Genomic DNA, 131392 nt, shown 5'->3' with positions numbered 1-131392 from the left:
CTTTCCAATGGGGCTGTTGAGCTCATTCATGTAGACACCTTTGAAGACTCATTGGGACATAGGATTGCGGATCTTGCGGTATCTGCAGGGTACAAAGGATCTTGGACTCTTCTATGACACTAGAGGGGGAACAACGGACCGAGTCAGACTCCAAGGTTGGAGTGACTTAGATTGGGGAGGAGATCCAGACATGAGGAGATCTACATCAGGCTATGGATTTACCCTTGGCTCAAGAGCTATTTTTTGGAGCAACAAAAGGCAACTGCCTTGTATTCTATAGTGGCAAAGTATTGGGCTACTTGTGGTGCTACTTGTGGGGTTGTGTGGTTGTAGAGGTTACTTGGCGAGATTGGGTTTCCACAGGAGGAACCCACGGTCATCAAGAGTCACTTTGTTCGTGAGAAGATATTGACTGGTGACATCTTGCTTGTTTATTGTCACGATAGAGGACAATGCAATGGATCTCTTCACAAAGTCTCTACCTCAGGCGATGCTCCAACAGCAGTCTAGCCCACTAGGGTTGGTTCCACATCTAGGAGCTGAGAGGGGGTGTTTTTAGTCATCTCCCGTCTATACCATGGTCCATATTACTCAGTGAGGGCCTCTGTTATTATGGGTTTGCCTCTGTTGTGGGTGTGCCTGCCCCAAGAGTTCTCTCCATTTTTTTCACGTTTTTTCCTTGTTTTTTGTCATGGGGGTTGTCTGGTTCTGGCCGACTGTTTCTATCCTAAGCCGACTGAGATTTTTGTTCTAGCTGACTGTGTATATGCTGGCCGACTGGCTTTTTCCCAATTGTGGATATGATTTGCTACTGTCGGCTGTTTTTGGGCTGGCCGACCAGCAACCTATGGTGGTATAAATACCACCCTTGCCCCCACACTCCTTTTTGTGTTAGATCTTTGTTCCTCTACAAATGGGTGCTTGTATTCTTTGATGATATCTTGATATATAGCAAAGGAGAGAAAGAGCACTTGATGCATGTAAGGGCTGTTTTGGATGCTTTAAGAGCCAACAACTTATATGCAAAGGAGAGCAAATGTACATTTATGGCATAAAAGGTTGAGTATCTTGAACACGTAGTGAGCAAAGAAGGCACATTATGGTGGACCCTAAGAAGGTTGAGTGTGTTAAGAATTAGCCCACCCCAACAAATATCACTCAATTAAGAGGATTCTTGGGCTTGTTATCATTTAATAGGAGATTCATGAAGAGGTATGCTCATATTGTTGCACCTCTCACCGCCGACAAGCTTAAGAAAGAGGCTTTCTTTTGGGATGCTTATAGTAGCTGATAAGAGCTTTCGAAAGCTCAAGGAGATGCTCACATCAGCCCCTATACTTGTATGCCTGGACTTCTCGAAGCTATTTGTGGTTCAAGCCGATGTATGTGGAAGAGACATTGGGGTTGTTTTGTTCCAAGAACATGGAGTGATCACTTTTGAGAGTCGAAAGCTTGATGAGAAGGAAATGGTTATGCATGTCTATGATCAAGAGATGTTGGCAATACTTCATGCAATAAAGAAGTGGCATCATTACTTGTATGGGAGTCATTTCTTTGTAAAGAGTGATCATAGAGTGCTTCGATACTTCTTGTCCCAACCTACGCTCTCTCCCAAGCAAAGAAAGTGGGTGGCTATATTGAAAAATTATCACTTTGAGATCTCTTACAAGGGAAAAGAGAATGTTGTGGTGGATGCATTGTTGCGCATATGGGCATGTAGATGCATGGGAATTTCGAAGGTACATAAAGATTGGATTTTGGATATCCAAGAAGAGTACCTATTAGATGAGGAAGTGGCACCATTGTCGCAGAAATTACAGCAAGGATCCCATGATGATTTGCCACAGTTTGAACTTCGTAATAATAGACTCATCTACTACAAAGGCAAAGTCTACCTTGTGCCTACATCAAGCTACAAGAAGAGGGTGTTAGAAGAGATGTATTCTTCTCCATTGTCGGGGCACATGGGACTATTTAAGACCTTTGAGAAGGTGCGGAAGAGTTTTTATTGGAAAAGAATGTGGAAAGATGTGTATACTTTTGTGACAAGTTGTTTGCCTTCTCAACAAAACAAGGATCCTACACATAAGCCCGGTGGTTTGCTTCAGCCTTTACTAGGACGCTCTTGAAAGAGTTTCCCAGCGATCACTTTGTCATAATCCAGCATCTATAAACGAAGGTCCACTCTGAACATCAGCAAGTCTCTTGTGAACCTCACGCTGATGGGAGATGGATGCAAAAGAAGCATCATTATTGCCAATGCAGATGTTGCAAGCAGATACTAAATCACCTACAGGTCTGCAACAGTCGATATAAGAAGCAAAACTCTTAAATGCTTCGTAAATCCAAGAGTCGTATGCTAAGTATATTAAATGTATGAAGCTGCCCTGCGTGTTGATCATAGGCATAGTTGCAGATGGTTTCATGGCGAGGAACATGACGTTCATGAACAAGGTAGGGCCAAACGGGTATCAAGCAGTTGTAGTGAGAGCTAGTGTAGACAACTTTGTGTTCGACAAGTGCTGCTTAGAGGGGTATTACGAAACGTTGTACGTGCTCTCAAGCAAGCAGTTCTACAGAGATTGTCGGGTTCTAGGCATAGTGGATTTCATCTTTAGGATTGCTCTGTGGCAGTGTTCCAAGTTGGTGGCTTGTGGGCCAAGCCGCCAAGGGCAACAAGTTACATACAAGGCACAAGGCAAGGAGGATGGCATCTTGCTCACAGGCTTAGCCTTCCAACATTGCAACTGTTGGAATGCACAACGGAAAATAAGACAACTGCTGTGGAGAAACAAAATGCAAAAGTGTAGAGAGAGAGAGAGAGAGAGAGAGAGAGAGAGAGAGAGAGAGAGAGAGAGAGAGAGAGAGACAGAAGCTGTATAAACTCTACTATATTGTTCCAAGCACCTTGTTTATTAAATCTTGAAATGTTGTCGGCGTAGTGCACAATCCAAAAGGCATAACCAAATAGTGGTAAAGACCTCTCTCGGTCCCAAATGCGATTTTGTACTCATCACCTTCTTTGATTCTCAATTCGTGATAGCCCGATCTCAAATCGATCTCTTAGAAGAAACATACACCTTTTAACTCATCAGGCAAGTCATCAATTCGTGGAATGGGGAATCTATTCTTGATTGTAGATTTGTTCAAGTCCCTATATTCCATGCACATATACGAAAAGTGCCATCCTTCTTCTTGACCAAGAGTACGGGTGATGAAAAAGGTGATTGGCTAGGAGTAACCCATCCCATGTCCATAAGCTCTTGCACTTGCTTTGCCACTTCATCCTTCTCCAATTTTGACAATCTATAAAGTGGCTTATTGTTGACAGGCTTGGTATGTGGCTCAAGCTCGGCGGCAAGCACTTTGGCATTTAGGACATCCTCATACTCCTTCAACAATTTCTTCATATCTTTATGATAATTTCACCCTTTTGTTCATTGCCTTCCTCTTTGGAAAACTGTAAAACATAAAGGCATCCCATCTTCTTTAGCTCTCTCTTGAGGTGTGTGGCATTGATCATCTTGATACTAGGCACACTAGTTCTGGTCAATGTAACCACATGGTTTCCATGCATAAAACTCATATATCCTTGTTGTGAATTCATGTGAAACAACCCAAGAGTTGCCAACCAATCGCACCCCAAAACAATGTCAATGGGGCCCATATCCAATACAAGCAAATCAGCTTTGCAAGTATAATCATATGTGAGAATCAACCTCACATCCTTTCATACCATTGTACAATCCATCTTTGCCCCATTAGCCGCTTGAACCTCATGCCACAAAGATAAAGCTATGGGCTGTAATTTGAGACTGCACATGGATTTGGTGTTGATAAAGCTATGTGTGCTTCCACTATCAATCAAAACATGTGCCACCCTTCCATTAATGCATGCCTTCAACCTTAATGTATTGGCTTCTTTGCAACCAGCATAGGCATCACTTGAGATATTACATAGAGTAGCCATATTATGTTTGTCATGTGATGAGTACATATAGGCATTGGTTGCCCATCATCATAGTCAACATCTCCCTCCTTTAATCTACCCGGATCAAAGGAAAATTCACCATTCTTCTCTATATCCTCAATTTCATTGTTGGCATCTTCACATTACTCCTCATACTCATCCACATCCTCTCTAATGTCTTCATGGCAAGGTTCGGTGAGAATCATGCTTAGGATCATCTTCTTGGCCTTACAAACCTTCCAATGATCCTTGTTCCATTTGTCACCGCACTTGAAGCATAAACCCTTTTCCTTCAAGTCATTAACACGATCTCTTCCCAAAACCTTTCTCTTGTTGGATGCTTTTGCATAAACTTGCTTCCCATCACCATTTGGAGGTCGAGAAAAAGTGTTACCAAATCTGAAATTTCCTCTTCCACCTCTTCCATAGATGGTTGGGAATCTAGGAGGAACCCATGTGATAAGCAACTCCGCTTGAAGATTTGCCCAAAGTTGAAGTGCCAATATCAACCCTAATTCCATGCCTTGATCCACTAGCATATGTATACTTTGCCTCATAGATCTCTGCAGAAACATGGCCACCTTGATTGTGTCGGGCCTTTGAGCATCCACATCAACCTTGATGTTGTTTTGCAGCCCTTTGACAAATTTCCTCAATTTTTACTCTCACTCAAGCCTTCCACATGAAGTGAAAACTTTATAAACTTGTGCACATAGTCCTTGACATTACCTGTTTTTGAGTGAGATCATCTCATTTCTCCACCATCCTTGATCTATTGAGGGCTGAAACAAAGGTTCTCCTCATTTCAAGCTTGAAGTCATCCCAAGTAGTGATCAAATAGTCATGAGCATTCAAGTGCCACCACCATGCATAGGCATAACCTTCTAGATGCAAAGTAGCAAACAAAACCTTGGCCCTATCACTACGAGAGGGCTAAGTTCAAAGTAAAGCTCCATCTTGTCAATCCATTCTTCAAATTCATCATTCGATGAACCCTCTCCTTTGAACTTAGTACGCCTTGTATTCAAGACATACTCCCCCCGGCTTCTCCTCCAAATCCTGAGGTACCCTCACACATCACTTGCTTACTAGAAATTGAAATGCGAATACAAGTGTATGTGAGTATCATAGTCCTTTGTTGCTCAAGGTACATCTTCTCCATCCATTACATCATCCCTAGATTCTCGCCACCCATATTGGATATCCTACCATAAATCCTGAGGATATCCTTGACCTACACATGTCATGGTCAAGAAGAATCCTTGTCTTCATCTTCAATTTCCACTTACCTCGTAAATTCTAATGTTGCTAAAATAAACTCCTTAATCTCTATCCTAATGCCCCACCTACTAACACATCTCAGGCAGACTGCATATTCTCTACTTTCACTCCTCAGCACAGCAGATAGATTTTCCCACAAACACTCTCTCCCCCGAGGAGATACTGGCACCTCACCCGTCTGCCCAACGGTAACCTCAGGAGATACACTATCCTATTCCCTAGGATAATATTGAAGCTTTCACTGATGACACAATTTTGGAATCATTGTCTGGTGTAGAATATGAGGGCTTCATTCGCGTTGGCAATCCTCTGTTAAAGCCCAAGTTGATGTTCAAAGTGCTAATGCAAGTAACGCCCTTTGAACCAACTCGAAGGATTCTACCAGAAGCCTACTCCGAGGTCACACCAACAAAACAGCTTTATGTGCCATACTCTTTAAGAGCACCTCGCCCAGATTTAGAAGAATTACTTCCCTTGGTGCTAAAGAGGGCACATTATGGGCTAATGTGGGATGGCACACAAAATTGGCCAATCCCCAATTGGCCGACCTGCTGGAAATCAGGATTGTCACTTTCATGATTAGCTATTGCTTTCGCAGGTGGAGAAAGGCTCACCCCATACACACAAGAGGCGACTATACCACAATTGTCACAGATGAGGCACATCCCAAACTAGAGGATTTTGGAATATAGCTAGACTGGCGGAAATAATACTTAACGATTCCAGAGTATAGCCCCATAAACACATTAAATAAATGACATTTCCTATTTAAGATAAACTTTCCCATAGCCATAATTTAGTTTCATATTCTACTTGGCATATTATGCCGAAGCCCCGAGGGAGAAGTAAATTGATCCCATTTGTCCAGTCCTCCATCACTGCACATGGGAGAGTTTTACAAAGAAGCAAAGGCTACATCCCACTTGGCTCAATTATCCACAGCTATCCACACCTTCCAATTATGTAGAAGCTACACAGAAATATATGATAGATGCATGTACAACCACAATTAGTCAATTTAAAGGAGTTCCAAATTTAGCATGTCTCATGCTCTCAAAGATATGTAAACTAATTATCGCCACAATAGAAACATTCCCCCAATCTATAGAAACCCAGGCATCATGGACCACATTTTTGGAAGGGCGTAGGGGACTATGCTAGAACCTTTAGCTACTCCCTCCCCTAAACCTTTCATGGGTTTCTACGCCAAAGTCCAATTTTTGCCAAGTCATTTTTGACAAAGCCAAAAGAGAATTCTTATTCCAAAAATAACCAGTAATACAAAAAATCAAGTGAGCTATCCCACTTATGATATTCCATTGCCTTAACTACTTCAAAAACAAGGGGTTCCTTCAGATGTTTAAGCTCCCTATATTTGTCTGGTAGGGGAGGTAAAGATATCCTTTACAAAGGAGTACAAAGTTTGCTATTAAGTCACTTTCATGGAGCTATGCAATATGTGGGAATTATCTTAGTTATTTCTATATACACCCATTAATTCTGGGTCATCTCAATTCCATTAATGGTGACTATGGAGTCCAATCTTATAGTTTGTATAAAAACATATATGTTCACAAGCTTCAGCTGCTCGTACCAACGAATCCTCCTTAGGTCCAAAAGAATATGTTCAACTCTTCCAGCACGGATACTCCAATCTTGAGGTCCCATGCACTCCAGCCACATCTTATCCTTCTTAAGTATGGATCAATCATCTTCTCTATAATATATATAATCTTTAGTCGAAAGGTATGATCTCAAGATTTGCATGCGGTCTGGTATATGGTCAAAAACAAAAGGAACTTTTGGTATTTGGCTTGCAATAGAAATAGAGGTCATACTCTCATGAATACAAATACATGTATAATTATAAATCAATCAATTTAATAGAAGCAATCAATTAACCTCGCTTTGATACCACATTTGGTGCCCCTAGTTAAAAATTTTGAGGTCCTTCAGTAGTCATCTAGGTAAGGCAATCCAGTATGCCTTGGTCCAGCTCGCCCTGGAAAGGTCTAAACCTTAGTGAACTGGAAACCCAAGTGGATCTACCTTGCATGTCAAAAGCTAAGACCAGTCTAAAGACCGTTGTTGCTTTTATTGTTAGAGAGTGGAAAAATCCTTTTCCATGACTGGATAAATATCACCAATTTACTAAAGGTCTCGCTAATGACCATCTCACACTCAATCAACCTCATCGGCTTGCACTGGGAAATCAAAGTAAGATTTTCTAAGCTCACCCTTGATTCATAGACATTGATGCTTTTTTTTTAGTCTTTCATGGGCACAATCACAAATGTGTTCCCCTAAGGTGGTGTCATAAATTCTCATAAGGAGACTATCGTTGAACTACTTTGTAAATCCTTTTATTTGAAAAGCTACCCGATTGATCGAGTCCACCCATCCATGAAAATAGCATCATAGGATGAATATTCCTCTCCCACTTTCCACCCACTCATGCCACTAGTTTCTTTTTGTTATCTAATTACTACCACATTGCTGACATATGAAAGCATGTTTCTTAATTATTCTTGGCACAACGTTTGTTAAATCAACCCTTCAAACAGTTGAAGACAAGCCTAATGAAAGTACCCTAATTATTAACAACAACTTGAAATTAAACAATATTTTGTATCACATTATCATAACTTAGCCATGCCATCCAAGCCTATCAAACCCCAAGTGGATTACAACCATAATCTTTTTCTCATATAATCTACCTTAGATAGGGACTTCCATGGCTCAACAAAACAATCCATTAGAAGATCTAGAATCCAACCTTACATTGCTAGCCCATGGTGTGTACAACTAAAAAGCCCGCTACACCTCCCTCCGATCAAGCAAGGAGTTTAACGCTCATAGCCCTTCTAAGCTTCCTTGCCCCTAAGGAGTTATGGCTATTTTAATGGGCGTCCAAAAACAAAATTGCCACTATCTCCATTGCCCAAGAAAAATCAGTAGCTCATCCAACTAAATACAAGGTAAATAACCAAGAAGTAGGGATTTGACTTGGTTCATTAGCTCAAGTGCCACAAGACTTCAAGAAGAGTGGTTGTGACTATACTGCCACATTTAAATCTCCCATAGACATGGGTCCAAAATTGCCTCTTACAGGGTCTTCAAAAACTAGCTCAAGCGGTTCAAGACTTCAAGCATGAGCGGCTATGGCTTAGTTGCCGCGTTCATCTAGTCATAGACTGTAGTTTTAATCAATACAATGTTTAAATTTCCTTTTTGCCAAACAAACTTGACTGTATACAGCATTCAAAAACATTCTTTTGAACTAAAAGTGAAAATATATGTACGATGTCTCCAGTCAGGGAGTTCCCAACACTTTTAGTCACTTTAATATAGGATACTAGGCTTTGTATCTATAGTCATGTATGCAATGCATGCAATTCTACTTCTAATTTTAACTTGAACTACTAGTACTTGGTTACTAGGTTGTCGTACGTGCATAGCGTTGGTGGTCGTAAGCATTGTCGAAGTGGGGATGGGTGCTACCATAGGTGCAGTCATCGTGAGGTTAGTTGTGGGTTGGAAGAGAGAAGCAAGGATTATGGGTGGTTCCTAAACCATTGACATGGTTTGCAATGGCGTAGGGATTTTTGTTGCTTTGTCTTCGTTCTCATTATTGCTTCGGCTCGCTCTTGTTGAAGTTGCTCCTTTTCAATTGTTATGAGGTGCCATCCTTATCTTAGTGTCCCAAAAGATAGAAAAATATAATATAATTATAATCTCAACTTATTATGGCTATGTTAGTCTTTGATTTGGGGGTAGTTTTGCTGTTTTTAGGGCAAAAAAGTACTATTTTTGTGCTTTTTTTCACATTCAAACGGGGTCAAAACCTTATAAAACTTTACAAATAAGTCAATTATGGTGTAAATATCTGATTTACAAGATATTGTAATTTTTTAAACTTATTAGCTAGTTCTTTCTAATTTTTGGGGCCAAAAAAGTACCTATTTTTACACTATTTTTATATTTTTAGGAGATAAATGATATTAGACTGTGACCAAATTTTTTTGTCATGTTTTCATAGCCTTGATAATCAATTCTACAACTTTAAAATATAATATGATTTGGTTTGCTATTTTTTCCTCTTAATTTGGGTCTACAAAACACTCAAAATCGATTGCTTTTTGCCAATTGGGGATCCAAATGATCTGGAAATTAAACCAAAAATCTTTTTCAAGTTTATCTTATTCTTAATTTTATTTATACAAAAGAAATTTGAAAAACAACAATGTTTGCTCAAATCTCTATTGTTAGGGGTTGCTTTTTTTGTTTGCTTTTTTCCTAATTATAGCGTCTCTTGGCTATGTGAGGGGGTTTTGCTCATCTAGGGTCTAAAATAGATAATTAACATCTTTTCATCTGAGTTACACACAAATTTGTTAAACTATGTGATAAAATTACTCCTACCACATCTAGGTTAAATTATATTACTAATTTCTTTTAATTCTCAAATTTTAGGGCTGAAGATGGTGATGTAATTTAGAGATTTCTTAGTAAACATGCAAGATTTGGATTAGCACATCGCATACAATTGGTCAAAAAATATGCATTTTTGCCAAAACTATATATGTAGATGATAACTAGATGAAGAAGGTAATAGTAGGAGATAAGGAGAGGCTTACCCATAGATGAAGAAGGTAACAGTAGGAGACAAGGAGAGGCTTACCCATAGATGCAGGCTTTTAGTGAGGGAGAGGTCAAGAAGTGAGGCTATAATTGCCAAAATTTGCTAAGAATCGCTTCGCAAGTGTGTGTTGCCAGGGGGTACCTGTCTATTTATACTGCTTGAGGGGGTGCTCTTTAGCCAAAAATAGCAAGAGGGGAGAGAGAAGGTGCTAAAATAAAGCACTTTTGGCTGTATTTTTGACTTGCTTAGCTTTTTTTAAGCCTTGGGGGCCATGTTTGGCCCAATTTGGCCCCCATTCACACCTTCTCTAACAAAATAGCTTATATGGTTCATACTACTCCAATTTCAATCCGTATTCCCCATCTGTAAATGAATCTAACCTTAATTTTGCAAAAAAATTATAAAATTTTAGCCGTAAAACTTGATTTCTTTGCACAACTCTCTATACTAAACAAATTTTTATGCCGTAAATTGTGCTAGAGATCTATTTTCACCTAGAATAACATTACTTTACAAGGGATTCTATGAAAACATAATGGGATTCACTCACAAAAAAATACCATAGCTTTTCATTGAAATGCTCTCTTAAATCAGTACAATTTGATGAGTAAGAGTCTCCAACATCTAAAAATAATTCGTCTAAGTCTAGTAATGTGGTACATTACATATATATATATATCCAAACTAACTTTTTCTAGAATTCTGTCAAAAACTCACCCATAGGTTTTGTAGAGACCCAAATGACCTAATAGTCGACGAATGCATCTCTTGCAACACCCTTTCCTTATATGAAGAGTTAGGAACCAAATACACTTTCCCACGATACCATAGAAGGCCATTGTGCACCTTATAATGAGGGAACTCGTCACTAACACTATGCTATAATTTCAATTGATCAAGTAGGTACTCCTCTTGTATTACCATAATCCAATCTTTGAAGACCTCCCAATAAAGAGAGCATCGACCACCACATTATATTTTCCAATCATGTAGGCTACCTCAAAGTCATAACTTTGAACAGTGGTCAACCACCTCCTTTTCTTAGGAGAGAGAGATTGGGTTGAGACATCAAATATTTAAGTACCCTATGATCACTTCTCTCCTTTTCTTAGGAGAGAGGTTGGTTGAGACATGAAATATTTGAGTACCCTAATATCACTTCTCACCTTCAAGTAACTCCCATAAATGTGATGATGCCACTTCTTGATTATATGTATGATTGCCAACATTTCTTGCTCAATGCATGCAAAGACATCTCTTTGTTGGCGAGCTTTCTACTCTTATATGCAGTCACACCATGCTCTTGGTACAAAACAACCATCTAGATTAGAAAGAAGTTTAAATGGATATTTAAAAAACCTTTAAAATCTCATTTAAAAAAGAACCAAAAACATTATGTTATTTTCTTGAGTGGAAACCTACGTTCCCTTGCTTCATTAAAAAAGTTTAAGAGAATATTATTCAAAAAACCATAAGATATTGTTTTCATAATTATACTGTCTTCACACATTTTACCCAAACTTGGAAGCACATGTGAATTTGCTTAAAGTTCAAAACCAAATAGTCAACAACTCATGCATGCACTATAGTTTTCAAAGGATTTATAACCATGTGGACATTGACACATTTGAAATAATGTGAGTAGACTTTTGTTTAGATAGAGGCAAAATAAAAATGGACAAAGATCATAAAGAAAATTAGAACCAAAGTTCAAGCAATGACTTGTGAAACTATTGAAGAAGTGTACTTTTAGATGCACTTTGTGCCCTCATCACAAAAATGGAAAACAATATGATAACCATGGCTTAGCATCTCTTAGCAAATTCAAATAAAATAACTTCTCATTCCTATTAGGAGAAAATGGAAATCCACCATTTATGTTGGGGATTTTCACTTTTCTTAAGACTGAGTAATTGGGATTTTAATAAATTAAGTGTTGAGAATCGTAGAGCACTATCACATCTTAAGTGGACACACTAGCATGGGGACACTTCACTAAATTGATGTGTCATTTTGTTGACACGTTATACACCTATGTGACAATCATGTCTTGCTTAACAAGTGATTTTCATGTGTACTTTTCTTTATAATGACATAAGTGATTAAAATGATTGTGTGTGATACGCACGTGTTTCTATTCTACTTGCTCTATATTTGTATATAGATGCATTGAACCTCATGGCCATCTTAGGCTATGGTCATTTTATTGTTGGTTAGTTGAGTGTGGTATACACGATTCATGTGTAACTAGATCTATTAACCTTGATTTATAATTAATGAGAATATATTTTGTTTATCTTAATTATGAGTTAAGTGTGATAGATAGCATAATTTTCCACCTCAATTTACTCTTCTAGAAATTATACAAATAGAGGAAGGACACAATTGGCTCACAAGCCTTTTACAATTGCAACAACTAGTAGTTACACATATAAAGTGCATTTTGGTGACTTGGTCTTCGTGACATCTTTAATCTTATTTTCTCATGTTAACTCTTTTTTTGTTTACCTTGGTTTAGCTCTACTTTTTCTACTTAGCTCTACTCTTTCTACTTCACAACTCCAACATTATTAATTATGGTTTGTCGTAGGATCTTATATTTGCAAATTAGCCCGTTTGGCTGCTGCCCAGATTACCGCCTAGACTGACCATTGTGCAACAAACCAAGCCTTCTTGTTTTGTAACAAACTTGTAACAATTTCTTAAAGAATGGGTAGTACTCGTGTGGTTGTAAAGGGGCAAAGGGGGATTAGTAGAGTGTATGGATTAGAGGATAGAGAAGACTTGGTCTACCCAGCTGAGATTATAAGGAAAAGAGTGTGTTTTTTCCTGGATAGTTTGAGAATCATGCACGTCTACTTGGGCCCGAAGGAGAGGAATAGTACTGAATAGGAAGATAGGAGATTTGAGTGAGTAGTTCATGAGCATAGATCTTGCTAAGGCATTATACTATATTACTCAAACTATTACTCAAGAATGACACATGGTTGGTCTTTGTCTTATTTGACTCATGTCTGGATTCAGGACTGACCCATGAACTAACCTGCTTGTAGTCATGATCAACTCCCCGAGCTTAGGCAGACAAGTAGCTCGACGTCCTAGCGTTGGCTTATTGCATTGGGAACAGTTGCATTAGTTGCGCTCTTTTGGAGTCGACTAGGTGGTATGGAACCACGTAAAAGCCAAGTCTTGACCAAACACCGAAACTTAATGCATTCATGGTTTGCATGATTCTCATATGTGTAGTACATGCTACTCTCCATAGAGTGTTGCTCTTCGTTGTGGTTTCAAAGAGAGTGCTTCTAGTTTGGCTTGATGAATTTCCACATGAATTAGGAATACAATCAAATAATCTATAGCTCAGTCAGTGAAGCTCAAAGATAATCTATATCTTAGATAATCTATATCTTAGTTGGCAAAGCTCAAAAATAAATCCAAAGTGTTGCTCAACTCTAGAACATAACTTGCATGACCAAAAAATCCTTTTAAATATGTAAGGATGTTTGAACCACACTCAAAGTTTTGGAATACATGGGCTATCCTCTAAACTCTCTAGCTCAAAGTGAAAAGCTTGCTAGCACACCCATGTTGCTCCATCAAGAGAGCTAAAGAGTTTCCCTTTGTCTACCTAATCATAACTTAGACTTGAAAGTTCACAATATCTATGCCACTTACATTTGTAATTCCATCCAATGGAATGGATCTAATAATCGAGCTATTGACTTTACAAGTAGTGTAACACTAATTCATAAGCTTGCATCACAATTGAGAAGAATATGCATTACAACAAAAATTGATTTACAAGTAGTATAACATTAATTCATAAAGCTTGTATCAAAATTGAGAAGAACATGCATTACAACATAGATTGATTATAATGCAAATTACAACGGCTTCGGCTTTGGCTTGTTGGGCTTGCTTAAATATCCCTCAAATAGAATGTGATAGGTCTTGACCCTTGGGATATTCACACAAAATACTCACACCTCTTCTTCATATCTCTGAATCATATCCCTCTCACACTCTTCATATCCATTTCTTCATACCCTTGAATCATATCCCTTTCACACCTCTTCATATTCCTTATTTCATTTAATAATCCTTATAATTAAACATGAGTCTATAATCATTTAATGTTCTAACACCTTAAGTAATATCCTAGGTGCTAATAAGTGAACAATACACCTTACCAGTAATTGAAAATGTCCTAGGTGCTAATAAATGAACATTATTCTATTAACCATTTAATGTTCTAACACCTTATTCTATTAACACCTTACTAGTAATTGAGAATGTCCTAGGTGCTAATAAGTGAACAATATACCTTACCAATAATTGAGAATGTCATAGTGCTAATAAGTGATGTCCTAGGTGCTAATAAGAGAACAATATACCTTACCAGTAATTGAGAATGTCATAGTGCTAATAAATGAATATTATTCTTAGATTCTTTCCCTTAATGATCAATTCATTTTCCTTCAGACCCCTCTAAAGTACCTAAACTTGAGTTTTTAAGCACTTTTATGAGAATATATGCTTGGAGTAATAACAAGTTCCATTTCTTTTCCTTAAAGCTGTTCATGAATAAAATGATAGACGTTAATGTGTTTTGCCCTTGCACGAACAACTAGGTTCTTTCCAATTTGAATACAACATTGGTTGTCCTAACAAAAATTGAGTTGGATGTTCTCGATCCTTCACAATTTGACTTAGTAATCTCCTTACCACAACACATTTTGCACACTACATTCTTAGCTATATTATACTCCACTTTAGTGGAGGATAAAGCCACATTTTCTTGCTCCCCCCCCCTAAAATAGATCCTAAGCCAAGAGAAAATACGTATGGAAACATGTTTTTTAAATTAAAATAGATCCAAAGGAAACTTTCCCAATCCGCATCATATAATCATGAAAGAATAAAATCATAAGATGATGTATACTCAATATAATAACTAAATGTTCCTTTTAAATACTTTATCAAACGCTTTGCTTCTCTCCAATGTTATAGATAAACCATATGATAACTTATGGCCTCCCCACAAGTTGTGTACACAGTACTATTAACACAAGATTCAAGTATAAAGGGCAAAAAGGTTTAGATTTAATTCCAAAACGGATTCTATATATCTATCATGTTGAAAATTTCTAATATCTCCTTAATGTACTTTAATTGAGTAAGAAACATACTTGATTCTTGTTTAATTTTAAGACTGTAATGAAGTAGATCCTTCAACATGTGATGTATAGAAGATAACACTCACGAGAAGTAAAATCTCTCACATCACATAACTTTAAAACTCATATTGCACAATAATAGAGATGATAGATGAGAATATTATATGAAGTGAGATATAATAGTGGCAAAGCCCCACACTCATGTGATCTTGCAAGAGAGCTTTGATGGCTAATTCAAGAACTTCTAAGGTAGAGTTTGTATGCTAGTAGAAGCTAGGGAGTAAACTCAAAGAAGTGATGATTAATGAACTATGTGGAGAAGGGGCTTGCCATTTATCTATACATTAGAGAATAGACTATACAGAGAAGGGGCTAGCCATGCATCTACACATGGGCCATGACTATGACTGCATAGGCTCACGATAGAGGTAGGGAGTAAACTCGAGTGATGATGACTGATGAACTGTGTGGAGAAGGGGATGCCTGTGTGGAGAAGGGGCTGGCTATGTATCTATATATGGGCCATGACTACGTGGAGAAGGGGCTGGCCATGCATCTACACATGGGCCATGACTATGACTTCAAAGGTCCACGACTGGCAATCATAGTTGGTGCCACCATCCATTCTATGTAGACTTGGCCATAAAGATATACTAGAGACTACTATGTTTCCATACCTCCCACATGGCCATGTGGGCTTATCTTGGGCCTCGTAATGTCAGGACTAGGTGTCCAAGAGTAAAGTCTACCTACTCCATGTGTGGATTGTTATGAGATAATGATCTAGTGTAGCATGTAGCCTAATTAGTAGTGTGCCAAATCTAATCTAAGTTATCTTTGTGCCATCTCACTTCATAGGCCACCATACGAGGATGTCGATCTCGTGAGCTACTTAACCATGGCAAACTCCTCATAATGGGGGGCATACTAACATGAGCTAGTCAGTTCCTAGATAATACAATTTAAGGGTGGAGCATTGATATCCAACACGCCCAATTATTTCATATCAAATTCCTTTAAAAATGACTTTGCTTTACTTTTCCAATAAGAACATTATAACTAACACTGATGATTAGATCATCCACATGTACAAGTCATGTAACCACCTTTGTTTAATAACACTTATTCATGATGATGCATCCATTAAGAGCATATTCTTTTATAGATCATCCAAATTACGAGCTAGGTACCCTACATAATCAAAGTCCAAACCTCAAACATTGTTTCAAATCTTTATCCTTCTTTTGTGCAGGAAGATATAGGTTCCCAAAGATAGGTGGTTATCACCACACGAATGCCATGTCTACAATAGCATGTTAGGGTATCTCCTCTAACTCTTTTTCTTTTAAATATTATAAACCTTGACTTGATGGACTTATAAACTATTCCAAAAACCAATCTTTAAGTTTTCAAAGTAGCATTGCCTTCTAGATATCTAAAAGATATGGTTTTGAAAGAGGGAAGACCTGCTCAGGCTGGAGTAATCAAATCAGGATATCTAGATGTAATTTTCAGTCTTCTACTTTCGAAAAAAACTCAAAATATAAAAATTTAATTTTCAGTTTTCATGGGATTAGACACTGCCCTTGCATTTCAGCAAGTGGTAAGACCTTCCCTTCATCTATCTGTCTCTCATGTACGGGATTAGACACTACCAAATATGGTAAGACCTTCCCATCTCTCTCATATTTGTCTATGCTTTCATGCTATCTACCACCATTGATCACCAACAATGATGTAGGCAGGAGGATTGCCCTTGAGGAGGGATTATCTATCAAGGTCCATCTCTCTGTCTATCTACAATCAGTTAGTCTCTCTGTCTATGTGTCTATCTTGTGTGATCTTACAGTCACATGTCTCTGACACTCTGTCTATCAGTCTATATGCCTCTCTTTTGTGGATTAGCTACCCACATTCTCTTGGCATTTTTTGTCTATGTCCCCATTTATCTTCAATCTGTCAGACTCTCTCATGTCTATCTGATAGTCTCTCTCTCTCTCTCTCTGTGGGACCACTCTACTGGCTGATTGCCTCTCTCTCTGTCTGTCTATGATCCACTCTTGTCCCTACCCTTGTGGACCCATATGAGGATATCACTTGAGGAGGGGTGTCTCAGGATTTTGTCTATCTTATCTTCTGGCTTGTCTCTCAGTCCTTGTCTAGTCTATCTGTATTAGTCTTATCTTTTGTCATGTCATAGTCTTGTCTTTCTATCTTCCTTCTAGTGTCCACTTAAGGAGGGTGTTGGAGATAAGTGCACACTAGGTGTTCTCCTAGTCTAGTCTAGTCTAGTGCCATGTGGCACCTCTATAATTGTCCCATAAGTCAGTGAGTCTACTCTATCTTGTACTTCTCACCTATATATTATGGGTGTCACATCAATGAAAGAATCAATCTTGTGTCTTGTCTACACTCATCTTAAGGTATCTCTATGCTTTGTCTTGCTCTCATTTCAGTTTCAGTTTCAGTTTCAGCTTTGTCTCTCCCCCATTTCTCCTACATTAGCAACCTTCTCAAAGGAAAATGAAGAGACTAAATGGGAAGAAAATAAACTAACGTCAACATTGAAGTCACTTTTAAGCCATAATGATGAGACTAAATGGAATGAAAGTAATCTAAAGTTAGCATTAAAGACACTTTTAAGTCTCAAGTAGCATCTAATATTTTCAACATTCAAGGCACTTTTAAGTCTCAAGTAGCATATGATATTTTCAACATTCAAGGCACTTTTAAGTCACAAGTAGCATTTCTGATATTTTCATGCAATCACTTGAGAAATATCATTTCTGTGCAGTAACTAATCATAATAAATGACTAACATCACAATTGAGGGGCAATGTGACTAATAGTTCAAAGTGTTGTATGCCATTGAGGAGCAAGGAGATTAATATATTTTAAAGGACTATATTACTTTATGTTTTGATAAAAGAGAACTGTTGATTATTCAAGATAACTATAACTTGAATACTATCTTGTCACACAACTAGATACTTCATGCTAAACTTGAGAACACTTAATAGGACATGCTTCCTGGAACAACTTTAAAGTTTATGTCCAACTAAAACACAATTATTTATCCACCCCATCTTTAAATTCACATATGTATTTCTTTTCTATCTCCTCGTGCCTGTGAAATCCTTCCTTTTAAAAATCCATAAATATTTATAAGAAGAAATTACCTCTTTATAAGATGCAACTTTTGTTCGAGTTTGTAAATGTGGCTCTGTATAATGAACTCCTCATTTCTTCCAATTCTTTCAGCTTAACTTTTTTGAGCCAAATTATATTTATTGAAGTTATTGCTCTTTCCCTTCGCTTTTTTCGCCCTTGACTACCTTCACCATGCTTATCCAAGAATTTATATAGCTATTTATGTAACTCAGTGATTTTTTTCTTTGTAGCCCCCCTTGCCCTTTTCATCTATTCAAAAAGCCTTCTTGTGTATTTATTTGACCTTTAACTCACCTACATTACTTCTTTCATGTTAACTCACCTACATTACTTCTTTCATGTTAGTTATTCTTTACATGTTCAAAGGCATCCTTTTCGTATTAGATTCATATGTACTTCTTCTCTCTTTTCTACAATGTTTGTTGAACTACCTCACCATATTACTCCATAATCTTTAAGTTACAATTTCTTGATTTGTTGTTGTTTCCTCCATGGTTAAATCTATCATCTTTAACCTTTTTAGCACACCAACCCCATTCATGAGAGAGAGAGAGAGAGAGAGAGAGAGAGAGAGAGAGAGAGAGAGAGAGAGAGAGAGAGAGAGAGAGGTGACGCTCATGGTTCCAACCTTGTTCAAATTGTGAATAAATACTCTTTCTAATGACACACTTCTCAACAAAGTGTGTCACTGGAATGGTGTTGTAATATGCAACACTCTAAAATATTAGTATCATTGCCCCTTAATAATGGTGATGTTAGTTATTTATTAGATAGTGATGTTGAAAAGTGTGTCATTAGAAAGAGTATTTATTCACAATATCTAGGAACTTGGGGAGGAGGTAGCACCAACAGGGTTGGAACCACTAGCATTACCCCCCCCCCCTCTCTCTCTCTCTCTCTCTCTCTCTCTCTCTCTCTCTCTCTCTCTCTCTCTCTCTCTCTCTCTCTCTCTCTCTCTCTCGGTGCCCAAAAGGTTGAGAATGATAGATTTAACCATGCCATAAAGGAATGAAGGAATGTCAAGTAATATTGAGAAGTGGAAATAGAAGAGGGAACAACAACAAAGTTAAGAAACTGGAATGGATTGAAAGAGAGAAACTTAAAGACTATGGACTAGTGTGGTGAGGTACTTCAACAAACACTATAGAAAAGAGAGAAAAAGTACATATGAATCTAATAGGCAAAGGATGCCTTTATATGCAAATGTAGGTGAGTTAATGCTCAAATAAAGAAAAAAGAAGCCTTTTTTAAAAGGTGAAAAGGGCAAGGGGGTTTGCTACAAATAAAAAAACCGTTGAGCTACACTATCTAGTTGCATACTATCTTGTAAAAACAAGATACTCCATGCTAAAGTTAAGAACACTTAAGAGGATATGATTTGTAAAACATTTGTAAAGTTTGGGCATAAGTAAAAGACAACCATCTATCCACCCCATCTTTAATTTCACATATGCATTCTTTTTCTATTTCCTCGTGCTTTTACTTGAAAAAGTCCATGAAGATTTATAAGAAGACGTTATGGACCTCTTGATAAGTTAGACCTTTTGTTGGATTTTGTAAACATGGCTTGTAGATTAATCATGTTGCCACTCTTTTTTTCCTTGAATGTTTGCTCAACTCCTCCTTTTTTCCACCTATCACTTATTCTTTCAGCTTACCTTTTTCTTGTGCCAGATTATACTTCTTGAAGTTATTTCTCTTTTTCATTCCTTAATTGCCTTCACCATCCTTAGAATTATATAGCTATCTATGTAACTCGGTTGTTTTTTCTTTGTAGCCCCCCCCTCCCCCCCCCTTGGTGATACCCTTTTCATCTATTAAAAAAGGCTTCTTTTTCCTTTCTTTAAGCATTAACTCATCTACATTACTTCTTTCACCAATGCATTAAGTGTACAAAGGCATCCCTTGTGTAATAGATTCATACGTACTTTTTCTCTCTTTTCTTTAGTGTTTGTTTGAACTACCTCACTTCCCCACCCTACTACGTAGTGTTCAAGTTTCTCTCTTTCAAGCCACTTCAAAATTTTGATTTTGTTATTGTTCCCTCTTTTATTTTCATTTCTCTATATTACATTCCTCTATGGCGTATCTAAACCTATCACCTTCAATCTTTTTAGCATCCCCCCACTACTACTACATAGTGTTTAAGTTTGTTTCTTTCAAATCACTTCAAAATTTTGACTTTATTATTATTCCCTCTTTTATTTCCATTTCTCTATATTATTTTACAATCCTCTATGGCATATATAAATCTATCATCTTCAACCTTTTTAGCATCCCCCCCTTGAGAGAGAGAGAGAGAGAGAGAGAGAGAGAGAGAGAGAGAGAGAGAGAGAGATTTCTTAGAAGTAAGGTCCGTGGTTCCAACCTTGGTGCTATCTCCCTTCCCCCGTTCATATAGAAATTGTGAATAAATACTCTTTCTAATGACACAATTTTCAACATGTGACCTTAGAAAAATCGCATGCTCTTTCATGAGTTTTTGGCAATAATTGTAATGAGCATTATCAATTATCACAAACATTAGCATGGCTTAAAATAATCTCACATGTTTAAAATCATGACTTTATGGGAAGAAATGAGTGCAATCACTTTTATGCATAGAAATATGTGGTTGAAACCACGGTTACATTTCTTACACATGTTTTTCCTTATGCGATTGACATCTAAAAATAACTCTAAAAGAAGAGCTAAAGTCAAGGAACTAGATAATAAAATGGGACAAAATTAATGCTATGATGAAATATTATGCGCGCGCGTGTGTGTGTGTGTGTGTGTGTGTGTGTGTTGTGTGTGAGAGAGAGAGAGAGAGAGACAGAGAGAGAGAGAGAGATTTCTTAGAAGTAAGGTCTGTGGTTCCAACCTTGTTGGTGCTATCTCCCTTCCCCCATTCATATAGAAATTGTGAATAAATACTCTTTCTAATGACACAATTTTCAACATGTGACCTTAGAAAAATTGCATGCTCTTTCATGAGTTTTTGGCAATAATTGTAATGAGCATTATCAATTATCACAAACATTAACATGGCTTAAAATAATCTCACATGTTTAAAATCATGACTTTATAGGAAGAAATGAGTGCAATCTCACTTTTATGCATAGAAATATGTGGTTGAAACCACAGTTACATTTCTTACACATGTTTTTTTATATGCGATTGACATCTAAAAATAACTCTAAAAGAAGAGCTAAAGTCAAGGAATTAGATAATAAAATGGGACAAAATTAATGCTATGATGAAATATTATGCGTGTGTGTGTGTGTGTGTGTGTGTGTGTGTGAGAGAGAGAGAGAGAGAGAGAGAGAGAGAGAGAGAGAGAGAGAGAGATGCAAGAGTTGTTTTCCCACTGTGTGGTGTGGGGTTTTTTATATGATATAACAAGATGGGTGGGCGCGAGAGAGGGGGGAGATGCATGCATGCTAAATAAAGCACTAAAAGCGGTGTGCACATTGATACCTCTAAATATTTTACTAAAAGACATGGATATTTTTGATGCTCCAATTAAGATTAACCACAAAAAATATTTCCATAGACTTACTTTTCAATATTAAATGAAGGCAAAGGAATTAAGTTTTTATGCATACTAAATTTAATTATGGGTTCTCGTTTATTACAATATAATACGTGAAAGAATGCATCAATACTACCTAAGACACATTTATGATCTATATGCAAAGATTAAGGTGAAAAAATACTATAGAATACTAAAACTCATTTATGTGCGAAGATTAAGGTGATAACAAAACAAAAATGCAAATTAAAATCCAATTTGAATTGAGGCTATCCAAGGACTTATGTGATTAGAAAGGGGGAAAAAGATAAGAAAGTGGAGAAAAGCATACTTTGTTGTGTGTTGCATAAGTTGCCATTCTAGCCCATATATTTTGGATGCATCAAATCACATTGAGAGGAACATTTAAGTTTTTTTGAAGTGTTTGATTATGCAAGAAGGTAAAAACTTGAAAGTTTATGCAAACATGGAATAAGACAAAAAGATAAAGAGAACAAAGGGTGAAGCAATACTAAGAGGACGTCTTTCATACAAAACCATAACCTCTTCTGCTTTACTTTCCTTTTATAATTCACTTGCTTCTTTTCACCATCCTCTCCTTTATTGGTAATAAATAAATAAATTTATAGTTTGGTTATCATTTCCAATGCGTCTATTTAATCCTACTTAGAGGCCCCAATTTTTGGTGCTTTATTATGTGTGCTTCTTAAGTTCTATAGAAAAGCAAAGGCATGGAAGGCAATCACATCTTTTGTGCTCAATTATATTCTCTTTATTCTCCAATTCTGTAGATATGGACAATAAATGTAATAGTATGCTTTGACTCTACCTTCCTTTTAGAATACGTTTTCATGATATATGGTATTGCTCAAGAAAACCTTCTCCCAGAAGGATAGGTAAGAGGTTGAGTAAGGAGGTCCCCAATATTATTGTGCAAAAGTGTAGATGTTAGTAGGTAGTAAGAGTGTAGATGGTACCTAGTTAGAGATTAGACTTCAATGGGGTTAGCTATGGTGCAAGCGGTCTCGTAAGAGTGTAGATGATAGTTAGTTATGGTGAAAGCGGTCTAGTAAGAGTGTAGATGATAGTTAGTTATGGTGCAAGCGGTCTAGTAAGACTATAGATGATAGCTAGTTAGAGATTAGACTTTAATGAGGTTAGCTATGGTGCAAGCGCTCTAGTAAGAGTGTAGATGATAGTTAGTTAGAGATTAGACTTTAATGGGGTTCGCTATGATGCAAGCGGTCTAGTAAGAGTGTAGATGATAGTTAGTTCTGGTGCAAGTGGTCTAGTAAGAGTGTAGATGATAGTTAGTTAGATATTAGACTTTAATGAGGTTCTTAGGGTCTTAGGAAAATCACCATCAAATATTTGGGCTACCTCTCCATAGCCACTAATCTTCTTCCTTCCCAACCTCTCTTCCTCTCTCTACCTCTCCATAGCCACTAATCTTCCTCCATGTAGGGGTGTCTCAACGGAGCAATACATAAATGACCTTCTTGTGAGCATTTATATACTCAAGTATGGCTTGTCAGTCCCTAGCTAGTCATGGGTAACTAGGCACTTCTAGTCATGGTGTGGTACATGCCGGTGAATTGGCCATCTAAGATTGTAATATGGGATTTGATCACTCTCTTAGATCATAAATGATTGTGGGAAGCACAAAACGCCGAAAATGTTGTGAAGCACATAGTGGGAAGCTCGTGATGGCTCACTTTGCTACCTAAACTACTGGCTACCCAAGGGAAGCTCTGATTTGAATCAGACTAGTTCGATTGGGAAGAGGAAAATGGAGATGGTTTTAAATAAGGTAGAGGGGAGAGGACTTAGGAGGATGAGAGAGAGAGAGAGATCCTGTAACTCAGTGATTTTTTTCTTTGTATCCCCCCTTGCCCTTTTCATCTTTTCAAAAAGCCTTCTTGTGTATTTATTTGACCTTTAACTCACCTACATTACTTGTTTCATGTTAGTTATTCTTGTGTATTTATTTGACCCTTTAACTCACCTACATTATGTTAGTTATTCTTTACATGTTCAAAGGCATCCTTTTCGTATTAGATTCATATGTACTTCTTCTCTCTTTTCTACAATGTTTGTTGAACTACCTCACCATATTACTCCATAATCTTTAAGTTACAATTTCTTGATTTGTTATTGTTTCCTCCATGGTTAAATCTATCATCTTTAACCTTTTTAGCACACCAACCCCATTCATGAGAGAGAGAGAGAGAGAGAGAGAGAGAGAGAGAGAGAGAGAGAGAGAGAGGTGACACTCATGGTTCCAACCTTGTTCAAATTATGAATAAGTACTCTTTCTAATGACACACTTTTCAACTACGAGAGGGACGGACAGGAAACCTACTTATCCATCTCTCGATCTGAATCAAGCAAAAACTTTGTGTGACCAATTTCAGTTCCTAAATACAAAGAATAGACTACCGTTGAACTAAACTAGTTTTCATTTGATTGAAATCACCAAGAATCTAGTTGAAGAGTTAGACAAATGATGGGTAGATTACACTGATGAGAGATCAAAGATTCTCATTATGAAATTGGAAATTAATGAAAAAAGGAGTTTTGTGGAACCAATCTCAAACCGGGAATTTTACTTACATAGAACCTTTGTTTTTCATCTAAAGGATTGTTTTTCATCTAAAGGATTGTTTTACGCCGGAATGATGGAGGAAGCATTTTGCATGTGTTTTACTAAGAGGAGTTTCATTGCAACAGCTGTGGTGGGGAGTCATCGAGGGACGTCGCTCGCGCGGGCAAAGCCCGCCGAGGTCTTGACTAGCCTCGGAAATGAGACTAATTGTTATATATTATAACACCATTAAGACTATGTTGCAACACCATTTCCTCAATGGTGATGTACACTCTAAACTATTAGAGTGTTGTATATTACAACACCATTAAGGTTATATTACAACACCATCGAGGCAATGGTGTTGCAACATAGTCTTAATGGTGTTGTAAAATATAACAATTAGTCTCATTTACCCTTAATGGTGATGCTAGTTATTTATTAGATAGTGATGTTGAAAAGTGTGTCACTGGAATGGTGTTGTAATATGCAACACTCTAAAATATTAGTATCATTGTCCCTTAATAATGGTGATGTTAGTTATTTATTAGATAGTGATGTTGAAAAGTGTGTCATTAGAAAGAGTATTTATTCACAATATCTAGGAACTTGGGGAGGAGGTAGCACCAACAAGGTTGGAACCACGAGCCTTACCCCCCCCCCCTCTCTCTCTCTCTCTCTCTCTCTCTCTCTCTCTCTCTCTCTCTCTCTCGCGGGGGGGGGGGGGGGGGGGGGGGGGGGCGGAGGGGGTGCTCAAAAGGTTGAAAATGATAGATTTAACCATGCCATAAAGGAATGAAGGAATGTCAAGTAATATTGAGAAGTGGAAATAGAAGAGGGAACAACAACAAAGTTAAGAAACTGGAATGGATTGAAAGAGGGAAACTTAAAGACTATGGACTAGTGTGGTGAGGTACTTCAGCAAACACTATAGAAAAGAGAGAAAAAGTACATATGAATCTAATAGGCAAAGGATGCCTTTATATGCAAATGTAGGTGAGTTAATGCTCAAATAAATAAAAAAGAAGCCTTTTTGAAAAGGCAAAAAGGGCAGGGGGGTTTGCTACAAATAAAAAAACCGTTGAGCTACACTATCTAGTTGCATACTATCTTGTAAAAACAAGATACTCCATGCTAAAGTTAAGAACACTTAAGAGGATATGGTTTGTAGAACATTTGTAAAGTTTGGGCATAAATAAAAGACAACCATCTACCCACCCCATCTTCAATTTCACATATGCATTCTTTTTCTATTTCCTTGTGCTTTTACTTGAAAAAGTCCATGAAGATTTATAAGAAGAAGTTATGGACCTCTTGATAAGTTAGACCTTTTGTTGGAGTTTGTAAACATGGCTTGTAGATTAATCATGTTGCCACTCTTTTTTTCCTTGAATGTTTGCTCAACTCCTCCTTTTTTCCACCTATCACTTATTCTTTCAGCTTACCTTTTTCTTGTGCCAGATTATACTTCTTGAAGTTATTTCTCTTTTTCATTCCTTAATTGCCTTCACCATCCTGAGAACTTATATAGCTATCTATGTAACTCGGTTGTTTTTTCTTTGTAGCCCCCCTCCCTCCCTCCCTCCCCCCCCCCGCCTTGGTGATACCCTTTTATCTATTAAAAAAGGCTCCTTTTTCCTTTCTTTAAGCATTAACTCATTACATTACTTCTTTCACCAATGCATTAAGTGTACAAAGGCATCCCTTGTGTATAGATTCATATGTACTTTTTCTCTCTTTTCTTTAGTGTTTGTTGAACTACCTCACTTCCCCACCCTACTATGTAGTGTTCAAGTTTCTCTCTTTCAAGCCACTTCAAAATTTTGATTTTGTTATTGTTCCCTCTTTTATTTTCGTTTCTCTATATTACATTCCCCTATGGCGTATCTAAACCTATCACCTTCAATCTTTTTAGCATCCCCCCACTACTACTACATAGTGTTTGTTTCTTTCAAATCACTTCAAAATTTTGACTTTATTATTATTCCCTCTTTTATTTCCATTTCTCTATATTATTTTACAATCCTCTATGGCATATATAAATCTATCATCTTCAACCTTTTTAGCGTCCCCCCTGAGAGAGAGAGAGAGAGAGAGAGAGAGAGAGAGAGAGAGAGAGAGAGAGAGAGAGAGAGAGAGAGAGAGAGAGAGAGAGAGAGAGATTTCTTAGAAGTAAGGTCCGTGGTTCCAACCTTGTTGGTGCTATCTCCCTTCCCCCGTTCATATAGAAATTGTGAATAAATACTTTTTCTAATGACACAATTTTCAACATGTGACCTTAGAAAAATGGCATGCTCTTTCATGAGTTTTTGGCAATAATTGTAATGAGCATTATCAATTATCACAAACATTAACATGGCTTAAAATAAACTCACATGTTTAAAATCATGACTTTATGGGAAGAAATGAGTGCAATCTCACTTTTATGCATAGAAATATGTGGTTGAAACCACGGTTACATTTCTTACACATGTTTTTCCTTATGCGATTGACATCTAAAAATAACTCTAAAAGAAGAGCTAAAGTCAAGGAACTAGATAATAAAATGGGACAAAATTAATGCTATGATGAAATATTATGCGTGCGTGTGTGTGTGTGTGTGAGAGAGAGAGAGAGAGAGAGAGAGAGAGAGAGAGATGCAAGAGTTGTTTTTCCATTGTGTGGTGTGGGGGTTTTTATATGATATAACAAGATGGGTGGGCGCGCGAGAGGGGGGAGATGCATGCATGCCTAATTAAGCACGAAAAGCGGTGTGCACATTGATACCTCTAAATATTTTACTAAAAGACATGGATATTCTCGATGCTCCAATTAAGATTAGTTATGGTGCAAGCGGTCTAGTAAGAGTGTAGATGATAGTTAGTTATGGTGCAAGCGGTCTAGTAAGACTATAGATGATAGCTAGTTAGAGATTAGACTTTAATGAGGTTAGCTATGGTGCAAGCGCTCTAGTAAGAGTGTAGATGATAGTTAGTTAGAGATTAGACTTTAATGGGGTTCGCTATGATGCAAGCGGTCTAGTAAGAGTGTAGATGATAGTTAGTTCTGGTGCAAGTGGTCTAGTAAGAGTGTAGATGATAGTTAGTTAGATATTAGACTTTAATGAGGTTCTTAGGGTCTTAGGAAAATCACCATCAAATATTTGGGCTACCTCTCCATAGCCACTAATCTTCTTCCTTCCCAACCTCTCTTCCTCTCTCTACCTCTCCATAGCCACTAATCTTCTTCCTCCATGTAGGGGTGTCTCAACGGAGCAATACATAAATGACCTTCTTGTGAGCATTTATATACTCAAGTATGGCTTGTCAGTCCCTAGCTAGTCATGGGTAACTAGGCACTTCTAGTCATGGTGTGGTACATGCTGGTGAATTGGCCATCTAAGATTGTAATATGGGATTTGATCACTCTCTTAGATCATAAATGATTGTGGGAAGCACAAAACGCCGAAAATGTTGTGAAGCACATAGTGGGAAGCTCGTGATGGCTCACTTTGCTACCTAAACTACTGGCTACCCAAGGGAAGCTCTGATTTGAATCAGACTAGTTCTATTGGGAAGAGGAAAATGGAGATGGTTTTAAATAAGGTAGAGGGGAGAGGACTTAGGAGGATGAGAGAGAGAGAGAGATCCTGTATATTTGTTGGATATTTTTTTGGGAAAGATTATCCTATTTGTTTGACCTTAGGCTCCTCCAAGTCCCAGGAATCTTCCCTCTTCTTTAAGCTTTTGACCCTTTGTTATCAATTTTTTTTGGTGCATCATTTTTAAAGGCCTTTTCTTTGCGTTTACTTTGATAGCCACGAGGTCCATCTTCATCTTCATCGTCGCCGCCTGCCGCCGGGTATGGCAGCCCTTGCTCTCTTCCTGCTTCTTCTCCTCCCCCTTCCCCGCCTACACGCAGAAGCTCCAGCGGATCCGCAGCTCAGCGATGGCCTGTCCTCGCCGCCGCCATGCCAGGACGACCCCGCCTTCCTCCAGGAGCTGCATCGCACCAGAAGCCAGCTTCACGATCTCGGCACGTTTCTTAATCCGTGAACTTTTTCACATGGAAGTCTTCTGCGCAGGAAGGAAATGAGCTTGCGTGCCTGGATTTTCTGTGTGCAGAGAGAAGCTTGTCGGAAAAGGATCTTGCATTGCAGGACAAAGGCAAGGCCATCTCTTCACTCCAAGCGGAGCTTGAAAGACTCAAGGTTCGACTGGGTATTCTTTTGGGTTCTAAACTTAGGGCACAAGCAGTCTATATGTAAGCAATATAATGCTTGCAATTTGAGTTTTGTTGCTTGCATTCTATGCCTCAATTTTATTTGAAATCCGGAGTCTGTTTCACCAGAAAAAGGAGAGCTTGGATCTGGACGCTGTGCTCAAGGAGTTACGGTCCAAGGTAGAGTTGCTCTTTTGAACCTTCTCATCAGTGGATATGTCCAAAGCTCGTTCCCTTGTCTTTTGTGACACATCGTGGGTACGTCCCAAGCTCCTCCCCTTGACTTTTGTCACACATTGTGGGACGAACATCGATCGACAACTTATTTTAGGTGACACACACTGGCCTTACAACCTCACACTTAGAATTTTTTCTAAGTGTTAGAGCTCAGTGTGTCAGAAATGTACATGTAGGCAAGCACTCAAGTGTAAGGATGTGTATACGATTGGGTGCATCTACCATGATCTGAACCCATGTCCTTGGGTTCAACACATGCTCGATGCTCAGCTGCTTCTAGAGGGTATTGAAGAAGTAAATTTGTTGTCATCTACCAGCAGCCACAAAAAGCGCCCCCCCCCCCCCCCCCCCCCCCGCGGCGGGGTGGATGGACACCTTCACTTCCGCTAGCGACAAATGGGGGCCTTGTGATGTATCCACAGCCAATTATTTGCATGACTACTTTGTGTTAGCAGTTTTTTCTCTCAAAGATTGAACTCATAGGAATTTGAGTTTTTGTTTCACTCTTCAAGCATGTAGATGGTTTTGATTCTGGAAGTTTCAGGTTACTCGGCTCGAAGATCACCTGAGAAAAGCAGAGCTAGAGCTGCAGGAATCAAAGGACAGAGTAAACACTCTAGAGGCTGCAGAAGCTCTACATTCTACTAAAGTCAAACAGGTGATTTGCATTTACTCTTCTTTAATTCCCACCTGTTAGTGTCAGAAGCATCAGCAACAATCAAAATTTTGCTTCTGATCATTATTGTGTATAGAAGCCATTGTGTCATGTCTCATCACTGCAACCAACCTTCTATGGTATGTACTTGATTGTTTGACCTTTGTGAGTGTGATTAAGTTTGCACTAATTTTGGCTCAGTTGACTTAGATCTGATTCATATGATTTTTTCAATATCCTGTCATACCATTTGAGTGTAATTTTTAAGTCAGCTGTGGTCTGTAACTACCATTCTGAGGTTACTGCATTGATCATGAGTGATTGTGTCAGTGCATGGGTGCATGTTACATTTCCTCTTGCTTAGCTTGGCAGCAGTTGCATGGCTTCCAAGTAGTCCGCCAATAGCTGTGGGTACTCTTGGAAGAACTCCTCATTGAGCCAAATCGCCTAATGAGTGCCTCGATCTTTGAATTTGGCGTAGAAGTGTCTGAGCAGTCGACCTAACCATGCTTCCAGTTGTGGAGAAGAATCTGCTCGGGCTCGATAACTTCTGCTTCGTCGGCCACCTTAGGCTGCTGCTCATTCAGAACCTCTTGCAAAGATGATCCAACATAAGGCTTAAACTGTGAGGTGTGGAAGACATCATGCATAGTCCAACTGTGTGGTAACTTCAACTTTATGGAAACATCATTGAGCTTCACAATGGGAAATGGGCCAAAGCTTCTTGAAGAGAGCTTCGGACGACACTTGTTCACTTGCTTTAGCCGTCGCTTCCTTATGCGGAGAAATATCGAATCTCCCTCCTTGTAGTTGACACCTCGTCTAGACTTGTTGGCTTGCTTGGTATGGGCTTCCTGTGCTTTGGCAGGGTGCTCCTTCACGGGCTCAATAATCTTTGGAAATGTTTGTGTGGTATTGTTGGTCTCCAATGATGGCGGCACCATCCTCATAAGAAGAGACGAGACATGGTGACCAAATGTTGCCCCATATGGAGTTTGCCAATACCGGTTAAATGAGTGTCGTTCAGGATAGCTTGCACCAAAGGAAGATATTGTTCCATTTTGATTGCTTTGTCATGGCAATATGATGGAGAACATCAAAGGCCAGTTGATTATAAATTTCTATGCTATGGTCGTCTGCTTGCAAGAAAGAGCATGCAAAACTTATTGAATCGGTTAACAATGGGCATACTCTGTGTATTCTTGGTTCACATAGCTGTTGGAGGAGGCCCTACAAAGTCCATCATGATATCTTGAAAAGATCCCTCGGGAATAGGCAAAGGCTGAAGTGACCCCTCGTGCTTCCTGGCATGTGCATGCACATGGACATGCTCATCCCACTGCTAATCCTTGAAGGCAGCAGATAAACAGAGAAATTAGGGCTTGAGCAGGGCACTGGAGAACACTAGATAAACATAAGGACTTGTCCCAAGTGCCTTTTAAAGGGCTCAGCCAAGCACTTGTTCATTCATTCAGCTCTTTAGGGATTGAGTCTTAGACTAGGGCTCTTGGAGTCCAAGATTACTTTTTCAAGGCAAGCCTATGGTTGCTAGATTGATATACCCTTTTTGTGCAATATGAACATATTGAAAACAGAGCTCTCTCTCTTTTCTCCATGTCTTCTTTGAGCTCTGCATCAAGATCTTCCTATGAAAGGTGCTTAGGGAAGAAAGAAGACAGTGTGACATTGGTATCAGAGCTTCAGGTTCAACAATGCTAAACACTAATGGTGTCCCAGATGAAGGTGCATCGTCCAAGGAGAGTAACACAAGACTTGGTTGATGGTGTTTCACAAGACCCAAGGGTAATAGTAGCTCTGTGAATCGGATGCCACTTGGGGCATACCAGGAAAGGCTTTCAAGAAAACGGTTCCAAGGGATGATGATCATCCAAGGGGTGGAGTGAGAATGCTAGACTCAATAAAAAAAGACCAAAGAAAGTGTTTAGGTATAGGGCAAGAAGGCAAGGAGACAAAGTGGAACAGCTGCACTGTGCACAGATGTGCATCAGATTTAGAATGGAATTAGAGACAGGCAAGGTTTTCAATGAAAAGGTTGCCAGGAAGGAAGGGATGACAGGTTTGGGAGTCCATGAGGATACAAAGGGATGATAAACAGTCATCCAGGGTTAGAAGTTGGAATCCTGTCATCAAGTTTAGCAGAAGAGGATGTCATGTGCATGCACATGGCCATGCTCATCCCACAACTAATCCATGAAGGGCAGTAGATAAACAGAGGAAATAGGGCTTGGTTGGTGTTCCATTGGGTCTGGTACCTCGTGTACTTGCCTGGAGCACGTCTATTTTGGTATAGTCTCATGAACGGGGATTGTCCATACTAATGCTGCATTGCATAGCATCTTTATGTGCTTGCTTGCAATTGAAATTGCATGCTGTTTTCATGCTTGCTTGACCAATGTGTAGTTCCGGGTAAGGGGACGCCTACTTGCGAACCGTGCGTGTGAAACTGTCTGCTGATATGGTTATGTGGCATGTGACAAGTGGTAAGTATTGGTCATAAACTTGGCCTTAGGAGTTAGCACTAATTTATAAGAGTGTGCATACACTTCATTAAGTTTTGGGCGACCAAAACTCACTTATAAATTATGACCAGCCCGGTGTTCACACACACTGATGTCCCAAGGTGGACATAACCCAATGTCCACCGCCCAGACCTTATCCCCTTTGTACAAAGGGAGTAACCAGCCATGTGTCCACTCTAGCTTGCTCCACAAAGCACCTGCCTACCACCTACACTGGACAACTCACCTCCTCACTCTTCCTTCTCTCTCTAGAGATGGGCGCCTCTTTCATGAGGGCTGTTGGGCTGCATTTTCTGCACTTTCTTCTTCCCAACTCCATTTCCAAGCTTGCTAAGGTGTTTTTCAAGCTTCCAAGAGTGTTTCCGGATGCTAATCACTCTCCTACACACTCCCAATGACTGAAATTCAGCAAAACAGCTCTCTATATTGCTGTAATTTTTAGGCTTTTTGCTGAAAACCCTAATTTCAGCCCTCCTTTATCAAGTTGAACCATAGGGGAAGCTTTCCGAAGGTTCCCTTCATCCTCTTGAAGACCTTTGTCGTGAAGAAATGCGACAAATCGTAGATCTCAACACTCCAAGGACTTCCATCGCGAAGACTTGCGCTGTCATCTACTCTACTTGCTATTGGTAAGCTTTTATGCTTAAATATGGGAGCAAGTAGCAGGAGGGAGGAACCGGATTACAAGATCACATACCCTGTGTAGTGTTCTCTTGTCCTATCTGCTCTCTTGCAGATTGTTGCTACCTTGTGTTGGTGGAACAATAGAGAGCAGATGGTAGGGAACACGGGCACTTGAGAGGGTAGTGTGGATTGCAAGTCTACATTGACAACCACTTGTTTGCAATACTGTATTCATATGCATTGGTATGGAAATTTGGTCAGAAATGCCCATGACACTATGTACTTGATTCTCCCAAGATCAATATACTTTATTTGAGAGAGGGGTCAGCCGTTCTGGCTCATTGTGTGTCTCTTGTCAATTCAGCAATTTACTTCTTGTAGTTGAGCAAGTGTCCATCAAATCTTAGTGTATTTAAGTGTATGGATTAGCATTGTGTTCAACCAAGTTACATTGGTATCAGAGCATACGGTTCTCTTTCACTTCTATCGTAAGAGACGATTACCGTGAACACTAGCTATCTCTACACTTAGAACATTATGGACAACCATACAATGAATGTTAGAGATGCTAACACAAGAGGCAGGGACACAATGAAATGCATGCTTCCAATGCTTTACAGGATGAGCAAACTCATGTGGTGCACAATAGGGAACATGAATATGTGGGACAGCCGTCCCGTGGCAAAGAGAAGATGCAGGAAGAAGAGTCAGTCTTGAGGGCTGAACTTACTCGTATGTAGGCTCTTCTCTATGCACAACAAGAAGAATTGAATCTCTACCGCCGCGAGGATCCATTGGTACATGACCGTTTGAAGGCCAAGAAAGTTGAATCTTATATGGATCATGCAATGGCAATGATTGCTCAAGAGTTGCACATGCAACCGAGGGATGCAACACGTGCATACTTGGCTCGTATAGAGGATGCCTATGCAGAAAAGGCAACCATCCCACATGTCTTGGAATCCCCAGAGGTGTCTGAACAAGAACTTATGTCTAAGAGGATGAATCTCCATGCTATGAGAGAGGAACAATCAGTGACTTCATGCCATGTAGGAATACCTTATGTAGCCCGTGAAGGATACAATGTTCATGGCAGTGGTCAAAATGTATGTCAAATGCCTGTCAGAATATGCAGCGGAGATGATGACCAAATCTGGGAACACGAGCAAAAAACGCAGGCAGAAAAACAGCACAAGAGAGAGACAGATGTAGGCGTGTAACTCTGCTCTATATACACAAGAAGATCCCGAGATATGATACAAATGAGGTATGGGGGCTGAGGACATATATATACCTCCCATAGAGGGCAGTCGGCCAGCAACAGAAAAGCCCACGATTGCTGAATATGTCCCACGACTGCATAAATGCAGTCGGCCAGCATAATGAAGCCCACGACTGATAAAGAGCAGTCGGCCAGCAGCCCTGAAGCCCACGACTGATCAAGATCCAGTCGGCCAGCACTGGGGTGCTCCCGGCATCATCTGGCAGCCCTCCCAAGCCTCAGAAAAATGGGAAAAAATAGGGGAAAAATGCGGAGAGTGGGGAAAAATGGGAAAACACCTCATAAGGGCGGGCACACCCACAACAAAGGCCCTGGTGTATAAAACTAAACAGGAGATGACTTCTAACACCCCCTCTCAGCTCCTGGCTGTGTAACCAACCACTGGGAGCTGGGGTGCCGCCTGAGCAAATCCTGAGAGCGACTTCGTGAAGAGGTCCACCGTACTGTCCTCCGTCGAACAGAACTCCAGCAAGATGTCATCAGCAACAATCTGTTCACGAACAAAGTGCCTCTGGATGACCAAGGGTTCCTCCAGTGGAAGCCCAAACCTGCAATGCAACCTCCTCCTGCTCCGTAAAACTGCTCCTGGGCCATAAGTAGATCTCCTCATGTCCGGATCTCCTCCCCAAACCGAGTCACTCCATCCGTGGAGTCGGACTCCATCCAACAATCCCCCTCCTGTGTACAAGAGTCCATGATCCTTCGCATGCCGCAGAAACCACAGGAAACGCGATCCTGCCTCACAAAGAGACATCTGCAACCAAGAGCTCAACTGCCTCACCAAGAAGCTCCCGTCCAATCCGGTGTCCATCAACCAGATCCATGAACCATACAGCTTCTGAATCACTGAGACATCACACTGCTCACAAGGATCAACACCTGTTACGGTGCACAAGCAAGTCCTGGAAACCTGATGAAACCTGTCAACAACCCCCTCTGAATCCGGAACCACAAAGCCTGGAGAAACCACCTCCTTCTGCAAGTAAGCACCTGTCACCTGCCTGGCTTTCCGAAAGGTCCCCGTGGAAAGAACATCCTCAACAACTGGAGGTTCTATGTCCCGAACACGACGAGACATCAGAGCATAAGTGACCTGTTCAGCTTCCTCTGACTCACGAACACAAGAACTACCAACCTCAGTACTGGAAAGTTCCTGCCAACTGCTGCCATCTACTGGTAAGCTATCCACCATCTGGTCCCGGAAAGCCCGCACCTGCAGCGTATCCACACCTGAGTAGCTATTACCACACTGCCACTCATCACAATCTTGAGGACCTGGGAGAGAGAGTGCTGAAAGCTTGTAGACTCCATTCTCCACTCCACCTTCCCAAACCACTTGGCCTGTTGCTTTGTCCCGGAGAGCAACAAAATGCTCATCAAACTCCACCCGTACGCCAGTCTTGCAAACCTGATGCACTGACAACAGATGAAAAACAAGTGCCGGAACATACAACACCTGGGAGGAATGCTTCCCCCCTCTGCCATCGGGAACTATCTCCATCCTGCCCTCACTGTGAACTGGGATAGTGGACGTATCCCCAGTAAGAATATGACCAGAACACGTGCAAAGATCCTGTAAACCGGAACGGGAAGGAGTCATGTGCCTGGAAGCACCACTATCGAGAATCCACTCCCGAGTATCCGTTGCGGAGAGTCCTCCAATCTCCTCCCTGCCTGAAGAAAATGAAGCATCGGTGTCCATCACCTCCAGGTGCACAAAAGCCGGAGTCTTCATGATTGCTGAGGAGTCTTCACCCTTCTCGGTCTTCCGCTTGGGACACTGCCTCCAGTAGTGGCCTTTCTCGCCACAATCATTACAGGTCCTCTCTGCCTTTAGTTTCTCGCGGTCAGCGTCGGACATCTTCTCAGAAGACTTCTCCGATGAAGCCTTCCCCTTGCCCGAGTTACGGCCTTTCGACCGTTGGCCAGTAAAGGCCTCCGAACCTCCACCCTGAGGAGGGTTCGTAAATCGTTCCTCCTGGTCCAGGACCATGGGCACAAGCTCCTCCCACGTGATGGTGCTGAGCTTGCCACTGGTAATCAACGACGAGTAGAATGCTGAGTACGAAGAGGGCAAATGTGACAGCAATGTGATGGCCATGTCCTCTGACGATATCTCCTTCCCAGCCTGGAGAACTTCCTGCTGAAGAGCCTGCAGCTTGTTAATATGCTCCCGCATCGTCGACGACTTTGCAGGGCTCATAACCCGCATCTGTACTTTCAAAGAAATCCTCTTCATGGGTGATACCCTGTTGTACAGAGAAGCCAAATGCTGCCATATACCTCTAGCCAGCGTCATGTGCTTTACATGATTGATTACCTGTGGTGTGCAGTTGAGGAAAATAAACGAACGGACCCTGGCGTTGACGCGATCCCACATCTGCGTCTGGGCCTCCCGGTCCTTTCGGGTTGACGGTAACTCCCCTTCCTCTACTTCCGGCCGTGGAACACCAACAACGACGAAATCGGCGAGATCGTAGGACTCCAAAACGGATTCCATCATCACCTTCCATATGCCGTAGTTGCTCCCGTCCAACTGACGGTCCACCGGGAACGTGGGGAGTGTCGGGATCTTCACATGTCTCTCGGCCATCTCAAACAGATCTGCCATAGCGGGGATGTACTCTGAAAAGGGTGGGTGGGTGGGAACAAAGAAGAACTGATACCTGCAAGTGGCTGTCCAGCAAATCAGCCCGCCTTCCTCTTGCTTCTCCTCTTCCCGAACAGTCCAGAACAGTCCACCAATCAGCCACAAAACAGCCCCCTCTTGCTCACACAAATCCCAAGACCTATCTAGAGCCTAGGCTCTGATACCAAGTCAGAATATGCAGCGGAGATGATGACCAAATCTGAGAACACAAGAGCAAAAAACGCAGGCAGAAAAACAGCACAAGAGAGAGACAGATGTAGGCGTGTAACTCTGCTCTATATACACAAGAAGATCCCGAGATATGATACAAATGAGGTATGGGGGCTGAGGACATATATATACCTCCCATAGAGGGCAGTCGGCCAGCAACAGAAAAGCCCACGACTGCTGAATATGTCCCACGACTGCATAAATGCAGTCGGCCAGCATAATGAAGCCCACGACTGATAAAGAGCAGTCGGCCAGCAGCCCTGAAGCCCACGACTGATCAAGATCCAGTCGGCCAGCACTGGGGTGCTCCCGGCATCATCTGGCAGCCCTCCCAAGCCTCAGAAAAATGGGAAAAAATAGGGGAAAAATGCGGAGAGTGGGGAAAAATGGGAAAACACCTCATAAGGGCGGGCACACCCACAACAAAGGCCCTGGTGTATAAAACTAGACAGGAGATGACTTCTAACAATGCCATCGCCGGCTGAAAATGTGCATGCACAACACATGCAACATGGGCTGTAATTTTTTGTTGATGCAGGTATTCCACATATCTCTCATGCCACTCATGCCTTCGAGTGTGCTCGTGAGGGAGAAGCTATGGCTGAAAATGTACCAATGCATGTTGAGGGGCCAGCCATGCCTCATGCTTATAGGGCACATGTATCTATGCCTTATGCATCACCTTTTGGTCGTAAAATGATGCCAGTCATCACTCACAGGGGCTGTCCCAACGGACAAACATGGGGGAAAACATGTTGAGATGCAGGCACATGCATCAAAGTCTCGTGACTTCAAAGCCGGAGACAAATATGTGAAGTTTGACACATATCATGGGGAATATGATGCATCAAAGGTACTCTTCATGAAAGGTTCATGCTTGATGATTGTGCATCTGAAAATTTCATATCCACACAGATGGCAGCTGCTTTGGGTATTGAAGTGGAGGACATGGGTCCTGAAATTGAAGCAGGGGTTGCATTTGTTGGTAGAGAAGTGCAGGTCATGCCTGTTTTTGGCAAGTTGCGCATACGCATTCAAGGCTATGTGGATCATGAGGATTTTCTTGTGGCGCCTTTGAATGGTTGTGATGTATTGCTTGGAAAGCCTTGGCATACACGTATTGATCCGTGCAAGGCTCACAAAACCAACATAATTACCTTCATGCATAAAGGCCGAGAGCATGTAATTGATGCTGGTGAAGAGGGTGATACCATTCCCCTTGTATCTCATGTACAAATTAAGAAAGTAATGAAAAAGAGTGTTTTTTGCGTACTTGATTTTTGTACGAGATCATGTTGAGGAAAATAATGTACATGTAAACACTCTTAGTAATGATAGGCTGAAATTTTTGCAAGAGCACAATGATTGTTTTGCTTATGAGTTACCAAATGAGTTGCCACCCGTACGATGAGAAGATCATCGCATTGATCTCGTGTCGGGAATCTCACCACCTAATAGGCCAGCCTATCGTGAAGTGCATCCCAAAAAGAGGAGATCATGAAGCAGGTGAATGAGCTTCTCGAGAAGGGTTTGGTTCAGCCAAGCTCTTCCCCATATTGTTCACCCGTCCTCTTGGTTCAAAAGAAGGATGGATCCTTTTGTATGTGTGTGGATTATAGAGCTTTGAATAAGCTTACCATCAAGAATCGGTTTTCGATTCCACGCATACACGACATCCTTGACAAGTTGGATGGATCGGCATGCTTTAGCCGAATTGATCTCAAGAGTGGGTATCATCAAGTGCGTGTAGTGCCTGAGGAAGTACACAAAACTGCTTTAAGGACAGCATTTGGGCTTTATGAGTATCTTTTTATGCCTTTTGGTCTTACAAATGCTCCGGTTACATTCAATAGAACGATGGATTGCATATTCCGTGGGTACAGGAAATTTACAGGTGTCTTCTTTGATGACATCCTAGTCTTCTCGAAGACCGAAGAAGAGCATAGAGCTCATTTGGCCATTGTTTTTGAGAAACTCCGTAAGCATAAACTCTTCATAAATGCAAAGAAGAGTGAGTTCTTCTTGTGAGAGATACATTATCTTGGGCATATTGTGTCCAAAGATGGAGTGCGGATGGATTCTGCAAAGATTGATGCAATTCGGAATTGGCCCGAATTGAGTTCGATGCATGAGATCCATAGTTTTCTTGGATTATGCTCTTATTACCGCAGGTTCATTCGGCACTTTGCATGGATTGCTTCTCCTTTGCATGATTTGACAAAGAAAAAGGCCGTGTTCAAATGGACTAATGTAGAGAGGGATGCATTCCTCAAATTGAAAGATACAACTACTCATGGTCCAGTGTTGATCATTCCGGATTTGCAAAAGCCTTTTAGTGTGGAATGTGATGCATTTGGAAATTGCATAGGAGTTGTCCTTAATCAAGAGGGACATGTCGTGGCTTATGAGAGCCGTAGATTGCATGATGGAGAGCTATCTCTTGGCATTTATGAGAAAGAGCTCTTGGCTATAATTCATGCACTTACTATATGGAAACATTACCTTCTTGGGGCTGATTTCACTGTGAAGACAGATCACCAGAGTTTGAGGTATTTTCTTACCCAAACTAAATTGTTAGAGAAGCATATGAGGATGGCCAATTTCTTCTCTATGTTTCATTTTCAGATCTTGCACACCCTGGGAAAGAAGAATGTAGTGGCCGATGCATTGTCACGAATGCCGTATGTAGCAGCTATCTGGGTTGCCTCTCTTGGGGACTTGTCTACCATGCGTGATTTGTATCATATGGATGTTGATTTTGCCACTATTTGGACTGATTTGATGGCTGGTCATGCACATGCCTCATATGTAATCAAAGAGGGTTATCTCATGAAAGATAATTGCCTATGTGTGGTGTCTGACATGAGACAAAAGGTTTTGGATGAGTGCCATGCTCCTCCATATGCTGGTCATAGAGGCATAATGCCTACTACGCACATGATTGAGCGGTATTTCTTGATGGGGAGAAACCTGAATTAGGGTTAGGTTAGAGTTCATTCATGGGAGACATACACAGAGAAGCAAGGAAGAGAGAGAGAGAGAGAGTTGTGGGGATAAGTCAACTCATGAAAAGCATGAGTGTGTGACTCCCCTATCACACACGTATATTGCACTAGTACACATAGTGCACTTAGTACATTAAAAGTACTAAGTGTACTATGTACTATAACTTATGGGCTTGTACACACTATAAGGGTGGGCATAACGCCTTTACCCCAACAACCTCCCACTTAAAGGCAAAGTGCCCTTAAGTAAAGGAAAAGAAAAATCAGCATGTACATGATAATATACAAGGCCATATCAAGGCTGAAACTGGCCTCATCCAATGCCCATCAAGTGTCTGCAATGAGCAAACCGCTCCGGAGGCAAACTCTTTGTCAACAGATCAGCCGGGTTGTCATCCGTGTGAATCTTAACAAGCTGAATTTGCTTGTTCTCTATCACCTCTCTGATGAAGTGATACTTCACATCCACATGTTTCGTCTTTGCATGAAAGACAGGGTTCTTTGCCAACTGGATGGCACTCTGACTGTCACAATGCAACAATGGAATATCCCCTGTATAACCCAAATCAACCACTAACCGAGATAGCCATAATGCCTCCTTGCAAGCCTCTGTGGCTGCAATATACTCGGCCTCTGTAGTAGATAAGGCAATGCACTTCTGCATCCTGGATATCCATGACACAGCACCTCCTGTGAATGTAAACACATAACCGGTAGTAGACTTCCGGTTATCTGGATGACCGGCATAATCCGAATCCGTGTAACCATGCACTAATGCATCCTGTTTGCCAAAGCAAATGCACAAATCCTGTGTGCCCTTCAGGTATCTCATGACACCTTTCACTGCTTCCCAATGCTTCTTGCCAGGGTTGGCCATGTATCTAGAAACCACTCCCACTGCAAATGCAATGTCCGGCCTAGTAGCAACCATGGCATACATGAGACTGCCACAAGCTGAAGCATACGGAATCTTGGCCATATCAGCCCTGTCTCTATCTGAGGCTGCTGCATATATATCTCCTCATGGAGATCACCGTGAAGAAAAGCAGTCTTCACATCCATTTGAATCAAGTCCAGATCATCATGCGCAACCAAAGCCAATACAGCTCTAAGTGTGGTCATTTTGACCACTGGAGAGAAGATCTCATCAAAGTCCACACCATATTCCTGCTTGAAGCCCTTAGCCACTAACCTGGCTTTGTATCTTGGCTTTGCATCTGGTGCAACTTTGAGCCTGTATACCCACTTGCATGGCAAAACCTTCTTGCCTGCAGGCAAAGGCACCAATTTCCATGTTCCATTTTTATGCAGAGAATCCATCTCTGACTTCATGGCACGCTCCCATAGAGCTTTGTCTGCCCTCTGTAAAGCCTCTTTATAACATGAGGGCTCCCCACAGTCAGTTAGCATCAAGTAGTCAACCCCTGGAACAAACCTGTCAGGGGCTCTGGAGGGTCTAGTGGACCTCCGTACCCAATGACCATCATTTGCAGGTTGCTGTCCAGCCTGCATATCACCCATTGGTGGCTCCTGTTCCATGCCATAAGGCTGAAAAATCATCCCCGGTATATCCTCCAACTGTGGTATATCCATAGGGATATCTTCTGCCATCTCTGGCTGTCCATTTGGACCATTTTCAGCACCATTTAAGGGCTGGTTTTCCTGCTGTAATGGCTGATTTACAGCCCTTTGTTGTTGTCCATGATGTCCATCATCATCAAAGATGACTCTGCCAGGCTCCTGTTGCCTTGCAGGCTCCTTATACATGCATGTTTCATCAAAAATGACATCATTGCTGCGTATGATCTTTCTATTCATGGGATCCCAAAGTCTATACCCCATTTCACCTCTGTCACCATATCCTAGGAATATGCATTTATGAGACTTAGGATCAAGTTTGGTGCGCATTTCCCTGCGTATGTGCACGTACGCAACGCAACCAAACACTCTCAAGTGCTTGTATGACGGAGGCTTCCCTGTCCATACTTCTTCTGGCACTTTTCCACCAAGCCTCGTGTTAGGTGACCTGTTTATAAGGTGAACGGCTGTCATAACAGCTTCAGCCCAAAAACCATGAGGTAATGCAGCATGTAACAACATAGAACGGACCTTCTCCTGTATGGTCCTGTTCATCCTCTCTGCTGTCCCGTTTTGTGGAGGATCATAAGGAGTAGAGAGCTCCCTCTTGATGCCTTTAGCATCACAAAAGTCCTGAAACTGTTTGGACGTATACTCTCCACCATTGTCGGAACGCAAAGCCTTCAGTGTTTTGCCAGTTTGATTCTCAACATGAGCAACAAACTTCTGAAACACTGAGAATGTATCGCTCTTCAAACGAAGAGGATAAGCCCACACCTTGCGTGTGGCATCATCTATAAAAGACACAAAGTATTTTGCCCCTCCCAAAGAAAGCTGAGGCATCTCACATACATCTGTATGCACAAGCTCTAACTGAGCATCTTTTTGTCCAAGAGCTTTCTTGTGGGGGCACTGTAGTTGCCTACCATATATACAATGCTCACAAAACTGAAAACTTGAAAACTTTAGAGAAGGCAAGTAACCCAAACGAGACAATTGCTCCATTCCTTTGACACTCATGTGTCCCAACCGGCTATGCCACATAGAAATTTCCGGCAGCTCGGTTGCATTTACATTAGCATGGTGACAAACACCTGCATGCATGAAATAAAGAGTGTCCACCTTAGAGCCTCTGGCAACAACCAGTGAGCCCTTACTAATCTTCCACTTTCCACTACCAAATGTGGTAACATAATCAGCATCATCAAGCTGTCCAGTAGAAAGCAGATTCTTCTTGATCTCAGGCACATGCCTGACATCATGGAGCATAAGCTGTGAGCCATCTGAAAATACAAGCCTTACATCACCTCTGCCAAGAATCTTGCATGCATGGTTATCACCCAAATAAACCACTCCTTCATTGCCAGCAGTGTACCTGACAAACAAGTCTCTGCAACCTGTGACATGAAAGGAGGCACCTGAATCAATGATCCATGAGTGCATACCATGACCACCTGTAAGAAGTGAATGGGCATCAAGTGAAGACGTAAAGAGGACCTCATCCTCACTGCCACCTGCATGTGACACATTGATTTCTTCGATCTTGACTCCACTTTTGCCCTTTGGCTTTACATCTTTGGCTTCATCCTTCTCTTTGTCTTTGCCTTTTCCCTTTTCTTTCTGATCATTTTTCCATTTGTAGCATTGTTTTTTGATGTGTCCCTTCTTGCCACAATAATGGCATTCCAAATCCTTTTTGGAGCGAGACTTGCTCCTTCCCCTTTCTTGGCTTTTCCCCCTTTGCTGGGATCTCCCACGTGCATTCATTGCATTGGACTTTCCAACAGAGTTGTTCTTCCTGTTCATCTCTTCTTGAAGAAGAGCACCCTCAACATCTGCATATGACAGCATAGCATGCGAATTGCTAGTGGCTGTCCTGAATGTGTCCCAACTCTCTGGCAAAGTGCATAACAAAAAAGTGGCTTTGAACTCATCGTCCATTGCCAACTTTTGATTTATAACCTGGCTGACAATACCATTAAACTCATTGAGATGGGCTGTCATAGAAGCCCCTTCCTTCATCTGAAGAACTATGAGTTGAGGCACTTTGTTGGGCATACAAGTCCTGCAATCTCTGCCACATTCCCCAAGCTGTCTTCTCTTCACGAATGCTGAAAAGTAATGAGTCTGACACAGACAACATGATAGTAGATCTTGCCAGCTCATCCATATCTTCCCACTCTTCAGCCGTAAGAGAAGCGGGCATCACACCCCTTTCTTTGATAGGCTTATGTTGCTTTTTCTGAAGCAACACATTGTAGCACTGGGTTTGCCAAATATCATAATTATGCGAGCCTTCAAGCTTCTTGATGTGAAGCAATGAAGAGCTCTCACCTGTGGTTGCCATAGCAAAATGCAACCTGTAATGCCTGACTCCCTGCAAATGTGCAAACACTGCACCCAAGATGTGCAAACACTGCACCCAGAGCACACAAAGTGCTCACAAATGTTCTCCCAAGCTTTATCTCCCACTGCGGAAGCAAGAATGCAACTTTTCTCCCACTTTTTGTGATGAAAACACCAAAATCTGGTTGCTGCAGATTTTGGACAGCACCTTGAATGTGCTCTTTTGCCTCTCCAAAGTACTGTACAGCAGTACCAAGTGCTCACCAATGATGTACCAAACCTGTATCGGCAATTTCAGCAGCTGAAATTGAACCTTTTGGTCACTCAAAACAGTGTACAGCCATGCCAAAACATGCACAAAGCTGTGCCAAATCTGTACCAGCAGGTACAGTAGCAATAAATGCTATCCTGGCTGTCCAAATGAGTAAAAAATCAGACTTTTACAGTCACGAACACTGCATACAACAGTCCCGAACAGAAATTGGGCAAAAGCCCCTTGACTGCAAGCTGATTTTTGAGGATTCAAGGCATAAATGGCTTGCCTGCTGCTTTGCCAAGCTCAACAAGCATACGAACTTGAAAAGCCCCTTGATTTGAGATCAATTTCTGATCATGCATGGTACATTGGCGCACATGAAGGCATCCAGAGTGTTCACGATGCTTCCCCCTGGCCACATATACATCAAATACATGAAAGCCCCTTGATTTACAGGCACATTGAGTGCTTGTAAGGCATCAACACATTATCCACAGCATCAAATGCGATTGCCTGCATGCAAATCAACCAAATCGGCACAAAAGCCCCTTGATTTGCACTGCAATTTGCTGCAATTTTGCCCAAATGTGCGATTTTTCACATCATACAGCATGTATGAGTGCTTAATTGCACAATTACATCAAAAGCCCCAAATTTCGACATCCAATTTCCTGCAAATTGATCCTGATTTGACCAATTTCCTACAAATTTATCCTGATTGTGACCAATGTCACCCAATTTTGCCAATTTTGCTCAAAAATTGAGCAATTGGGCACCTGTACCTGCTCAATTGCTGATTGTACTTGCTCAATTGCAAATCCCAAAAAAAAATTGAGGAAAATACCTTATAATTTTTTTGATTTTAATCCAATTTGCAGGCTGAATTTTTGTTGCAGGAATCTGCTTCGGCTCTGTGCAGGTGAGGGGAGGGGGCACTTCTTGCTGATGTTGATGCTGATGCTCCTGCTGAAAAGGACACGAGGCTGTTGAGACACCTCTTTGCTGGCTATATGCTCTGAGCGTGGCCTTACAGGAGGCGCCTGGCTGCAGCAGCCATTACGATGTTGCTCGAAGGGCCCCGTTGGCGTCTGCTGCTCAGCGCTGAAGGGCCAGCGCTGCCTTCGCTTAGCACCAGCCGACGCCCAGCGCTTGTAGTCGACAGCTCTGGTGGCGCCTGACACGCCTAATTGTATTGACGGGTAGTAGCGATGACCACTAGTCGCCTGTGTTTCCGCCTGATAGCAACACGTCGCCAGTCCACGCTCACACGCTGCTTTCGCCTAGCGTATCGCTTTGCTGCCTTATAGTAGGTTCTCGCCTTCGCTGAGTAGCAGCGCTACAGCATCACGTGCCTGCGATTTTCTGCCTTGCGTGTGATTCAGCGCCCAGCCTACGACTATGCCCAGCAGCCTTCGCTTCTACTCCAGTTGGCCAGGCGTCTAGCGTTCAACGCTCAGCCAGACAGCACACGCCTACTCCTTGTGTGTACTTCTACTCCAGGCTATCAGCTTTCAGCCATGCTTGCTTGGACACACACCTGCAAGCTACTTGCCTGCGCCAGACGAGGCTCTGATACCAGTTGATGGGGAGAAACCTGAATTAGGGTTAGGTTAGAGTTCATTCATGGGAGACATACACAGAGAAGCAAGGAAGAGAGAGAGAGAGAGAGAGTTGTGGGGATAAGTCAACTCATGAAAAGCATGAGTGTGTGACTCCCCTATCACACATGTATATTGCACTAGTACACATAGTGCACTTAGTACATTAAAAGTACTAAGTGTACTATGTACTATAACTTATGGGCTTGTACACACTATAAGGGTGGGCATAACGCCTTTACCCCAACATTTCTTTTGGCCAGGTATGCGGAAGGACATAGAGGCACATGTACGTGCATGTATCACCTTTCAAAAGGTGAAATTTGATAGGCAAAAGGTACCAAGTTTGTTGCAGACATTGCCTATTTCCACGTAGCCATGGGAAAGTATTACAATGGATTTCATTATGGACTTGCCACGGACCCACCAGGGTAATGATGCAATTTGGACAATTGTGGATAGGTTTAGCAAGCAAGCTCATTTCTTTCTTGTCAAAAAGACCATCAAAGGTGAGCATATGGTTAAAATATATCTTGCACAAGTGTTCAAACATCATGGCATGCCGAAGTCCATTGTGGGGGATAGAGATCCCAGGACCACAAGTCTCTTTTGGCGGGCCTTATTTGATAATATGGGCACCAAATTGGACTTCTCATCAGCTTATCACCCTCAAACGGATGGGCAAAGTGAGGCTGCAAATTCAGCCGTGTTATGTGGCGGATCAGAAGTCTTCTTGGGAGAAGTACTTATCGCTTGTGGAATTTGCATACAACAACACGGTGCATGCATCTACGGGAAAGACCCCGTTTGAGATTGTTTATGGTAAGGTGGTTTTGCCACCCATCCTTCGCACAAAGAATGAGATATTTGCAGTTGATGAGTATGTAAGAGACTTGGATATTGCTTTTGCTTAGGTGCGGACAGCCATTGCAAGGTCACAAGACAAGCATAAAAAGGCTGCCGACAAGCATAGAAGGCAATTGGATGTTAAAGAGAATGATTGGGTATTGCTGAAATTTGAGAAAGCAAGACTTGCAACGAGGCTTGGCAAAGAGGGTGCATATCCTAAGCTTGCAACCAGGTACTAAGGGCCTTTTCGAGTGATCGAGAAGATCAATGAAGTGGCTTTCAGATTGGCATTACCTAGTCATTGACACATACACAATGCTTTTCATGTGAGTCTCCTTTGCAAGTATGTAGGGCCGGAGCCCAGGGCCGGAGCCCAGTGAGACGGTCATTGAGGATCCACCAGAAGTGGATGAGCTTGAGAAGATCTTGTAGCCAGAGCAGATTGTGTATCACAAGGAACACAAGCTTGCCACAGGCAAAGTTGTCAGGCGTTACCTTGTGAAGTTTAAGAACTATCTTCCCATTGATGCTAAATGGGTAGATGAAGAGTTCTTCAGAGATTGCCCGCATGTGCTTCAGACATATTTGGATGCTTTTCAGTTGTGGACAACTGTTTAGAAGCCGGGGGGATGCCACCATTTGGCCACCCAATTGGTTCACCCGTGCTTTCTTATCATGTATGTACATTGGACTGGTGTCCATGGCAGTTGTATATGGCGGGGATTGATGCCACTCATGTGATACTGTGGACTTGGCTTTCCGTTGGGACTTGTGCCCCCGTGTACATGCCCAAAAATGCTTGGTGGATTGGTGTTCCATTGGGTCTGGTACCTCGTGTACTTGCCCGGAGCACGTCTATTTTGGTATAGTCTCATGAACGGGGATTGTCCATACTAATGCTGCATTGCATAGCATCTTTATGTGCTTGCTTGCAATTGAAATTGCATGCTGTTTTCATGCTTGCTTGACCAATGTGTAGTTCCGGGTAAGGGGACGTCTACCCGTGAACCGTGCGTGTGAAACTGTCTGCTGATATGGTTATGTGGCATGTGACAAGTGGTAAGTATTGGTCATAAACTTGGCCTTAGGAGTTAGCACTAATTTATAAGAGTGTGCATACACTTCATTAAGTTTTGGGCGACCAAAACTCACTTATAAATTATGACCAGCCCGGTGTTCACACACACTGATGTCCCGAGGTGGACATAACCCAATGTCCACCGCCCAGACCTTATCCCCTTTGTACAAAGGGAGTAACCAGCCATGTGTCCACTCTAGCTTGCTCCACAAAGCACCTGCCTACCACCTACACTGGACAACTCACCTCCTCACTCTTCCTTCTCTCTCTAGAGATGGGCGCCTCTTTCATGAGGGCTGTTGGGCTGCATTTTCTGCACTTTCTTCTTCCCAACTCCATTTCCAAGCTTGCTAAGGTGTTTTTCAAGCTTCCAAGAGTGTTTCCGGATGCTAATCACTCTCCTACACACTCCCAATGACTGAAATTCAGCAAAACAGCTCTCTTTATTGCTGTAATTTTTGGTCTTTTTGCTGAAAACCCTAATTTCAGCCCTCCTTTCTCAAGTTGAACCATAGGGAAAGCTTTCCCAAGGTTCCCTTCATCCTCTTGAAGACCTTTGTCACGAAGAAATGCGACAAATCGAAGATCTGAACACTCCAAGGACTTCCATCGCGAAGACTTTCGCTGTCATCGACTCTACTTGCTATTGGTAAGCTTTTATGCTTAAGTATAGGAGCAAGTAGCAGGAGGGAGGAACCCTGTGTAGTGTTCTCTTGTCCTATGTGTGTGTTGGTGGAACAATAGAGAGCAGATGGTAGGGAACATGGGCACTTGAGAGGGTAGTGTGGATTGCAAGTCTACATCGACAACCACTTGTTTGCAATACTGTATTCATATGCATTGGTATGGAAATTTGGTCAGAAATTGTGACATGTGGGAGGTTATGACCGTCGTAAACACAACCTTAGTCTGACTAAACTGCACTTAAAGATGTTTAAGAGATAGACAGATATGTGTCAATGCAATGCAGCTATATTAGATGAATGAATGATGTTACAATGAGATCCAAATGGATCTGTACTGCTGAATATGCTGCCTATATGCTGAATATGCGGGATGAACTGCTGTCCACTCTTTCCCTTGTCTCCTGGGAAGGAAACGATGAAGGGAGGCTTTGGAACAGAGGCTGAATGCTGACCTGATGATGAAACCCAGATCTGTTGGGCTGAACTGACTGCGTTTGCTGATGATGATGTTGAAGATGATGCGTTTGCTGGTTATGTTGCTGATGATGATGCGTTAACTGTAGATGATGCTGAGAGTGATGCGTTAACTGCAACTACTGCTGATGATGATATGCTGAAACGCCAGATGATCCAAAGGAGGATGCGCTTCACTGATGAGCTTGCTGATGACTGAATGGATGAGGCGCCTGAATATATATGGAGTGAGGGCTGCTGGTCGGCCAGATGGACTGCAGTCGGCCAGTACTTAAAGTGCTCATAAATACCATAAAATACCATAAATGGTAGTCGGCTGCCTCATAAATGATGTCATGCTGATTTTGGTGATAAAACACCCTCATGTATGCCTGAATAACTCATGACTAAATGCTTGATAAAATCCTGATGATGCTAATGATGCCATGTCACTGTACACCTGACTGGTGTGCACGTGACAGAAATGCCCATGACACTATGTACCTGATTCTCCCAAGATCAATATACTTTATTTGAGGGAGGGGTCGGCCGTTCCGGCTCATTGCGCGTCTCTTGTCAATTCAGCAATTTACTTCTTGTAGTTGAGCAAGTGTCCATTAAATCTTAGTGTATTTAAGTGTATGGATTAGCATTGTGTTCAACCAAGTTACACTTGGAGTCCAAGATTACCTTTTCAATGTAGACCTATGGCTACGAGATTGATATATACCATTTTTGTACAGTATGAAATTGAAAATACAGCTATCTCTCTCTCTCTCTTCTCTCCATCTCTTCTTTGCGTTTTGCATCAAGATGTTTCTATGAAAGGTGCTAGGATTGAAAGAAGGTACAGAGTGTAACTCGCGGTGGGTGCCCGGGGGACTAGGGCCTTTGACACACTTGTTGATATCATCAATGCATATTAAAACATTTAAACATGGCCACAGCCTTAACACATATCCATCATCACTTTGCATAAAACATAAAGCTGGACAAAACATCCACAAATGCTGAAAATGGAGCTTGCACATGTGACTCCACATAGAGGCCGGAATGGGCCGACCCCCTCCTTGGAGTATTTTATTACCCAAGGAGAATAATATCATGTACAAGCTTTGAGGGCCTTACTCTCCCCACGGGAGATGCCGGATTATCCATATACAATTGCCATAACACAGCCCAACACGAGGCAACCAAGCCGAAACATAGGCCGTAGAAATGCCAAGCTAACAACATAATCCATATACCTCCGTGTGGGTACTGATTCTTTCCCAAAAACCACGGGTCTTCATGCAATAGAGCTGGTACAGCAAGTACAACTCTCCATTCAGTCAGTACAGTAGGTACAATGGTTGGTACAGTTGGTTCAGTGGTTGGTACAGTTGGTACGGTGGTTGGTATAGCAAGTACAGCAAGTATAAATGCTGGTACAGCATGTACAATGACTAGTACAGCAAGTGCAGTGGTTGGTACATCAAGTACAAAAGTTGGTACAGCCGATACAATGGGTGGTACAGCAAGTACAAGGATTGGTACAGCCAGTACAATGATTGGTACAGCAGGTATAAAGGCTGGTACAACAAGTACAATGGCTAGAAATCATAATAAATGATTAAATACCCTTGTGTTCAGTATTTCTTCGCGATGGAAGCCTCCAAAACAGTCCCCAACAGCCGGTATTCTTCATGGGCAGCCTTGAAGAGAGAGAGCAAGAGAGTAGCCATCATTAGGGCAGCCTGTAACGGTGGTAGAGGCTAGTGTGCAGCAAGAGAGCCTCTATTAATGAAGAGAGAGGGCTCCAATTTATAGATTTGGGCCTTCCATGAGCTAAAATGGCAAGAGAAGGCTACAATGACAAGTGGAGAGCCACACAATAGCTGAAGTGACAAGTGTGAGGCCACTTGTCTCACTTTGATCCACTTTCTAACAAGTGTTAGGCCACTTGTCTCACTTTGGTTCACTTTCTTGCCACATGTCCCAATCTAAGAGATGGGTCCTTCCATAAACTTTATCTCTAAAAATATCCCAACTGGTAGACATTCTGTCATAGGCACTCTGCTAACTCTTGGTATCTGCTCAATTCCAGATGTAATGACGCGAACAGAATTTCCATCGGAGTCGGGCCAAAAATAGCAACTCTCCTAAATTTTAGGAGTGTAGTCCTTTGTATTCTAGGATAATCTCCCGTTCCCAAAGCTTGTACTTTCCAAATATTTAGACATCCTGGAGTCCACCAAACCCCTTTCATATTTGAAAATGTCTAGGCTGGTGACACAGAGCTTCCGCGCATGTAACACTTCGAGTGTGGAACCTTCACTTTCTAGTAAATTCGGCATGCTGGTAGACGTCCCTTCTCATTTTTGGCCAATAGAATAATTGCCCTAACTTCTCTAGGGTATTGTTGATACCATGATGATTCCCAACAAGAGAATCATGGGCATCATGAAGAAGTTTGTCTTTTCTCTCTTAGTACACATAGCCAAGAACAACCAGCCATCTTGAACTGAATAGTGGCCCAGTTCTGAAATGAGGGCCAAATTATACGGAGTCCTGAATTGCATGGAATACGTCTATTGTGCCTTCATACTATCCAAATCTTTGTCTTGAATCTCTAGCATAGTGGACTACTGCAATGTCTGAATAGTGGCATCTCGACTAGAGCATCAACTAGGGGGTTATTTTTGCGAGAGACATACTACTCAATCATGCTTGCAAACTATTGGAAAAGTTCACTCCACCTAGATTGCCTATCATTGCATTGGACACTAGGCATAGTTTGCAACCATTTAAGTGCCTGGTGATCAGTTGTCAATGTGAATTTTTTTGCATAAAGGAAATGTTTCCAATGTTTGAGTGCTGTGATCACTCCTAATAGCTCCTTGCCATACACCAAATAGTTCTTCCTGATGACGTTCAACTTTCGGTTGTAATAAGTCTTTGGTCAGCCATCTTGTTGTAAAACAGCGCCAATGGCAAGATTACTAGTGTCGATAATATCAAATGGGTCATCCCATGATGCTTGCTTAAGAAATGTTGTGTCTGAGGTCACTCTCTTTAATGCATGGAAGGCCTCAAGAGCCTTGCTTGTAACACACTTTTTGGTGACATGTCTTCACTTCCTTGAGCATACATGTGAGAGGTGTTGTAAGATCGGAAAACTTGTCTATATGGGTATTGTAGGCCTGGCAAAAAGACACAAATGATTTGATTTCGTGAGTTGTCTTGGGAATATTCCAGTCCAGTGTAGGGTGCGACTATTTAGGGTCTAGGCAAATATCGGAAGCATTGATAATGTATCCTAGATAATGAACTTCTAAGAGTCCAAATGCGCTCTTCTTCTCCATAGTTGTCAGGTACGAAAAGTTCGATTTGGTACGGTACGTTCAAATACGGTCTCGGAACGCACCGTTAAATTTTAAAAATAAAATTATGGTGGAGGTACGATCTATTAAAAAATACTTAAAAATATAAATATAGATGCAAAACTTAGAGAAGTTACAAGTTACAATTTATAACTTACCCAAAACATAAAAATTTAGAATGTTGCAACTTGCAAGTTGCATAGAAAATGAAAGTAGATAAATGTACATGTGACATGTCAAAGAGTCATGAATATATATAAAGCCGCAAAAGTCGGCATGTCGCATGGGCAAGTACAAAAATGTGAGTATAAAAATGCTAAAAGTCCATAGAGGACTATAGAGGCTAAAAGCCTATGTCATCATCTATGTTAGGAGTCAGGACTCAAAGCTATCGCTAGGCTCTTCAATATCCTCACTAGAGGAGGACACCTTAGAGCTCCCACCAAAATCCCTATCGCTAAGAACGTTGCCCTCATCATCATATTCGGGCTCCCTAATATCACCATGAACTGTCGAAGAAGACTCCGCAATGGAAGCATCATCAACTCTAATCGCTGCGGAGGTAGAGCTCCGAGAGCCATGTCTTACATAGGTAGCAACTGGGCGATTAGAGCCTCGAGAGCCAAAGGTAAGAATAGGCCGAACCTGTACTCCACCTCTAGCTCGACGGCCACGACGAGTGCGAGAGACTCATCTATCAATCTCCTCTAGCTCTTTGTAGAGCTCTGCATATATGGCCTTCTCCTCTTCATTACGCTCCTTGTGGACACTTTTAAGAGTGTCCACCGTCAACTTGAATTCGTCGACGTTTACCTACAAGTTTTATAATTGATTAGGGACTAAATAATAAAACGCTGAAAGTTATGTAAGTCTAACATGTTATAGAACAATATACCTGTCTAGCTTGACTCATATCGTGCATTGCACGCACCTATTGCGGCAATAGACCAGTCGCTCTAACTGTCTCGTGCTCAGTCGATTGCGTAACTTTGTGTGTATAAGTGAGTAGAAACTCCAGTTCCTCTCACATGCATCTGAAGAGCAATCCTAATCCACAATAAAAATAAACAATGTTCAGGATTCTAGTATCTACACATAATTTAGTAACTTGGTACCAAAGTGGTTAGTGGTTACCTGCGCTAGAATCCTCAAAGCCACTCTTTGTAGGTGAGGTTATTGGTAAGCAAATGACTTCCACTAAAAGAGAGGCTTCACCATAGAATCCCTCCTCCAACATACCGCATTGGTGAATGCGGGGCCCCTCTGATCATTGTAGTTGATGAGCTCCTGTAAGAACTGAAATTGCCCATTCTCATCATTGGGTAATTCTTTCGGTAAGAAAGCATCCCTAACTGAAAGCAACTCTTGATCAGTGAAAAGTGGGAGTGCTTTGTAGACAGGATGCAACAAAGGAGCAAGGCCATGGATAGGTCTCTTCATCCACTTCCATCTCTTCTCCACGCGAGTGCCAAGATAGCATTGCGTCGAGGAGTAGCCTCAAGGGGATCACTGTGAATTTTAAAATAAAGAGGAGAATATCTTATATGAGAAAAACGAAAGAACAAGCATTTAGATTCAACATTCTATTTTAGTTTATTTCTTATTCTTGAAAAGTTGAATCTTATTTACCTTGTTAGCATATACTTTGGATCAAGCTCATCGAGGACTGTGGTGCGGGTAATCTCGGCAATGGCCTCTCTCATAAAGTGAGTGAGAAGCCCCATAGTAGCCCCCTCCATGTCTGTCATGCGTAAAACCCTATACAAGGGAGTAACCGCAATGACAAGGGCGCGGACCTGGCACCATAACTCCTCTCTCAAGCATAGCCATTGAATGGCTATTGCCTAATTGACACGCGAAGGTATCTCACCTTGTATCCATTTCTGCCACTCCGGTGAAACCACTGTTACTTGGAGCTTAGGCATGACATCATAAAGGCGCTCTAGCAGAAGCCACATTTAGGCAAAGCGCGTCGAGGATGACTTCTTCATCTCCAAGTCGCTGTGATGGAGGAAGATAGCAAGGACCTTGACTTTTTGACTGAAAAAAGTGACAATTTGAGTGGCTTGTGTCACCACACTCTTCATCTACTCTAACTTGCCTATGTCCTCCATAAGTAAGTCAAAAGTGACAATTTGAGTGGCTTGTGTCACCACACTCTTCATCTACTCTAACTTGCCTATGTCCTCCATAAGTAAGTCAAGGCAGTGAGAGGCACAAGGAGTCCATACAATGGACTTAAACTCCTCAAGCAAGCGGCCCATCTTGCGGCAATTGGACGCATTGTCTGTAACCACTTGAACCACATTTTCGGGACCAATCTACAAGGATGATGGATGCATGAAAAAGGGAAAAAAATAAGACTTGAAAGTTGAGTAAAAGGCAAAGGCTAAACTTTCAAGCTTCAAACTCAAAAATTAAAATTGTATCTCACCTCGATTATGGATCGTCGAATGTGGCGATAGATGACCTCGCCCGAGGTTTTCTTCCTTGCCTTTCCGGCATCCACAGCCCACAAGAAGTACGTGCCAAGAGGGCAAGATACTAGAATGTTGAGGATGCTCCTCTTCTTTCTATCGGTCCATCCGTCGGAGAGGATGGAACATCCATACTTCACCCATCCTGCTCGGACGGGCTCGAGGGTCTTGTTGATTCTCTCCTTTTCTTCATCAAGTGCCTTCGTGCGCATGTCGTTGTAGGTGATACCATGCCAAGGCCCATGGCATGGTCCTACTTCGGCAATGGCCCTCACCATCCTTTGCCATTGAGGTGTTTTGAGGACACGAAATGCGAGATTGCACTCAATGACCGTGCGTGCAATCTCCACATTTGCGTCTTGTTGTTTTGCTCGGACCCAAGAGGGAGAGGCCACATTTGCTCCAATGGAGCCTCCAAGAGTGGCTTGCCTCGTGTGGAACCTCAAACTCACTTGGTCTCTTTGATGAGGTTGGAGTTGGTGAAGGGGGAGAAGGATGCGGAGAATGATGAAGAGGATGTATCCCTTGCTCGGCGAGATGACTTCGTCTTGAGCGGCGGCAACGGCGGGGGAGACTCTTCCACTATCACTTGCTTTGCCAAGCAAGGAGTACTTCTTCACAATGCCATCAGAAATGTCTTGAGGGATCATCTTGCAAGGTGCAATTTGCCCCCCCATCTTGGAGAGAGGTGCAAGAAGCCTAGTGGCACTACTAGTGTAGGCCTTGCCCCAATACTTGCAAGTCCACTTCCATGCTCCCAACTTCCCCTGGTTCTTCTCATGGGTAATGGCATGCAAAGTAAATGCTTCATGCTTTTCTCTCATGGTGGTGAAAGAGGAGAGAAGGGTCCCGGGAGAAGGAAAGGTAGAGGTAGGGAGAGGCTTGACAAAGAGGGAGAGAGAGGGAGAGGGAGGGAGGGGCTTGAGGAAGAGGGGGAGGCTTGAGGAAGACTCGTCGAGGGAGAGCCTAGAGGCTTGAAAGTTTTGGAAGAGGGAGAGGCTTGAGCCTTGAAGGGGAGGCTTGAGCCTGGCCCTTGAGGAAGAGGAAGAGAGCCTAGAGGGGACTCAAGGGAGAGGATAACTTGAGCACTAATGAGGGAGCGTTGAGCAATGAGAACTTGTGAGGATGGGGTTGGGGGAGGGTCTATTATATAGATAATAGGGAGAGCCTAGAGGCTCAAGGCTCAATAGTCAAGCCAGGGTTGTTTCTGTACGGCGTACGACGCCATATCGTACGGTACGGTATCGCACATACTCGTACGAATTCGTACAGATTTTTTTCAGATTTTTTTTTTGATTTTTTTTAAAAATATAATTAAAATTTTTAATAGGTAATGGTCTTTCTCTTGCTTATCTATGGCTATTTGAGCTTCCTCTGTACTATGATGCTTCCCTTCTTTCGAAAATATTCCATATCTTGACTTGGAAATACCTAAGTTTATAAGTATTTTTTTAAAACACCATATTTTATCGTACAATAAGAAATTTTTTTAATATTGTACCGTATTTTCTCGTACAGTTGTACGAACCGTACGGTATCGTACTTGACAACTATGAGTCAAGCCTCGAGCAAAGGCAAGTTGGCAACCAAAGGGCCAACTTGCCAAGCCTCAAGGCAAGCAAGCAAGGGCTCCCAAAAATGCCCATCAAACGGCTCTCATAAATGGCCACAAAAACGGCGCACAAAATGGCAAAAAAAAAACGGTTAGTTCAGGTCTGAATCGCACTGCACCGTATTGTACCGAACTGCCTTGAACCATACTGCATCGAACCGAAGGTGCGCGAACCGGGTGCAGCTATGTTCTTCTCATTGGTGTAGAGCTCATTGTCCCACAAAAGTTGTAAGACCTTCTCCACATCTTGCTCATGTTGCTCGGCAATTGTAGAAAAGATAAGTTTGTGATCCAAAAAGATGAACACACTTTCCAATGAGCTTTATGAACACTTGAGACATCATCTTATTGAATGTCGTCGGTGCATTGGTTAGTCCAAACAGCATCACCACAAACTCATAATGGCCACGCTTGGTTTGGAAAGCCGTCTTTGGGATGTTGGCCTCAAAGTTCTAAACGTGATGATAGACTATTTTGGTAAAATACTTAGAACCATTGAGAAGCTCGAGAATGTGCTCAATCTTGGGCATTAGAAACTTATTTTGATGGTGAGCTTTTGGAGTGCCCCTGAAGTCCGCACATAAACGTGCAATCTTGTCTTTCTTTTGCACAAATAAGATGGGTGCAGCAAATGCAAGAATGATGGGTAGATAAATCCAGCCCAGAGTAATTGGGACATCTGCTGTTCTAGCACGCCCTCCAATGCCTTGAACATGTGATAGAGGAACTTATGGGTGGATCTATCGCAGGGACCAACTCAATTCGATGATTCTCAGGATGAATGGGTGGGAATGTGCGCAGGAGGTCGTCCCTCAACATGATGTCTTGGAATTGTGGAAGGAGGCCTGCCAACGGTTTCTCTATAGGTGTTGTTGATTGAACAACGGACTATTGCATGCGGACATAGATCAACACACACTCGGCTCTTGTTTTGATTACTCATTGGGCTTGGACAATGCGAAATGAGTGGGATTCGAGGAATACTGCTATCCCCGACGAACTCAAGTAAACCATCAACAATGGTGAAGGTGTCCTACCGCCAATCAGGGATGGGTGCAAATTCTTGAAACCACTAGATGATGCCGAGAATCATGTCACACACCAAAAGTGGTGAAACAATGACATATCATTGAAATGCGGCCTTTTAAATATGGAACTCAAATTGTTGAGCTTTTGTGAGTATTGTGCGTACAAAGACACAGCGTAAACCCATCCGTGGACCACAACTGATGGTGTGATACCAAGGTATAGCCCATCTTAGTAGCCAACTACGGAGAGATGGCGTCCTCAGAGTTGCCCATGTCAAAAAGGACAATGAACTGTTGTGCCTTCGGTGTTCCATAGGCACGGATAGCTTTGGTTTGCTTTGTAGTCTCGCCCTCCTGCTTTAGCACACATCAGCGCTTTGCTTCAGCAGTCATCTGCGTTTTGTTGCAACATACATTAGCGCTATACATCAGCCCACATCTGTGCTTACATCAGGGCTCATATCAGCGTTTATCTCAGCCTAACACCAGCGCATACATTAGAGCTCACATCCGTGCTTACCTTTAGCATATCTTGTGCGTTTTGTCACAGCCCTTGGGACAGCAGCCCTCTTTGCTACACATCGGGACGGCAGCCCTCTCTGCTACACATGGGGACAGCAGCCCTCTCTGCTACACTCGGGACGGCAGCCCTCTCTGCTACACTAAGGACGGCAGCCCTCTCTGCTACGCATCGGGACAGCAGTCCTCTCTGCTACATCGGGACGGCAGCCCTCTCTGCTTCAGGTATGTAGCACTTGTGTCAACAGAGCTTGCACCACTCGGGATGGCAGCCCTCTTTGCTCTTCAGGTACGCAACACCCGTGACATCAGAGACTGCACCACCATCATCGTCACCGACGTTACCTTTTTCCACTGCCACTATCACCTCGGAGTGCTTTGCCTCACATCGACGCGAGCCTTCGTCATCGACCGTGCTTCAGCTCCGACATCTTCTCTGCTTCAGCACTGGTCTTCTTTCTGTTCAGAGTCACCTCTCATATGAGGGCTCTTGTACATATCTGCACTCACCCTTTTATATATATTCACTTACATATTTCATGCTGTGTGGTTTTGCTCTGATCTCTTGTATATCTGGTCCTTGCGTCCTTTTGCCCTCACATGGTATCAGAGCAATCGTCAGCAAAGGGATTGAAGACCTCGAGAGCACATATCTACCCGCACTCTTGGAGGACCGATTCTTCTCACTAGAAGATGCTTCTCCAAACTTTGATCTAGATCACATAGGGAATAGGATTTCTTACTGAGTGGAGAATCTTGTTCAAGATCATACTTTGGGAGACGATCAACCCATGCACATCACCTCATCCACACCACCTTTGCCATCACGATCGCCCTCTCTGACTTTATCAGATTTTGATTCCAGAGGGGATAATTTCCTTCTGCCATTGTGTTTGTGTGGGACCCTGGCATACTTCCTCTTCCTTCATCTTCTCTCATGGTCCCCTTTTTGGCCTGAGAGGGGGTGTGAAGAAATAGCACTTTTCCAAGCCCTAAAAAGGGACTTTTTGGATATTTTATATTTTATTTTTGGGGTTTTTTTTGTCTTGGCTGCGGGCCTACACCTTTATGGTGACCGACCAGCACCCCCCCCCCCTTCACTATATATAGCATTGCCTATACCTCATCATAGATGTACCACTTCATCGCCATATCAGGTACCATCTGGCCACCTATAGCAGGGGCTCACATCAGCGTTTTCCTCTGCTGGTCCAGGCTGCCTTTTGCAGGGCTTACTTCAGCCTTACATCAGGCTGTTCTTGGCACTTACATCAGGCTTTCTTCTGCACCATATCTGCGTTTTACTTCTGTATATGTCAGCGCCTACATCAGAGCATACATCAGCGTTTATACATCAGCTTACATCTGCGTTTTGGTTCAGTAGACATCAGCGCTTTGCTTCAGCAGTCATCTGCGTTTTGCTGCAGCATACATCAGCGCTATACATCAGCCCACATCCGCGCTTACATCAGGGCTTATATCAGCGTTTATCTCAGCCTTACATCAGCGCATACATCAAGGCTCACGTCCGTGCTTACCTTTAGCATATCTTGTGCGTTTTGCCACAGCCCTTGGGACAGCAGCCCTCTATGCTACATTGGGACGGCAGCCCTCTCTGCTACACTCGGGACGGCAGCCCCCTTTGCTACTTCGGGACAGCAGCCCTCTTTGCTACACATCGGGACAGCAGCCCTCTCTGCTACATCGGGATGAAGAGGTGACTCTGAGCAGAAAGAAGACCAGTGCTGAAGCAGAGAGGACGTTGGAGCTGAAGCACTGTCGATGACAAAGGCTCGCGTCGATGTGAGGCAAAGCACTCCGAGGTGATAGTGGCAGCGGAAAAAGGTAACGTCGATGGTGGTGCAATCTCTGATGACACGGGTGCTGCGTACTTCAAGCAGAGAGGGCTGCTGTCCCGAGTGGTGCAAGCTCTGGTGACACGGGTGCTACGTACCTGAAGCAGAGAGGGCTGCCATCCCGATGTAGAAAGGGCCGCCGTCCGGATGTAGCAGAGGGCTGTCCCGAAGTAGCAGAGGGCTGCTGTCCTGATGTGTAGCAGAGAAGGCTGTCATCCCGACTGGGCTGCTGTCCCAATGTGTATCGGAGAGGGCTGCTGTCCCGATGTGTAGCATAGAGGGCTGCCGTCCCGATGTGTAGCAGAGAGGGTTGCTGTCCCAAGGGCTGTGGCTGAAGGTAAGCACAGATGTGAATATGCACTGGTGTAAGGCTGAGATAAACGTTGATATAAGTCCTGACCTAAGCCTGATGTAAGCGCAGATGTTGGCTGATGTATGCTGCAGCAAAACGCAGATGACTGCTGAAGCAAAGCACTGATGTCTGCTGATCCAAAACGCAGAAGTAAGCTGATGTATAAACGTTGATGTATGCTCTGATGTAGGTGCTGACATATGCAGAAGTAAAACACAGATATGGTGGAGAAGAAAGCTTGATGTAAGCGTCAAGAACAGCCTGATGTAAGGCTGATGTGAGCCCTGCAGGTGGGGGCCTGGCCTAGCAGAGGAAAACGCTGATGTGAGCCCTGTTGTATTCGGCCAAATGGTACATGATATGGCGATGAAGTGGTACATGTGTGATGAGGTATAGGCAATGCTATATATAGCCTTTTGCCCTCACACCCTGTTGACCTATAGATTATGGCAAGAAGAGCTTCATTGAGAAGGAGAAAAAAAAAAGAAAAATCGGTGAAAGAATATGATCTCATTCGTCAATCTTTGAAACAACAGATCAGAAAGGGTTCATCAATCCAGGAAAAAATAAAGATTTCCAAGGGATTACAATCTCTACCATGTAACAGTGCACGTGTCTGTAACCGATGCTCCCTAACCGGATGACCCAGATCATGTGAGGGCAAAAGGACGGAAGGACTACATATACGAGAGATCAGAGCAAATCCACACAGCATGAAATATGTGAGTGAATATATATAAAAGGGTGAGTGCAGATATAGGAGCCCTCATATGAGAGGTGACTCTGAGCAGAAAGAAGACCAGTGCTGAAGCAGAGAAGATGTCGGAGCTGAAGCACGGTTGATGCGAAGGCTCGCGTCGATGTGAGGCAAAGCACTCCGAGGTGATAGTGGCAGCGGAAAAAGGTAACGTCGATGACGATGATGGTGCAGTCTTTGATGACACGGGTGCTGCGTACCTGAAGCAGAGAGGCTGCCGTCCCGAGTGGTGCAAGCTCTGTTGACACGGGTGCTGCATATTTGAAGCAGAGAGGGCTGCCGTCCCGATGTAGCAGAAAGGGCTGTCCCGAAGTAGCAGAGAGGGCTGAGGTCCCGATGTGTAGCAGAGAGGGCTGCTGTCCCAAGGGCTGTGGCAAAACGCACAAGATATGCTGAAGGTAAGCCGCACGGATGTGAGCCCTGATGTATGTGCTGGTGTAAGGCTGAGATAAACGCTGATATAAGCCCTGATGTAAGCACATATGTGGGCTGATGTATAGCGCTGATGTATGCTGCAGCCTGCAGCAAAACACAGATGACTGCTGCTGAAGCAAAGTGCTGATGTCTGCTGAACCAAAACGCAGAAGTAAGTTGATGTATAAACACTGATGTAGGCGCTGGCATATGCAGAAGTAAAATGCAGATATGGTGCAAAAGAAAGCGTGATGTAAGCACCAAGAACAACCTGATGTAAGGCTGATGTGAGCCCTGCACAAGGCGGCCTGGACCAACAGAGGAAAACGTTGATGTGAGCCCCTGCTGTAGGTGGCCAGATGGTACCTGATATGGCGATGAATTGGTACATGTGTGATGAGGTATAGGCAATGTTATCTATAGTGAAGGGGGGGTGCTGGTTAGTCACCATAAAGGTGTAGGTCAGCAGCCAAGACAAACAAACCCCAAAAATAAAAATGTAAAATATCGAGAAAGTCCCTTTTTAGGGTTGGAAAAAGTGTTGTTTCTTCACAACCCCCCCTCAAGCCAAAAAGGGGACCATGAGAGAAGATGAAGGAAGAGGAAGTATGCCAGGGTGCCACACAAACACAATGGCAGAAGGAAAGTGTCCCCCTCTGGAATCAAAATCTGATAAAGTCAGAGAGGGCGATCGTGATGGCAAAGGTGGTGTGGATGAGGTGATGTGCATGGGTTGGTCGGCTGCCAAAGTATGATCTTGAACAGGATTCTCCTCTGAGTAAGAAATCCCATTCCCTATGTGGCCCAGATCAGGTTTGGAGAAGCATCTTCTAGTGAGAAGAATCGGTCCTCCGGGAGTGCGGGTAGACGATCCATGTTGTGTGCTCTCGAGGTCTTCAATCCCTTTGCTCACGATAGCTCTGATAGCATGTGAGGGCAAAAGGACAGAAGGACCAGATATTGGTGGTGCAATCTTTGATGACACGGGTGCTGCGTACTTGAAGCAGAGAGGGCCGCCGTCCCGAGTGGCGCAAGCTCTGGTGACACGGGTGTTGCGTACCTGAAGCAGAGAGGGCTGCTGTCCCGAAGTAGCAAAGAGGGCTGCTGTCCCGAGTGTAGTAGAGAGGGTTGCTGTTCGGATGTGTAGCAGAGAGGGCTACTGTCCCAAGGGCTCTGGCAAAACGCACAATATATGCTGAAGGTAAAAGCACAGATGTGAGTCCTGATGTATGCGTTGGTGTAAGGCTGAGATAAACGCTGATATAAGCCCTGATGTAAGCCTGATGTAAGCGCTGATGTGGGCTGATGTATGCTGCAGCAAAACGCAGATGACTGCTGAAGCAAAGCGCTGATTTCTGCTGAACCAAAACGCAGAAGTAAGCTGATGTAGGCGCTGACATATGCAGAAGTAAAACGCAGATATGGTGCAGAAGAAAGCTTGATGTAAGCGCCAAGAACAGCTTGATGTAAGGCTGATGTGAGCCCTGCAGAAGGTGGCCTGGACGAGCAGAGGAACACACTGATGTGAGCCCCTGCTGCAAGCGGCCAGATGGTACCTGATATGGCGATGAAGTGGTACATGTGTGATGAGGTATAGGCAATGCTATATATAGTGAAGGGGGGGTGCTGGTCGGTCACCATAAAGGTGTAGGCCAACAGCCAAGACAAAAAAACCCCAAAAATATAAAATATAAAATATCCAGAAAGTCCCCTTTTAGGGCTGGAAAAAGTGTTGTTTCTTCACCAGGTATAGCCCATCTTAGTAGCCAACTATGGAGAGATGGCGTCCTCAGAGTTGTCCATGTCAAAAAGGACAATGAACTGTTGTCCCTTTGGTGTGCCATAGGCACGGATTAGAGATTTGGTCTGCTTTGTAGTCTCGCCCTCTTGCTAATCATCAAATATCACTGGAGGTACTAGATTCAAAGTGGGCAACAACTAAATGGCATTTGAAATTGAGGGTGGAGGGTAGGGGTAGCTGCGGGCGGCAGTGATGACCATTGTGGAGGACAACACTTTGGTGGCTTTCTCAACTTGCCACTTGGTAGTAGGTACAATCCTTTCTTACCATGGCCCACTTGGTGGTAGAAGAAACGTTGAAGGTTGCACTTGTCCCTTGTCTATGCTATAGACACAGATTAGAGCTTTGGTTTGCTCTTCAGTCTCGCCTTCCTGCTTATCATCAAATATCACTGGAAGTACTAGATTCAAAGTGGGCAACAACTAAACGGCGCTTGTAATTGAGGGTGGAGGGGTAGGGGTAGCTTCAGCAGGGATGACCATTGTAGAGGATGACGCTTTAGTGGCTTTCTTGCCACTTGGTAGTAGGTACAATCCTTTCTTACCATGGCCCACTTGGTGGTAGAAGAAACATCGAAGGTTGCATAAGGCTAGCCTATGCCTGTGCCATCTATGGTTGCTAAATGCCTATGCCAGCTATTGTTACTAAATGCATATCATATGTACCTATGCTAGGATGACCTATATGGAATGACTGTTCTCCAACTGGGTGGACACCTAAGGCTTGGAAAGACCTATGTTGCTTATGCCTGACATGTCCATGGACTAGGGCTCACAATGGGGTAACGGCATACGACAAATAATCCCTTAAAAGGGACTAATTCAAGTATAGCAGTGATGGTGAGCCAGTGTGTCACATGGCACCTCAGTGCATGGGTGCATGGGACATCGGAGGATTCCGAGGAGATCAAAATGAGCTTAAGCCATGACCAAACTCTATCGAGATGCTTGGATAGTGGGATCTTGTGGTGTGGGACACGAAGGTCTAGGCAATGTGTGCGGCTAGTGTTGGTCTCGCCTCAGGCTTGGGGGTGCTCTGAGCTTGCTAGCAACCCATTTGATTGGTCTTTTATGTGTATGATTGTTTGAGGAATTTCTATGGACTCAAGTGAGCCCTATGGTGTAGGTGCTTGTTTCAACTAGTGCCAATTAGACACGATATTTGTCTTGAAAATTAGGCTTGATGGAGTTTTTGTACTTATAATATTTTATATAACTTATACTGGTTCTAGTGATGCTATGATGTTTTGTTGACTTTGTGGATCATTATATTAATCTTCTGTGTTGGATTTTCCATCTTGTCATTTTTGTGCATGTGAATTCTCACTGCAGCTTGAGAAGTTAGTGTCTGAGCAGAAAAAGTATACTGCAAAAGCCGAAAGGGCGCTTCATGTAGCTGAGGTTAGTAGCTTCTCTGGGGTCTAGGCTAAAGAACCATTATATGTGATGATTTTGTGTTTGAATCCACTTATGTGCTTGTGCTGCAGTCAACTCTAGCGAGAGTGCAAGCAGAAGTTGACTTTAAGGCCAAGGAACTTCTCAAGGTATAATTTGTTTTGACAGGTTGAAACATGTCATTGATATTTATGTAATGCCCTTCTCTATCATTGTTATTATTGCAATGCTTCAGTTCTCGTGTTATGTTAGTTGGTGAGTTTGAAGTTTATTTCTTCTTTGCAAGTTTTTTTGTTGGAAAAGACTCGTGTACTTCCAACTTTTCCTAGGGATGTTATTAAGTTGAAAAAGAGAATAATGTGACGTGTGTCTCTTTGTAACAGCTGGAAGACTGATGAAGAAGGTTTGCACCAATTCCTTAAGCTTAGAGAGAGAGAGAGAGAGAGAGAGAGAGAGAGAGAGAGAGAGAGAAAGATATATTAACGTCTACGAGAGGCCAAAGTCGGCCTATGAGACAAAAAATAATACAACTGTGTTCTTCCGGTCATCGGAAGAAAAGAAACAAAAGAAAAAGTGTGCATGTGTCTGGATACAACTGTGAATCATCATGGATCAGTGGAGCCCATATACAAACAATATAAGGGGGGTGGGGATGTGGATGGAGTGCTGAGGCAAGATGCATCTCTATATGCTGAAGGGGTAGTACAAGCATGCTATGCAGATCTATGTCTAACTCCATCCAGTGCCATAAGAGGGATATAAGATATCATACATCGCTGATGTTGAGGCTGTGAATGGCATGAACATGTACCCTGAGTCTGAATGAAAGCGAGCTAGCCTCTCCTGTGTCTCCATCTGGTGTCTCATTCGGATAGCTGCTATCTCTTGGTGACGGAGTCGGGGTGCTCTATGTCCAGTCTGTCTAGGTCTCCTCCTGGCTCTCAATTCCTCTGCTCTCTGTGCGGTCACCCCACGTGGTACATCAGCTGGCACTGGCATAGCTCTCTGGAAGAAATCTGTGAGCTGGGACTGTCTCCCACCCCTAGTGGGAGCGGGTGTCTGGAGGAGTCTCTCTCGAGAACTATGAAGCTCTAGTAGTAGTCTGCCAAGCTGTCGCTGGTCCGAGGCCTCCATCAACCGATGTAGTGAAGAGTGCTCCTCAAACAATCCTGCATATCTATCTCTGACCCCCTGGTGGGCTCTACATCTACATACAAAGTGATCCTCAGTCTCCACCTCCTCGCGGCACAATCTGCATATCCGCTCAGCTCTGGGAACCCGTGCCGCTCTCCCAGCCTCTATCTCTAGCTGATGTGATGAGACTCGTAGCTGTCCAATAGCAACGCGAGAGCTGTGTGGCATGTATACATCCATGTACCACGGTCGATGTATAAACCCATCCCCTGAGATGCTCATAAAGTGGTCTCTGTAATACAGCATCTTCGGTGGTAGTGGGCTCTCTGGTGCTGTCCATGTCTCTTGTATGTAGTGCTGCCATATGTCCTGTCTCATCACTCTGTTCCTCTCATTGAGAGAGGTAACCCCGTGGAGCAGACTGATCATACTGAAAAGGTGGCAACCGCTCAATGTCTATCCCATGATGTGAGAACCACTGTAGCATTTGTGCATACCAAGATCCAGTGTGTCCAGCCTCGGCCAGCTGTTTGGATGCCTCAAAAGCTCGGCGGGATAATCTCTCCGTGGGCATCTCCCTCATCCTGTATATAAAGGAGATCGTCTGGAACAATGCCTCCACTGCCATAGGTGGTGCAGCAAACTCAGCTCGAACAATGTCGTGCGGGATGGATGGTTTGCTGCGTATCATCCTCGAGAGCATCAAGATCTGTGGTCTCTCCAGCTGTACCCATGTGGAGGCTGCAAGCCCTGGTGCCCAAACCGCTGCTGCATACATCAAGGCTGGTGTCACTAATGTATCAAAGAGCCACCCCTTCGTGCGGGGTTCCTGAAAATGTGCCTGATGACACTGACGCTCAAGGCCAGCAAGAGCTGCATACCCCCGGGTCACTCTGTCTCGGACTACCTGAGCCATGGAGAAGCGTCCAGCTGAGCTAGTAAATGTGATGCCAAGGTAAACATAAGAGCTCACCACCTCGACCCGCCCTCCTGCTAATGTGAGAGTAGTGTGGCTCCTGACTGCGGGTGAAGTGTGGAAGATCATAACCTTGGTTTTCCCAAGGTTCACTGTGAGCCCCTGCTGTGCGCAGAAGTCATCAAGAGCCACAAGGTGTCTTTGAAGCCCAACCTGCGTGTCGGATACCAAGACGATGTCATCAGCATAAAGCATAACATGGACAGTAATACCTGATAGCTCAACCCCAGAGCCTCCTCCCTGTGTGATGTAATCAACCACCTCATCAATATAGAGCCCAAAGAGCGTGGGGGAGAGCGGGCACCCTTGCTTCACACCAATGGTGCTAGCAACTGTGTCGGACAAGCCTCCTGGGCATCGAACTCTCCCAAAGACCTGCTCATATAGCTTGTATATGCCCCACATCATGTTTGAAGGTATGCCTAGTGTCTGTAGTCGCCGAAAGAGGCGCTCTCTGGGCACAGTATCAAATGCCTTGCGGAAATCCACAAAGCAACAGTAGAGCCGTTGCCTCCGTGCCTTGGCCTGATCAATCAGGCACCTCAATGTAAAAATGTGGTCGATGGTCGAGAAGGCTCGACAGAAGCCTGCCTGGCCTGCTGCTCTTAAACCCCCAACCTCTGCATGAGTGCTCAGCTCTGCCTCCAAAACTGCCCCGTATAGTTTGGCCAATATATGGCCAATCATGATGGTCCTGTAGTTCCCGGGGTCTAGTACATCTCCCGCTTTATGGATCAGCACAATAGTGTGCATCGTCCACTCAGTTGGAAACCCCTCTGACAGAGCTCTGTTGAAGAGATGAGCAAGAAATGGTGCCAATGTATCAATAGCATAGATGAGATGCTCTCCTTGTAATCCTGTATGATCTGTCGCCCGTCCATGTTGGAGTCGGCATATGGCCCTCCTAACCATAGGTGGGGTGAAGAAGGTGGAGACTGTGGAGCATGGCTCTGTGGGCTGTGGTATAGGGGGCTGTGTAGGCACATCATAAAGTCTCTCTGCATATGTCTGCCAGGTCTGAGGATCGGCAATAGGTGTGGGAGGACGGGGCTCTCTGAGTCTCCTCCAAGCAGCAGCAGCATCTCTGCTCATGAGCATGTGATATGTGTCCCAGTACTGAGCCGCCTCATAAGCTCGCCGCTTACGGCGGGTGAGAGTATGCATCCTCCTGCCTGCCTGCCTCTGGGTGATCTCGCGAGCCCTCTGCACTCGGAGACTGCTGTAAAGGTTTCTGCACTCATCATCATACCATCGGTTCTGGGGCATGCTCCCAGATGTAGGTGGCCGTCTTGTCTGTATGTGGTATGGGAAACTCCTCGCGACTACGGAGTGCAGTACATGTGAGAGCTGGGAGGTGAGCATGGCCATGGGTGCCGATGGATCTAAGGCAAATAGCTGATCATGAACATGATAGTCGTACACCTCGGCTAGGTCCTGAGTGAAGTGAAAAATAGTGCGTGGTGGCTGTATGATGGGTGGGTGGGTCTCCAATAAGCTCCTGAAAGTGAGGGATAGGTATGTATGATCCGCCCCAATGGGGCATGGTGGTACGGTGAAGTGAGACACCATATCTGCTGCCTCCCGGGATCCCATCACATAATCCACTGTACTACTGCCGCCTCCCACTTGGAAAGCAAGTCAACCCACCTGAATCTGGCCACTGAGTCATCCCGTTATAAATAACGAGATGGTGTCGGGCCCCAAGTTCCAGCAAATGTTGCCCATATCTAGTGCTGTCAGCTCCTCCGTCAGCGGAGATCCGAGTGGTCCCTGTATCCTCTGTAGCTAGCGGCTCTAGTCTCAAGGGATCCTCAAAGTCATAGATCTCGCACTGTCTGCTCTGAGTCCGTGCATTGAAGTCCCCCATCAAGAAGACTTCTCCCTGTGTCGAATAGTGTAGGATCTCCTCAGATAAGACAGAGTATGGAGACTCACTAGCCTCTCCTCCACCCGGCTCCTCGGTGGTGGCAAACCGCGACCCCTTCGGAGGAAAGTAGCAAAGGGCGATATAAATCCATCTGGTCTCCGAGAGGCGTAAGCTAATCCACATGTATCTCGCCTCCGAGTCTCCTGCCACGACTCGAACATGCTCATGTAACCCATGCCTGAAAAGCACTGCAATACCTCCTGAACCTCGGGAGGTGGCCTGTCTCATCCCCGGTCGGTGAGCTGACTCCCACTGATAACCCTCAACCCGTAGTAAGCCCCTCTCCGGGCTCTCATGTGTCTCTGTCATCAAGATGATATCCCGGCCCTCCATCACCTCCTCAAGTCTCCCTGGATGTGTCCATAGGACTCCATTACAGTTCCAGATTGCTATGTGTATCTCTTTGTCTTCATGTTGTTTCCTCCGTGTCTCATAGGCCAGATGGCGCTATTCGACCCTCTTCCCATCAATGTAGATGTGACCATCCCTATAATGTGCCTTCTTCTCTTCTTTGCGTGCCGCCTTGATCTTCGGCATGCATAATCTTCTGTGCTCCAGTTGCATCCATGTGAGATCATCATCGAAGTAGATGGGGTCCCCTGGCAAGCTCCTCAAGATAGCCCGTCTTCTCATAAAGCTCATCCTACTCTCCTCGTCCGGGAACTGTAGCACTAAGGCCTTGCCTTTGGTGGAGTCCTTTGGGGTTGTCCTCCATACTCTAGTGAATGGGAGCGGCTCATCCTCCTTTAGTCCTAGCTTGGTACATAGGTTCCGCCCGTCAATCTCGGGCGTGGAGGTAGTGCTCTCTGGTATCCTTGTGACTCGGATGTTGAGGCGCCGGATCCGTCGCATCTTCTCTTCATCAAGAGTAGACTGCATCATGTGTACATCTTCTTGTACCTCCTTCTTGATGTTCTTCTTCATCACTTGTACATCTTCTTGCACCTCCTTTTTGATGTTCTTCTTCATCACTTCTACCCATCCTTCGCGGGCCGCCTCCATTTTTCCCTCGATTGTGTGGGTGAGGGTTTTGGTGATCTCTTCTTTGATTGCCTCTTTGTCCACCTCAAGAGTCTCTCCTTCCTCCCATGGATGATCGCGTAAGGATGCCACTTCGCCCTTCAAAAGGTTGATTTCCTCCTGCATGGCGAGCTTTTCCTTCTCCCACTCCTCTTCATGGTAAGCTTCTCTTCCTTCCATATTTCCGCTTCGGCCTCCAGCTTCCCCATGCGTGTCAATAAGTCCTTCTTGATGGCGGTGATGGTGCTGTCCAATGTCTTCTTCTGGTCCTTGATAAGATCCCTAAGGATATGATCAAGCTGGCTGATTTTGTCATCTACAGACCCTCCCATTGTAGACGGAGGGAATGTTTGAAAGGAGCAGGTAAATATGTGGGAGAGAGTTATATTAACGTCTTCAAAAGACCCAAAGGGTCTATGAGACCAAAATGATGTGTACACTTAAGCTTGAAGAGAGAGAGAGAAATGAAACGAAATGATATATTAACGTCTTCAAAAGGCCAAAATGACCTATGAGACCAAAAAGGTTACAACAATTGGTGGATCTGATACAATGTCTGTGTAAGGAAAGCTAAAAACAACTAAACAACTTACTGAAACTGAAACAACTATGAGGGAAAGTACGGTACTAGGAGCTCCTAATGGATAACATCTGGGAGGAAAACTCCAGCAACAAAGGTAAGCATCATACACATCACTATCCAAAGATGTCTCTCATCGGTCGATGGCGGATATCCTCAATGTCCTCCATGGTGAGTACTCTGACTGGACGTCTCCCATGCCGTGCTAGTATGGTCCTGATCCTCTGTTGTAGTCTCCGCCGGTGTCGAGATGCGCCTCTCATCTTGGGGGCCTGGACCACCCCAGCTCTATAGTCTGATCAATCAGTGTACCTCTGGTGCGGCTGTACTTTGGGGCTAGCTGCAATGCCTGCTGGCCTGACTGCTCAATCTCTGGTCGAAAGAAGTCTGTAATCTGCCTCTGTAGGTGTCTCTCCCTCTCTCATCCCCTCCCTCTCAGGAGACCCTCTCTATGTCTACGCAGCTCTAGCAAGTACAATCCGAGGCATCTCTGATCCTGGTATCTCATGACTCTAGAAAGTGGTCCAAAGCCCTCTCTGAACAGGCAGTGAAAACGGCCTCGTATCTCATAATATACTGGACAGTGACATATGTAATGTAACTCTGTCTCTGGCTCCATCTGGCACAGCTGACAAATCCTGGCCTCAGCTGGTACTCCTTTGAATCTGCCAGTCTCAATCTCTAGCTGGTGTGAGGATGTGCGCATCTGACCAATAGCACACCGTACCCCATGAGAAAGATGAGTATCCATGTAGGTGGGTCTAATCACAAACCCATCCTCCGTGAGCTGGAGAAGATGATCTCTACAGAAAGCCATCTTCGTACCAAGCTCGTGTGTCGGCTGTATCCATGTCCTCCTAGTGTCCAGCTGAGTCAAGTCCTGCCTGATAAGTCTGGTAATCTCTGCCCGTGTGAGAGAGAGGGAGGGTGCATCCAGGGAGTACTGAAATGGAGGTAGCCTGTCCATACTAAAGCCATGCAGCTTGGAACCAAGCTGTCATCTGTGCATACCAACATGATCCGTCTCCTTGTGATGCCAACTGTCGTTGAGACTCCAGGGCTAAGCGAGCATATCTGTCTCTAGGGAGAGCCCAAGTGCTATGTATAAAGGAGACTGATCGAGTGAGTGCCTCTACTACCAATGGGGGGGCAGCCATCTCTGCACGGATAATATCATGTGGTACGGAGGCCTTGGCCCTAATCATCCGGGAAATCATAGAAACCAAGGACCTCTCCATACGTCTCCATCCATCAGTGCTACCAGCTCGGCTGTGGTGATCCACTAAGGGTCCCCATATCTCCACTCCATACAGCATGGCTGAAGTGACCAAAGTGTCAAAGAGCCAGAGCTTTGTTCAAGGTTCCTGAAACTGAACCTGCGAACACATCCTCTCTAGTCTCCCCAATGCTGCATAAGCTCTGGTCAATCTGGTCTCCGCTGCTCTCCTCAAGGAAAATAGTGGACCACTAAAAACCACACCAAGGTAAGTATATGCATCTGTATACTCCACTGTCTCTTGACCATTTGTAAAGGTGGGTATTGACCTCCTAACCCACTGTGCTGTGGTGTTAAACACCATCACCTTGGTTTTACCAAGGTTAACAGACAATCCACTGTCCTCTGCAAACGTGTGCAATGCATCCAAATGACGCTGCATCCCCTCTGGAGAATCTGAGATCAGCACAATATCATCAGCATACAATAACAGTGGAATCCATATCCCTGCTAGCTGTGCTCCTTTGTCACCCTCCCGCTCTACATAGTCCGAAACTTCATCCACATACATCCCAAATAAGGTGGGAGAAAGGGGGCAGCCCTGTTTCACCCCAATAGTGGAGTGAACCATCTCAGATATACCCTGAGTAGTACGTACGTGCCCCACAACTGTCTTGTATAAAGCCATGATTCCCCAAATCAGCTCTGTGGGCACTCCCATCTCCTGTAGTCTGCGCATCAGTCTGGCTCTCGGTACTGTGTCAAAAGCTTTGCGGAAATCCACAAAGCAACAATAAATCCTCCTGCCATATAATCTGCCCTCCTCAATAATAGCTCTGAGTGTCAAGGTATGGTCAAGAGTGGAGAAACCTCTCCTGAACCCTGCCTGCCCTGATGCACGTATGCCCTCTCTCTCTGCCCATCTACTCAACTCCTGCTCAAGAATAGATGCATATAATCTAGCCGATGTGTGACCAATCATGATGGTACGATAATTCCCAAGAAGCATGGGATCCCCTGACTTGAAGATAGGCACAATCGTGGACATATTCCAAGTCTCAGGAAAACCCTCACACATGGCTCGGTTAAACATCATAGCAATAAGCTCTGCAAGCATATCTCTGGCATGAATAAAGTGCTCTGCTACCAAACCATCATGATCATATGCTCTCCCAATCCTCATCCTGTCAATAGCTTTCCTTACCATCTCAGCAGTAAAGAAAGCACATGTCTCTGGGCATGGCTCCGATGGGTCTGGCAGGGGCGGCTGTCCTGGTGCTGTGTACAGGGATGCTGCATACTCACCCCAAATCTCTGTGGAGGTAATGGCTGGTGATGGTGAATGCTCATGGAATAGTCTCCATGCCTCGCCTGAGTCCTGACTCATAAATAACTGGTACAAATCCCTCTCTAACTGAGCAAGATAAGCCCTCTGCTTCTGTCGCACTAGGTGCCGGAAGGTAATCCGTGACTGTCTGTGAGTGGTAACACCCATGAGCACCTCTCTATGTAATCTGATCCTCATCTCTCTGCACTCCTCATCATACCAACTGTTCTGGGGCATGTTACCAGATCGTCTCCGTGTAGGTTGACTATGGGGATATGCCTCTGATGCTGCAGCATGAAGCGTCTCTATCAATGTCTGAGTGAGCTTATCTAATGGCCGTCCCGGCTCCTCGGCACATAAGTGTCTGTATATCTCATCCGTGTACACGGTGTCAGTCTCCCTCGTAAAGGTATAACGAGTGTGTGTGGAGACCTGTCCCAATGGAGCGGTGCTGAACTGAAATGTGAGAGTGAAGGACAAGATAGCATGATCCACTGCTATTCCAACCGGCCTAGTGTCTACCATAAAATCCTGAAAAGAGGGAATGAGACTGGGCTGAGCCATAACATGGTCCACTGTACTAGCACCATGCTGATGTGGAAAGCTAGTGAAACCGCCCGATGTCGGGAATCTCTGTAGGCCATTCAGGATGGCCAATCCATGTGCAGTCCCCATGTCTATCAAATACCGCCCATACACTGTATGTTCCTCATCCCGGGAGAGTCTAGATAGGCCCATATCCCTAACATCAAGCTCCCTCAACATCTCCTCTGAGGTATCATAAAATACTGTCTGGTTATGGGCGGTCCTGGCATTGAAGTCCCCCAAGAGAATGATGTCACCATCCCTGGAGAACTCCCAAATGTCATCATCCAAAATAGAAAAGGGAGATTGCCCGCTAGGTGATGCATACACTGATGTACTAGGAGCAAAATAGCATATAGCAATGTAGAGATATCTGCCTGTCTCTGCCCTCAGTCTAACCCACGTGTACCTAGCGTGCTCATGTATGCGGACTATATGTATCAGTGGCTGTAGCTCCTCTCTAAACAATACTGCCACTCCTCCTGAGCCCCGTCCTCTATGCTCTGAACGAGTCTCCTGTCTACAAGCTGTCTCCCATCGGTATCCACTAACATGTGGCATGGACTGTCCAGGAGCCTGATGCGTCTCACAATAGAAGATGATGTCCCTCCCAGTGAAACTATCCTCAAAAGCCCCTACATCAAGGCGTAGAGATCCATTACAATTCCAAGTAGCAACTTTGAGTGTAGTCCCATAGGTCTCGCGCCGTCATGAAGAGCGCCTTTCCATAATCACCACTCTACCATCTCTATAGAAGGCCACTTTCCCTTTCTCTCGCACTGCCCTTTCTATAGAAGAGAGAGAGAGAGAGAGAGAGAGAGAGAGAGAGAGAGAGAGAGAGAAGAAAGAAAGATATATTAATGTCTACGAGAGGCCAAAGTTGGCCTATGAGACAAAAAATAATACAACTGTGTTCTTCCGGTCATCGGAAGAAAAGGAAAAGAAAGAAAAGAAAAAGTGTGCATGTGTCTGGATACAACTGTGAATAATCATGGATTGGTGGAGCCCATATACAAACAATATAAAGGGGGGTGGGGATGTGGATGGAGTGCTAAGGCAAGATGCATCTTGATATGCTGAAGGGGTAGTACAAGCATGCTATGCAGATCTATGTCTAACTCCATCCAGTGCCATAAGAGGGATATCAGATATCATACATCGCCGATGCTGAGGCTGTGAGTGGCGTGAACATGTGCCCTGAGTCTGAATGAAAGCGAGCTAGCCTCTCCTGTGTCTCCATCTGGTGTCTCATCTGGATAGCTGCTATCTCTCGGTGACCGAGTCGGGCTGCTCTGTGTCCAGTCTGTCTAGGTCTCCTCCTGGCTCTCAATTCCTTTGCTCTCTGTGCGGTCACCCCACGTGGTACATCAGCTGGCACTGGCATAGCTCTCTGGAAGAAATCTGTGAGTTGGGACTGTCTCCCACCCCTAGTTAATAAAGAAAAAGCAAAAGCAAGAAAATAAAACAAAAGCAAAGCTTGGCAAAAGCAAGCACCCCTATCAAGTATATAAGAAGCTTGTACCCTCTTGGAGAGGCATAGAAGAAGAACTCATGGAGAACCACCTTGGGGAGAGCAAGAACGTTGTTATCATCTTCTCCTTCCCTCTACATCATCCTTATTATCATCTTCTCCACCCTTAGCCTCTGCCCAGCCTGCAGCTTAGCCACCGCTGCCTTTGTAGAGCTGATTCCGCCGAGCGCCGCCTCCGTCGAATGAACCGCCGTTGCCGCTCCAGGGCTCCTTCCGTCGGTGGCTTAGCCGCTTCCACCGGCGTTGTTCGCGGCCTTGTTTGCCCACGACCGCTTCTTGGCTACTGTCTGCCACTTGCAGCAGCACCACCTTTTCAGCCGGAGGGCTGCCACCCTTTGAAGAAGCACCACCTCCTCTCTTTTGGTGTAAGAAACTTGGATAGACGTGCATCTTTCTCAACATCTCGTCACCGAGAACCTTGTGAGATTTTTGTGGGTAACAAAGAATTGATTCATATCTTGGTACTAGCCCGGTGTAAGACTCTTGTGGGCATCCTCGTGGTGAGCTCGGCATCAGATATCTTGTGCCTCGACATCGACTTCAGCCTGACCTCGTCATTGGCACTCTTGTTTGATATTGTATTCATTTGTTGTTGTAACTTGGTTGAACACAATGCTAATCAATACACTTAAATACACTTAAGATTTGATGGACACTTGCTCAAATACAAGAAGTAATTTGTTGAATTGACAAGAGACACACAATGAGCTGGAACGGCCGACTCCTCCCTCAAATAAAGTATATTGATCTTGGGAGAATCAAGTACATAGTGTCATGGGCATTTCTGACCAGATTTCCATACCAATGCATATGAATACAGTATTGCAAACAAGTGGTTGTTGATGTAGACTTTCAATCCACACTACCCTCTCAAGTCCCCATGTTCCCTACCATCAGCTCTCTATTGTTCCACCAACACAAGGTAGCAACATTCTGCAAGAGAGCACGTAGGACAAGAGAACACTACACAGGGTATGTGATCTTGTAATCTGGTTCCTCCCTCCTGCTACTTGCTCCCATATTTAAGCATAAAAGCTTACCAATAGCAAGTAGAGTCGATGACAGTAGAACTCCTCGTGATGGAAGTCCTTGGAGTGTTGAGATCTTCGATTTGTCGCATTTCTTCGCGACAAAGGTCTTCAAGAGGATGAAGGGAACCTTGGAAAAGCTTCCCCTATGGTTCAACTTGAGAAAGGAGGGCTGAAATGAGGGTTTTCAGCAAAAAGACCAGAAATTACAGCAATAAAGAGAGCTGTTTTGCTGAATTTCAGTCATGGCAAAAGATGAGCAACAGGCCATGAAAGTTGACATTTTTGAAGAGAGATTGATCCTACAGAAGAGGCAGAGTTTGAATAAGATCTGCGAGCAGTTATGCAAGAAAGTATTGATTTTGGTAAGCTTGATTTATGAGTAGCATTGGATATGGTTGGGAAGGAGAAAGTGTAGAAAATGCAGCCCAACAGCCCTCACGAAGGAGGCGCCAATCTCTAGAGAGAGGAAGAGTGAGGTAGTGAGTTGTCCAATGTAGGTGGTAGGTAGGTGCTTTGTGGAGCAAGCTAGAGTGGACACATGGCTAGTTACTCCCTTTGTACAAAGGGGATAAGGTGTGGGCGGTGGACATTGGGTTATGTCCACCTCGGGACATCAGTGTGTGTGAACACTAGGCTGGTCATAATTTATAAGTGAGTTTTGGTCGCCCAAAACTTAATGAAGTGTGTATACACTCACTTACAAAGGGGATAAGGTCTGGGCGGTGGACATTGGGTTATGTCCACCTCGAGACATGAGTGTGTGTGAACACCGAGCTTGTCATAATTTATAAGTGAGTTTTGGTCGCCCAAAACTCAATGAAGTGTGTACACACTCACTTATAAATTAGTGTTAACTCCCAAGGCTAGGTTTATGACCAATACTTACCACCTGTCACAAGCCACATAACCATGTCAGCAGACAGTTTCACACGCACAGTTCGTGGGTGGACGTCCCCTTACCCGAAACTACACATTGGTCATGCAAGCATGAAAACAACATGTAATTTCAATTGCATACAAGCGCATAAAGATGCTATGCAATGTAGCATTGGTATGGACAATCCCCGTTCATGAGACTATACCAAAATAGACGTGCTCCAGGCAAGTACACGAGATACCAGACCCAATGGAACACCAATCCACCAAGCATTTTTGGGCATGTACACAGAGGCACAAGTCCCAACGGAAAGCCAAGTCCACAATATCACATGAGTGGCATCAATCCCCGGCATATACAACTGCCATGGACACCAATCCAATGTACATATATGATGAGAAAGCACGGGTGGACCAATTGTGTATCCAAATGGTGATAGTTGTATTGGTCCTGACTTGGAAAAGCCCGTGGATTGTTCGTGAAATAAGTTCTTGAAAAGGGTGTGGGGCTTGTTCCCCGCTCAGCGTGGTGTACTCTGTGATATTCCTATTCCCATTTCTCTCTCCTCCTCTCTCTATCTATATCTCTTGTACACGTAGTTGAGTCTGTCATTGCACTCTCCGTTAGGCTTATAGATTCCTAGGAAGCAGGTGTCTACTTCAAGTGGACATGTGGTGTGCACAAAAGCCTTCAATGAACATGCCAGATTCCTAGGAAGAAGGCACCTACTTCACACTGGTAAATGCTAGGAAGCAGAGTAAACCTCAAAAGGTGTTTTAAATAGGCATGGCAAATTCCTAGGAAGAAGGTGCCTTCTTCAAGTGGGCATGTGGTCTGCACAATAGTTTTCAATCAACATTGAATGAGCCTCAATCAACAGACTTCAATCAACATTGAATGAGCCTTAAATCAAGGGGAGGTGGTCTAGAATCAAAGGAGATGATTAGGGCGTGTTTAGGTGAGGGGCAAGCTTAAGCCATGGGCTAATGATGATGTACCTTAGCCTATTTAAGGGCCGTCTATCTAAGCTTGTGTTGGATCAACTCTCTAGCATTGTCATTATCTTGTCATTAGTGCTAATTACTTTTCCCCTACTTAAATTATGCCAATATGTTGAGCCTAATCCAATACTATCCACCCTAATCATTTTCAACTTGCAAGTTTCAAGCCTTGTGAGCAGAGGTCGGCTATTAGCAAAGGTGCACTTAAGCAAGGCGGGCAACACACAGGTGAGTCGGGCTGGGCTTGGGCCAGGTTGATAACACGATTAATGATTGTGGGCAATTAAACAGCTGGACATTAATAAAGGTGGATGGCTATAAAAAACAATGCGTATACACATGCCCACCAATTCATTAAAATCAACAGAAAAATACAGAGGTTGGACTTCTCTAGAGCGTCTCTCCACAGGGTGAATCCAGCCACAGGTGTATTTAACCTCCCTTGGAAGCGTACTGCAGCATTCAAATTTCTAGGCCTGGTTGAATCAGGAATTTATCTACCAAGATTATTTCACATCGTTTTAGCACAAGAAGGGGTACTGTTGTGATATTGGTAAGGACCTTATGAACTTGAGAAGACTTTGGCTGCATGACCTTTCACTACCAGGGGAGATTTTTCGCCCTACAACGTGCTTGGTGTGTCTTTTTTGACACTCTTGTGGTCAGAAAAAGTAGGACGTTGAGGGTGAGGAGCGATGAGATGCTTCTTCGTGTAAGATGTTTATTTATACATCTTTTTATTACAGAATGCCGAAGTAAATTTTAAGCCTCATACACCTCAAGTTTTGTTATGCTGTAGTGTATGCAAGATCACATAAGTGTATGCATTTATTTGAATGCAAGCATCCATGCATACATTTTTTCGTCTTAAAATTCAGTGTGTTGCTTTTGGCACATTCAAGCATTGGTTAGGCTAGCAAATCCTTAGCTCTTTTTTTGCTTATCAATGAGAAGTAGGTTCTCTGTCTAATGAAAAGGATTAGTGTAACTGTTCCCTACGGGAGGCCTACAAATTGGAAGATAAAATACACGTTATTAGATCACTTAACCCATACAAACAATGGACAATACTTGCAACATTTAAATTGGAAATGACAAAGAACACTTGACACTATCACTGGGGCCGGAAAGGGCCGCCCTTCCCTCAATACAGTTTGTATTTCTTGGAGTATTTATATGTACAAGTGTTGAAGGGGTCCAAGGCCAGATTTCTCCATAACATGGAGTGAATACAATTGAAAAACAATAAGATTTCTGTCGGTGAAGAATCGGTTGTCGGAGTAGACCAAATCACAAGCACTCTCCCACCTTCACTGGGTGAACACCCGCTCCTCACTGGTCTTCCGGGACCGTGCACCAACAGGCACGTCTGTACTAATACCTGGCAGGATAAAGCACCGCGGAGGGAGTGATACCTGGTGCTCCCAAGTAAGCTTTGCTCCCAGTTTCCCTCAAACCCCATTGACCTTCATTGGCTCTCTCAAACTCCCTTCACCATCCACGTGTTGGAGAGAATTCTTCCCATGCAATCCTTAATCTTAAATATTATTAGGTCTTAATTAAGGGTTTATCCTTGGACACCCACATTGAAAGGTGTCCAGCCATAATTTAAATATGTGTGAACACCCAACCTTATAAATATTAAGGTTTACACTACTTTATAGATTTAACATTTGAAAAAGGCCAAAAAGGCAATACTTACCACGTGTTCACATGCCACACCAACTTGTCTGCAAATAGCACACCCACGGTACATTGGGGACGCCCCCGTTCAGTGTACTGGCACGTTATAGCAGGCAAACACACAAGAACAAGTCATGCGAAAATAAGTTTATGCATGCAAACATGAATGCATGTGCACATGTGATGAACGAAATCTCTCTTTCATAAAACTTGTACAAGAATTTCTTGTCGGGCACAAAATTGGCGGGATAGAAATGTGAAGTTCCTGGTCTTCCTGTGGAGTGACGGCCCCATAGACAAAACACAAATCCTGGTACGGGCCTTCCTATGGAGTGACAATCCCATAGACAAGCTTGGCACAAATATCAGTCCTACCATGGAGTGACAGTCCCATGGGTAAGACACAATCCTGGTCATACACGGGTGGCAACAAACAGGCTCCCGTCCATATGGCACAATATTGGTCACACACGGGTGGCACAAAACTGGTTCCCGTCCATGTGACCATAGTTGTTATGAGGCGCGCCTCTAAGTTCGAGGTGTACGATTGCTTGATCGAGGTGTCCACCCAGAATTTTTTATTTTTTATTTTTTTTGATGGTTTGAGTCTTTAGACCCCCGCTTTAAGGGCCCAAGGCAATCCCTGTTTTCGATGAGGAGAGCAGCAGAGACTAGATTGACTAGAGCACATGCAGCCCTGGGTGGTTTGGAGAGGATGTGTTCGCAGGTTCAGTTTTAGGAACCTCGAACGAAACGTTGGCTTTTTGACACTCTAGTGACATCAGCTATGCTTTATGGAGTGCAGATATGGGGACCTTCAGTGGGCCATCACAGCGCAGGCGGGTGGAGAGGTATGGAGAGGTCTTTGGTATCTATGATTGCCAGGATAGATCAGTCTCCTACATACATGGCTTGTGGGATCTCCCCCGAGACAGATATGCACGCCTCGCCCTTGAGTCCTCCCGACAGTTAGCTTTACAGGGAGACACGGCTTGTTGGTATGGACAGATGATATCTTGGTTCCAGGCACATGGTTTTAGCATGGACAGATTGCCTCCCTTCCAGTATTCTCTGGAGGCACCCTCTCTCACTCTCACACGGACAGAGATTATCAGACTCATCCGTCAGGATTTAGTTCAGCTGGACATTAGGAGGACATGGATCCAGCCGACTGAGGAGCTGGGCACGAAGATGGCTTTCTACAGAGAGCATTTTCTTCAGCTCACAGCAGATGGTTTTGTGATCAGACCCAGTTACATGGATGTACACTTGTCTCATGCAGTACGATGTGCTATTGGTCAGATTCGCACATCCTCACACCAGCTTGAGATTGAGATTGGCTGATATAGAGGTATACCAGCTGAGGCCAAGATATGTCGAGTATGCCATGGGGAGCCAGAGACAGAGCTGCATTATATATGCCATTGTACTGCATACTATGAGATACGTGGTCGTTTCCACTGTTTATTCAGAGAGGGTTTTGGACCACTTTCCAGAGTCATGGGGTACCAGGACCAAAGGTGTTTGGGATTGTTCTTGCTTGAGCTGCGGAGATATAGAGATAGCTTGCTTAGGCGCTCAGAGAGCCAGACTCAGAGGCACATTACAGACTTCTTTAGTCGAGCCATCACTGCGCCAGATGGACCATAGCAGCAGCAGGACATGGATACCGCCCACACCAGCGGTACACTGATTGATCGTGCGATTGAGCTTGAGTGGTCCAGACGCCCACGACTACGGAGGAGGGCATCCCAGCATAGACGGAAGTTGCAGCGGCGGATTCGGATTATTCTTGCGAGACATGCGGGACACCGAGTCAGGGTGCTGAACACAGAGGATATTGAGGGGATCCGCTAGCGTCCGATGCGGCACATATTATGAGATGGAGGCACCTCCATAGTGTACCCCCCCGTCCCACATGATATTGTATCCCCTCACTGTACTCCACTCACCTCCATAGCGTACCCCCCCCCCCCCCTCACTATATTCACACCCTATAAGGATTTCTGTTTACCTTCCAGTTCCAGTTTCATTTTCTAGGTGCCAGTAGTATCATCTTTATTTTTCATTTCCTGGTTTTTTATCCAGACATTGTATCAGATCCACCATGATGTAACTTTTTGGTCTCATAGGTCATTATGGCCTTTTGAAGACGTTAATATAACATTTCATTTCATTTCTCCCTCATTCTCTCCCTCCCTCCCTTAAGCCTTTCTCAAGACCCAAAGTTCAAAGTTCAAACTTCAAACACACTAGATGATGATGTTTTTTATACCCACTTTTGCAGCTTTCTTACTCTAACGGTTCATTTCATTTTACTTTGTACCCTTGAATCTTGATGATGTATCCAGATGATGAGGATGGACTATTTTGGTCTCATAGGTCATTTTGGCCTTTTGCAGACGTTTAATACAGCTTTCTTTCTTTCACACACACTCTCTCTCCCTCTCTCATACACACCCTCTCTCTCCCTCCCTCAAGGCTCATACATACACACTCTAGTCTCTCTCTCTCTCTCTTTCTCTCAACTTTCACTATATATATTATATCTATCTATCACTACACACACACACACACACACACACACACACACACACACACACACACATATATATATATATATATATATATAACAGATGCCTCTAACACGCCTCTAATGTCTCTAAAAAATACGAGTCTTTCGAGGTGCGTACCATACCCACCTCGTACCAAACGCCTCTAACAACCTTGCATGTGACACAAGATGACTGACCCTTTCACATGGGGCACTGGCCTGGCCACATGTGAACACGGTGCAAATCTGGCCGCTCTATGGAGTGACAATCCCATACAAGTGGCTCCAGAAATGGAGATGGACCAAATGGTGACAATTAGGATGCATTTTCTGCTTGTAGAACAATGTAGCATGCTACATGTAGGTGGTTGATGTGGAGGGTCAATGTCCTAGCTTTCTATTTTAAAGAAAAAGCAGGGGTCAAAAGGTTATCGACCAAGGATAATTTATTTTTGCACAAAGGATGGGAAATTAAGGGCATTTTACATGAGTATTTCATGGAACACGAGACAATTGATTTTTTTTGTTCCTGGATCTCAATCTAGTCTTTGCTTGCTTAAGATTGTTTTTGCTATTCTATGTAGGTTCATGGTGGCTGGCTGCCTCCTTGGACTTCAATCAAACTAGTTGAACTGCAGGTAAAGCAGCAATGCTAGTTGATAATGTGGAAATCATTCCCTGAATATTATGCATGCTTTTTTAACAATGTGAATGGTTGTTCTAGGCATTTGCAGCGGACTACTGGATCAAATATGCTCAACCTCTTGTGGATACAACAGTGGAGAAGGTCTAACTATGTCACTGATGATTTCAATGAAGAGCTTTCTTATCTGTTTGCAAACTGTCAGTTTTTGTTACTTAAAGTATGTGTGAGCCTGTTCTATTGTCTTAATTATGTAAATGCCTTCCTGTTTTAGGTACGTTATTTTGATCTTTTCAGTTGATTTGAGAAAGAAAGAAAGAAAGTTATACTAAAGTCGGCAAAAGATCCAAAGGGTCTATGAGACCAGAAAGTGTTACAATAGTTCCATGAGGTAGCTGATTATAGAAAGGAAAATGAAAATGATATGACTAGCTACATATACAATAGTGATCACGATCATGTGAGCTCCTCTCAATACAAAGTATAAAAGTATCCACGTGGCTTATATAAGATAAAAACTACCATCTGTGGTATGATCACTGCAGAGACCTATATGAATCATGACTGCTTTGAATTGTTACACAGGCATCAGAAAAAGTATCAGTAGCTCACAAGTGGGCAAAGCCTCATGTTGATAATTTGAGAACAGTAAGTATGCTGAGAGATTAGTTGCTTTTTTAACGACTGTTTATTTATTTCCGAGTAACACCCATCTTTTTTGTATGACAGCACGCACAGCAGAGGTGGAATCCTGTGTTCAAACGAAGTGTGAAAACTGTGTCTGCTACCATTGCTCCACATTTTGAAACCACCAAGTCCAAATTAGCCCAGGGCTATCAGTCATCCAGGGATTTTATTTTACCTCAGCTGGAAAAGGTTCAAGATGTTGTGGGACCTCACTTACAGGTATATCTGCCTATCAAATGCCACTGCTCCAGGATGCTGTAAGGCTGTGCAGTTTGTTTGTGTTTTTGTTTGTAATTATATGTTATCAAGCCTCCGCACTTCTCAGTTCCCAGGCCTGAAATTTTGATTCCTTCTAGAGTTTTTTGATTAATATCTTACAATGAAATGTTTTTTATGCCTAGGTTGCTAAGGAGACCTGCAGACCTTACGTGGAGGAAGTTGCAGGTCTCTTACGGCCACATTTTGAGCGAGTTCAATCAGTCACTAGGCCATACACCGATAAGGTTTTTCAGAGCTACAGAGACTTCTTGACATCTGCCACAACTTATCATAGCCAGGTTTTGAAAGATTACAAGACAGCTTTGCCTGGTGATTTTACACAGAAAATTGTGTTTTTCTGTTAACCTAACTTTTTTGTAGCCTTGATGCATTAAAAAAAAGCAGTTTCATGTTTGTTTGAGGCCCAATGAAAATCAGCCTGGGCAACTCTGTTCCTTTAGAAACACATCTGCATATTTTATCAGAAGTATTGATTTTGAACCTTTGGTCAATCTGCACAATTCTCTGTTGTTTCTTTTGTATTATTTTTCTGTGTTCTAGGTGCTGCTTTTGTATCAAAAGTTGCCACAGTTAATTTGTATTTTCTGTAACAGCTTCAAGTCTCTGTGCAAGGAACGCTGAAGAAGGCTGATTTTCTAGCACCATTAGCGAGCAACGAGTTTGTATGGTTTTTGGTATGAATATTTACATGAAGGAATTTTCATGCAAAGGCAATTCAGTCAAGTTATATATTGATTTCTTATTTCTTAATGATACTTGATCTGGAAAAATAGCAGGCCTCAGCTTTGTTGGTGCTTCCTATCATGGTTATCTTCCTCTTCTTTTCCTCCGCTTTTGGGTAGGTGGACTGCAGTAGACCTTGTGATTGAGAAGGGTGGAATTCGAATGAGTTGCACAATGGAAAAGAATAAAACCTTGTCATGCGACTGCATTGAGCTTTTGCTTGTGGTGTTGTGAATGCAGCCCAAGCAAGCAACCGGTGAAAGCTGCAAAAAGTCATGGCAGTCATGCTCACAAGAAACCAAAACGCTCTAAGCAGGTTGATAAGTAGAGTGCTACTGTCCAGGTTAGGCCCTCTACATTAATCTCCAAAGCTTTGGTTTTCTATAAATTATCTAATGGTGGTTTCCCATGTGATGTCTTGAGCAGATGCTAAGTGTTTGCTAGCTTCAGAGACATGAATATATTATATTATGCTGTATGTTTTAATCCATCTTTGTGCATTTCTTCACCTGTGAGATGAAACACTCAGCGTCTCCAGTGATCCATCCCCAAGTACACATTTTTTCACTTTCTTCTTGTAGCTCTTCTCTACTTTTCTTGACCTTCCTTGCCTCGCCAAGACCTCTCAAGTCTTTCCAAACTAGGTAAGACCGATGCTGTTCCTCTTTAAAATGTTGTAGACAAAATACACAGCACAAGGGGTTTTACACATTATGTTGGAAGCTCCTTTTGCTCCTTAATTTCATAGCTACACCTAATTTATAGCTACTAATGGATCCATTTGACCCCTAAATTCATAACTAGTCAAGGGAAGCTCTGAGTTCAATCAGATCAGTACGAATGGGTTGCAAAATTTTAGATTATTTGCAGAGGAGGATGCTGTAGGGGAGAGAGAGAGAGAGAGAGAGAGAGAGAGAGAGAAATATAGGCTATTTTTATTGCTGTTTCAAAAATATGCTTTTGCTATTTTTGATGTATAAAACTGTGCTCTATTTCAGGTGGTGACTAACACACGTTTACAAAGCTTTAGCTGGCCTCAACACTGTCTTGTAATTGAGCTGCAAATGTGGCTTGATTTTATTGTTGAATTTTGGGAAATTGTGAAGGGAAATGGACTTAAACTTCCATGAAACTACTTGAGAGTGCTTAGCTAGCATTTACCTACTAAATTGTGGATTTTGAAATAGCATAAGAATGCTGTAATTGCCTTAATGGGCCCTGCATTAAAAAGCGGGTCTTTAATTGTTCAAATGGTCAAATGCATATAGAAGAAATTTTGTATAGCATTTGTAGTGTCCTAAAAGGTATTTATTTATTTTGAAGCTTTTTTTGTAAAAGTGTGTAAATGAAGATTATAAAGACTCTTTTTTTAAAAGCTTTTTTGGTGCTTGATATATTTTTTCCAGCTCATGTCTTGTATTAAGAGTATTTTCCTAATAGAAATTTCTTTGAAAAACAATGAATATGAAGATGGGATTTTTTAACACAAGTCTCTAAAAACCACCCAAGTGGTTTTTTCTCTAGAAGACTAGTTATTCCACGAACATTCTTAGGTTTTAATGAATCAAATTACCCATGATAAGTGAAAGTTATATAGCGTTTCTATGCTTTCCTACTTTTTTTTCATACATTGGTTAAGTCATGTTACACTTATTCAATTTGGTGTCATGTTTTTTTTTTTGGGCGTATTGCGAGGGTTATTTTATAGATGGAATTGATGGACCGCATGCTATTAGGCATGCAGGAGAAGGGGGTAGGTATTGAACCCGAGTTATCGCGGTGGCATTTAGAATGGAAAAACAAGCGAATCTGACCCTATTCAGAAATTCTTTGAAAATTTCGATTTGAACCCAAGCAGTGGTTAAAATTTGTTTGACATGTCGAATGCGAGAACTTGTAAGCTTCTATTTCTAATGCAACAGTTCTACAAGAATTGTACTGGCAATCCTTGGCCATTAGGGTTTTCTTCTAATTGTTTGTCTCATAATCTTGGTTTTAGCTTTCTTATTTTACTTCATGATTTTGCAAGTAGTTATATGAGTTGCTTGAATATCCACGAGATTGAGGAGGTATAAGTTACTGAATATTGTCACATGTTTGGTCAAGGGTCATTTGGCCCCACGTTCTAGAGGGGTCCTCAATTAGAGAGCTCAATCTATTTTATAGGCCAAACATCCTTTACCCAAAGCATCATGACCCTCCACTTGATAGATATAGATCTAGGAGGCTTCTCGATGCCATGAGATGCTTCCGCCATAGAGGCTTGATATTCTCTTTGTTGGCAAAGGCTACCATTACCATTAGTTGATCATAGCGAGTTTACCTCATACACTGGGTCATATGCTTATATCACATGTATACGCACTAGTGATGGTTTTTTTTTCTTCTAAATTGCGTTGTTAATGGCTCATATACATGTGGTATCATTGTGCTACTCATGGTCTCAATAGACTCTTGAAGTCTTTTGTAGATACTCATGGTCTCAATAGACTCTTGAAGTCTTTTGTAGACTTTAATCCTCTCTCTCTCTCTCTCTCTCTCTCTCTCTCTCTCTCACACACACACACACACACACACACACGCACACGCACACGCACACGCACACGCACACGCACACGCACGCACGCGCGTGCACACACGCGTCCACAATCTCTTAAAGTGACATGCGATTTTTATCTCATTTTTTCTCTATGAAAAGGAATTTAAAAATATATTAATTTGTTCTCATTTTCTCATTTGGAATGGAAATTGCATAGTTTTTTTTTCTTTTCATTTGGAATAAAAATTGCATGCTTTTTTGCCATGAAGAATTAACAAGCATCTCTCTCTCTCTCTCTCTCTCTCTCTCTCTCTCCCCCCCCCACACACACACACACACAACGGAGAGAATGGAGGCATTCCAACAAGAAAGCTTAGTTGCCTTCAAGAAAGAATTGCCTCCTAAGGCTTGATCAAGAAGATATTGATTTAAAAAGCACAATATTATTGATAGCTATAATCTTGGTTGGGATAACTCAATATCACTTAAATGCTCCAAAAAACATACGGTTTTTAAGCCTTTGGATATTTTTGTTTGTGTTTGATTTTAATTCGAAGTTTATTTTGCATTAGGACATAGTATTTTTTTCAAACATTGGTAGGTAAAATCTTAGTTTTTTTTTGGTGATTTGTATGAAATTGGAGCCCAAGAGGCTTAGATTTCGTTGCTTTGAGTCAAGGATTAGCTCACCAATTGTGATTAGAAGTGAAATTATTGAGATCCATTAGGTTGAATTAGAGTGGGATTGTTAATTTTTGTTCATGCATTTTATATTTTCTCATAATTTGTTCATGCATTGTTGAAATTGGCAGATGAGAAGCATGCTAAATCATAAAAAAATTAATCAAAAAATATTTAATTACTTTTACCATAATAATTAATTAGGTTCATAAGCTATCACGTCCAAAATCTCTTAAAAACCAAGCCAAACTTTCTCACAGGTTGGAGACGTGAGCCCACTCCCACACAAAAAGATGCTACTTTGGATACGTGAGTCATCGTGAGCCTGGTCACATGAGCCTACACAGATGGGAGGCTATAGATGTGAGTATAGAGATAGGCATATCTAATATAGTATGGGCCAATTATTACTAACTTAAAGACTCGTGTGGAAATACCTACTTATGTTGTTGAAAAGATTTTCTCGTTATACCATCCGTTACTAGGTACAAATTGCGAGGAAATTCTTGGTCTCCGTAATTATTGGAGAATTAAAGTACATTATTACTCAACAAGTGTACACCAACATTGTCATAAGCTTAGTTTTTAGTTTTGCGTATCCTACGTAGGCTTATTTCATACAAGAGAAATAATGAGCCAAGTTCATACATGAGTCTATATATGTGAGCTTAGAGAAGTGAGTCGAGAGCCGTAATCCCAGACATGTGAACCTGCACACGCGAGCTTGAAAAAGTGAGTAGACATGTAAACTTGGACACATAGACGATAGCCTAGCAATAAAAATCAATAATTTATAAACCTGTGCCAGAACACCTGGGATCTTTGATGTGAACCCGATCTAGACTAACTGGTGGAAACGATAATGCAATCAATTGTAGCGCATCAAACCACACTTTCTCAAACCCACCAAGCCTTTGATCCCAACATAATCATCCTATTTTTTGGCGTAGCTCCAGTAAAGGAGCAAGAGCGGGACCAAGAACCTTAAGGTTCACTCCCACAAGAAGCAGCAGCCAAACCATATCGTCAGATAGCATATTGTTTCAAACATTTGGTGTTGATTCTAAGCTAGGGTTATCCCAAGTTGACCATGACCAACAAACAACCCAAACAAACCACAGTTATGGCACGTAACGTCTTTTTTGGTGTACCACCAAGGACAAGTGTTCAACACATTACACTGAACAATAAAGCATACACATGACGCAAGCAAAAATCCTGCTCTCCGTATGAGCCTATCATAGAAGCACCTTTACCATGGAGCCAAGTTCTAGTTCTTCCCTAGTTGGACGAGAAACATGGAGAGCTAATGTATGGCACTACCTCAACACAAAGAGATTCACAAAAGCGTTCAAAGAACGTATCCTCAACCACAACGAGCTGCAACCTCAAGGCAAGGTAGATGGAGGACAAGTGCCATTGGAAGTTGCACAACCCAACCCCATAGGGCAAGAGATCCCGTACCAAGAAACATAGGTTATCACATAACCACCTCCTTATGCTCCACCACCACCACATGAATACATAAAAGACATGTTAAGGATGGCCTTTGAAATGGAAAGGGGGGTTGCAACTAACATAACATCTAAAGGCTTAGAGTTGAGCAAAACCTAGCCAATCCACATCTCAAGGATGATGACCAAAGTTGATGGAATTGGAGAACCTATTCAGTATGCATGAGAAGTTCAAGGCCATGGGACATATTGATGATCTCACCAAGATTTGTTCATTCGAACTTTGCCTTGAAGGCAAAGCAGGCCAATGGTTTAGGTCTCTAAATCCACATGACAAGGCTAGCTACAAGATCTTGAGACCCACATTCGTTGTGGGATTCTACCCTAGTGGAGCCACATGGAGTGTCATCGCATAGATCTATAACCTCAAGTAAGAGGAGGGTGAAACAATGTGGGACTATATTATTAGAACAAAGTATCTCCATATGATGACTTATCGCGTGCATCGATCAATTTACGATCAGTCTTAGGAGCAAGAAACTTCATGAATATCTCTGTAGGTCTCGACACTACATCTTTGAGTGTTGTCACCCCTCAAGGCAATAAACCTAGTAGATACTCTATAAGACAAGGATGTAGAAGTCATCTACCCAAACCAAGAGATGGGGGATGCATCGTCCAAAGTCTCATAGGCCAAGGATGCCCAAACAACACTTGCTAGAGTCTTAGTCAAGAAAATGAGCATGGATGAGTTGGTAGAGAATATGCTCAACCATTCATGATGCCAGAGCAGTGGTGGTAGTGCCAAGGGCAACCCAAAGGTTAGCCCCATCCAGCACCTCAAGTAGGACACACCCACATCTATTCCCACAAAGAGATATGGTCTGATGTGCAATTTTTTGCTAAAATCATACAAGCAAAGAGTGTGTGCTGCTAAGGCCTAGAAAACAACAGTATTGTGCTCATTGCTAGCACCACCACGCGAACCATGAAACAACCCAATGTTGTTACTCAGAAAACCCAATGCCACAACCTATGCTCCCAACACCAAAGCAACCACTAGCCCTATCGCCCATACCAAATGCTTTTGAGCTGACGCATAATCCAGTGCCCATTTATCAGAACCCTACATTGAGAGGTATGTATAGACCGCTGTTGATGCCATAACCATCTCCAGTATTACCACCCCAATAGGTTCCTCTTGGAATAGCACCAATACAACAATACTCGATGACTTTGCCAATGGACTCCAAGAGTCCAAAATAATATGGCATGCATGCCACTGATGCAATGTTTCTATTCTAAGGGCTTGCACCATGTTGCCTTGTTTCGCACCTAGTGCCCCAACTCCATTCATGAATCTAGTGCCAAACCCCAATGTCATTCCATAGAGAGGCACATATTACACGCGTGTATTTGAACGTCGTTTAAGGATTTTTCCAACATAGTGAGAATCAGTCTAGTGTGGCATGAGCATTTCGTAAGCCTTAATTTGTTAAGGCTTAAGGATTTTTCCAACATAGTGAGAATCAGTCTAGTGTGGCATGAGCATTTCGTAAGCCTTAATTTGTTAAGTGTATAAGTTGAACTTATTCATACAGTCCCCCCTACTTCCATCAACAAGGCTCCAAACCAAGTTGAGGGAAGTAGCTAAGGCAACAAAGAAGCAGGAAACTCAAACTTTGACCCCAAAGCTAGTAGGCCAAGAGCTAGAGGCGTAAGCCCTAGGCTGCATCAGCCCTTAAAAAGCCCCACATAGGCTGCATCAGCCCCTAAAGGCCCCACACAAGCTGTATAAGCCCCCTAAAAAGGCTAATGAACCAAAACCAGAGGTTTCGAAGAAGAAGAAGAAGGCCTCAAAGAGCATGCAAAAATGTAACACACAATCAATTGTTAAGGGTAACGATGTCATGACAATTGAAAGTGGTTTGGCTATGATAACTGTAAAGCCATCTCCCTCATTTAGAGAACAAGTGATATCCCATTTAAATCAGCTTTTCCAAAGAAAAAAAAACCCATTGACTATGTAAACCCTCCAAACAAACTCAAAGAATACCCCAACCCCGTGTTGGAGAAAGCACGAATGAAACAAGCCGAAGAGCTTGTTGTTGTAAGGAAGGTGTAGAGGCGGCTACGCTAGGAGCTAGTACTTGAGCAAGTGGGCAAGTACAAACCACTGACCCTGCTTCGTGAATAGATCCGTAGTCCCATTCTAGAGCCAATCTTAGAACCAATAAGGGGACCTTTGTTCCTTCCAATGACCTTGAAACCATAACCATTCTTCAGAGGCCATAAATAGAGCCAATTCTAGAGCCTCTCCCTCAAGAACCAATCCAACCATATTTCACATTGCTGGATGCAGTGAAGGAGGACTCAGTGGTGGGAGGTGAAAGTTTGCCTTTCATGGGTCATCATAGTCACCACAAGATTTTCTCCGATGTGATAGGTGGCGTCATTTTTGACAATAGGCAATAGAAAATCATTCCCTTATAAATTTTTTTTAGGTCTTGTTGTATATGTTACGCCAAAATGACCAAAGCGACCTAAAACCTAATAGGCAAATTTGTGCGTGCTGCTCTTCTTGCTTGTAAGATCTCCTCTTTCCTCTTCTTGCTTGCTTATATGCTATTAAATTTTGCTTGTGAACTCTCCTCTTCCCTCTTCTTTCTTTTCATATATCTTGCTTATTTGATGGATGATGAATGCTAGATATGTTTGATTGTAGGGTGTCTTTTTGCATTAGCTTTCCCTTCATTCCCTATCTTTTATGAGAGAGAACAACTACAAAGATAGATCTCTTATTGCCTCCATCAAGGCATAGAGACTTCTCCCTTCACCCCATTGGCAACCATTGGCAAAGGAGCATTTGAGTGTGACAACAATGAAGTGAGGATGTGATAGAGCAAGGTAGCGCATGCATCCACCTTTGTTAGCTGGATGTTGAATGCAATTACACAACCAAAGAGACAAAGTGTTGATGCACATTGTAAAAGAGTATATGCATTAGATCTCCTATAGCTACTAAATTTGTTTTTGTTTGTCAAACATTGTTAGCCACTTTGCCATAGGTTAACATAGTTTCCCTTTCAATAGTTTACTTGTAAGCTCTTCTCTTCCCTCTTCTATTGAATCTTGCTTGTGATCTCTCTTCCCTCTGCTTGCTTGCTTATATATCATTGAATCTTGCTTATGAGGATGCATGCTAGATAGATTTGATTGTAGGTTGTCTTCTTGCATCAACTTTCCCTTTATTCCCCATCTTTTGTGGGTGAGAGAGAATAACTACAAAGACAGATATCTTGTTGCCTCCATCAAGGCATAGAGAGTTCTCCCTTCACCCCATTGGCAAAGGAGCATTCTGGTGTGACAAACGAAGTGAGGATGTGATGAGAAAATGTAGCGCATGCACCCAAATAGGGAAGTTACAGAAGAACTGCAAAGACATATATCTTGTTGCCTCCATCAAGGCATATAGAGTTCTCTCTTCACCCCATTAGTAAAGGAGCATTTCGGTGTGACAAAACAAAGTGAGGATGTGACAGGATGAGGGAGCACATGCACCCACATAGGGAAGTTATAGATTTCTGCTCTAAGACAAGTCCTAACAACAAATGCTTGGGTAAGGCTAAGGTAACCTCTTGACTTGGACAAATTTTTTGAGTGAAAATCATATACAAGGAAATGTATGTTACAATGCACATCTTCATTGTGGAATTTTCACCTTGTGGATCTAGATGGAACTCCATAGCTTGAATCTATAACCTCAAGCAAGAGGCACTAATAAACTACAACAGGGTACAAAGATTCATGGGGCATGTGAGTACTACAAAAGATTCATCTACTTGTATAGAGATTCATGGGGCATGTGAGTACTACAAAAGATTCATCTTCTTGTATATCATATATGCTAGACCTTTGTACAGATTGCATATTATCCTGTATAGAGATTCATGGGGCATGTGAGTACTACAAAAGATTCATCTTCTTGTATATCATATATGCTAGACCTTTGTAGTACAGACTGCATATTATCTTCAAATGAATGGATGAGTGCTAATTAGATATTTGATCCCCCATGTAAAATCTTATTTCCATGTGACATTGATGCATTAGTAATTGAATGCATGTTATCCAACTGAGGGAGCATAACATGGACCTCTCTATGACCTTTGTTAAATGTCAACTCAATGATGTTAAATGCAACTATATAACGAAAGAGAGAGAGAGGGTTGCCACATTTTGTAAAGGAGTATATGCATTAGATCTCATGTAGCTATTAGATGTTTATTTGCCAACAAACATTGTCACTCGCCCGACCTATTGTCGTAAGGCACTTTGCCATCTTACCTGCCCTCACGAGCACTGAATTTTATAAGACGATGGTAGAACTATAAAGTAGGGTTGCCTTGTACTTAATGTCAAATAAGGAAAGTGTACATATTTAGTATACATAGTTTCTTAAGACTAGTATTAGAGGCTAAATCGTTTTTAAGTTTGGTCGGCCTTGTGTGAAAACTAGGCATTTCATTATTTTACAATAAGAAACCATTCCCTTGAAATAGTTTTCTTGTGAGCTCTGCTTCTTCCCTTTTCTTGCTTGTGCATGGTATTGGATTCTTACATGCTTGGATGCTGTTGTTCAAATAGGTGTGATTATAAGTTTTCCTCTTCCATTAGCTTCTTCTTTCTTCGCCTTCTTTTGTGAGAGAGAACCATCATGAAGGAAAATCTCTTCTTGCTTTCAGCTACGTATTGAGAGCTCTTGCCTCTAGCTAGCCATTAAGAGATCTCCCCCTTTGGCAAGGAGCATTCTGGTGTAACAATGAAGTGAGGATGCGAGATGGACAAGCTAGCGCACCCACATTGGGAAGTTGCATTTGCAGCTCGTGAAGGCAAGACCCACCAACACATGTTTTGGCAAGGCTAATGTAAACTCTTGACTTGAACATATTTGGTGCCTTTGCTAACGATTAGCTCCATTTTTCATCCATTCTAAGCTATTGGGGCTACCTAATATTTCCCGTTGTTGATTAAGAGGTCACACTCCAAAAAACACACAATTTTGGAGCCTTTGATGTGTTTTTGATTCTTCTTTGGCTTTTGTTTGCATTAAAGTATTGTTTTTTCATCTATTGGTAGGAAAAAATCTTGGCTCTTTTGTGATTTACATGAAATTGGAGCCCTAGGAGGCTTAGATTTCATTGCTTTGATCTAAGTATTAGCTTAGTAATTGTGATTAAGTGTGAAATTCACTCCAAAAACATGAGCATTGAGCTCTATTACATTGAATTATATCGGGGTAGTCAATTTTTATCATGCAATTCATAATTTTTCATGCATTGTTGGAATTGGTAGCTTAGAAGCATGCTAAACCATAAAAAAACACTTAATTACTTACATCACAATCATTAATTAAGATTAAGATCATTAATCATATCCAATCAAGTTAAAAAAACCACAAAACCACCAACAAAAACTAGATAAAACTAGCTCTTGGGTAGGAGACATAAGCCCACAATCTTGCGCAAAAAGACGGGTCTGGACATGTGAGCCTAGATATGTGAGCTTGCATACGTGTGAGCTTGCATACGTGTGAGCTTGCAGATGTGAGTGTAGAGGTAGATATACCTCTACATTATAAGGACCAATTATTACTAACTTAAAGACTCGTATGAACATACATACTCACGTCCTTGGAATATTTTCTTGTTATACAATCTGCGTGCCAGTTACAAATTCCAAGGAAAATTCTCATTCTTTGTACACTTATTACCCAAGAATTAAATTACACTTATTACCCAATAATTTCACACCAGGTCTAATTCCTAGATTTTCGTGTCCTAGGTAGGCTTATTCCATAAAAGGGAAGTACGTGAGTCGAATTCACACAAAAGACATTAGCCTATAGACGTGAGTCTAGAGGCATGAACTTGGACATGTGAGCGAAGATGCGAGTCTAGAGGAATAAACCTAGACACAGGAACATGGAGACGTGATCTGTGAGCCAATAAATGTGAGCCTAGAGACATAAACCTAGACACAGGAACATGGAGACATGATTTGTGAGCCAAGAGATGTGAGCCTAGAGACGCGAGTCTATAGGTATAAACCTAGACACGTGAGCTAAAATACGTGAGCCTAGAGGCATGAACCTAGATACATGAACCTGGAGATGTGAACCTGTAGACATGATCCCAATAGCAATTAAAAAAACATGTTTGAAATCATTTTTAGACCTGCAACCAGAAACACTAGGGACCTTTTGATCTGGACTAATTGTTAGAAATAACAATACAATTAACTGTAGCACATCAAATCACACTTCCTCAAACCCCCACCAAGTCTTCAATCCCAACAAATGACCAGCACTCAACATAGTGCTCCCCTATTAAGGTTAGACTCCTTTGGATCCACCTCCACAGCTTTGTGAGAAAATGAGCTAATGAAACATAGATGTGAGTGGAAGAACAACAAAACCCCTAGAAATAAGAGCCATCACATGTATCCATGCTTTGGATTCACCAAATGGCTCTATAAACACCACCTTAAATTTTACAAAATAAGGCATTCCACCACCCCATTTTGGGGTATAGCTCTACTGAAGGAGCGAGAGTAGGACTAGGAACCTCAAGGTTTGCTCCCATACAAGAAGAAACAAGTCACACCATGTTCTATGCCACAATGTTTTAAACATTTGGTGTCAATCGTAAGCTAGGTTTATACCAAGCAGATGATAACCAGCCCAACACCCATAGGTTACGGCAATTGGGACATGTCTCTTTTGCTATACCAGCAAGAATAAGTGTTCCACAACACACCCAACAATAAGCGCACACAGTGTAAGGAGGAGTCTCGCTTAGCCCATTACAGAAGCACTTTTACTACATAACCAAGTTCTAGCTCTTCTCCATTTGGATGAGGTACGGGGAACACGGGGAGGGGTAAGGAGCCAGTGTCAAGGACTAATCATTGCAAAGGGATCCACGTGAGCATTTATATAACAAGTCCTTAGCCACATGTAGCCTCAAAACCGGGCTAGTAGAGGATAAGTGCCATTTGAAACCCCATAGCCTAACCCATACCTTGAAACAAAGGGGATCGCACAACCACCTCCTTACGTCCCCTGCTAAGCAAGTGAATAGGTAGAAGACATGATGAGGATGGTGTTTGAAATGCGAAGAGATGTTGTGACCAATATAGCACCTTGCAAAGAGGCTCAGATTTGGGCAAAACCAAGCCAATCCACATCTCAAGAATGATGATCAAATTTAATGGAAGTGGAGGTCCTATTCTTAGTACCTAGAGAATGATTTTTACTTGAAGGCAAACCACTTAAAAAGGTCAGCTCTACAAGGTCGCAAGACACACTTTCATGTTGAGATTCTTGCCCAGTTGATCTAGATGGAGCCCTATTGTAGAGATCTATAACCTCAAGTAGGAGGATGGAGAAACGATGTGGGACTACATTGGTAGAACCAAGTATCTCTATATGAGAAGCAACATCTATGAACGACTGGATGATTTACTGCGCTCAGCAATCAATTAATTGATTAAGAGTGGAATTCCACTTCGAAAACATGAGAATTGAGCTTCAATAGGTTGAATTAGAGTGAAATTGTTAAATTTTATTTATGCATTTCATATTTCTTCATAATTTCTTCGTGCATTGTTGGTATTAGTAGAGTAGAATCAATGCTAAACCTTAAAAAATAATTTAAAAACTTGATTAGTTGTATTATAACCATTAATTAGGATGAAAAACATTAAACACACCCCATCAAGTCTAAAAATCATAAAACCACCAAGAACTAGGTCAAACTAGCTCTCAAGGAGGGGATGTGAGCCCATAGTCCCGCTAAAAAGATGTGAATCTAGACATGTGAGCTTGGAGACGTGAGCCATGAGTCTGGACATGTGAGTTGGGACTCTGTAAGCTGTGAGCTTGGATACATGAGAGCCTACAAACGTGAGTTGGGACTGTGAGCTATGAGCTTGGATACGTGATAGCCTGTAGACATGAGCTTGTAGGTAGGTACACCTAATATGGTATAGAAAAATTATTACAGCCATAAAGACTTGTACGGACACATCTACGCATGTCCTTGTGCTACTCGCCTATGAGGCAATAGACTTATTAATCATTAATAGATTTATGATTGGTCTTAAGAGCAAGATGCTTCATGACAATCTCTATAGGTCTAAGCATTACGTGTTTGATGAGTGTCGTCCGCTCGCGAGGCAATAGACTAGCAGATAACCTGTAAGACAAGGATGTAGAAATTATCCTTCCGAACCAAGAGATTGGGGACGTGTCATCCAAAGCCTCATCATTGTGGTCAAAGGTGCCTAACCAACACCAACTAGAGTCCTAGTTAAGCACATGAGCATGGATGAGAGTCGACAAGAATTTGCTTAACTGTTTAGGCTAGCAGTATGTGGCAGGATAGCCCAAAGGGAAACAAGACTACTCCTGTGTGTAGTAGTAGGGAGCATCTTTATTAAGCCCCGAAGGGCAACATTAGGCTACTCCTGTGCGTAGTAGTAGGGAGCGTCTTTATTAAGCCCGAAATGGGGTTAACACAAAGAGATCTAGTTTTGGAGCCTTTGCCTCTAGAACTAGTTCACCTAAATCCTACATTACTAGATGCAGTAAAGGAGGACTTAGTGGGAGGTGAAAGTGGGCCTTCCATGGGTCATCATAGTCACAATAATATTTTCTATGATGTGATAGGTGATAACTTCTTTTTGACCCCATCACGCGTTATCTCCTAACACATCCCTTACACCTTGGTAGTTCCAAGCCCACCTCCAAGTAAGCACGAACAAGTGAGCATGCCAAGACGTAGTAGGCCTCATAGCCTTCTTGTCCTCAAAAGTATGAGTTTCATTGATAATAAGTTCTCTTGTGCCGCAACAAATGGCTAACCTTAGAATCTTTGTATGAACTTGATTTGAGAAGTTGGGTGCACCATACTTTCTTAAGGAAAAGTTTCAAGATTTTGGAAAGTTTAAGGAATGGCTTACATTAGTTGAAAGTGATACATGAACAAAATTGATGCATTTTAAAATAGACCAAGGAAGATAATTCATGTCTAATCTTGTGTTTTTGCAAATAAATAGGCATAAAGCAACACTTTATCAATAGTCGATTCATAATCCCATGCTCCTCTAAAGTAGTTGAGATAGGGGAACCCCTCTCCCATCCCTCTTGCCCCAAGACCCCGCCCCAAGACCCTGTCTAAGAATTCAACCTCGGTAACATAGAGGAGCTATGACCCATTCTGTTAGCCTCTTGACGATGGGAACACCCAACCCTACTTGAGCAAGCTGCTACCTTCTTTAAATCTTAACAGAGTGTCTTTGCTCGGGCATACAAAGACTTGGATGGTGTCCTAGCTAACACCATACCCCTCCACCAAGAATAACTCGACTAATCCATGGACGAGCCTACAAGCTCAACCAAAAGTATGCAAAGGTAGCCAAAGCGGAGTTGGAAAAAATGGAGGAAGCCCACATCATCTCCCTAGTGGAACACTCCGAATAGCTTTCACCTATGGTCATCTTCTAAGAAGAAAACTAACAAGATCCGTGTCTATGTGGAATTCTAGTCCCTCAACAAAGCCACCAACAAGGATGGATTCCCTCTCTCATTCATGGATCATGTCTTAGAGGATGTGCATGTCATGTACAGTTTCATGGATGGTTTTTCAACGGGTATAACTAGCTAAAAAACCAGTTTCATTGATGGTTTTTCAATGGGTACAACCAGGTAGCCATCCAACCAAGATAGAATTCATCACCCAATAAGTTACATACATATACAATAAGATGCCCTTTGGGCTATGCAACACCTTAGCCACTTTCCAATGGATCATCTCACCAAAATCTTCACGGATACATTCATCTACAACAAAATGCCCTTTGGGCTATGCAACACCCCAGCCACTTTCCAATGGATCATCACCAACATCTTTAGGGAGTATCTTCTCAGTTTCCTCCGCACTTTCATTGATGATTTTTAAAACTTCATAGGCACTCAACTAGTCTCCCACATAGTAGCTTTTTGGATGCCAAGTTTTTCTCTTCTCTGATTACGTCTCAATCCCTTCAAATGTCTTTTCTTGGTGGTCCAAGGCACATTCCTAGGTCACATCATCTCTTCTGAAGGCTTGGAATCTGACCCCATTAAAATCATCTCGTCGTCTTTCAGTTACCTCCCCCCATCATCCCTAAAGGAACCCAAGACTTTGTTGGCCACATTGCCTATCATGGCCACTTTATAGATATGTATAATGATGTAGCTCCTCCCTTGAATTCCCTAGTCAAACCTTCCACCATCTTCTAGTCCATGACCCGACATCCAATGCCTTTACCTACCTTAAAAATCACCTCTCCAAAGCACCCATCCTTTTCCCACCTGACTAGTCGATCATCTTTCATGTCCACACAAATGCATTCCAGAAAAGTAACGATATTTAAATATGATATAACTCTAATTCATTGGTAATAATCTTGAGGAGTTGAGCATCTAGAAATTGATGTATGTGTGGCACCCGGACATTCTTTGGACCGTGAGTTATGATCAACCCCTAGAAAGTGAGTTTTCCTAGGCTTGTGGATGACCTTAAAGTTGAAACCCTAGAAGAGTAGCATCCACTGCATTATAATCTTCCTTGGATCACCATGTTGTTGATGATTAGGTACAGTAAAGTTTGGTGATTGAGATAGAAGTGAAAAAAATCTTGAGTAGGTAATGCCTAAACTTTTGCACATTGTCAAAACTATGTCGAGTGATAAGGTACAATAAAGTTCGGTGAATGACATGGAAGTGAAAGAAATTCTTGAGTAGGTAATTCCTAAATTTTGCATGTTGGGTTGTACTATATGCCTTTTCTATCATGGAGAATTTTGAGTTTGCGAAGTATGTTGGAAAATTCACTGTATCATCGGGCTATGCTAGTATACTATCGATAGTCATACCCGATGCATCCACATATACAAGAAAAATGAGATTCTTTAGGATTATTATTCTTCTTCCCCCCACCAAAAATTTTGACTCTCTTTTTGTTTGCTCGTATAATGGTGCTATAATCTTGGCAAACTCATGGATATATCTCCTTTATAAAAACAATGAGTTGCTTATATCCCAATTCCTTGTTGTGTTGAAAAGCAATAGACTCCATGACCATATCTAAAAGTCCATACATATGTGTTTGCTATTGAGAGAGACAATTGGAATGGTAGATAATTTATAGGATAAGGATGTAGAATCATCCATCCATCAAGCACGAGCAAAGGAATACATAGGTGCAAGCAAGAAGGTTCTCTAGTCGAAGATATGAGCATTTATGAGTTGATAGAAAACTCTACTCAACCGTCTTGGTCAACATTGGCACAAGGACAACCCTAGAGAGTTTAGTAGGGACATCCTCACCTCTACCCACAAAGAGATATGGTTTGATATATAGTCTGCAACCAAAATCATAAAAACATAAACGTAGAGTGTACCCACCTAAGACTAAGGGTCCCAACATTATACTATGCTCATGCTAATGCTAGGAGAACCATGGACTTGAAAATCCCCTTAAGCATGAGGCTCGTCTCCCAATAAATTCCCACTTTGTTTTTTTAAGAGCAAGTGATGAGCCTTCTCACTTGCTCTCAAGAGTAAGTGATGAGCCTTCTCACTTTTCTCCCAATAAATTCCCACTTTGTTTTTTTAAGAGCAAGTGATGAGCCTTCTCACTTGCTCAAGAGTATGTATATTTTTAAATCAAATGGTCATAGTTTGCTCAAAAAACATAATAAATTTATCTATCATATGAAAACTATAAATTTTACACTTAAATTTTTTTATTTTCTATTTTAAAAAGGATTTTTTTGGGGGGAAAGAAACTAGAGGGATTTTAAAAAAAGGGGCACATCCCTAGCAAATGCTGCTCGCTACTTGTTTAGGGGACATGTTATTAAGAGACTAAGGTTATGTAGAAGAGGAAGAGAAGGGTGTGAGTGTGAAGGGACTTAAGGTCCACTAGCTCATCTATTTAAAGGTGGAGCTAGGAGGCATTTTGTATTGAGCAAGGCCTAGTTGTATTCATAAACAACTTAATAAGCAAGATAGTTTTCTTGTATTTTGTGAGTCTCTCACCTCCACACACTGGATCTAGCATGAGCACCACGTTTTCTCAACATGGTGTCAGAGCTTTGGTTGAGTAGGTCACATTTGTGGTGTAGAATAGGTCAAAAATCTTCATTTTCTCAACCCTCTGCTGGTTGAGAAGCTCTAGCGGCTCGTGGAGGCCATAACTCGCCGAGCTTTCTTCAAGGGAAATGAAGTGGAGGTCTGGGCGCTTTGATTCGTACATTCCATCAGTTGTTTACCTCGCTCTCAGCCATGGCATTACTCTCTGAGCAGGACGGTATACGTACTCTGGCACGCAGCTGTCCGTACTGAAATATGTCGCGTGTGGGCAAGCCCAAGCCTTATAAGCTTAGGGCTTTTGAAGCCCTAAGTCTCAAGGTCCTACAGCCCAAGTGTCAGCCCTAATGGTAGCCTGAATCGAGCGCACGAGTCAAAATACCAAGCTGATGTCTGGTTTTTTCCATGGAAGCTTTCACTAAAGCTTCATAATTGTGCTATTTCTTGCTCTAATCCTCCCCTCCTTGCTCTAATCACCCAAGTAACGTTGTGAGAGCTTGTTTGCTAATCCTTCTCTTGATTTTGAAGCGGTGGCCAACCACATGAGGCGTTCACAAGTCCCATTCATCACGTCATCAAGCCTTCTCATCATCTTCAAGTTCTCAAAGCTCTTCAAAGTGTGCTTATGAGCACTGATAGTGTTGATTAACACTAATGAAGCTTCTAATCCAGTAAAGGGGAGTTATTCCAAAGTGCTTTTAAAACTAAGAGTGTTATTAAACACTAATGGTGAATCTAATCACCAATACAAGTGTCATTATTAGATGCTAAAAATGTGCTCTTAAGCACTAATTGTGTTTTTTAAACACTAATGTGATCTTAATCATCAAACAAAGTGTTGCTTAACACTAATATGGTCTTAAACATCAAAGGAGGAGTCTTTTACACTAAGGAGGCTCTTCTTCATCAACATTGGAGGCCAGGCACACACCATAAGTGTCACACTATAAATCTTCATCGTCAACCCGCTTCTATACTTACCATGGCAAGCTTCCAAAGGAGAAATGGTGCAACCATGAACCATTGTCTTCATCCCATAAGCTAAAGAGGTTGAACATTTCTGGTTTTTCATCAACAAACTCAGATTTTGGAGTGGTTTAAAGTTGGGCATATGTACATTAAGTACTTATCTTTAATGGTTTTGTGTATCATCCTTGAGGCTCTTGTTTGTAAGAGGCATAGGCATGTCATAAGCCATATGCTCTCATTTCCTAAGCCCAAGGCATGTTATTCCGCTACATATTTAAGATTTTCATCGTCTAAGATGACTTGTAAGGTTGAGCATAGCATCATTAAGTGCTCTACCTTGATGATTTTAAACATCTCTTGGCATTGTCTTTATAAGAGGCATAGGAAACATTATGAGCCATGCCCTCTCCTTCTTGAGCCAAGAATGATGTACCTTATTGGTTTGAGCATTTATCTCAACCACTTACTCACTTTTATTAAGCTTGTACCTTCAAACCCTAATGGGTATCATGTAACCAACATGCACAAAAGTTTTTGTTGTAATTGTGGAGTAGACACTGCCCTTGACCAATTCATAAGGCAAGTGGTAAGACCCTCCCTTTCCCTTTCCCATATAAATCTACCTCATAACCATTACTCAAAGAAGGAAGGCCCTCATTGCCCATGGAGGAGGTATGGTATTCAAGGAAGCATCAAGCATGTTGAAGGAACATTTATAAGCAAACCACTTAAGCAAGGGTGGCAGCCTTGTTTTGATCATTGTGTGAGAATGGTCAAGGTGGAAAGCATGTGGAAGCAATGGCATGTATGTCTAAAGCATGTCAACTACTACAAGAGGTCAAGCAAGCACAAAGAGTGGGGTGCACCATCATCAAGGTGTACATTTTCATCGACAACAAATAAAGACTTAGATGGCATCATTGTATTAGCCTCTAAGGCTCTAGGAACACAGTTGTAAGTCCTAGATAACCACACCACCTATATTCCAAACCTTGTACGCCTAATGTTATAAACGCATCCTATGTCCAATACCACCTATTCCATTCTTTCATAGTTGGTATTGAGGGGGGTATTAAGAGACTAAGGTTATGTAGAAGGGGAAGAGAAGGGTGTGAGTGTGAAGGGACTTAAGGTCCACTAGCTCATCTATTTAAAGGTGGAGCTAGGAGGCATTTTGTATTGAGCAAGGCCTAGTTGTATTCATAAACAACTTAATAAGCAAGATAGTTTTCTTGTATTTTGTGAGTCTCTCACCTCCACACACTTGATCTAGCATGAGCACCACGTTTTCTCAACACCTCCTTTTTTTGGAAAGAAACTAGACGGATTTTTGCTACTTGCTAATTGTGAAAATATTTTTAAATTTGTAAAAATTGAAAAGATTAAGAGTGATTCTGGAAAAAAATGCTTGCCACTTGCTAATGAGCTTCTTTTTTCCATAATTGTGAAAACTGGAAGAGATATTTTGAAAAAAAAAGGGTTAAGGCTTAGCCAGGGGCGTGGGACCGTGGTTCACACATGGGCTAAGGACACTAGCAAGAAGATGTATAGATTGGCAATTGGCTTGTAAATAATAGCCACGGGCTAATAATAATAACTAAGATCTAATAGTGGCTAAAGGCTTATAAGTAAAAGCACGAAAGCTTTATAAATAAAAGCACTCCACTTATAGGCAAGTATTGGTGTCTCCAATGCATACCTAAAATGATGTCTATTCCTTGCAAAGGTGCCACTAAGAAATTATGTTTCTCATAATAGTGTCGAATCCTAAGACCTAAGTTTTTCACCTCCCTTGTGTTGTTATACTTGGTGCTAGTGAAAGTTGCCTTGACTTTGTAATGTGAGGGTGTTGAGTCAAGGTAAAACAATATCAAAACTCTTTCAAAAATGAAATTATGTGTGCTACATCATCATGCAAAATAGTAACTTCTTTTCCATTTATGGTTCCTTTCATTTTCAAAAGAGAATGAGATTTGTGCTATATCATCATGTAAAATAGTAACTTCATTTTCCATTTATGGTTCCTTTCATTTTTAAAAGAGAATGAGATTTACATTTTCCTCCATAGTCAGAATAATGGTATCAAAGCTAAGGTCATTTTCAAGGAGAGAATTTGGAGCTTGAAAACTGTGTGAAAAAAACACATCTCAAAGCTTTATGGAGAAAAATAAAATTTTAAAGGATTTTTGGGGAGCAAAAATCCTTTAAAACTGTGTGAAAAAAACACATCTCAAAGCTTTATGGATAAAAATAAAATTTTAAAGGATTTTTGGGGAGCAAAGGGAAGCCATGAAGAAAAAGGAAATAACAAAAACCAAGGTTTAAGAGCTTTCTTTTATACTTTGGGCAAAGGAAGAGCAACATAATTACCTTTGGGTAAAGCATGAGTTAAAAGTTGTAGTTTAAGCCTAAACAAGAGGCTATGGATAATAATATAATGGAGTTCCATTCAAGAAAACGGTGCTCCCTTCATGTGTAACGAAATGTCCAATGAAAAATTATTCCTTTCATATTTTCTAAGAGGGATGATCTCCATGATAGGCTATCCATATATGCAAGGAAAGCTAGATTTGGCGAGCTAAACAAGAAGATCATCTCCTAATCAAAAGTGCCAAAAAGTGTGAGCTTGTGTTTTTGCTACTCATTTATGGGGATCAGCATAAGGATTAAGGCTTTCACTCATTTTATTAAGCCCTTTCAAGTGTCTAAAGCCCAAAACTCTTTCACTTTCCACCCACAAGTGGAAGGCCAAGCAAGACATGTGGTTTTTGTACAGAGTTCCGAAAGCCTGTAAATAGGAAGAAAATATCTATGGTTTCCATGTTTTCTGCATTGGTTCTCTATGACGTTCGAAAGTTGAATTCTTCACTCTTTGTATAACTAAATTGAAGTGCGCTATTGACTCTATTAGCACTTGGACCATTGTAGTATTTTTTATGATGTCCTCCTTGTGTGAATTACAACTTATGGGGCAGGTTTTTTTCACTTCAATTTCTCCATTTCTCTTGTTCCCTCTTAAATTCTTTCTATTATGGCAAACAATCCACTATTATGGCAAACAATCCACTATTCAAGACCAAATAAATTCAGTACATGCACAAGTATCCATAGAAAGTGGGTTGAGGGGGGAATTAGAGCGACATCTTACCTATAGCAACATGAGTAGAAGACATGCTAGTTTAGAATCATTAGATTCTAAAGAAAGTCACATCCATAGAACTGTCAAAGAAACATTAGATTCTAAAGAAAGTCACATCCATAGAACTGTCAAAGAAACATTAGATTCTAAAGAAAGTCACATCCATAGAACTGTCAAAGAAACACTACATGCATAAGCTTCCAAGAAGGAGTAAAATAATCAGCCATTAAGATTTCACTACTTTGAATTGAGTAGAAGACATGCTAGTTTAGAATCATTAGATTCTAAAGAAAGTCACATCCATAGAACTGTCAAAGAAACATTAGATTCTAAAGAAAGTCACATCCATAGAACTGTCAAAGAAACACTACATGCATAAGCTTCCAAGAAGGAGTAAAATAATCAGCCATTAAGATTTCACTACTTTGAATTGAGTAGAACTTGACGGTCTTGATCTTGCTCAAAGGTTGGAGCCTTTTCTAAAATTTGGGCAAGAGAACATCCTTTTCATGAAGCTTACTTCGCCATATTAATTGAGCTAGTAGTAGGTGAATTTAGAGCTACTTGGGTTGTGGTGTCTCTCCCATAACGTGATGCCCTTTGCCCAAATTAGGACTCATTTGCCTTATCTCTTCCCAAGACTCCTTGTTGCTAGTCTCGATGGAATCTTGCCTTCTCAGCTAAGTAGGTTTGAAGAGGTGTGATTAGATGCACTACAATCGAGTAGATTGTTGTTGTTTTCTAATAGCTTTCCCTAGCCAGAGGCGCATCAAGAGGTTTTCCTAAAAAGACTTGTCCTTTTTGACTAGCTAGAGATTAACCTACAAGCTAGAATACATGGGTTGAAGCCTAGAATCATATTAACCAATTTTGAAAACTTTCTCATATACTAGTTTTGTCATTAATTTTGCTCTAAAGATCAGTGGTGCGGGTTCTAAACTAAATCACTGGTCATATTTTTGTCATCAATGAGTCTTAAGGACCATTGGTTGTATATTTGTCATCAATGAGTCCTAAGGATCACTGGTTATATATTTATCGCCGCGTGATGAGTTCTTCTAAGGATCACAGGTTCTAAGTTGAATCCATCATGTTTTTGTCATACATGATGTGAAAGGATTTGGTCATAGAATAGGTCATAGGTGGGTCTTGCTCATACATAAGTTTAAACGAGCAACTGCTAGGCTTGGTCCAGCATTGGATGGATTTGAAGGCAACTAGGGGTGAACCCACATCTAGTAGTAGTGGGAAATGGCCTAGGCAGCAAGCAAGGGTATGCCTCACTCCCCCCCCAAGAGTGGCCGATCAGTGAAGCCCGACGGTGACAGTCTCTATGGGAGGAACTTAAATTGCAGGGGCCATTGTGGATGGTGCTTTTGGAGTTAAGATCATGCCTGAAGCTACTAGGCAAGTCTTGGGTCTCTGAATTACCAAGCTAGCTCCCTTAGCCATCTGAGTGGTAGACCAGAGAGAAGTGATGCCCTTGGGACTAGTCAGGAAAGTTCCGATCACTTTTGAGGGATTAGTATTTGAAATGAATTTTGTGGTGTTAGACCTCCCACCTAGCTCTAGAGGGGCCTACAACTTGCTCATCGAAAGGCCTTTGTTGAGGGCAGCTCAAGTGATCCATGATTTGGGCTGAGACAACTTGCATATCCCCTACCTGGGGGGACGGTGACCTTGCCCATGGAAAAATGCCCCAATGAGAGTGCAAGGGGCACTACCCTACATGACATGATTCTCATTTGGGAGGAAGGACCCAGTGATTAGGAAGAGCAAGAGGAATGGCAAGGATTACCAATGGATGAGGCTTGGGATCCATTCGGCTCAGAAGGAGAGGCGGCAGAACCTCTATGGAATTGGTTAAATTCCTACGAGGGGTTCCAATGCAATATGGTGGACATAGTGGAGGTGGATCTAGACCCCATTCAAGAGATATCCCAAGAAGAAGAGCTCTCAGAAGAAGCAATAGTACGGGATTGGACATAATTCTTGCTCACTCTGGCCTCCTGTTCTGCACCAGTGCCTCAATAGGAAGGGATAGAGGTCATAGGTCTAGGGGAACCTGAGTTTTCTCGACAACCTCACAAGAAGGTTTCTCAAGAGGAGTCATAAGAGGTGCCTATAACCCCTCCTAGACGTACCCGTAAGGAGCGACGGGCAGAGCACCTCAAGATTAGGGAGGAAGCCTTGCCAATAGAAGAGATTCCCGCTGGCGGGACGGATGAACACATTGGTGATTTCCCTCCTTATCTCTCCATCAAGAAGCACTCGGCACCACTCCACTTCCACCCACCACTTACCATGAGGAGGTGAGAGGGCTGAACCTGGACATCGCTGAGGAGCCATGCCCCATCTTGGTGGCAGCTTGGGTCTTGGAGGACCCTTCCACTCTTGAAAGAATCACCAACTTTTTCAAAGAGCACCAAGATGTGTTTGCATGGACTTACAACGACCTCCCAGGGGAAGACCCAACCATTTGCACTCACAAAATTCCACTAAAATAAGGCAGTTGGCCAGTCTCATGAAGGGCATTTACCGCATGAACCCAAAATATTCAGAGGTAGTGAAGAAAGGGCTGGACAAGATGGAAGAGGCCGGTATCATTATTCCCATTGAGCACTCCGAGTGGTTGTCACCTATAGTGGTGATTCCCAAAAAGAAGACCAACAAGATCAGGATATGTGTCGACTTAAAACCCCTCAATCAGTGCACAATCAAAGATGGGTTTCCCTTGCCCTTCATAGAGTGGACTCTGAAATATGTGGCCGGCCATGTGCTCTATTCCTTCATGGATGGGTTCAGCGGCTACAACCAGGTAATGACCAATGAGAAAGATCAGCTCAAGACAACATTTGTCACACAGTGGGGAACATATGCCTAGAGAATGATGCCCTTTGGTCTTTGTAATGCCCCAACCTCCTTCCAGAGGACCGCCCCCAAGATTTTCCAAGAGTATTTGAATGATTTCTTACACATCTTTTTGGATGACTTCTCTAACTTCAGTGGGAAAAAATGCATGCTTAGGGTGGTGGTTCTACAGGAACACCTACCTCAACTCACTTTTGTGTTTGTGAAGTGCAAGGTATCCGGTCTCTGCCCCTTAACCTCTTCAAGTGCCACTTCCTTGTGGGTCATGGTGCCTTGCTGGGTCACATCATCTCAGTCGATGGTCTTTCTCCGGATCTCGACAAGATCATTGTTGTTATTCTCAGATTTGGTCCTTCATCCAATCCTAAAGGTGTGCAGGAATTGCTCGGGCATACAGGCTACCAACGCCGGTTTGTCCGCATGTATGTGGATATTTGTTTTCCACTCAACCGCTTGCTCCACTTGTGGATGTTCCCTTCCATTGGGGCCCCGATCAAGAGAGAGCCTTCACTTTTCTCAAGCACATGCTGGTGCACGCTCCGGTACTCATCACCCTGAATTGGAAATTGATCTTCCATGTGCACATGGATGCCAGTGCAATAGCAGTAGGAGTAGTGCTAGCATAGCCAGATGTAGAACTGAAGATGGATAGACCTATTCACTATCAAGCAAGCAGCAGGCTGAGAGAATTTACTCCACCACAGAGCGGGAGGGTTTGGCCATAGTATACTCATTTCAGAACTTCAGACATTATTTATTAGGGCATCACTTTGTGGTGATCACGGACCATCAAGCCCTGAAGTATTTGTTGAATAAAGCCCAGGTGGTCGGCAAGGTTTGGAGATGGCTCTTTCTCTTTCAAGAATTCGACTTTGAGATTATGGTCCTCCCAGGGAAGGACCATGTCATGGGGTTGATCATCTGTCTAGAAAACTGAGTCAGGAGCTAGCCTCTGAAGATGGGGTTTGTGATGATCTCTTGGACAGCATGTTGTTTGGTGGATGCCACCCCTACTTGGTATGAGGACATCGTGATGCTGTTGAGCCACAGCTAGGTTTCCCCATAATGCCGATATGCCAAGGCAAAGAGGAGGCTTTTACTTAAGATCAAGCCTTATCTGCTCATTGCCGGATAGTTGTACAAGAGGGGCAAGGATGAAGTGTTGAGGAGATGTGAACCCTCATGAGGCTCCCCTCATCATGGAGGCTTTTACTTAAGATCAAGCCTTATCAGGACAATTGTACAAGAGGGGCAAGGATGAAGTGTTGAGGAGATGTGAACCCTCATGAGGCTCCCCTCATCATGGAGGATGTGCATTCTGGACCAGGTGGAGGTCACTCGCGTGGCCATGTCACCGCCCAGAAGATCATACAGTCTGGTCTATGGTGGCCCTCCCTATTCTCTGACTGCCAAAAGTGGGTGAAACAATGTGACATATGTCAAAGGTTTGGACCCAAACCCGATAGTAGGCACTACTTGCCTCTCCATATTTCCCCACCTTGGGAACCCTTTGAGAAGTGGGGCATTGATTTTGTGGGCCCCATCACCCTAAAGTCCCACCCCACTGGGTGCGAGTACATTTTGGTGGCCACCAACTATGCGACCAAATGGGCCAAGGCCAGAGCCACTTGAGACAACACCACTCTCACAGTGGCCAAGTTCCTGTATGAGAGCATCTTCACCAGATTTGGGTGTCCCATAGAAATCATTAGTGAAAGAGGGAAACACACTCACCAACCTCCCACTCCCCACCCTCTCGGCCCCCCTCACTGACCAATCCCCCCTCGTGAGATGCCCACCGTCCCCCCCCTCCCCCCTCACTCACTCCAGCACTCACCGACCCCCCCACCCTCTCGGCCACTTTGCTTCACCAACCCAACTCTGGCTTCTCCAACAACACTGCAGCCCCTGGGACGGAGTGGGATTCGCAGTCGGTGGTGGCTGCCACCATCGAGGGCCAGGCAGTAGAGCTCTCACCATCTTCATGATCTTCGCGTCACCGACATGCTCACCTACCTCTGCCCCTAGCAGATGGACTTGGGAGGCTCTGGCCATAGAGATCAGGACGGGGAGGTGGTCTTCTCCACCCTGGAGGTGCTGCTTTTTGTGTTCCCTCATATCTCAATTGCAATAATCCTCCTCCCTGTTACAAATACCTCAATGGAGTGTAGAGTATGCCTACTCTCGCACTCAGGTAGAGTGGCGACACATGGAGGATAGGATCCGGCCCACTTATTAGCGTGTCTTTTCCCTAAGAATGATTGTGATTATTCCCCATCCAAACCCATGCCCAAGAGTCTTCGAGTGGAGAGCAGTTCCGATAGTTCTGCCTCCCATAGAGATTGATATGCAGATAGTCTCATGGAACATTCAAGGTTTAGGGGGGCCTTAGTGCTTTCAGATGCTAGGCATCCTTAGAGGAGAGCTTCATGGAGCTACAGTTGGGGGACCCATCGACATTCTTTTTCTCTAGGAGAACCACCTTTACAAGGTTGGTACCCATTGTTGTGGGAAGATTTTACCGGGCAAGAGCCACACTTTTTGGTCTCCTCCTTTCGGTCCCTTGGGGACGTAGGGAGGAGTTTGTATTTCTGTCAGCAAAGTAGCTATTGGCGACAGTCAAGCTCAGGTATTATAGTCTCTGAGCGAGGGTAGTGCGTTATCATTATGATTGGAGAGGACTACATGGGCTTCCTCAATGTTTATGCCCCAAACGTAGTAGCAGGTGGAGCCATCTTTTGGAGCGCAGTCTGTCAGGCCCTTCCTCAAGCTGACTTTTGGTGCATGGGTGGAGACTTTAACATGATCAAGTCAGGAGAGGACAGACTTGGAGGAGGCACGACTACAGTCTTAGGTGTAGAGTACTTTGCATGGGAGGAGTTGATCCTAGCACTCAAGGGACAGGGACCCTTGGCATCTTCCAGAGCTTTAGTTTTGGTCCAAATTGGGATACAGATTAGAGGCACAGAGAAGAATCTTGGCTATGGGGAATTCTGCAAGCTACTGGAGGATGCAGAGAGGGATCTTCCTGTACTGGCCATGGCGAAGTTTCATTTTGTATCTTTGTATGCCTGGACTTTGTGCCGAAAGTTTTGTCCGGACGAAGTGGCCAATGATGATTATTGTTTCGTTGTTTTATGCTTTTGTTGGTGTCAGAGTAACCTTCCTGTCGGATGCCTTGCCCCCGAGGGATGACAGTGGTAATACAGGTAGTGATGGCTTGCTGGATGAAGAGGAGCTCTCAGTTCAACCATTTTTTCTATAGCTCGCTTGCTGGATGAAGTTGCCCAGGAGCCTAGTTGAATCATTTTTATTATTTGTGTATCTCTCCAGAAAGAAGGTTTGCCTAGAAAGATCATTGTATGCGGTAAGCCTGGGAGCCCGCCTGCCGGATGTTTTGCCCAAAGTCTAGCTTGCTAGAGAACCACTTGTGTCTTTTCCATGCCATTCATCGGGACGGTGAATAGAGTAGTAGTGGGTGACCTGTGGGGACGGGAAGCCAAGTCCTCCACACTCCACCAAGAGCTTCCCACCATTTTCTTTGATCGCTCCGACTCCCGGTGTGCTCCAACCGCTCCGTTGCCGCCCGCCGATGCCCTTCGACTGCCTCCAACCGTCGTCACTGCCGGTGCCCTTTGACATCTCCGACTGCTTCGACCGCCGTCACCGCCGGTGCCTTCCAGTGCTCCAACTGCCGCCGTCACTGCCGATGCCCTCCGACCACTGTCATTGTCGGTGCCCTACGACATCTCCAACATGCATGGCCAACCCTGATGGCACTCATAGAGGCAACACCCCTCTTCCTTTCTCGAGGGATGGCGAGATCCTCTTGAGCACCATCTTCCTTTTCCCGAGACAGAAGATCTTCTCTCTAGATCTTCCCTCTACACTACATGATGAGGGTTCCGACTTCGAGGAAGAGGATACCCGAGGAGGAGGACACCTAAGGAGGAGATAAGGGGAGCACTCTCTCGGACACACACACACTCTTTGGTATCACCTTCATTGTAGCACTCTCTCTCGAATGACATACACTCTCGTGTAGGACATTCATTGTAGCACATTCTATGTTGGAGCAGAGTCTCTGTTGTATCATTCTTGTCTACAGTTGGTATACAATGTTGTGCTCTGTTGGTGTTTTGTCTTTCTTTCTATGTGAGTGAGGTGTGTGAGTGGTGGTCAGTGGTGGGTGTGGTGTGAGTGAGAGTTCAGCAAGGATACTGTGGTGCTAGGTGGTGGTCAGAGAGCACGGTGGACATTGTAGAGCATAGGTCTTGCATGTCTAGCCGGTGAGGTCGACTGATCATTGGTGGTGGGTATACTTCCCTGAGAGGATCCATGCTCCCTTTTTCCCAACCCTAGTGTTTGTGTCGGTAATCCTCGAGTCCCCTAGCGAGAGGACTGGCAGAGTCATCCACAATTATGAGTAAGAATCGAATCCACTTTCTATGATAGTTTTCTTTCCTATGCTTTTTACAAATTATTATGTGTATGGTTGGTGTTTTTGGAGTCTTAGGAGAGATGTCTTGGTAACATTTCTTGGTAGTTTGGGGAGTTTGAACCTTATGCAACATGATTTATATGGGGGCCTTGTGAGGCCTTTTTAGCTTGTTTGTCCTTCGATGTAGCAACTTTTGACTTAGCTTGAAGTTGCAATGGGACTATGTGGACCATCCCATTTTGCACATTTAATACATGGACACTAGTAATATTCACTTTTACTATTGGAGTAGTTCGAGCTCACATTTGGGATGATCCTTGCTCCAATGGGTAATTCCACATCAAGTACACAATGGTGAAATACGATGGTTAAATGTGGACTAGAGTTGGTCGAGGGTGCTTGGAGTAGCTAGTGCTAGAAACATTTTCAAACAGTTTGTAACTCGATGCTTGGACTAGAGTTGGTTGAGGGTGCTTGGAGTAGCTAGTGCTAGAAACATTTTCAAACATTTTGTAACTCGATGTGTGGCCCTTGGTAATGAAGGCATTAAATTAGTGGGCTTTGCACATGACTATTTATACCTAGCATTAAGTATTGCTACATGAGTTTAGTAATAGAATGCGATTAACACAAACTCACCATCAATAAAGATATAACGACTTAAATGAGTATGTTCCACATACTCATTGTGTCAGTATATAACACACTCAATAGTAGTAAACAGATCATTGTTTGGTATCCTGAAATCAATGTAGGGTTCATGGCAATTATTCTTAGAATAGCTAGTTGAGGAGGCAAGACAAGAGCGGGTAAGGGTAGGCTTGGAGCTTAATACATGCCCCACTAATAATGGGTTTCAGGATCCTTGAGTTGCATCATCAACATGTGGTTGACCACTATAGGAGGTGCAAGTAGTGCTAAGATATATCTTTATGGAGGAAATAATTGTTTCTCTAGTAATAGCAATAGCTTGCATTGTGATTATTGTGTATTTTTGGCAATGTGTACAATAGAAGAGAGCATCGGGCCCTAAGTGGGGGCAATTTGTGCTTATTTTAATAACACACCAAACCATATTTTTTTGAGGATACAAATGTGGATGACATGTGGAGTCACAAGACTATTGTCCTTTGGCAATATGGCTTAGTTTATTAATAATATTCTGCATCAACTCATCAATACTTAAATCTCTAACATTGGCTCTTGGATTTTTAGGTTGGCTAGATTTTGAGGTGGATGAATCAATTTACATGATGAATTGTATAGGCTTTCAATACCTTCTAGATTTTTAGGTTGGCTAGACTTGAGGTAGATGAATCAATGGACATGATGGATGGTGTAGGCTTTAAATACCTACATCATCCGATGGATGGTGTAGGCTCTAAATACCTACATCATCCAATAGATTGTCTTTCAAATCTAGTGCCTTTTGACAACATTGATCGAAGGAGTGTTCTTAGACTTGTACAAATGGTCATGGACTTTGCTCCTCAACCCTTGAAGGAATCTTAAGGAGAGAGACTCCTCGTCAAGCCTTTCTCATTGACACTACATCTCATGGGGTCCATGCAATATATTGATTCACCTTTCTCTTGTTTAAAGTAGTACCATGTTTCTTAATTCCTTTGTATGTGGCCATAAAAGTTCTGCTTCTTTGCATTGGTCTCTTGTCAAAAAGTCTTCACACTGTGTGGTGAGTGATTACCTGAGTGAACTACCCCCAACCTCTCCACCCCTTGAGCTTCTCCATTATTTGGTAGTATAATCTGGCATCCTCTTTGCTTTTAAGGACAGAGAACCGGAAGAAATGGGGAAACCCATCCTCCTGTGGCCCCATGCAATATAGTTGCTTTCCTCCTTGATTGAGTCATCGCCTATGCTAGTACTTCATGTTTCTGATAGGACTAGTGAAAGCAGGGCTTTGAAGTTGTTTACCAATCGGGAAGCTATGTGTAGTTTACCCTGTATAGTGCTCTATCTTCCTCCTTAAAAAGCTAGTCCAACATTTTACCCTTCAGTAATGCCTTCAAATGAAATGACTCCAGCAATTGGTGAAAATTGTGGATTAGGCATGGGTGGGCCATAAAAAATGGGTACTCCGGCCACCCATCCTTAGTAGCACCATAAGATTCTAGTCAAAGAAATTTGTAGAAAATATGTTCACAACAAGTCAGTAGTGATATTTCATAGTTGCGCATGATCTCTAGTTGTTTTCTTGAGCTGCACCCATAGTACTTCTAAAGTCACCTTAAAATCATTTGAAAAAAGCCAGGTAGTTGGTAGAAGACTAGATAGTCAGCGGCAATATGATGGGGATAACGCGTGGACAGTCAGCCACAACTTGGTGGGGTTTTATTAGGCAGCTTGTGTCCCATGCTAGGACTTCAAAAAACTTGGCACTAATACAAGATTTTGATGAAATTGGCCAAACTTACCCACAGTTAATCAATGAAAGATGAGATTTCTAAGATCTTAAGTTTCCAAACTATCATAGTCTCATCGAGACGCAAGTCTTACACCCTTAAAGAAACATTTTGCATAATTGAACTTCAAGGAGGTGCCTTCTGAGACTCTGATTGTCATAATCCTGAGCGTGGACCAAGATATGATTATGACCATGTCCATCCAAAGTCACCATAGCGCAAATGAAAATCCTCAACATGGACTTATGGAAGGGCAGTTTTGCACCAGTAATCTCTATGGAACCACATGACTGCTGATTAACAAGAACGAAAGGGACAAGGACACCTTGCTTTCAAATGGTGCCCAAGCGTGACATTTTTGCAGCTAGTAAGGATTGATTGATGACTGAAGGGCTTTAAGTTGCAGTGATAAAGAGCCCAAAGAAGTATGATTTTGATTACACAGCCTCAGCAAACTAGTTTCAAAAGCAGGATTGCAATGGAAATGAAACCTAGTATATAGGCATTGTTTCTAGAAGTGTTATCTTTTTAAGGACGGCCAAAAAAATAGATTGTGGTATCACCACAAAACTACTGTCAAATCTTATTAAACCAGGGCAACTCTTAAGTTATAAAGTCAGATAGTTTATCCCCAGAGCCTTGATGAAGAAGAGGCCTCAAAATTTCAACAACATGAAGAATTCACAGGTGAACTGGGAAACAAAACAGTGGGGATTCTCTTGCTCTCCACAAGCTCTGGATAGTCAATAATATAATGTGATCCCCGACTTTCATGCCTGGCAAGGGCACTGCTGACAACAAGATTAGCAACCAAAATCAAGTTTCTCAATTCGCATATCTTCATATGGACCATATTTGGCTGCCACCCTTTTCTAAAAAGCTCCTCTTCCCAATCCAATTCCAACTCACAAAGCTTTCTTTGTGCTATTTTGAGGCGTTCTGTCGAGCGTACCAGCCCTACAAATTCCCACATAACTGCTTGTAACAGTATTCTTTTTGAGGCAGTGAAGTCTAAAATCTCATTAAGATGATCATTCTTCAAAAGAGATGGAGCAACAGGACGAGGCCATGCCTTTCTCTTGTCAACGAATCGATGCAATCCTGCCAACTTTTGCACATAATTTATTGCAGGCTTTACAGCTCTTTGAGAAAAAACCAAAGCCTCAAGCATAGAGTTGCTACCAAGTCTGTTGGCACCGTGCAATCCTGTGCATGCAACTTCACCGGCTGCGTACAAGCCAACAACTGAAGTTTCCCCATGAAGACCTGTTTGCACACCACCACACATGTAGTGTGCAGCTGGTACCACTGGTATAGGCTGCTTGGTAATGTCAAGGCCGTATTTCAAACACTCTGCTGCAATGTTTGGAAAGTGTGATAAAATTTCTTCTCTAGGCTTGTAACTAATATCCAAAAGAACAAAAGTCTCTTTGCGTTTTTTCAGTTGATCATCAATGCTACGAGCTACCACATCTCTGGGAGCAAGCTCTGCCCGATGGTCATACGAAGGCATAAATCTTTCCATGGCCTGATTGTAGAGAATCCCACCAGCTCCCCTAACTGCTTCTGTAATGAGAAATGCATTGTCCCTGTTTTTGGGTTTCTTTTGCAACCCATCATCAGCTAATGCAGTGGGATGAAACTGAACAAATCTGCAATCACCAAAAAAACACAGCTTCAATAACAAAATCTACTTACCTTCAGCACACCACATTGGAACAGGATGCCAGAACTACAAGTTTAAAACTTACTCCATGTTTGAAACGACAGCATGAGCTCGATGTGCCATGGCAACACCATCACCCGTTGCTACCTGCACAATGGTATCACATGGAATAACATGGACTGCTTGGAAGCTCAAGTGACATAAGTGTTTATCAATGTGAAAGTTCAACCAGATGGAAAAAATAAGAGCCCCATCTTACCAAAGGGTTTGTTGTGGTGGGGTAAATATGGCCTGCCCCTCCGGCTGCTAGCATGGTTACTCCAGCAATGAGCCGCTTTACCTGGCTTATTGCACACATACTATCTTTACCTCTCTCTCTCTCTCTCTCTCTCTCTCTCTCTCTCTCTCTCTCATAGAACATAAAAAGCCAAGAATTAACCAAGGGATAAGGAAATAGTCACTACTGGTGAAAGCAGTTGAAATGTGGTAAAGACAAAGTCCCAGTAACTTGTGCATGCACACAGGGAGGTTGTTACTTGTAAAAGAATTCCAAATGGTTCTCTCCAGTTTCTTGTGCCCGTACGTAGCCAGTTTGTGTATTTGAGTGTTCGGAATCCAAGTTTTTCATGCATGTTTATGGCGTGTGTGTGGATCCGAGTGTCCGCGATCCCGATTCCGTGCTTTCCAATGTGCCTAGAAATGCCAGTGCTGTACTTGTTCCATATCCGGGAGATTTTCTCATAACAAAGTGCACATGCACACATGTTTGCATGCTTGAAACTATTTTCGCGTCAACTGTTTGTGTGTGTTTTCTTGCTATATATGTCTAGTTCACAGGCCCAGGATGCCTACCTGTGAACCATGTGATTGCCCTATATTTTGACGTGGTTTGTGGCCTATGAATAGGTGGTAAGTGCACTCCAAAACTCTTGTATTAATTATTAAAATGTTTTGTAATGTTTATAGCCTTTGCAAGGTCACATTCATTTAAAATGGGTGGAGATTTTATAAAATGCCCACCTGGTTTGGGCACCCGCACCACTGCATTTTGGGGCCAATCGGTGTCCTTGCACTATTTACAGGAGCCCTCTAGCTCCCCCTGTTTGTTACCTTTTCCAAGTCCCCATGGGTGATGAAGTGTTTTATGTGAGTGTTTGTTTCACCGCCCGTCAAGTTTGAAGGCCAGTTTCACGAAAGGACCAGATGAAAAAGAGATCAGAGCAAAACAACAGAGCATGAAATAGGCGAGTGAGTCTATATATAATGGTGAGTGAACATATGTACAAGAGCCCTCTGATGTGAGGTGACTCTCAGAAAAAAAACCAATGCAGAAGCAAAGATGATATCAGAGCTGAAAACGGTCGATGACAAAGGCTCGCGTCGATGTGAGACAAGGTACTCTGAGAGGTGGTCAGTGTCGAAGGCTCGCGTCGATGGATGCAGAGGCACTCCGAGGTGGTAGTGGCAGCGGAAGATGAGGTGTTGTAGGCTCCAGTGACAAGGGTGCTGCGGTACCTGAGGTGGTAGATGAAGAGCAGAGAGGGCTGCCGTCCCGAGTGCTGTAGTGGTGCAAACTTTGGTGACAAGGGTGTTGCAAGACTTGAAGGGTGCAAGCTTTGGTGACAAGGGTGTTGCATACCTTAAGGGTGCAAGCTGCGGTGACAAGGGTGCTGCGTACCTGAGATGTGAAGAGCAGAGAGTGGGCTGCTGTCCCGATGGTGTGATGTAGCAAAGAGTGGGATGTTGTCCTAGAGAGTACTGATGATAAAACGATGATGTCCTGTATTGTAGCAGAGAGTGGGCTGTTGTCCCGATGGTGTGAGCTAAAGTGCTCTCTGTAGCACAGAGGGCTGCTGTCCCATGAGCTGAAGATAAAACACTGATATGCTCTACTGTAGCAGGGAGGGCTGTTGTCCCATGAACAGATATGTAACGCTGATGTGATCTGTGGCAGAGAGGGTTGCTGTCCCATGAACAAATATGTAACGCTGATGTGATCTGTGGCAGAGAGGGCTGCTGTCCCATGAATAGATATGTAATGCTGATGTATTGAATGTAGCAGAGAGGGCTACTGTCCCACGGTGTGGCCTATAGCAGAGAGTGGATTGTTGTCCCAAGGTGTGGCCAATAGTGTACTATCAGGTGATGATGATAAACCAATGTGGTGTAGGGCCCGACAGCAACAGCAGATGGTACCGGATATGGTCAAGAAGTGGTACAAAATGATGAATGATGAGGCTAACCTATATATAGTCTGTGGGACTACTGCTCAGCCAGCAACAAAGACACAAAAATCCCAAATAAAACTAATAAAGCCTAGTAAATTCCCTTTTTGGGGTTGGACAAAAAGCTGTTTTCACACACACCAGTGTCGTATGTGGACCCAGAACACCAGAGACGCGTTTGCTTCTCTCTAGCATGAGTATGGTGATGCAAGAAGAGAAGTTCCTACGCATGCAGGAAAGCCACCGTTGCCTAGCCCACCAACTCAAAGAGCACATGCCCCCGTGTCTCAAGTTGCACATGACTCCTATGTAGCAAGGGCTGCCTCGTTGGACAAGGGGAAAAGAAAGCATGACGATGATGGGCACCATGTCAAGAAGCTCAAGGAATTCAAGGCCAACGACAAGTTGGTCAAGTTTGAAACATATCATGGTGAGTCTGATGCAAGCACAATTTGGCATTGCTTTTAATAATGAAGACTTCGTGTAGAAGTCCAAGATAAGACATGTGAGCATGTTCTTGAAGGGCACGGCTGCCCATTGGTGGATCCCCGAAAACGTTTTCCCTGGATGCCATCGATACTTGGGATGAGTTTAAGGAGCAGTTTCATGCCCAATTCTTGCCTCCTAATGCAGTAAGGAAGATTGTAAAGAAATGGAATAGCATAGATCAAAAGGAGCGTGATTCGGTACAAGCATGTGTGTCAAAGTTTTGGAAGATTCTCTTGGAGGTTTCACCTTTTATGCATATTAGTGATCAAGAGAAGAAAAGAAAGTTCCCGTCTATCAATCGGGGTTGGAACTTCTTCCAAATCAAACTTTGCAACAGCTCATAGCCTCTGCTCTTGCCACTGAGCAACTAGAACAAAACATTAAGCACTCCAATAAGGTAACAAGGGCAAAGAGAGGGCTGTCCAAAACCTGCAAAAAAGTGGACAGCCACCTAAGTGGGTCCGAAAGAGGCCAAACATGAGAGAGAAGCTGAGAATATTTCTTCCAAAGACAACTCCAACAAAAGGGACAAGTTTGGACTCACACCGGAGCAAAGGGATCAATATGTGAAAGAAGGAAAGTGCTTTGCATGTGGGAACAAAAAACATATGTTTAGAAAATGTCCTCAACGGAAGAAGAATGAAAGCAACACATCACTCTGTATAAGCTGTAATTTCCGGACAGCCCTTACAAATCCATCCTCCTTTGGGAAGGCATTCCTGTGCATTTTGCCTAAAATGCACCCTTCACATACATGTCTAGGTGGCAGCTCCACATGAGGCATATCTTGCACCATTTAATGCCTTTGTAGCAACAAAAAACTGCCATAATTCACATGCCCAAATCTAGAATGAGAATGCCATAACTCTTCCTCTTGCATGGTAGAAGTAGAAGTAGTGGACAAACATGCATCTTGTGCTCTCTTCTCAAATGAGTCCATGTGTTACAGGCCCTTGTACAAAGTCTGAGAAGTGACTCACATAGTCTTTCTCTCTATCTCCATTGTCAAAATACCATATAACATGTTTTCTCATTAACATTGAGAGATAAGTTCTCTTGTGATGCATCATGACTACACAAAGTTAGCTGAATCATCAGCTTTGGCTACAGGAGCATTAGAAGAGTCCACTCCCAAACCAAATTCTTTCTTCTTCTCCTTGGCATGTCTCTTCTTGCACTCATTGATGTAGTGCCCTGGCTTTTTGCAATAATGACACTTTCCCTTGTTCTTGGGCTGACCTACATCACTCTTTGCTTTGCTTGATGGCTGTCCAGAATCAAGCTTAGACCAATAGTAGCCACCCTTGCTTTGCCCTTGCCTTGTGAGGGAAAAAGGACGAAAGGACCAGATGTGCAAGAGATCAGAGCAAATCAACAAAGCATGAAATGGACGAATGAGTATATGAATAATGGTGAATGAAATCCGGTACAAGACGCCTCAGTGTGAGACTTAGGTAAGGCAACCCACAGAGAAACCGGCGTAGATGCGAAGACGGAAGTCGAAGCACGTAGCTCAGTCTGGGTGTCAAAGGCAAGCATCGATGTGAGGCAATGGCTCTCCAAAGGTGAGGTGATGCAAACAAATGCAAACCTGCAGATGAGGATGGACTGCAGATAAACGCAAATCTGAAGAGCAGAGAGGGCTGCTGTCCCAGATCTGCAGGTCTAAAGGTCAGACTACTGCAGGTACAGATGTAGGTAAAGAAATGCTGCAGATAGGTAGATGTGTAGCACTGCTCTTGAGAAGAAGAAGCAAGGGTGCTGCTGATCCAGAGGAGGAGGATGTCGTCGGCTGCAGGTATAGGGTGCTGCGCTGCAGATCTAGAGAAGGGGGCCGGTGGCGGCAGCTGTGATAATCAGCCTGATGATGATGAAGCGCCGGCAGCAGCAGAAGATTTATGACGATTATGTTGTTGTGCATTGGCTGAATTATGAAGCTTTTGTATATTATATGTGGTGTTGGGCTGCTGGTCGGTCTAGGGAGGACTGTCGGCCGGCCGGTAGCAAGACAAAGAAAAACATAATTATTCCCTTTTTGGGCTGGATAAAATACCAGATTTTGGGTATATTTTCACACATGCCTTTGTCATTGGCAACAAATGCCTGATCACTGCCACGCACAACGAACAACTTGTTCTTCCTTGTTTGCTCTTCATGTAACGACAAACCTAGAGCCCGCCGAGATGTCTTACAAGACTTGATGTGTAGTATACTTGATCTCATGAAATCCAAGCCATTGCCTGGGCATCTCTAACCTCCCATCTTTTCTGTTCTTGAGTGGCAGGAGCAGGTGCTGAGCACCTCGCCCAGGAGTGGTAAGTGCAATATTTGCGGGATGGGCATCATCACCATTAACAAAAACCCACAGACCCTTGGCCACGAGTAAATTTCTAACCATAAAACTCCAAAGGGAGTAGTTGATGCCATTAAGCTTGTCTTCTTGAGACAAGACCCCAAATACATCCCCTACATTTTGTGCCATTACTTTATGTGTTCGGGCAACAACACACAATGTCTGTCTTGCTTATGCAAAATTTCCCTTGGGAACAACATACAATTGCAAACTCCCTTTTCACAGCAGCAGATAACTTCATAAAAGTCTTGTAGGAAGAGAAATTGACAGTTGAAAGCAAAATTGACAAGTAATTTTGTTACCTCGACGAAGGTTGAATGCCGCAAGTTGTGTTGAAATTACACAAAAAGCCCCAAATTTGCAGAAATGTGTAGGTACAACTAATAACTAATACAACTCGTACAAATTCTGCAGGTACAATCACGTACAAATTTTGTAGGTACTGTACTGACATGGCAATACGGGCAATACAGACAGCAAGACTGCAAGTACGATCATCACATGGGGGTGTACAGCCAGGTACGGGTGGCATGCATGGATGTACGAGCAGGTATGGGCATTGCACGGGTGTACGATGTATGGAAAATTTGGGCTCAGACAAGGCAAGATAAACCTTGGGCTCTGATACCACTGTTGGGTTAGGCTTAACCCTAATGTGCAAGAAATGGACGCAGAAAACGAGAGAGAGAGAGAGAGAGAGAGAGAGAGAGAGAGAGAGAGAGACACGATGCTGAATGTATTAGAATGATAAGGTTTTGTGTACACAACCAAAAGTACAAGGCATAATAATAGGTGTTCTTTCAGACCAAATATCCAGGGGGAAAAACCCGTAGGACAAAAGTGCCCCTGGAGTTAGTGCCTGTTCACATGCAATACTACATATAAGCATATGCCCTCAGCACAATCTCATCACATTCACCCAAACATTCTTTCAAACAACTGATGTGAAACACATGGTGAATCTTGATTTCAGGAGATAGTGCCTTGATTCCAGGAGATAGTGCCAACCGATAAGTTTACGACTCTCTCATGTGTGCTATATGTGTGATTCCACCACACTCTTCTTTCCATCTCTAGAAAACCCTAGCACATAGGCACAAGTGTTCTATAGTTGGTATCGGAGCCAAGGGAACCAGCAAATGTCTTTTCTTTTCTGGCACCCATGTTTGTTGACTGCTTGGATAGAGTAGAGCACCTAGATTCCACGAGTGCACAAGTTCAGGTTTGAGAAAAGTGAATATTTGGGTTCTCTTCATTTTACCTCAATTAGATATTTTTCAGCTCCATTTGGTGCATACGGCTTTGACGGGTGCCATTCTCTTGTGGTAAGAAGACCACCTTAGGGACCACTCCGTGACTTGCTAAGATGATTACCGCAAGGAAGTCTTGAAGCAATTTATTACCATAGATTATCAACGTGAATTGAAGAAACAATGGGAGAGTTTTATGCATAAACATGGCAAATCGATAACCGACTATCTCACTCGTTTCTGGAAGCTTTTGCTCATGCTCCCAAGGACCATCCAATGGTCGTGGCAAGTTGAGTGATTTGTGGATGGTTTGAAACCATCTTTGCACGAAGACATCCGTGCACCTTGGCCCCATGATCTTTCAGATACGGTTCATCTTGCTACAACTCTTGAGACGTAGGAGAGTTCCAAGTCTGGAACTCAACAACAGGGACAGCAGAAAGGAAAAGACAAGAGTAGCCAATCCAAGGACAAGGTAAGTGGGGAGGCCTCAATGACTTGCTTCATGCAAAGATGGCTGCGGAAAATGCTTTTATTGTGACTACACCGAGCATATTGGAAGGGACTGCCCAAAAAACACGAGGAAGTAGAATGGTGAGTCCAAGGACAAGGCTAGTTCGTTTGCCCCACAGCCATATCTATGACCCCGGCACCATCTACTCCCCCTCTCGCACCCATCAGTACCACAACTACTCTTCACTTGACTTGGTCTAGGCGGATCTCTATGGTCCTCCGCCGGCATGATACGATGATGTGTTGAGGGATATGCTTCATGGACATCCGGTGTCCATACTCTTTGATGGAGGAGTCTCAGAGGACATCATTAGAGACCGTGTGGTTGAGCGATTGAAGTTGCTACAACGGTGGACACCAGTGGCGTAGTCCTAGCCACCGACATGGGAGGCAAGCAGAAGAAATCGAGCCAGTTTCGGGTCGAGGAGGCCTTGGAGGATGCCATGTTGGCTTTTGGGGAGTTTTTTGAATGATGCACGTTAAAGGTGGCACTTTTGGATTAGGTGGATATTAACTCTAGGTGTTGGAGTATGCACAGGCAAAAGGATAGACAAAGGAAGAGAGAGAGAGAGAGAGAGAGAGAGAGAGAGAGAGAGAGAGAGAGAAGCATAGAGAGCGATTGCAGATAAGATCACTTGATTGATTTACAAGAGGCATTACGATGTGCTTGAGGGTTGAATAATAATAGGCCATGAAGCTGGCCGACTGGCATCAATCAGCCCACGACCTATAAACATAAGAAAAATACATGTGTGCCAATAAAAGGCCATGTTTCCACAACACAAAGAGATGCACAAAATTCTAACACCCCCTCTATAGCTCATAGTGTAAGCTCAATCTGGATGTGAAGGGGCAAGAAGTATTGAAGACCATTACCTTGGTTTTACCAAGGTTAATAGTGAGGCCCCTTTGAGTGCAAAAGTCCTGTAAGGTAGCAAAAGTCTGAAGAAGATAAGGTGATAAAGATGCAACCATGGGCACTCCAGTATTGTGTATTACCGGATACACCTTGGAAAGAGCACCTGCTAACCTAACTCCTCGAAACAAAATGCCACCCTTAACAACAAAGCAATCTGCTTGGCTCCGAAGTCCCACACAAATGTGCAGTGAACTCCAAGTATAGAATGATGAGCTGACGGACATACCACACCCATAATCTCCCAACAGTGGAGGACTGTGAACACATCACATCCCAAAAACCTTGAATAATGAACCTGCAACACATCCACTCCATAATCTCTGCTACGCTAAGCAATGAATTGGAAACACATTCAACCCATAGCTACCAAAGCTGACCTTGTCCTACGGACTCGGAGCCACTTTCCTAGTCTTTGTCCTTGTCCTTCTTCTTTGAGGAAGACTTGTCCTTGACCTTGGGTTTTTCCCACCTTGTTTTTTCTACCTGCCACCATCCTCCCAGCCTTCTTTCCGCTTTTTAAAGGTTTCTCCCCCGCCTCCTTCTGGTCTTCACCTCCGACATCCACTTGCTGTTCTGTTTTGTCCTCGTTTGCTGCTTCACTACGGGTTGAGCTTCTTAATAGTTGCAGGTTCCCTTTGGCTTCACCCTTCAGAAGGATTCCATGACAGCTGCTCCATCATCCCTGTCTGAGGCTACCCGCATTTGCCCTCTTTCGAATGCAGAATTCCAGCTCTTGGCATCTTATGTGGTTTCTCTCAAAGCAAGCACCTTTCTGTGCAAGTTTGTTGGCAACTGACCAGCTCGAGGTCAATTTCCTCCATGTGGCTCTCTTTGGGAAACCTGGTCGATTGCAGTGCATGGAAACACGGGTTCTCCCTAGATTCAGGCCCACTGGCAAATCTCTGAACGCAAACTGAAGAGATCTTTCCCCCACCTCATCCACTGCAAGAAGCACTTGGCTAAAGCACAAGTAGACTGGCCATTTTTTAAGTGCGGACATATCACCCACCCATCTACACCACCTCTACGATATTCCAAATCAGCCCCAACCTGACATATCACATATCCCACACCCCACATCTGCCACCCTCTTCACCAGTTCTAATGTCATGAGGGCCCTAATAAAGCTACCCAATCGTAGAGCTAAGGACCATGAAGACCTCTGCACCAAACATCTGGCACATGGTCAAAAGATCTTGGCCTATCCTAGCTAATAGGGCTCTTTGTGAGGGTTCCCCCCTGTCAGCTTAGAGCATTCCACAGGGGACACGAATATGCAAGCTATGGATGATGGGGAAGATAAATAAGACAAAGGAGGAGCACTAGTTGTGCACATGCCCAGACTATTATGAGATACGCAAGAGATTCCATTGCCTCATTCCATGATGGTTTTGGTTCCCTTTCACACAAGTGATCCAGTATAGAGATCAGATACGCCTGAGCTAGTACTTGCTGGAGCTTCGCTCAGGAGACCCTAATGAGGGAGGCAGGATCAGTATGACACCGCTAAGACCTCAATTACAGACTTTTTGTGGGACCGCACTAGACAACTGTGGTGGCTACCAGATAGGGTTGGTAGGACTAGAGGGAGAATGTAGGTCAGATGACACACCTGAGCCCACGACCCTCTGGCCCCACACACCCAGGCAATCTCTCCAAAAAGAAAAACATCCCCACCCCAGAGATCCAGACCCTCCACTCGCCATCTCAAATCAAGGACATACTCCCACACCATAGAGAGATACCACCATATGAGGTGAACATTGCAAATTTATATCCCAATTGGGAGGAGGAGAGCACTGCATGAGTACTACCTGTGTACATAACAGCTCCACATAGTGCATGAGCCCATTTTTCTTTTTTTATTGTTTTTCATGTTTCTTACATACAATTATCCATGCTTCAGGTCTTTCATAGACATTTAATATAATCCCTCTCTCTCTCTGTGTGTGTGTGTGTGTGTGTTGTGTGTGTGTCTCTCTCTCTCATACTAATATTCAAGTAAGCTTGCATAGCCATGAAAAAGCTACAACGGAAATTCAAATATTTCAAAGGATGTGAATTATGCTGACCTCGCAAGTTTGTGAGTCTAGTGTATCCACCCCATGGCAAGTGACAGTTGTTCCTTCCTTGAATCAAAAAAGGAAGATGCTAGCATTAAAGAGCAGAAGACAAGCGAAGGCATGAAGATTGTTTTGTGGTATTCTAGAGATGCTACCTGCTGTGTTAAGAAGTCTATTGCAAAATGGTGCTCAAACATGGTAATGTTAGTATTGTTGCAAACAGAATTCAATAACGCCCTCTCGATCTCCCTGCCTGTCATGTCTGCCGCGTGCACTATGCGGTGATGTGAATGGCCACCCTCACGAGCAAGATGCAAGCGGCCATCTTCACTATGATCAAAGGAGGCGCCCATGGCAATAAGCTCCTTAACCCTCTCTGGCCCCTCCCTGCAGACGACCTGCCATCAGAAAAGTAACACGCCATGATATCAGTTGCTGGACTTTCAAAGCAATATACCAGACTAGCGAGGAAGCCAGAACGGACCTCGACTGTTTCCTCGTCACATAGGTAAGCTCCGGCCACAATAGTGTCTCTGATGTGGTTTTCCACAGAGTCGAGGGGGTCCAAGACAGCGCTGACACCACCCTGCGCGTAGTTTGTATTGGTCTCATGAGGCTCGGCCTTTGTGATGATAGCCACGGTACCGCACTTGGCCACATCTAGGGCGTACCTCAGGCCCGCGATGCCGCTGCCTATCACCACGAAGTCGAAGTACCTGGTATACTCCTCGCCCTGCGCTGCGCTCCCGGTCATGGGAGCGCGGTCACATGCGGACGCCTGCGCAAGAGCGTTGAGATTCAAGGCTCCTCCATGGCCGCTTTCTTTGCGCTCCAACCTTCTGCATGAAAAAAGAGTGCAAACAAAGGTGAGCATCATTGATGATGATGTTGATGACAAAAGTGGCAAGACGTTGGACCTTACCTGTCGAAGCCGACCTTGGTCTTGCCTAGGCGAGGGGGCAGGGATAGCGAGGGAGACTCGAACGCTTTGGAGAAGATGGAGAAGTCCTGCGAGGGGGGGCTCCGGAGGAGCCTCGCGTCGGCGGCGGAGATCGAAGAAGCTGCTGCTGCGCAGACATGATCGAAACCAGCGAGGGCTGGCATGGTTGCGCGGTGAGAAGACAACACTCAAGGCGTGCGCAGTCAAAGAGAGAGATTTCAGACGAGAATGGGATGAAACAGCCCGTTGTTGAAATCGCGCGGCGGCGGCAGCGGCGGTATTTTTAAAGTCGGCGGAAGTTCGGGTGGTGTTCACAAATCCACAGGCGCGCGGGGCCCAGGAATCTCGAATCTTTGCCCCCTCTTCGAGATCCTACAGGGTCGCGTGCCGTGTTGAGCTCACAGATGATGTGCTTTACACGTGTCAAAACATGAATAGTGAAAACGTGGCACCGTTATTTGCCACTCACCCTGAAGTGGCTTTCTCGAAGAGATGATTTCAAACAACTATTATTACGACCCACCAATAATTTCCTACAACCATTATTACGACCCACCAATAATTTCCTATTAACCATTTCTTTACTTGAACTCCAAGTGTTTCTTGAACTCCATCAAGTGTTTCTTGACTTGACCTCTTTCTTGACTTCACAACTTTTTATAATATGTGTTGTATTAATTTATTGAGCCCCCAATTAATTGATACAAAGTTAAAGATTAGGTTAAAATTACAATGCCCTTGTTGATCCCCAACCTGTCTCCTCCTAGATCATTTCCACTTTTGGTGCCATATATTGATTGATGCCAAAATGTAGGCCACGTATTGCCTCGAGTAAGAGTAATGGAGGAGAGAGAAGAAAGTGGTTGCCTCCAATTGGGTAGCCTTTGCTAGTATTAGTATGGGCTTGATTATGAAGGCAAAAAAATGTAACATTCTTATTTAAAAAAAATATCACCACACTTCTTTTAGCCATATATATGGTAGTGATGTGTGTGAATACACTTAGGACCAGCCGGGGCACTTTTCCAATGTCGCTTGCCTCAACACATCGCTACCCCCGCAGCCAATGCGTCATCGACTTTCCCTCTCTACTCAACCTGTTGTTGTGCCCATGGCACTATCCTTCTCGGTTTTTCTTAGCCCATGGCCGATGGCGCTAGTGCCCAGTGAACCCCACCCTTCACCACCGCCACTGCCCAGCCCACCCAGTCGCCACAACAGCACTATTGTCGCTCAGCTCAGCCTTGTCAGGGGGACAAGGAATTGGGTGCGGTGCAAGGGGGAAACAATGGGCTTAGCTCAAGTCCTTTAGGCCTTACCTAGGGACCCTCGAATTTCGGCCCTCTTATGCAGCCTCAAGAATTCTCCCATGATCATCTACACACCAAGTTTTTATGGGGGGCTTCTACATTGGCACCTCGACTTCCTACATCAAATTGGATCCTCATTAATACATTGGGGCTTTTTGGAATTTGATCTCGTACATCTTCGATTTCAATATTTCACCAATAATCTCTATCCCTCCAGTTGCTTTTTCAATATATTTGTGGGGGTTTATAGCCATTAATGAGCTAGTTGGCAACCATACAAGTTGCATTCTCACTGGACATTGCCTTGGCAATGTGCTTGGAGACTTGTAGTGTGTGGGTTAGAGAATTTGTTTGTAGGGAAACAATGGCTGGCAATGACGTATTTGAAACTATCCATTGAGGTAGGACCAATTATGCCCTATGGTCTTACTTGATGAGGAATGTATTAGTTACAAAGGGGCTAGTTTGTGGGATTAAGGCATGCCCCACCTCATATGCAGGCCAACATGGTGTTACATATACATCAGAGGATGGGTCTGCATCCACTATGACAATAGATCCCGCAGCCCCTCCTACTACACGGCAACCAAGATGTGATGCCAGAGGTGCACGCATACATTGCTTGCTTTGTCTGTGAAGCAAAGCATTATCCTACACATGCGTTCACGCACAACTACAAAAAAGTAGTCTTGGGAGATACTTGTAGCACTTTACCAAGTGCACATAATGAGGCACATGTTGCCTATCTATGCAAATAGTCGGAGTCTGAGCATAATAAATGAGGGAGAGTTGATGGATGAGTTCCTTATGCAGATTAAGGATTTTAAAGAGTAGCTTACTAGCATTGATGTGATCTATTTGGATAGTTCTTTGGTGCCTACTATCCTTAATGCATTACTAGATGCCAGGGTTTTGCTTCTAAAATCAAGCTCATGGTGAAGGGAAATCTTATTGTGATGAGTTGGTTTATGTGCTCTTGCAAGAAGAGAAATGCAGCAAAACAAGTTTATCTTGGATGTTGGGAATCAGGCTTTTGCTACCAGAAAGTCAAAGAGGCAAAGGTAAATCCTCTTCATAGGATGGCTATAAACCAAGGTTTGATTTAGCCCATTCTTCTGGCAAGGATGCCGAGAAAGGGGTGAGTAGCCTAAGAAGAAAGGTAAGTGCAATTGCTATTGGAAGCTAAGGCATTACATCAATGAATGTAGGAATAGGCTAGAGAAGGAGGAAAAGAAAGATTCAGGCATTACATCAATGAATGTAGGAATAGGCTAGAGAAGGAGGAAAATAAGGATTCAGCTAGTTATGCACATGATGATGCTACACACATGATGATTGGGATTTTAGTGTCCATCATAACTATGATCCTTCTATACATGATGTATGCTTATCAGTAATAGATTCACATGTTTGGTACTTTGATAGTGGTGCTAATAATCACATTACTTTTTTTCATTGTGGTATGTTTTCCTCCCTTTCGTTTACTCCTCACACGAAGGCACAATCACATGTGCAAACAACTCCTTATATCCATTGAAGAAAAAGTCAAAGTTTTTTACATGCTTTACACACTTTCTTTTCATGGGGCTGAAAATGTGTTTGCATGCAAAGTTCGCACCCTTCATATAGATTGAAGGGGGAAGTACATGTTGAAGAGTTTATTGCATACATGTTTGAGAGAAGCATAAAACACCAGTGTACGGTGCCTTACACACCTCAACGAAGGGTGTGGCAAAGAGGAAAAATAGGTCTCTCATGGAGATAGCAAGTTTGTGTGATGAAGGGGCAAGATTTGCCTCACAGTTTTTGGTTGGAGGCGGTTATGTGCTCCACTTATGTGCTCAACAAGTGTCCCACCCAAGCCCTACGAGCATTGATGCTGCCTTATGAAGTTTGGAATGGAAAGAAGCCCTCAGTGGCTCACATGCATATTTTTGCGTGTCTTGCTTATGCTCTTGTGCTTGAGAAACCATCACACAATAAGCTTGATGTGATAAGGCAGTCAAATTCATTTTTGTGGAATACAGTTTCAAAAGCAAGGGGTATAGACTCTACCATCCAACTACAAAGTGGGTTTTGGTGAGTAGAGATTTGGTTTTTGTGGAGAATTCAATTCAGCTCATGCTTTCATGCAAAAACTACAAAATGTATTCCCAAAGGATCTCTTTGATACTACACTCCTTCCCTTGTATAATTGAGCCATATGTGGAGCATTCAAGTGCTCTTAACAAGGTGCTAAATCGCAGCCCCTAATAGCTACAAATCAATCCCCTTTGGATGAGATTTAGGCTAATGTATAGCCCATAGCTGAAGTTGTTATGGAGGATGTAGTGGATGAGGAAAGGATAGCCATGCAAGAGTCCAGACATGTAGATCGCTGTTGGATACATTACGTGATTGCAAAATGTAGCTCATTTGCCTAGCAAGTCATGTATAGGTTCTCATTATGCATCTAGTTTTTATGTGAATCATGCTCTCGTTACTAACACATGTAACGATGAGGAACGTGTATCCTTTGAGGAAGTATAAGAAGATGATCATTTGATGCATGCCAAATAGGATGAGTATGACTCAATATCCTGAAGAGTGACACTTGGTATTTGGCTAATTTGCCTCATGCCAAGAAAGCTATTGGTACAACTTGGGTTTACAAGCTCAAGCGTAAGGCAAATGGTAATGTTGATTGCTACAAGGTGAGGCTTGTTGTTGCAAAGGGTTATTCTCAATAAAAAGGCATCAATTATGATGAGACCTTTGCTCCCACTTCTCATATGACCACCATTAGGTTTATTATTGCCATGGAAGCACATCATCGTTGGCCTATCTATCTTAGCCTCATGGTTTTGTTCAAAAAGGTCAAGAAGGCAAAGTGTGCAGGTGAAAGAAAGTTTTAATGCCTTAAGCATGAACCCAAAGCATGGTATGAGAAGATACATGCATACTTGGTTACACACGAGTTTTATAACAGTCCAAACTGATGAGAGTACCCTCTATGTCAGGAAGACTAAAGAGTATT

The 131392-nt window shown here is 43.0% G+C and overlaps 2 protein-coding genes across 5 annotated transcripts; one reads left to right on the top strand and one right to left on the bottom strand.

The window, feature by feature from the left end:
* The first annotated feature begins 28168 nt into the window (after positions 1–28168).
* LOC147615786 (uncharacterized) lies at positions 28169–85269 on the top strand. Of its 4 annotated transcripts, none has more exons than XR_015262631.1 (15): positions 28169–28353; positions 28443–28528; positions 28669–28719; positions 29321–29434; positions 64096–64164; positions 64251–64307; positions 82185–82238; positions 82325–82387; positions 82829–82891; positions 82973–83149; positions 83332–83518; positions 83803–83883; positions 83986–84047; positions 84173–84275; positions 84931–85269. XR_015262631.1 is itself a non-coding variant. In XM_086778391.1 (15 exons), exons 1-14 carry the CDS (start codon positions 28182–28184, stop codon positions 84258–84260), a joined length of 1293 nt encoding a protein of 430 aa, XP_086634517.1. In that variant the 5' UTR covers positions 28169–28181; the 3' UTR covers positions 84261–84275; positions 84931–85269. The 4 variants fall into 4 exon arrangements, 2 of the variants coding, with proteins under 2 accessions (XP_086634517.1, XP_086634515.1); XR_015262632.1 differs by having other exon boundaries at positions 83983–84047; XM_086778391.1 differs by having other exon boundaries at positions 83332–83487.
* Positions 85270–115122: 29853 nt separating this feature from the next.
* AO (L-aspartate oxidase) lies at positions 115123–127347 on the bottom strand. The gene is made up of 7 exons (XM_086778388.1): positions 127049–127347; positions 126611–126965; positions 126282–126524; positions 126136–126192; positions 116574–116654; positions 116400–116461; positions 115123–116300 (listed from the first exon to the last, which is right to left on the bottom strand). Exons 1-7 carry the CDS (start codon positions 127228–127230, stop codon positions 115313–115315), a joined length of 1968 nt encoding a protein of 655 aa, XP_086634514.1. The 5' UTR covers positions 127231–127347; the 3' UTR covers positions 115123–115312.
* Positions 127348–131392: the final 4045 nt, after the last annotated feature.

Source organism: Cibotium barometz, chromosome 39, assembly GCF_041138505.1.
Source record: "Cibotium barometz isolate CiBa-2024 chromosome 39, ASM4113850v1, whole genome shotgun sequence".
NCBI classification, from domain to species: Eukaryota; Viridiplantae; Streptophyta; class Polypodiopsida; order Cyatheales; family Cibotiaceae; genus Cibotium; species Cibotium barometz.
The sequence above is the reverse complement of the archived record's forward strand: the minus strand, read 5'-3'. Positions and strand labels throughout refer to the sequence as shown.

Bases quoted from the DNA above. Each gene is read 5' to 3' on its own strand.
- LOC147615786 (XM_086778389.1), top strand. From the start codon at position 28,182: ATGGCAGCCCTTGCTCTCTTCCTGCTTCTTCTCCTCCCCCTTCCCCGC. The intron at 82,388-82,828 runs GTCTAACTATGT...ATTGTTACACAG, and splicing joins TGGATACAACAGTGGAGAAG to GCATCAGAAAAAGTATCAGT. The intron at 84,048-84,172 runs GTAGGTGGACTG...TTGTGAATGCAG, and splicing joins TTCTTTTCCTCCGCTTTTGG to CCCAAGCAAGCAACCGGTGA.
- AO (XM_086778388.1), bottom strand. From the start codon at position 127,230: ATGCCAGCCCTCGCTGGTTTCGATCATGTCTGCGCAGCAGCAGCTTCT. The intron at 126,966-127,048 runs GTAAGGTCCAAC...TTTTTCATGCAG, and splicing joins ACCAAGGTCGGCTTCGACAG to AAGGTTGGAGCGCAAAGAAA. The intron at 116,301-116,399 runs GTAAGTTTTAAA...TGGTGATTGCAG, and splicing joins GCTGTCGTTTCAAACATGGA to ATTTGTTCAGTTTCATCCCA.